This window comes from Caloenas nicobarica, chromosome 2, assembly GCF_036013445.1.
Source record: "Caloenas nicobarica isolate bCalNic1 chromosome 2, bCalNic1.hap1, whole genome shotgun sequence".
NCBI classification, from domain to species: domain Eukaryota; kingdom Metazoa; phylum Chordata; class Aves; order Columbiformes; family Columbidae; genus Caloenas; species Caloenas nicobarica.
In genome coordinates, this window is record NC_088246.1 from 91,908,291 (window position 1) to 92,012,835 (window position 104,545).

Below are 104,545 nucleotides of genomic sequence, written 5' to 3' on the forward strand. Positions count from 1 at the left end.
CCACATGAAGCCTTTCTCACTACGTTATAACTTTTGGTGCTTTCGTGACTATTAAAAACAGGCTGTTGATTTCAACTTTAAGAAACAGTGATTCTGGTTTCCCACAAGCCCATAGGTGAGAACTTCGAAACAGAGAAGGGAAAGGTAGAATCAGGAGCCGTTCTCAGTGACGAGCAGCATGGGAGAAAGAACAAAGTTTCTTGTTTGAAAAATAAATTGCTGGGCAGTGGAGGCAAGTTTCAAAGGCTCACTGAATGTTAGATCTTACATTTCAATAGGCAATAAGAGATTATTGGCCAGAAACGACTCAAGAAGACCCCAGATTCCTTCCTTTTTTAAGTGTTAGACTGAATGTCTGACAGTGGTAGCTAAGAAAAGATCTAGTTTGGTCAAAGGGTCAGGCAAGCATAGTGATCTCTGTAGCCATATTCTGAATGAACATGAGTGCAGCCGGATGGTTTTTGTCATGATTAGAAGCAAGAATATTACAGTAATCAAGATACAAGGGGAGGAAAACCTAGTGTTAGCAGTTGTAGCTGTTGGATGTATGGTAAGATCATTTTTAGAAATGTTCTAAAATAGTTTTCAAGTATTGGAAATAGTCTGAATGTGAAAAACATGAGAGAGTTCTGAGTTGAGGTTGAGGTTTTTGGGTGACAGTCTGCGTAAAGAGGCAGGATGCTGGTTTGGTGTGCTATGATTCAGAAGGAGATCATGGTCAGAACTGGAGGGAGAGGAATGATACCTGTTTTGGCAGTGTTGAACTTGGGCTTAGAGAAATATTCACAAAGACATGTTAGAGAAAGCTGAAATTCCAGTTTGGACAGAAAATGACAGAAACTGGACAGGAAAGTCTTGTTGATAAGTCTGTCAACAGTCAACATGGAATTGTTAGCTGAAATTGTAATTGTAAAAGCACCTTGCATCTTCTTATTTTGGAGGTGGTTGTGGGGAGAAAGGTCTGGGACTGAGCCCAGAAGCCTCCCCAGAAAAAATGGTTAAAGAAGAAGAGAAGCTTCCAAAAATGTGATGAAGCTAGGAGGAGGACCAGAAGTCAGCACTGGTTTTGAAGTCATCAAGAAAAAGGAGGTTACGTAAAAGGATGCAGGCAGGATAAGAAGGAAAAGAATAAGCAAAATCTAGCTCTGAAACTTCGCTGGAAAGTGATCATTAGAGATTTTGACCAGAACAGCTGGGGATGGTGAGGAGAATATCACTATATCCTTGCCCATACTGATAACACTTCACAGGCATCTGGTGTTGGCCACTGCGTAAGACAGAATATTGGGTTAGATGGTCCTCCGGTCTGACCAAGTTCAGCTGTTCTTAATTTCAGTGAAGCAAAAGGTGCAGAAACTAGATTAGACACTCTAGGGTGGAAATGGAATACAGGAAATCTTATCAGTGCTTGCAGACAGTACACGCAATGTGTTCAGATACAAAGGGGAAATGTAGGAGGTAACTGGACAGGCAAGGGAAGTCAAGGATAGGAGAGACTGATGCAGGATTGGCATGGGAACGGGGGAGATAGGTTATACAGAAATGTAATGAAGGGAGTGAGAATGGGTGTGAGGGAGATCAAGGGATGATAGGGCGCATTTACATAACATTAAAATCACTGTCTAGATACACAAAATAAAATTAATAGGGTGGATGGGATCACTGGGGAGACTGGAAGAATTAGAGGAAAACAACTGGAAAATTCCTGCACCTGTGGGAGTGGTGAAGGGACATGTCTCAGGACATGAAGGAGGCGAAGCAGTGCTACTGGGACTCAAGAGGTTGTACTGGGCCAATTTGCAGCTCTTACACCTTTGCAAATTGTAAACAGGAATAGCACGGCGAAGTGCAATTGGAGAAATCTGTTAGTTTTCACCCTTTTTATTAGTAACAATGAAATTATGCACGCGATATAAGGAATATTACGCACTTACGACTTGGAGTGCTTTGGTCAAACAGCGGTACACAGAGGTACAATGATCGCTGCAGTGGCCTCAGAACAGGTAAAGCAAGTGTGATTCCCTGAATGCTTTCCCACTCACCCTGGGAGATGCCGTATGGGTTTCTCAGCCTGTATCTCTGGAGCAGCAGCAGCTGCCAGCTTTCCCTCCACACACCCTCCACCTCTTTGGCCAGTGGGAGACTGGGCATGTAATTTGCTTAGTCCTGCACAGTCTCACTCAGAAATCCGGGTTATAAAAGAGATTGACAAGTGCTGGAAGTCGTGTGTTATATTTTGCTCTTCCACAGGAAAAAATATATTTTGGGGGACTATTTCTCCTGAAGTGGAATAAGTGTTTTAGGAAGCCTGTGACACTGTTCACTGGCCTTAGTTTAGAGAGTCTGAAAATTCAGTCTTGGTAAAAAATGGCAACCTGATGGCAAACTAGTCCTAATGAGAGTACTTTAATTTGCCACATAGCAGTCAATCGAAACTATGTAAAATCCATTAAGGTCTCAACTCACATGGGGAATACAAATTTCAAGGTAGCAGCATAAATGTATCAGATGAACTGGAAGGTGTTTTTACCTGGTAGTACTGGAAACTGAAAATCAAGGTTTTCTCTCGGCAGACAGCTTCTGGATTTGGTTATGCATTAATGTGATAGGAGAGAAATTAGAACCCTAATTGCAGTCCTTTAGAGGGCAAAAATTGGGTTTTATTTAATTATTTTACTCAGTTATGCATTTATTGTTAAGATATATTACAAGTGTATGCTCATGAATCTTTTTCCTTCCCCTGCATTAATGTAGTTAATAATCTTAAGTTACTTTATTTCTGTAAAGTATTTCTGTTCTTAGATTTTCAAAATGTAGCTATGCTTCTGATATTTATTTCTTTTCCTAATTCCTCATGATAAAAGAAGCTGGCAGAATAAAGAGGGGTTTATTTTAGATTGTTTCATTTTGTATATTGAAAGAGTATTCTTAACTTTTTTTCCCTGTGCATTTTTCCATGAAGTATTACCATTTTCAGACTGAGATCTAGCAGGCAAAATCCTCACTAACTATAGAATAGACTAACACTTTTGCAGCTGACTAGTTTGCCTTAATGAAGTGTGGAATATATTTATGTGATGGAGCTTGGGAGTGGCAACTGTGAGTTTTGGTTTTTGTTTTTACTAATAATAACCTGTAGCAGCAACCACAAGAATTATAAAGTGGCAGGAAACCTTTTGTAGTAAAGGATTTCTGCATACATCTGGAATAAAGAAGAAAAAATATGAAAATTCCCAGACTCTGAAAATGCTGAGGTTCTGAAATAATGGTCAAATTCTCATTTCCTCTCTTATTTCAAAGTCAGGCTATCAGTTGCAACTGAACAATAGTTAGGATGCAGAACTTGAAGATATATAATCACAAAACAGGTCCCAGGATTCCCTGGATGTTTCTACCAGTTGTTTAAACATATACACAAAGAAATACTCCAAGAAGTTAAAAATAAACAAAAATGCAGAGAGTTGTATGTGGAATATTGACTGCTTCAGCTGAGTTCAGCAAGCACCATTGTTCTCTGATTATAAAACTGGGTCATATATGTGGGTGTTTATTATATTAGCTCAGCAGATGTGAGTGATAGTATTTTCTGAATCTCATATGCAGCATTCTACATGTTTGGTCAGAATTTTTTTTTGAAACCCTGTGCCCCACAATTCTTGGAGGTAAGCAAGAAAAATGTTCTCATTTACTATATGTCTACTTTTATCCAATTATGAGCCAAAATTTCCCTCTATGTAAGAATAAGTACTTATTGATTTAAGAAGAAACAGGCATATTGATCCAAAGGGAAAATACACTGTGCATGTTGATCAATATTTACCTTGCAGGACAAAACATCCTGATATTCACTTCACGGCATCAATATATACATATTGCTGCATGTTTGTGTCATTAAGTCAGGTAACTGGGCTAGATTTCCATCTAACAATATAAACTCTCTTAATGATTATTTTTCTAGTCAAATATTAGTCTCTAAAGGGAAGAAGGAGTTAGAGGACCAGAAAAAGAATAATTGTTCACTTCCCTTGAGATAAATAATACTTCTCATTAAACTCAGCTGATGCCTATCAAGAGCTGCTAGACTGATTAAATTATATAAGCAGTGAGAAGTCTTCCAAATTCCTCCTAAAAGCATTTATCTGTACCAAGGTAAAACTGGAAATCTAAGCATATGTGTCTGAAGATATTTAAGTGCCTAGCTTGTAGTTAGTTCAATGCCACTTGTACAAGAAGAAGGTGTTTCCTTTTAATTTCTGAAGACGGAGCTCATCTGAGTTCCCAGAATATCTTTAAAAATTCTGTGCAATCCAGGCATCACCGGCTCGTCTCTTTCAGCCTCACTGCAGGCCGGGGGTTTCTTCTTGATGGAGTTCATTGACATAGAGCTAACCATAAATTATACAAAGATAAACTAATTATAGCATAATGGGGCAGTCATCGTACACATTTTTTTTCTCTGACATTTCTTTTCTGTCCCATAATAGCTCTAACACTGGGTTAATCATTTTTATTTAAATGTTTTCTTTATGGCTAATTTCACCCTAATATCAGCCATCTCCATTTTGAGTCTCCTGAGGCGCTCGCTATGAAGGACACACCCAGAGAAGGGGCAGACATGGGACAAAGAGAAGCTGTGACAGCTACACAGTTAATATGTGTTCTTGACATGATCAACTCCATGATAAAAATGTATAATACCTGTTGCTTCAGACCAGAATAAATAATGTGGCCCTCCCTTCAAACTACCTTTATTGACTCCTCCTCTAAAGAATATACCTGAAACCTGTGGATCTTTTCTACATTACTTTGCCCAGGTGGAGCCCTTCCTAAGCCTGCCCATAGCTGAAATTCATGTTTGTGTTCTAAACACCTTGTGTCTCAGTCACTTCTCGCCTTGTCCCTAACCTTTGATGGACGCAAGCCTATCCTGTCTTGTCTTGTCCACGTCCATTCAAAATGCTGAAAACATCGTTGCCTTAGCACACAGTTTGGGAGTTTGTATCTACTCCTGGCTCTCCATCCTCCATTTAGTCTAAGATTTTCTTTATGTCCCATGCTTCCACTGGGAAGCTCATGAATACCTGACTGTTCTCCCCAGCCTGCTCATTCTCTTTTCAAATGAGCACTTCCTCTGGTTACTTGCGGAGATGGGAAGGATGTATCTGTACATACCATCCTGGCTACTTCATTTTCTCCTTTTGGCCTGTTCATACCTGTTATCCCTATGAAATTTGATAAAAACTACAATGATGTTGTGCTTCAAGCCCTGGCCTATTGATTTACCTGATAATATCTCACCATTTCCTTGTGTTCCCTGAGCTGTGTGTAGCTGTTTGTTATCCGTTGTCTGAATAAATATAGGTCATAAACTGCACACTGACACACATGATGGAGTCCTAGTCCCTGAGGGGCATCTGCTTGTTTTCAGGTAATGCAAATAATAAAAATAATCTGAAGTATGGGCTTTTAGAAGCCTAGGTTGTAAAAGGCTGCTCACCTGCCAAATGGGCATGCCTGCACGCAGATGAAGGAAAGACAAAGGATGTTCCCTACCTATGCTGTGCATCCACTGGAGAAAGCCACTCTACACCATCAGACAGCTATGCTGGTATCTTCAAGCTAGCATCAGTGTGGCTGTTTGTCTTCCAGCTCACTGGGTTTACGTGGCAAGGTTTTGATATGGGGGAAGATGCACGGGTGCCTTCTGTGAGCTGCCCTATGTCAGACAGAGACAGTTCCATCCAGCTCTAAGACAGATCTGCTGCTGGCCAAAGCTGAGTTCGCCAGCAATGCTGGTGGCATCTCTGTGGTAACGTATTTAAGAAAGGGTAGAAAATGCTGTGCAGCAGCTGTGAGCAAATGTGAGAGGAACAGCCCTGTAGACACCAAGACCAGTGAAGAAGGAGGAGAGGGAGGTACTGTGGGCGTTGGAGCACAGATACCCCTGATGCTCACGGAGAAGACAATGGTGAAGCAGGTTGTCCCCTGAATCCCATGGCAGGACTTCAGTGCAGCAGATATCCACCCTGCAGACCATGGAGGACCCTATGCCACAGCAGGTGGATGTGCCCTGAAGAAAGCTGCACCTCATGGAAAGCCTGTGCTAGAGCAGGCTGCTGGCAGCAGCTGCAGCCCATGGAGAAGAGCCCATGCAGGAGCAGGTTTTCTGGAAAGACTTGTGACCCCGTGGGGGACCCACACTGGAGCAGTCCATTTCTGAAAGACTGTTGCCTGTGGGAAGGGTCCGTGTTGGAGAAGTTAATCAAGGACTTTATCCCATGGAAAAGACCCCTCACTGCAGCAGGAGAAGAGTGTGACGGGGAAGGAGCAACAGAGATGAAGTGTTATGAAGTGACCACAACTCCCATTCCTTATTCCTCTGTGTCACTTATGGGGGAGGACGCAGAAGAGTCAGGAGTCACCCTTCTGGGTAGAAGAGTGGTGGGTTTTGGTTTTAGTTGGTTGGTTGGTTTTGTTTGTTTTATTTTGGTTTTGGCTTTGTTTTGTTTTAATTTTCTTACTATCCTATTGTATTATTAATTGGCACTAAATTCATTTCCCCAGGTAGAGTCTGTTTTGCCCATCATGGTAGGTGGTGAGTGATCTCTGTGTCCTTATCTTCACCTGTGAGCTTGTTGATCATATTTTCTCCCCCTGTCCTGCTGAGAGACAGGAGTGAGGGAGTGGCTTGGTGGGCACCTGGCAGCCAGCCAAGGTTAACCCACCACAGGCTCACAGCTGGCTGGTCACCTGGCCAGCTCAAAGTGAAGGCAGAGAAGCTTGAATATGCCCTGTAGACATGCTCTTATAATGGATTTCTTTATCACACTTCCTGAAATTTTCAAAATTTTTAGAGTGTCGTCTGAATATCCTTGTGAAATAAAGATATGTTGATATTGCCATTTTTCAGAGAGCTGTGGTACAGGGAGACTGAATTGTTCACCCAAAACTGCACAGCAAACACTGTCCAAGCCTCTTGCTTGTAAATTACAGCACTAATCTCCAAAGCTTGCCTTATTGCTCTGTTATAGAAGAAAGCTCACCCTTGGATTCCTTACAGAAAGTTTTAACTGCTATTAAACAAAAAAGGTTTCCAACAAGTGATAGAGATCACAACGGCACTCTGACCACAACGGCATTCTGACCACATACCTGTCATCATTAACTATAAATACAATGATCCAGAGAGGAGATACACACTCTCAGCTACATTGAAATACATTGGAATAGGAAGGCACAAAGATAAGGGGTATAGTTCACTTAAAATGCAGACTCAGGATATTTCACACATGCGTGCAGCAAGTATCAGAAGTTATAATTCATCACTAACTATATTCAGGGATGTTAATAGACAGTCCTTTGAGCAAGGTGTGGCCTGTAGAAGATGGCAGACCTCATAGACAACAGTGTTGCTTTCTAGGGCCAAATGAGTGCATTTATTCTAACGTTGAGTTGGATTTCATTAATAGAAATGTTCAGTGAAAGCAAATATCTCATAAAATAAATACTAGATTCACTAGAATGTGGATATTCTTGCCACTTTCTGGCAGTTCAGAAACAATGTTGTATGATACACATAATCAAATAAAACGACTGAACGTTGAACACCATGGAATGCAAGTGTTCAGAGATATTCACTGAAGAATTAGCAACAAATTAACTTGGAAAAGTCAGAATTTGTTACGGAGGCTTTTGCAAGCAGAGAAGCTGAAGTAATCCTTCAAGTATTAGCTGTATTACTAGTAGTATACCCTTTCTGAAAATCAAGTATAAAATACTTCTGAATCTATCTAATGTTACTTCATTAGACCTTGGTAGTTTGAAAAAAAACAACACACACGCAAAACCATACCAAAACAATCCAACCAACCAACCAAATAACCCCTCAACCACACCCCATCAAAAAAACCAACAAAAAACAAACAACCAAAAAACACCAAGAGACTTTAAGAGATAGATTTAAAAGAAAATGAAGGAGCAAATGCCTATGGCTGATACATTGGCTCATTAATACAACTTTTCATTGCTTCCTGCTTCTTTGTAGAGAGCACTGAAATGACAGCAGACTTGTTTAATTTCACCTTTGCCAGAAAATCAGACAGATCTCTACTTTCAAGTTTTTTAATCTGTCCATATGAAGCTTTAGGGAGTAATTGTAAGGGTATTTGAGGAAGAGGTTGAACTATCCATTTGCCAGTCAACTATCATTCTGAATTCCTAAGGTCTTCCTTATTTAAATAAGTCTAGTCTAAGGCCATACAAAAGTGAACCTATATCTTTTTCCTATTTCCAGCTACCTTCTCAGATAGGATTAATTTTGGCAGTCATCTCTCAAAAGAAACATTTTCAGCTCTTACACAACTCTGTTAGCAGAGAAATGCCCGATTAACAATGTGGATCTTGGAATAGACCAGTATCTGACTAGGTTAAGATATGTCTTCATCTTCATATGCTGCCCAAGTAGATTAGGTCCCAACCACTGTGATTGTCACCCTGCAGACAGCCATAGCACCTCCATGATATAATATGGGTGCGAAAAGAAAGAAAGAAAAAAAAAGATTATTTGAACCTCAGATGCAATGGATAGCATGAAGGAAGAGTGATAATCCCTCTTAGTTCAACCCCTTGTGTATATTAATACATAGAAAACTTCTAGCTCTCTTTTCCAAAAGGAAAATGACTTGAGAAATTTTATCTGAAGTACAAGTTTGGAAAGGATCAGTAACAGAAGAACTAACATGATAGGACATTTCTCTTTTTAAATTTATACAAGGATTTGATGACCTCTGGAATGAAGGTGACTGTTTTTTTCTAATAAGAGGCTCTTGAGATCATCTTGTCCAACCCCCTCTGCTCAAGCAAGGTCAGCCAGAGCTGGTTACCAAGGACCACGTCTGGCTGGGGTTTGAATATCTCTACAGATGAAGATTCCACCTCTCTGGTTAACCGGTTCCAGTTTTTAAACACCCTCACAGTCAAAAAAGTACTTTCTTGTGTTCAGGTGAAATTTTCTGTGCCTGTTATCTCTTGTCCTATCAGTGAGCACAACTGAGGACAGTCTGGCTCTCTCTTCTTCATTTCCTTCCTTCAGGTATTTAGATATACTCATAAGATCCCCCTTGACCCTTCTCTTCTCCAGGCTAAACAGTCCCAGCTCTCTCAGCCTTTCCTCACAGTAGAGATGCTCCAGTCCCTTCATCATCTTTGTTGCCTTGTGCTGGACTCGGCATGTTTTCCCTCATGTCTGATCAAAGAGTTCTTGAAACCTTATTGTTATGTGTCAGTACAAAAATAATTATGGTCCTGTTCTGAGGTATTTTAAGTGAGAGAAATAGAAATTAATTTTAAATTCGTAACTCTGACTAAAATATTTCTGTTCTCAATGTTCAAAATGTAGAGTAAATATTGGTCTTCAGAAGCTGTCTAGAGATGTAACTGGAAGTTGAATTTTGTGTATATCGTATATAAAACTACCTACAGAAAAGAAGCATGAACTAGACCCATCATTTAAAATGGATGAAGCAGCAAAACTTTTTTTCCATAGGGGGTATTTCAGAACAGAGAGTCAGAATTTTAGTTTCAGTCACATTAGACTAAATCCTACATGCCATATTTTTATATTGCAGAGTAATTGCTGGGCAGCCTTTGAAGCAAGAAGCATGGTTCCTGCAAATCGTAGCTGTATGCTGGCTGAGGCTGCTGTTGCTGACAATAACGCCTTAGTCTTCTGCAGTCAGAACTTTCTTATTGTAGAAGCAAATTGTGTCCAGTATTACTGTATGTAAAGAAGTCCCTGACAAGATTAACGAGCCTGGGATCAAGAATGTCACATATTGCTAGATAGGCTTGGCAATTCACGTTCCCTGAGAAGACAGTAAATTCTTGGAACAGCTTGTGGTAAAGTGACACCTATTAATAAGCACCTCTGTGCATTACCTAAACATAACTAGCAATAATTACAGTGTGCCTAATGTATGAAACGGAGTGCTGGTGTGGCTGGTTCCTATCTCCGCCATACTTGTCCTGTACGCAGACCCACTGGCCAGTAGTTCCATCAGCAGGTTCTTCAGGTTACCAGAGTTATCTGAGGGAAAATGCCAGAGATCAGCCAGCAAAACAAGGAGATAGCAGGCTGGATGCAAGTGAGAGCTCCTGGATTTGTCCTGGGTGTGCATTTAGCTTTGGTACAGGTGTGAATAAGAGCAGCAAGTTCTAGAAGGAATGCTTTTCAACCAGTGATATGATACAATTTGTGGGACTGATTATGCCTTTGGTACAGCCCTTCCCAAGTGTTTTGTGCATGTGTGTGCATGTATACACCCATAACCAGAGTGTTTAATTCCACTAAAACTGTAAATACATGTAAACTTAGGATGCTTCTTGCTGAATAGCAAATGTCATTCGACTTCATGGTTCCACTTCAGTCAGTCAGTCATGGGTCATTCAGTATGTACCTGTACTTGACGCCAAAATATATCAGCAGTCATATTAAGCCTATTAACATACCCTTACTGTAAAATATTCTTCTACCTTAAAAACAAACAAACAGAAAACTCTCTCTTTGCATTTACTATTCCTAAAGCAGAAAGAAGCTAACAAAGACACTGATGACAAACTGTTATTTTTTCTCTCCTTTCACCTACACACAGATTAAAATCCCACGTATCTGATCAGCTGTCATCCACGTTTCCTTGCATTATTGCAACAATTATTTATTATTTATCTTATGTTTGTGGTAATGTCCATAAGGCACGAAGAGTTTCTCTGGCCTCTAGATAAGAAGTTCACAAAGAAAGAATTGAGAAGCTGAGGTATAGAAAAGAATAAGAGTGGCTTTCAAATTGTACACAGGTGATTAAAAAACTGTAGTATGGTAGAAGTCAACGGAAAATACACAGACTGGAGAGAGCAAGAGACTTGTAGGTGAGTTCAGGGAGGTCAGTCAGTGAAGAAAAGCTAGACAGAAAAAAGCCTAAAGGCAACTGCCTGAAATGCTTATATGTAAATGAGAAATGAGAATGATAGGAGAGATCAAGTAAAGGACAGTGCGAAGCCGATGCAAGATAAGTTAGGAAAGACGTGAGTAATAAATATGTTGCAACAGTGGCTGAGGAGTCAGCACAGCAATGCAAAGAGGAAAATTACATGGACAGATTGATGAGAAAGAAAAAAGATTTTGGTGGTGATATGTTATATTTGTATGTCAGTAGCATGGGTGGTATTTCCCATGATGTGTCAGTAGAGGAAACCATGGACCTTTGAGATGCTTTTGAGACAAAAGCATTGGAACTTTGCTAAAAGGTACAGAGTACTTTTCTGGAGTTAACAGTTTAATGGATCAAAAATTATAAACAAAGGAAGATATATTAAATGTTAGACATTATGTGGAATGGCAACAGCAATCTGTATTTCCTACGTTATATTCAAACAGCTGCCAATCAACTGTTTAGTGTGAAGTCCATGATGTTTTCTTAAGCACCTCTGACACTGCAAATTATGAAGAGCCATCTGGCAGCAAAATGGCACTGTGGGGGGTTTCTTGGGGCAGGGGGACTAGGTACAACAAGGATTGTGAAACAAAGCTGGTTACAGTATTATAAGTGAACTCATGATTTGGGTGAGATTTCGGGCTCTACAAAACAACATCCGTTTACCCTTTTGTGCCTCTGGAAATTCACCACGCTTCAGGTGATAAACTTCACCATCCTTGTCTTGATCAAACTTACACTTTTCAAACTTAATGGGAACTACTCACCCAACAGATTCACAATCCTGCAAGCAAACCCTCTGGACACTGTGACCTGGCCATTCTCTGAAGAATTAGGACTACAACATAAACCTTGTGGTGGAAAGGCAAGAGGAGCACGTGCCTGCTGCACTCCAGCTGTTGTAGAGAATATGAATGCTCTGTGCTTAAAGCTTTTTTGTTGATTCTCAATGTACAAGACTTTTCTGTTCTATTTTTTTATTTAATGATCATCACCTGCCTAATAATGGACAGAAGCAGCACAAACATGGCATGCTGTCCATTTTGAGGATTTGGGCTGATAAGACTCCTGTAGGAAAACAATAAATGGAAAATGGTAATACACAGCAGTAGAAACATTGTACCTCCTTCAATAACAATTACTATTTGAATTTAAGAATGAATCTGAAAGAAAACATTCACTGTGCAGCCTTGTTAGATGCTTCCCACAATAAACTTGATAGCAATGGAGAAGTTAATTTAGTAGATTTAGTCTGAGAAATTATTTAGCTGGCAATGAATTAGACAACTGTAAGAGCACTTGTTTTTTTTTTTTCTATATATTACTCTACCTTATATCCTCTACAACCCCCTTTATCTCATTCAAAATTCCTAGTAACGTCAGTGGAAATAGTGCAAGAAAAGGACTGCAGAATCTGGCTCCTCAGGCAAGTGCCTAAGTGTGTATCCGCAACTATACCTGAACAGATCTGCTTGGACTAGCTCTAGCCTTGGTAAGCATCACTGGAGCAGTGAAGCTCTCTTCAGACTACCCACTGGTGCTATCCCAGCAAGAAACTTGCTGCACATGAGAGCAGGATGCCAGCAGTGAGCTCAGTGCTGCCGTGACTACATCTCTAGTAGTTCTCAAGGGTGTCAGCTGTAAAAGCATCTTCACAACATCTTCTAAGTCCTGAGAGCCCCTATGAGCTGTTAACAAACCTCAGTGCAGCGACTTGGAGAAGATGCTTAACATCTCACAAGATTTGACTTCAGCAGGCTCAGCACACACATGTTCAGCAACTTCATTCTGACCTTAAAAATCTTATCAAATGTTTAATGAGAAATCGTGGCTTGCATAGTGTGAAATCTACCTTTAAAGATAGGTGCCAAATCAGATCTCCCCAGTAGGGTGGTGTACTCTCAGAGCTTCTGGCTTGCAGGCCTTGTGGCAGCTGGATCACAGGAGAGATACATACGGCTCTTGAAAGCACTGTTCCTTGGTGAAGTGTCACTACTTTTACTTTAAAATATCCGGACACACATATTTGTGGAAAGTTGCTAGGTTTCCTTGAGTTTACCAGCTTCTGCTTTTCAAGAGGGTGGTTGGCGAAGCTCTCCCCGCCTGTATTTCTCAGTCTCACCGAGGCAGAGCTCTTTGGGATTTCCTGGAGAAAGGTACTAACTGCTAAGTGTACGGTGCCACTTTTTGGGGGGTGTCCTTTTCTTTTCTCTCTTTTCTTTTTTTTTTCTTTTCTTTTCTTTTCTTTTCTCTTCTTTTCTCTTCTTTTCTTTTCTCTTCTTTTCTTTCTTTTCCTTTCTTTTCTTTTCTTTTCTTCTTTTCTTCTTTTCTTTTCTTTTCTTCTTTTCTTTTCTTCTTTTCTTTTCTTCTTTTCTTTTCTTTTCTTCTCTTCTCTTCTCTTTTCTTCTCTTTTCTTCTCTTTTCTTCTCTTTTCTTTTCTTCTCTTTTCTTTTCTTTTCTCCTCCCTTTATTTCTTCTCTTTTCTGTTTCTTTCCTCTAAATGCCAGAGTGTGATTCTACTGATCAAATGCTCATGTCTCCCTGTATGCAAACCTGCTGGAAGATGCAAGGGTATTCTGGAATAAAAAAGAGGAGATCTTGGCTCTAAGTGTCAACCAAATCAGATCCATAAAGTCTGCTTATAAGTTTTAGATGGTTCTGCATCTCTGTAAAGACCCAGTGAGAAAAAAAGAGAAGCACTAGGTACACCTGATTCATCTTGAGTGTACCCAGCTATTACCCTGGCTTGTGAAGCACAGAACAATCATGTCTGCAGAGCTTCTCTGAGGGAAGCAGTGCCTGAAATAAATCCCCAGGTACAGTCTTGCCATTTCTGTTCTAAAAGACGCCCAACTTAGCATTGGAAATCTCATTTTGTTGTACAATATATACTTTTAGTAAGTAGTAGATGATTTCTGTTCTGAAGACCTTGCTTTATAAGGCCCTGATCTTTCCAGTGCTTATATGCTTGTTTAACTTTTTGTCTGTGAATTGTCCCTGTTAAGTCAATGAGATTACTCACATGCATAAACTTATACCTTTTTTTTTTTTGGTAATATGAGAGCACAGATAAGGATAGGATGTGAGAAAGGAAGTATTATTATCCTCATCTTGCAGATGAGGAACTGAAGCACAGCAAACATAAGATTCTGATTCTCCACAGAATGTATATACAATTAATTCTTAAGCATATGAGTCATTTCCATCAGGTTCACCATGCCCTTTGGACTGAAGGGTAAGGTTTGGTTTTCAGGGACTGTCTCTGCCACCAATTTCAAGTAAGTTACTTAAGTTTTGGTCCTGCGGCATTAAATTCAAGCGCTTAAAAAGTGTGGGGCAGGTTTTGCACGGGATGCGAATGACCAGGTTGAGATAAAGGAAGGTGACCTGACCCCTTTAACCTCAGCTCCGAGGCGTTACAGGTGGATGTCTGCAGCTGACGGCGTGTGACACCCCGCCGTGCCGCTGCGACCGGGTGCTGCCTGCCGTACCCACAGACCTGCAAGTCCCGGCGCCGCATGAGCCCGGACCCGGGAGCACCCGGCGGGGCGGCGCGGAGCCCGGTCCCTCTCCCGCGCCTCCAGCTCAGCGGAGCCGGTGGGGCCCCCCGGTAAAACACCTCGCCAGGTAAAACCCCGCCGCGGGGAGCGGGGGCCGGCGGCCGCCCCGCTGCCCGCCCGGGCGGCACCTGCGGGGCGAGAGGTGCCGGCGGGTGCGGAGCGGGCGGCGGTGCGGGGCGGGGGCGGCGGGGGAGGGACCGGGCGCGGAGCCACCGCCCGCGGGGCAACGCCGGCACATGGAGCGGCTCCGTGCCGCGCCGCCACAGCTGCCGCCCGCCCCGGCGTAGCAGGTACCGCGGGGCGGGGGGTCCCAGGCAGGCACCTGCCCCAGCCCCCGGGGGCGGGGAGGGCGGCAGCCCCGAGCGGCTGAGGCGCGGAGGTGAGGAGCGCGGAGCTGGCGCTGCCAAGAGAAGTTGCCGGGAGCGTAAAGTGGGAGACTGCGGAGCCCAACAGGCAGGTCTTCCCATTCCATCCCTTTCTTTCCCTCCTCCCCGTCCCATCCGCTTTTTTTTTTTCTTTTTTATTTTTTTAAAAATTATTTTATTTGAAAACATTGCGCCGCAGTTTGGGTGTGATGCAGGCGGTTTAGAGCTCTGCCTTAAAATTTCAGACACGAGTAGCCGTAAGGAGCTGGCCGAGAAGGGGTGCCCATTGATTCCAAGGGGAGGGAAGCGTGCGGGCCTGTCTGTTTTCGCCTCCTCGAGTCCGCTACAGCACTTCGGTCCGTTCAAAGCCCGAGTTCAAACTGCTCGCGCCTGTAATTTGCGGAGGGGAGGGCAGGTGCCGAGGTTGTAAAAGCCATTAGGAACTTGTGAAAGTAGCAGCCCCTGGGCGCTTGAGGGGAACGGCGTTAGAGGAGAAGTTGCTGACTTCCGAATAGCGGTGTCACCAGAAGTTTTCCTCCTTGCGATACAGCCCGTCACAGCTGGAGGTTTTCCTTCACCCTGCTCCGCAAAGTTAACCTCTCCACGAAGGGACGGGTCTGCTCTGTAGTTCTTATTAAAGAAGATGCGTGTAGTTAGGAACTGTCTGTGTGAAGAAACGGCTTGCCACTGCAGCAGTCGATTCTAAGGAAACTTTTAATCTTGTGCCTCAAGCAACCCGATTACTTCTTGGATTACTTTTCTGCCTTGGTCTAGAAGGTATGGTAACGCTGACAGATGTTGTGAAAAGCATTCTGCTTCCAAACTTGTTAACAGCTAGTAATATTATGTCAGAAAAATATTGTAGCTTATGATTGGAAATTATCTCAAAAAAGTAATGTTTTGTGGAGTGCAAGAATCCTTAGACCGGTATGGCCACTGGCTTAAACTGTGTAAATTATTGTAGAAGAATATAATGCTGGTTTTTTTCTTTTTCTCTTTTCTCTCCTTTTTTTATTCCCCTTGCACTGAGTCTGCTTACACATTTAAGTGCAAGTAGTGTTTTGAAATGACTGTGTAGGGATCAGAAGTTAGAATGAGAGCTTCCTGACTAGTTTGTTTGTTTGTTTGTTTGTTTTCAATAGCTAGATGCTACTAAGGTTACATCCATATGCATTTACTGTCCAGCCATCAAAAAATACCCAAATGAAACAAAGCAGGTATCTACTCCTGATTATATTTTATTTATGCATCTTAACAACCCCTTTGCTAGACTTTAATAGTCTAGTTTTAGAATCAGATGCTGTAATCCTTTAAAAGATGCACTGTTAGCTTCAGTTGACTGCTCACATTGATCGTTACTCACATGTGGACTGGAGTACCAAGTAGTGTGACTCTCTATTACATATTTTAAATGATCATTGAAATGTAAAGAAAAAGCATATTCATACATTGCATTTAGAAATAAGTACTAAAATTCCTTCCAAATACTTAGAAAGACTTAGTCTGAATCAACTAAGCAGGGGAATGTTCTGAGTGGCTTGTGGCGTTGCTCTCTTGCCTTGATAGTTAATCGCATGGTTTAAGGTGTTCAGAGTCTTAGTGAAATAGAAAAATTAAGGATGGGATGGCTTTTTATATGAACAAGTAGTCGCTTCTTAATTTTCCAAACCAAATTTTTGCCCTTAGGTAACTTTGTTTACTCTTCTTTCTCTTCTCTAATGAGGGAAATTGTAAGTCAGAAAACTGAGAATTGATTTGTTCATGTTACCATGCATGCACCCAGTATTTCTCTTCATGGATTAATATAACAGTAGCATACAGTGGTTCATACTTTTCCTTTTCATACTTTTCCAGAAGGTGTCATGACTTGCGTGCAAGAAGTTTCTTTCTAATATTGGCATGCTCTGCTTTGATTTTAACTTGTAAATGTTTGCTTTAAAACTGAATAAAAATACAGGACATAATGCTTAGATTGCCATATATTTTCTTCCCCCTCCCTGCAAAAGATACCTCAATCCTTAGCAAAGCCCCATCGAGTTTATTTTAATAACCATATGCCTTATTGCTTTATCAAACCTGTTGAAACTGCTGCATGTGGACATGACAAACTAAGAGTAGACCAAGTGCAAGACCAAGAACTCTTAAAATGATAGCTGTCCTTAGCAGAACTATGTGAGGGAAGTGTACAAAATACTGCAGAGCTCTGCACTTTCCTTAGTTCAAGTTTCTATTATCCTAGACTCGCTTCGAACCTTAAAGATTTTCTCACATGTATTAGTATCAGTGACTATTCATGTGCTCCTTTTTTTTTTTTTTGAGTAAAGTAGCCTGAACTCAGAGCTTGATCAACTGTAAGTCTAAAATACATACATATATATATAAAATATCCCTAACAATAAAGTAAATTATTTAAGATAAAAAGCCAAGGAAAAGGCAGATTTAGCTACCAACTGGCCAGACTGAAGTCAATGGAAGTCCAGTGTTGGACATCCCGAGGAGCCAAGATTTCAAACCTAATGAACTGATACCTGCAAGAGTCATCTACATCCTGGGTACAGCTTCCAGGGGAAGCAGTGGGAAGGCAGAGGCATAATGTGGAATTCTACCGACTGTCTTAATTCAGTCAGGAAGGACTGATGGAGCCCAGTAATTCAAGAAGGATAACTAATCTCTCTGGCTCAACATAATGATAGGAAGACAGGGTAAGACGACTCTTTTCTCTCTGCCCTTCATGCTCCCAGTAACCAGAGAAGCTTAGATGCTGATTTTGCATACGTCCTTTATCCCAGCTGAGTATTTCTCAGGGTGGCTACCTAACTTCAAGTCAGAAAAGTGAGGTGATGTATTTTCAGTAGGTCCTGTACTCACGAGTTGCAGTAGAGAGATAAGCTTGTCATACACTGGTGACTTTCCACCCCAGCTCCTGGCTGCCAGTTCTCACTCCAGGAATGCTTTGGTTGTGTGTTTTTTTACATAAGCATGAATGACATCTTTGTCATTTGTTTTATCTGCAGTGTACAATAAAAAATTCAATAGTCTCTGTCTTGGCATTAGTGTAGCAGTTTTTCTTTCCCTTGTGGACCTTATTACCAAAAACCTGGTTTGCTTGCCACTTCCACTGCATAGCGATGCAGAAATGTAAGTGGAGAATCAATCCACAATTCTACAACAATGCAAAACTTGTTTCTCATAACTAAAATTAGTAACTCCAAAATGAAGCCAAAAACTTTTCCAAACATATTTTATTTAAGCTTACACTAATGCCACAGTCTTGCAGAAAACAAGGACACAGGTCCAGTCCGTATTTCAGCAACAGAAAACAAGGGCATAATGAGTTGTATGCTGTTCTGGCAGATTGTTTTTGGCAATGTTTTCTCTAAAAGTCCAGAGGATATCAAAAGTCATGGATCACAGCCCAATTGTGTGGCTTTCTGTCAGGAAAAACTTCCACTGAAGACTTGTGGGATTTTTTTTTTTCTTCTGTTTCATGTGCAAGAAGAGCTGGGTCTGTAGTAAATTCTATTGTTTTTCGGTCAAGATTCACATATGTACTTGATTACATTTTTACCCGTCATTACTTTCTACTCTTATTAAAAATAATAGAATTAGACCAAAGAAAACATAGTAAAGTAGTAAAATGTAGTGCAGCAATGATGGGATCTTTAGAAAAAGTCTTGTTGTTATGAGTGTAAGGCGGGATATGCTGCTGGCGTTGTAGTGGACTTGCTCGGAATTCCCCTCCCAAGCGGCTAACTCCACTTTCTTAGGAAGTATAAAGTCACACAGAAAGAAAGGTTTAGGAACATGTTTTTCTTCTCAAAATCCTTCTCCCAAACAGAGAAAGGGGAGGAGGCTGCACTACTGGGCAAACGCTGTAGGGTTAAATGCAGTTGCTAGATACCATCAGAAGGATACTGGGAATACATTATTTCAGTTGAGGAGTGGAAGGTAAGGACTCTCATCAGTTTTTCTGGGAGTATAATTCTTTGGGAAGTGTTTTTAAATGCTTGCAATTCAATGCAAGAGTCAAAAGAGGAGAGACCTACTCCTCACTAGTATTTTTTTCTGTAATCCAAAGATTACTTTTTTCCCCTGCTGGCAGGGAACAGCATTTAGAGATGAGCGTGAACTCCATCTGAGGCATGATAGGCAGCCTCAGTCTTGTTAGCTTTATGGCGATTTTTAAACTGGAGGCTGCTTTAAATACCTTCCACTCATCCAAAGTAGCTGCAGGAGTTTTATCTCCGAAGTGGCTATCCAGCAAAACAGACTGACTTCAGCTGGCAAACTCCTGGCTTCCAAGGTCAACTGTGGTTTGTTGTCCCTATATCTGTAATCTGTACATAAGCATACCTACAACTTGGATTCTCTCCCTATATTTAAGTAGAATTATGTTAGAGGGTATGTTGTGATGCATCTTTATTAAAAGTCCAACAACTTCTGCCTCACCCTTTTTTAAGATACACCTTCCTTTATGCTTTAAGCTGATAGACAGTAAGATATTGCAGGTGTTTGGTGTGTTTTTGCACTGAGCAGGTCACTACCAATGCAGTGTCAGGACTACAAAGGTAGGTCCCAGTCTTAAAAAAGATTCATGACTGTTCTTACCTTTTTTTTGACCATTGCAAATTCATGGGGATAGGACAGCGTAGGTTTGGGACCTGCATGGCAAACTCCTGATTCTTGTATAAATCCCTCAAAATGCCATTCAGACTGCAGTTTTTGAAGAGCAGTCATGCTGAAATTGTCAAATTTTTTTAAGTTATGGGAACTGTCCACTTCTTACCTTATTTTGAAGTGTGCTTCACGTGAAAGGTTTGAATTTCTTCTTCCGATCCCAGTTGCTCTAGCTTTCTCAGTAAAAGAAAAACTTGCTCTGTAAGACAGATCTGATTCTCCAATGCGTTGCTTCATTTTTCTGCTTGTATCGACTCACCGAGAACAGTGGAGCAATTACAATATAAAGCTGGAAATGTCTATAGTGGATTGGGTCCAAAATATTTGCAAAAGTAGAGTTAACTGAAACATGTAGTGTGGAGAAACTTACTAATTCATTTAAATTATAGTAATTCTAGGAGTTATTTTTAGGTTTATTTACGGGAAAAAAAAATCACACAGCTCTCTAATATGCTTATTCAGGCTGGTAATGTCCTTTAATAATCCGTAACAGCTTGAACAGTTTGCAGGGAAATTAGGAAGCACTTCTGTGATCATGAAGCAGAGTTGTTAAAACCTCCTATGATTTGGACAAATAGACTACTGATATATTGTTGGTGATACCGGGCAATAACAATTCTAGACATAAAGGCATCTTTTTATGTTTTCTCTATTGCATATTTAGATACGCTATGCTAAGGACATCTTATATATATATATATATATATATATATCTCATATATAGATATAAAAAGTACAGTTTTGCATCTGCTGCTTGCCTTCTCTCAAGTGAAAGAACATCCTGAAAGAACATCCAAGAGCTCAGTTTGGCCACTTGAGAATATGCTGTGTTCTTAGATTGAGTGCCTTAATTTACACACCTCACCTTTTTTTAGTCAGTTGATTTATATGATGGAAATGTGAGCGTTTGCTTTGTCATGGTGAATTTATTCCACTTTTCTGCTTGATTTTTGGTGAATAAAGGTGACAGGGTTTAATGAGTTAATAAAATGTGTCCTTAATTAGGAAAATTACCTTCATATTTTTCTAATACTGTGGAAAAAATTTATAATGACTCTGGCTGCAGTTCAAAAACTTGAAGGAAGAACCTTTCTCGTATTTGTAAATATATCAAGTCCAGTAATTTGCACACAAAGTAAAAAAAAAACAGATTTTTAAAAATTATCTCTTTTAATGATGAACTGTTACGTGAGTATAGCTCAAACAAAGTAGAATGCTAAGACTGCTTATCGAAAACACATACAAGATGCGCTTTTTATGATTTGTCAGTGCTTTGACAAAGAATTCCCGAAGAACTGAGAATGATGTAGGATGTTTGAGAGAACTTTTTATACATCCTCACAATTGTTCACTAACATGGAAATTAATTTTACATGTGCCAGACATATAAACGTTTTGCATCTGCACTGTTAGCAGAGTTCTTTTCTTAATCTTGTGTGTTGAATTACAGAACTTCCTTCATTTTGCAGACAGGAGCTCTCCATTGAAATTTGACTGTATGCTCATAATTGTATTGTCAATTTGTGTAGTTAACCAGAATTTACACTGGGCAGGAATAGAGAAACGACTGAATAAACTAAACATCTCCCTAGATTTTATAGAAAATGCTGAATATGGATTTAGTGTAGAGGAAGACAAATCAATCCACTTTGTTTTAACCTTTTTTCTGTTTTCATGCGGTCCTTTAAAAGACCTGGAGATTTCTTTTTAAAAATAGAAATGGAAGGACACTGCTGGGCTTATTATGACTCTCAGTTTTCAGCTTTCAGAAAGGACCACCCCTCAACTTTGTAGTTATTATTTACATTGAGCTGTGTGATGAGGCGGAAATTAAAAATAGAATTAAAATGCTTCTAAAGTAGAGCCATTCACAGAGATTGTGAGGTCTAGCATATTAAATTACGATAATAAAGCTAATTATCAGCTGCTTGCTGAGAAATTGGATGTTTTTAATTAAAACTAGTTTGTAGGATTCTAGCAATTTTCTTCAAGTATTTCCACTGGTTGTGCAATACATACTACCTTTTACCCACATTTAGCAGCTTTCTTGTTGTGTGTTCAGTTGTATGTAGCACATTTGTATGTGAAGTTAAAAGTCTATTAAGAAAAAAAAAGATTAAATCTTTTGTTTAAAGTAAACTGAATGTTAAATACTTTTACATGGGTGTCTTTATTCATATCCTCTCTTGGTTGTTGATTTAAACTCATTGATTTCAGTGGATGCAAGAGGATGGCTCTGCTAGAGTGAGACCCTCTACTGCAATTAGAAAGGCAGCTGTGTTATCATTCTGCAGGGAGATGCAACTCCCAATTTAAAACCAAAAAGAGTGATGACACATGGGTGGTGAGACATATCACTCCTAACCTGTTGATAATGTGCAGATTCTCTTGTCAGCTATGTTAAGGGCTATCGGTGTTCAACTGTACTCTGTTTCTCAGATTGCAGCCTGGTTTTGCTTTCTCTATTTATTAAGCTTCTCTTTATATGGCATGGGTGGTTGAATCTAGGACCAATTTTAGGAGCTTTGCTTCAATTTAGGTTGTAAAGTGGGTTGGGGTTTTATGTCTTTGGTTGTTGGTTTGGATTTTTAGTTTGCTAAAGCTGCAGTCTGTGTGATGAGGAGCCAATGAGACATGTCAAAGACCACAAAGACAAGACGTGCTCCCACGGGAGCGCTCCGTTAGGGCCAGCTGCTCCGGTGACCTGGCCCAGCGGTCCCTTTTCCTGCTACGGGGCTGCTCGCGCATGCGAGGGTTGCGAAATCGGCCCTTTCCCCACGGTGGCTGTGGAAGCCAGGCTGGGGTTTGCCTCTTTGCTTGTTTGTTTTATCGCAGCTACCCCAGAGCTGCCACCGCTGAGGAACACGTGTTCCCCTCTCTTTTTATGTTTGCAAAAGCACCTGCAGAATGCCAGGTCTCTTGCAGGAGGTTTCTTCTCATCTCCTCCAGACTTCATGAACGCTCATGTTTTCTGCTCTGAGTCTTTGTGGAAAAGCGTACCTGCCCCCACGGGGTGCAGTCAAGACAGCAGCATTCCTTCAGGAACATTTCTGTCTGCTCAGCAAGGTTACACCTACAAATAGCCAGGAAACACGCTGCTCAATGTGGTGTACATTTGTGGACTTCCTGCAGCACCAGAAGCAGAGTTATCTGTAGATGGAAGGCCAGCTCTGGGTTTAGGTATGTTGCTGTAAGACCAAAGGGGCTCCTCAACTGTCAAAATTTGCAATTTCATTTCCACAGCGTAAGTGAGGTCCCATTGTGCTGAGTGTGAAGCATGTGTTTTCCCTGAGAAGTCAGTAACTACGTAGCTAGGGAACAAAGAAGAAAACAAAATAACTAGTCTTTGGCATTGGATTAGGTCATTCCATTGAATTGTAGTAATGGCCCAATCCTGCGATATTTTAATATCCTAAGAGAGCAGGGTTTCTAGAAGGGCCGATGTGCTTACATGTTTGTTTGAATTGATAAAATACTGTATAAATGCTAAGCATTCATTTTCTTGACAAGGAGGTTTACTTTTGAATTTGCATTGTAAAACGGGAGATGAAATAATAAACCAAGACTCGTGAATCATTAATTTGCTGTATTCTAAAAGATTAGAAAATCTTGACCTTGTAATGACTTCTTCATATTTACACTCAGAATCCCAAAAGGTTCCAAATCCACTTCTGGTTGTAATTGACACCAGATATAAATGGAGCAGTACCTCAGTGATTCATGGAACTTATTTTGGCATACTAAGATGTCACACAAGTTGTATAGTAGACAGAGTTGCAAGGAGGGAAATCAGTCACCTATAAATTTTCTTTAGGCTCGGGATGGTAACCTGGACAAATTCTGACTAATTTAACTCCAAATTTTTTGTGTGAGCATGGTCAGTTAGGTACTTTCCTATTTAAAACAAAATCAACTTAGCCTTTCAGGGGTTTTGTGTGTTGATTATTAATTAGCTTAAGACTGCAACATTTCATTCTTTTTCCAAAATGTTGTGGTAGCTTCATCTGGGAATCTGGTATTTGGAGTCTGAAGATCAAAATATACAGGTTAGAGGTCTGTATCCAAGAAGACTTGAAGAAGTAGTTTTATCTATTTTGAAGGGAGCAATGCAGCCCTTCCAATAAGGGGCGAAGCTTTGGAGCTATTTGGGTTCCTGAACAGAAGAAACATCTATTATCACCTAGGTGCTGATTCTTTTCCTGCTATAAATGAGAGCTACTCACATTCAGTGTTTGAGAACAGGATTGTTTTGGTCAGCTGTCCACCCAGCTTTTGATTTCCAACTTCAAACTCCTAAATTAGCTTAGAACGTAAATAGATGCAACCGCATTGAAGGCAATGAGGTCATAAACACTTCTTATGTTGGTGATGAATTTAATTCTGCAGATACAACTTAGAATCAAAAATGCAAACCAATTCTTTTTCTTGCCAAAAATGGAGATTTATTTAGGGTCTCATGTAATAAAGATTTCTGAAAAAGTATTCTTTTAGACAAATCTTTGTAAAGGTGTTTTAATTTACAAACTAATATCAAGTGGATACTTTGCAAATCCTGGTATCCGCACACATGGCTCTCTTGCTTTCTGGGAAGTCAGTGACAACATTTCTGCTGATTCTAGAGCACAGAAGGAAAGCGAGGAAAAACATGGCAGAATTACCTATTCATAGATTTACCATACCAAAAGCAAAGAGGTGAATTCTACTCTTAGCCCTTAAAATTTAGCCCAAGACATGTTATGCCCAGGTCCAGCATGAAAAACCTTTTAACAGTCACAGAGCCAAAACAAACACACTGCTGTCATTGCAGAACTGAGGAGGGGATTGTCCTGTCATGTATTCTTTGCTGACACAGAGCCTACACTGAAGATACCTGGGATTTCATTAGTATTTACCAGATACCACAGGATATTATAGTGTTAGAGTATCGTTTACCCTTGCAAGGGACTCAAAACATCCTTCAGGATTTTTCTTTAAGTTCTTTGTTTGTTTTTATCAATTTGCTTAGTGCTCGTGGATCTTAATTGACACTTAGGAGGCATGCTTAGTTGTTCTAAGTAATCATTAGAGGAAAAAAAAATAATTCCCTCATCTCTTTTCCACGAGCATTATTTTTTCTCCGTGTTTCATCCACGGAAAATGGATCAACTTTGCCTAATGTCCTAAAAACACCTAATTCAAGGATAAATGCTGAAGTCATCTCTTTGGGAAATGAGAGTGTCTGTTTCAGGACAGGCAGTCATCCAGCCTCACAGAAAGCAAGCCTAGGAGTATTCCACTAAAAAAAAAAAAAAACAAAAAACAAAAAACAAAACAACAAAAAAAAAACCAACAAAAACCCAAAAAAACTGTACTCTAGTTTACCTCCCCATGTAAGAACTGAGAAGTGTTTTCAAACTGAATCCTGCCTGATGGCAGCAAGAGGCAGGAAGGAGAACAGCTGAGAAGTGTGCTGCTTTGCTGCTTGAGTTGCAGAAATGCTAAATGTAAGGCTTCTCATGCCAAAGACAGGTAAATTCAGGAATATAAAAACAGAAGACATTTTCTCCTTTGGCCCCTCCTTCTGTCACTCCCAGTCCTGTTGAAGCCCTAGTGATGGGGAGAAGGCAGGTGCAGCCAGAATAAAGTGCCCTTCATGAGTGTGGCTCCCTTCTGGTGGATATTTTCTTGGGACATTTTCTTTGGTTGGTTGAGGTTCACTGTACTCTGTGGAAAAATGTGTAGTAATCAACTAGTTAATAGCAGCCAAGTGACCCTCAAAGGCAGTAGTAGATGCGTGGGCATTTCTGGTTTTCTTCCTTTGTGTTCAGTCATGCTTGCAGGAGAAATAAGGGACTATACCGAGCACTCGTACCATACCACCTGCCATAAATACACTGCGTTTCCAGTAACTGCGCAGGCTACCATTATATGGTATTCCTTCCTGCAAGAGAAGCTGTATTTCCCACTGACTACTTCATTAAAAATGGACCTATTGAAAGCTTTTCAGTTCCATAGGAACTGATGCAAATTCTTGAGTGGTAGGTGGCTTTCTGTATTTTGCATGGCTGTAGTCATTTCTGAGAATTATATATAGATGTTGAACAAATTGTTTCATCTGGAATTAAAGTTTAAGAGCAGAATAAAGCAAGACACAGCATTATTGGATATTAAGCAGTGCTATAGTACGAGTGCAACAGGCAGATTGCTCTGTTTTTGCAAACTGCATGAACCGAAATCTGTTCCCCAACCTGTCTGTCTACAGTCCTGCAGTCTATGCGCTCTTCTTTTTGCAAGTCTAGCATGGAGCTGGTGAGGGAAACCAGCTTTTGCAATGGGGGACAGCAGTATATTGAATCTCAAATGTACTGATGACATTCAGAAGCAAGTGAGGAAACCATAAAACATTAATAAATATGACCACAGCTATTATGCTTTCCCGCTGTAGCCTGTTGGGTAGCAGGCTGAAGATTTTTTTGGAGGAGAAAAAAAAAAAAAATCAGTTATGGAAGCTGGGCTAAAATGGTTGGGACGAAGTTTGAAGCCTTTCTACAGGAACTTAAGCCACTTAAGCCTCTTCTGCTCCCAACCTTCAAGAAAATGCATCTCCTTTAATTGCAGGTAGCAGGGTTGATGGGACAGGTATCTCAATTACAAAGAACAGCAAAGGGCCAGCTCCTCTGCTTAGTAGGATGTGAAGCCAGCCACATCATATAAAGTGGCGGCCATGGCTGAATAAAGATCTTGTAGGCTTTTTGTCCCCTCCCCACCTGAGGCTGCCTCAGCTGCCCACGCCATACTTCCAGGTGGGGACCAGGTTGTGCTGGGACCACCTGCTCCAGCAGCACATCTATTATCCAAAGGGCCACCAGCTGTCCACAGCCGGCGCTCAAGCCCTGGGACCTGCGGTGTCCCCTTCCGACTGAAAACGTGAATTTTGTTTCTACCCCACTAACCCTCCGCACGCTCCTCCCTGGTGCTTGTGGTCACTGGCCGCTGGCTCCTCGGAAGATGGTGTGTCGCAAGCAGAGGGCAGGAGCTTCCCGGTATCGCTGGCTGCACCGCGGAGCCAGCCATCTGTCAGCAAAACAGGAAGGCACGGGTTCCCTTTCCCTCCTGGGCTCGTTTCGCTATTTTTGGGAGCTGTGCTTCTCCCCCGCGCAGCAGCGGGCTGGTGCGGTCTGAAGGAAGGGCTCCCGGGCGAGCGAGGGGCCAAAGCCTGAAGTTGCTGCTCTGCCCATCTGCCGCGGCTGGAGGTGTATTCATTATTAATGGAGGTAGTGGCAGTTGCTGCTCAGATATGCAGCCCTGCCTGGGTAAATGAGACATTCTTCAGCAAATTGCTTCGTTTTTTGATTGCTGATTGTACGCGTGTCACCAAGCTGACTCAAGGTTCATCGATGCATGCTCAGTAAATTAGAAAGAACATAACTATGGATCAACCAAGAGAATGAATTCTGTGCCTACAATGACCCAGGGCCATTTAATTTTCTGCTTAATTTTGTTGCAGTCAGTTTGCATTTTGGGTTATTATGCAGTAGGAAATTAACAATAAATAACAAATTTGGTCCTCCTGTGCTTGTAATGATATTTTTATAAATCTTTGTAATGCTGTTTTTAAAAGGATCAAGGTCTGTGCCAGTCTGATACTTCAGCAAGTATGCAGGGAGGAAATAAAGAGAAAAATACATTATTCTTCCCAGATAATCTTAGAGTTAAATAGCAAAGGGTTTGTGGGGTTTTTTTTTCTTTTCCCTTCTTTCTCTTTCTCCGTGTGTGTGAAGTTGTTTTTTTTTTTTTTCTTTTTCTGTGTGTGTGTATGTGTGTGTGTTATTTTGCATTAACTTAAGGCTCTTCCTCTCTTCTCAGATAACTTGAGGAAAATGGAAACAGATGAGGCTCAAGATATGTCCCAGGTTTCAGGTGAGGTCTTAACGAATACTTCTACAAAGAAAATCCTAAATTCTTGCTCATCTTTCTAGCACAGTACAGTGGTTTTTTTGTTGTTAATAAAATTGTTTGGGGTGTTTTTTTAAAACCAGAGTGGGAATTGAGATATAATTAATGATATCACTTGATGTCGAGCCCAACAGTGCATGGATTTTTTTAAAAGGAACTGGGTAAATAAAGAAGTCAAAGGAATACAGAAGCATAGATGTAATTTTGCATTAAACCTGTGGTAGCATATCCCTGAAGCATGGTCAGGTGCACATTTACACTCCTTCTTTGGGAACAAAATTCTGATTCTTACAAAATAAATAGAGAACAAAGATAGTTCACCAGGTGGGAGGAAGCAAATACTAATTAAAAGCAAACAAACTGTATTTACCACGTAGGGTTATTTGACTTTTTCCAGAGTGCTCAGTTTTACTTAAAAACATTTAAAACCAAAAAAGACTGATTGACGTGAGATTTTACACTTGCAACTGTTTTTGTTGAAGATGACAATATTTTGAAAAAATTTTAGACAGCAGAGAAGTTAGGTTTCTAAATTTTGCCTTGTAGTGGCATGGATAGGATTTGCAGTATTACCCCGTGTTGATATTCCTATGGGTGGGTGTTTTGTTTTTTTTTTTTTATTCTTAACTTTCTTGTAAATTGATTCCTTAAAAAAAATGTCTTGGCAAGATCATATATAGCCATACTGTTGTGCCTCTGCAGTTGAAAAAGGACAAGCTAGTCTCTTTCCTAGTTTCCCTAATATGTTGGCAGCTGCAACGGTTTATGGCTTTCAGTTTTCACTCTTAGTGTTCAGCCAGGAGCCGGGCAGCCCCGTCACGGAGGTTGCTCCCCACAGACACCTGGGTGTGTGGCTCTTTCTTAAGAGGCAGCTCTTGGACACTGCTGGCTCAGGACCTGGAGACCAGCTACAGGAGGTCATGAAGGTCTGGGTACAGCGTGGGTGGCTAGGTCACTGGGTTTTCCTGAAATATATGAAAACAATTTTTTTTTTTTTTCTTTCTCCCTCCTTTCTAAAAATGTCGAGTTTGCTCAAAAATTGGAACCTGGAACTTTTAGTGTCATCTGAAAATCGAAAATCAAAGATATTTTGTGTCTGAAAGAACAGCAATATAATAAACCTTCAAGCTAACAGTAGATTTTCAGTTACATTTAGTATAGGGGAATCTTTCCTAGCGAGCCCTGTGGAGGCATGTTGCTCTCCCCTCCTCAGGTAACTATTTTAAAATTGTGACTGGATATACCTACACATCAGTGCTTTGTCACATGCTGAAACAGTTTGCAGGTGAAATAAACCCTGTCCTATACGTGCTGTCGTCAGAGCACATATGGCCCTAGCAGAAGCAGCAGTGGGGTTTTAATCCCTTACTCGGACAAAGCCCCAGCGCCTCTGCCCGCTGCAGAAACTCCCTCCTGCTTGCCCGACCTCCTGGGGCAGGAGCACCGACCTCCTCTTCCTCGGCAGCAACACAGGCTGCCCTGCATCCCCACACCTAACTTTTGTGGTATTCTGTACAACGGCATTAATTTGAGCTGCAGACCTGCTACCTCTTACTAGAGTGTTGCATTTTTTGGTTGTTTTGGGGGGTGTTTTTGACTTTTGACATGGGGAGGAGCTGCCTTGAGTCAAGGAGTGAGTGGATTAGGTGGTCACACGCTTTGCCTTCTTTACAGTCTGCCTTTCCTCTTGAGAGAGACGATTTGCAAGAAACTTTGCCATTTTAAATGTTTGTGTATATGTAAAAATATACATAGTATACGTATATCTATGTATATAATTTGTAGCTCTCAAAGTTTTCCAGGTTTTGAGCTACTGTAGTACTTTCCTGTGCCTTTTACCTTTTCTAGCAAATCATGCTGATGAGAATAGTACTATTCCGTAGTGAGGGAGGGTTCTCTTACACTGATTATATATATGTTTAATAGGAATTTTGCCTGTGATAAGAGGTAGACAATTCCTGTTACTGAGCATCTGGTACTTTCTGTGAGCAGAGGCTGTGAGTTGTATTGGGTTGTTAGCTGGATTTGTGAAAAACTGTCCAGAGAAACAACTTGCTAATTTACTTTCATTTATGATCTGAGTCGCGCATGAACTCAGCCTTCTGGAAACAGGAGTTTGTCAGATTAGGTTCAACAGATATTGGCTCTTTGTAAGCTCTTACTAGACCTCAAAAGCAGAGGATCTGAAGATACAGGGATGTTACCTACTTCTTTCTCATACGCTGACAAATCCAGAAAGGAATTTTTCACCTTGCGTGATGAGGGAGCTCTACTATATAATGGGAGCCAGTTAGAGGATTGCACAGTTTCAGGAGTGTGAGATTGTCTTGTCAGCTGGAAAACAGATTTATTTCTCCTGCTCTGTGAGTAATGCTCATCAGGTGTAGCTTACTCTCTGAGCCTATGGAATTAGGTGATATGGTTCACTAGAATCAAAAAAACTAAAAAATAAAATTACTTTGGTGGGGTTCTTTGGGATTTTTTTTCTCACCCAAAAATAAAATAGTTCTCTAGAAACAGTCTTCTCAGCTCAAAAGCAGTGTTTTACAGCCATGTGCTTTATGCAGCTGTAGCTGACCCAGGTGTGGCAGGAGCAAGCCAGGCCAAGAGAGTATAAAATTAGTGTGAGCAAGTCAATCCCTGTTTGTGCACAGGCATTCCTGCTTCTGGGAATCCAGGCATGGCTGGCTCCTAGAGGAACTGAAATACTGTGTGACTAACGCAGAATTCACACTTTTTATTTTTCTCCTGAAAGTGATATTTCATGAGGCAAGCAGTTGCAGTTCTGAAATGAGGAGAGAGCTGACATACATTTAACCAACCAGTATCCGGCACTATACAAGAGAGTCAGAAAACACAGATAATATCTCACTTAACAAGCAGTATTTTTCCTGCCTTTTCTTCTGTCTTTTTTTTTTTAATCGGTCCTATGGCCTAACAGTTAAGGAAGGTGAAAAAAACAGTACAAATGTTTCCACATCTGACATAAAAAGATCTCCCTAGCACCAACCAGGCTGTGCCGTGCTCTGCAAATGCAGGAAGGAGAGATTTGCATTTGATGTTCTTGCTAGGTCCTGGGAAGGTAGAAATGGATGTATCCTGGGGTGGCATCTCCCACCTGAGAGCCTGGCTCCTGTCCCAGGGTGACTCTTCTCATCGCTGGAGGTTTGAGGTTCTGCAAGTGAAAAGGAGAGGTGAATTGGGTTTGACTGTCATCCAGAAAAATGAATCAGTGGCAGAGCCAGAAACAGAACTTCAACTCTACAGCTGCCTTGTCTTTTTGATTTGGCAGGTCAGGTGGCTCTTTATGAAAATTTGATAATCTAACAAACAAAACTGAACCAAAATAAAATAATAATTAAAAAAACCCCCACACAAAACAACCAACCAACTGAAAGAAAACCCCACACACAAAACAAACAAACAAACAAACCATCCTCCTGCCCCAAGATTAGGTTGCATTGTTTCTGCTTCGCTTCTTATTTTTGAGAAAAATATAAAATGAGATATAATTTACCTCAGTACTTTCCACCAGGTATTTTTTTAGCTCCATCCCTTCGACCAGTTATTGTTCTGGACATGCCTATTAGAAATTAAATGGGAAACTCTTCTCTCCTTTCCCCCACCACATTTCCATTTCTAAATTCATTGGCAAGAGTATGTTAGTGAGATTGCATATCTATAAAATTACCATGCAGTAGTGAACTTATCATAGTGTAACAATTCAGATGTAGTTAAGGCATGAAATACGAATATGCTCTAGAATCCAAGACACAGAGCTCAACAAATGTATCTATTTTAAATCCACTGTTTTTACCCTGCCTCTTTGCATGCAGGGATTTCTTGATCATGTGTAACAGGAAAAAAAATCAAAAGATATTAAGTGAGACATTAAAGTCAAGTTTATGACATTTTCTTAACTGCAGTCTCCTGCAAAGAGGGAAACGTACCAGATCTTTTTTCTGCCCCACCAAGTCCATGAGGCTAGTCTGATCCATGCCAGCTGGGCAAATAGCTATTCATTTAACAAGTAGAAGATTGATAGCTGTTTAGTGAACCAAAAATTTTGCCATAAACTGTGAAAGTTCTGATCTACTAGCAGGTTTCTATTCCGAAAGACTGCTTTGACTTACCTTCAAAGCATCCTACTTGGCCTGCTTATCGTAGGATGTCTAATTATACACTAAGAAAGTTTTGATTTTACATGCTATCTGTTATCTCATAAGTCTGATATTATGCATTTATATGGGTGTGTAGTCAAAAAAGCCTTCAGGTTTTTAGGTTAAGTGTTCTTCTGCATCTAGGCAAAGTCAAAGCATCAATTTCAATTGTAACTGGGAGTACAACTTGAAGCTTGGAAAATGCAGATGGCTTTTGATTACTGTTACTTTTTAATGAATTTCCTTAACCTACATGTAGTATTAAGAGAGCTGATTATGACCAGAGTGCCTCTTGTCCTATGGTTAAACTTATGGTTTTTTGGTTTTGTTTTATTGGAGGGGCATGGAAGTGTTGAAAAAGCTGAAATATTTCAACTGTCTCTCCTCACCCATACATCCTGTCTGTAAAAGATACCACAGCATGGCAGGATGAGGACTTGCACTGGAAAGTTGCTGGCAGTTATTTAGATCCTTACATCCCATAAAAATGACATAGAAAGCTGCAGGAATAACTAAATAAGGAGCTAAACGGCAAATGGCAACAACTGTTTTACTGAACTTCCTGCTTTTACTTTCCTCTGCTGTAAAATTCATAGCCCTTCTTTTCCATTTATGCAATCCACCTTCACTCTTGCATTTGCACCCAGTGGGTTCCCATTTAAGAATTCTCCTCAGAAGCTGGAGATGAGGGGTACCATATGAAATAATCCAGTCAGTCCCTTTGCCAATGCAGGACTGTTCCTTCATTACCCTCCTTCGTTATTCCTCTGGCTGCACTTTTAGATGGTTCCCCTGATGCTGCTCTCACCATTCCGGCTCAGAGAGTATTCCACACTCTGATAGATGGATCATTAAGAAATGCAGGCACCCACTCATTTTGTTCATTTAAACCTAGATTTGTGCAAACAACCCAAAGCAGCTAATGTGGAAGATGACTTAAACCTATCTGTCATTTGCCCCCCTGTCACGCTCAGTACAGGCTGGAAAGCACAATGCTTTGTTCCAGCCAGGAGGTTGGGAGGAAACTGTGTTCTTCTTTCAGGTCAAATCCATAAGTGGCATAACCAGAGCGTTCTCACTTAAGTAAGCTAAATATGGTTTGGTTTGTTTTTTTTTTTTTCCTTTTCTGAGAAGTGATTTCGGAATTAATGAATGTTTGTGTGTTAATGAGGGAATTCTTATTAGAAAAAACACTAATTTGCTAGGCCTTTGTGCCATGAAATTACTGCCCTTGCTGTGTGCTGATTGCCACGGGATGTCTAATAGATGGCATCAATGTAAATTGGTAACATCACCGGTTTGGAGACAAAGGTCTTATGTGAACATTACTGAGTTCAAATCCTGCTCTGAGCTTATTCCATTCTTTGCTATTAATGCAAAGATCAGCCCTTTCATCAATGAAACTAATCACTTAGATAATTCTTTTGGTAGTTGTTTCCAAGGCATGCTTTTGCTACAGATGTCATTTTAAAAGGTGCTCTGCAAGACAGGGATAGCACTGTGGGCAGGACATGTATGCTGTGAAGGGAAGCTAAGCCAAGAAAACTCACCATTTCTGGAAGTGCAATACTTAGCAAGAGAGTTATTTTCCTTATTGTGTTGCATTTGGCACTAAAACAGTTCCATAATATTTACAACACTCCAAACACCAGACTATTTTCTTCTACAAAACGTTGTGCACACAAGATAGTGTGATTTGTTTTCTCTTTACAAATGAGACCATAAAACCTTTTGAAGTAATTTTGTGGTGACCTCTGCTAATTGTGTATATTTTAGGAAGTCCCAGTTAGCTACAGGCACTTAATTACTTGTAGGCACAAGGACCAGCCAAAGCTTGATCTATGGGTATTACTGAAGATCCTGAAGATGTAGTTTGAACTTTTCATCAGAAATAAAATCTTATTTTTGGGGTAGTTCTGTTAGAGCCCCACAATACTTGTGGGTTAGACTTCACTATGTCATTGAAGCAAATCCAGATGTGCTCTCAAGGAGCATCAGTGTAAGAAAGAAGAGATTTTACAAAAGATGACCATTTGATAACCTCTGTAATCTATCTTTGTAATCTATGTTGGCTAAACTCGATCTTCTGAGTATAGCAGCTAAAAAATATCTATGTATGTTACAAATATCCAAAAGGTTAAGGCTGATAACTGTGCACCCAGACTTCAGTAAATTTGGAAGAGACATTGGCCCATGCATTCTTCTCACAAATATAATTCCCCTGTATTCCAAAGAAGCACTTTCTGCAGGCGAGCAGGTTTTGGTCCTAAGAATGTCACGCTTTTAGCAGTGCTTAGGTTTTTTGTTAAGTTTTATTTGGTTTGTGGTTCCTCTTATGGTATTATTTGAAAATGAGGCTACTCTGATGAGTCACTGATGCTACTTTCTTCACTACTAGGAAAGGAAAGTTCTCCAATTAGTGATGTCCCTGATGATGCAGATGAACCTATGCCTGTACCAGAGGACCTTTCAACTAGTACTGGAGGACAACAGAGTGCTAAGAATGAGAGAGTCTTGGGTAAGATGACTAGTACACTCTGATAAGAAATATTAGTACATAATATGATATGCCAATAATGCTAAAGTACTATATAACAAGCTGGTAAACAAGCAGGTCCTATGCCTTTTCATCTTGTTCAGCATAGGATTATTCAGGTGCTTACTGGGTTTTGTGCAACCTTCTCCTTGGGAAAGGCATTTTGAAGAACAGCAAACCTTTTAATCCACAGAGGTGTTATAAAGCTCCTACTATTTATCTTTTTTTCTAAAGCATAACCAATTGCATGAAATTCTCCCCAGGAAAGATGATTTTTCATTCTGCTTAGAAAATCACATTAAATATGTGGTTCCAGGTCAAAATTATCTGAACTCACATTTGATAAAAATTCAGTAAGCTCTCAGGTATTTTTATTATTATTTTTGTTACTAATTTGAATGCTATCTTTGATGTTACCTTCTGTTCAGATTTCTCCAAAAATGCCATATTAGAACACACAGTATTAATATGTGTCAGATTCCAAAATCTAATCTTCATTTACCCTTGCTTTTCTTTTTTTTTTTTTTTTTTTTAACTGAGAGAACCTTAGAAAACACTTGAATTTTGTTCTTCTAGGGAAAAGTTCACAATTGGTAAAGTCTCTTGAATTAAAGTAAATTGTTGTCCAGAAATGATTGTGCAAAATGCTAATTCTTCTTAAGGTTCCCAGACTCCACACCAAGGACTAACAATGCTGCTGACTACTGCATGCATCAGCTCACATGTATTCCACCAAAAAATACTAGATCATATTACCTGAGCACGATGCTTATTCACTAGTGGGGTATAAAAAACAAAACAAACAAACAAAAAACCCCAAAACACCACCACACATAACAAACCACGCACAAACAAAAAACCCCACAATGACTTCCAGAATGTTGTGATCAATTCCCTGCATGATAAAAATATTTCAGGAGAGATGTGACTATTTAAATATGTTTGTTTATCCACAAACAAAAGTATTGCTCACATTCCTATTGCAAGAACAAGGGTCAGGGTGGAAGACTATTTACAGAAAGATTGCAAGTGCCTTTAAATATTTATTGTCTAAGGAAGTCCAATAAAGGATGGTGGGTGGAAAGGAAGGCACAGAAGGAAAAATATCTGAGTCAAGGTAACACAGCAGGACGGTGTCAGCAATAGGAATAGGCCCTACTCCCAAACTCCAGCACTAGCTAGTCGATAATGCAGCTTTATTTACCACTTGATCACCTCTTACCAAAAATGTGAGCAAAAAATTCAGCTCCTACATGCATATTGACATACCTTATGAACAAATTAATTTTTTAAAAATGCTTTTTAATAATCTGATCCCTTATGCAGTGCTTTGTTTCTCAGTCCAAAGCTCTTTGGACAAAATCTTGCCTTTACTGCTTCTGTGCCAACTCAGTGAAATGAGTTAAGCCCTCTTTCTCCCACAGTAACTAAATCTTCCAAAAAATTTAAGCCTTGATTTAAAAAATAATAATATTTTTTAAAAATTCCCTTGTTTGAATTCAAACAAACAGGATTTTTTATTGCATTGAATTTACTTCACCTTGCAAATATCATACAGAATGAGCAAAGATGGAATTTATATTTGCTGATGACGTAATGATTCTGCCAACAGTTCAATTATATATCAATATAAACACATATTAGAAGTTACTGTAATAAAAGAAGGAGAAAATGTTATCTTTGTCCTAAATATGTTAAGCTACTGTGCACTCAGTAATAAATTAGATTTTCCATGTTCTCACTTCAACATTTTTTCTACAGCCCCTTTTCTACCCATACCTCTTTGGTTCTGAAGGGTCACGTCTTGTAGTGAGACATTTATCACAGTCAACAGAAACAAAGACAATTCACAGTACTTGTTTTATGGATGATCTTAACTGTAGATATCAACTCCAGAGCTTGCAATGTTCGTCTTTTCTGTAAAGCTGCATACTCTCTCACCTCTCCTACTGCTCCTTTTTCTAGCCCTAAAATAACTTTTTGAAAACAGTATACTGAAAAAAATAATTCTTCTTTTTTACAAAGAGGGTCTGAACACATGCACCAAACATATCAGAAGCCATATGATTGCTATGCACATTCTGGATCATCATCAAAAGAAAATCTGTTAGGGATAAACTAGTTCCTTACGACCGGTGTTTGGCCTATATGATCCCATAGATGTATTAGAGACGAAGGGGACCCTCTTTTGATGGAGGAGGTGGCATGGCAGTGTAGACAGGCTTGGCGTTCAGTGCAATGCTGTCACCTCTAAGCCCTAAGATCTGTTTCTCATCTCTCTTTATCACCAAACTTAGGTAGAAAAGGATGATCTTAGAGAGTAGCTTGAAGAATGATAGACAGGTGGGAGACTATTGTAAAGACCCACTGATACTATACATATCTCATAGCTGGGAGATAGACTGTGGCCTGTGATAACTGGCAGGTGATACACATGAACTGATACAGCCAGGCAACATTTCTTCTCTATATGACTTTCCTAATGTCCCATCTGCTTCCTTCTTCCAAAGGGGATCCCCTATGCACTTTGCTGTATTTCAACATATTATTTACAGTGCATTCCACTTAATCTGTAATGCCCTGAGAGATCAGTTGTCCATATAGCATGCACTGAGGAAGGGTAATTCGAGTCAGACCTTTACAGAAGAGGACCACTAGGCTCTGGAGGACTTTTTTGTACGTGTAGTTTTATAGAGGTAACAATGGAAATTGCAGGTTTGTTCAATGAAAAATGTAAGTATTTATGTCATCTTACTAAAATTAGGTGAGAAATCTGCTGTTAATTTAATCAGCCTGTGAGACAGAAATGTTCAAATGACCGTTTGCTTACTCAGATTTGAAGTAAAACTTCATGAAACCTTTAACCCTGGAGTCAAAAGTTTAATTACATTTTTCATCAATTTAGCATTTTAAAGGTCAAAGATTAGGGGAAATAAGCTATTTTTAGAAAACAAAGATAGGCTTTAGCTCCTCCGCATGTTTTCAAATATCTCCTTTCTTGCTTCTTCCAACCCTAGACTGAGACTTGAACATGGTGCTATAGACCTGATAGAGTGAACCATTTGAAGCATCTCTCCTGCTCTGAGAGTGAAGGTGTAGCAGACTTCAGAAGTTAAAGTACTCAATTCACTTGCCAGATTTTATTTGGTGCCTTCAGCTTTTGAGTGTCTCACTTAAAATGACTAGAGAGGGTGCAAATTTCAGAAGGGAGGTGTCCAGAAGTTTATGAAATGTATGTTTTAGCTTGTGTCTGCAGGCAGAGGTATCCAAGACATGAGTTGTTTCCGACTGATGCAAAAACGATAAGCGGGTGCAAAAAGCTCATTTGTTGAAGTAAAGTCATCCACAGTTTCTAATAATAACCCCAAGCAGCACAGCAAAACAGAAACATATTAAAATACACGTTCTGGTCACTGCTATGCCTCTTCATTCCCTTGATGAGCTTGTCGTGTTTTAAATGATGTAACTCCCAGAATGCCATTAAGTGTTGAGCAGCTTCCTCCTCCGAACTTCATTTCTGCTGCTTTGTCCACTAGATCTTCTTCCTTGTCCTTTCCTCCACCCCAAATTTCCTTCTCAGGATGATCTGGCACCTATAACTTTTTTTATTTTATTTTTTCTTTTTTTACTCTTCTCATCCACCTGCTCTGCGTTTAGTTTTCCTAGAAAACACAGGGAGTGTTTTCAGACAAGTAGAGAGCTAGGTTCTCACAACTCTTTAAGGCACTAGACTCTGCTTTGCCAACTCTCTTAAATAGCCTTTGGAAATTTCGATCTAAGTTATTTAGAAATACACATGCCACTGAAATTCCATTCTATTAAGAATTAGTGGTTTGCCTCCTGTTTTGGACAGGCAGCCCTATTTCCCATGCTAACCTATAACACAGGAGCTGATTTGGACTATCTTGTGCTGATTCTTACTGTCACCGTTCAAGTTTGAGGTTAAATGTTGCATGCACCTTTCGTGGATAATCAGTATTGAACATCCTATATGTGGTAGATGATTGCATTTTAGGTCTGTTTCTGCCCTGGGACTGGATCCTAATTCAAGCCATGTGTGGGAAGCTAACGATTCAGTGAGCTGTAGATCGGCCCCTACTTCATGCAGAAAAAGCCATTTGCTCCAGTGGTAGCATTTGCTTAGAAAGATGAGCAGTACCTTCCTTTATCTGTAACTGCCCTTACCGTAGCTGGCCATCAATAGGTTAAAAAAAAAAAAAAAAAAAAAGCCAAAGCCATCTCACAGTGTTACTGGCCTCAAAAAGGGGCTGTGGGTTCACCATTTCTGCACAGGCAGCTGTCTGATGCTGAAGATGACCATTTAGACTTCTAACACAGAAGTCAAGGGTTTCTCGCTGAAAGAAAGTGATCACCACAATAGTCACAGATAAGCTGTAATGTGTAATGCATACAGATATTCTTATTTCTTAGAGGAAGAGGTGGTGAGAACTCATCTCACAAAATTTGGTTGAAACTGTTGAACAACTGACAGAAGATGCCCAAAATAACAGATCAAGGTGATCCTAGACATCAACAGAAGACAGATGAGATTTATATGAAGTTAGAAATTCTCTGTTTGTCTAAAATAAAGGACACTAGAATGGCAAGAGACGTTAAAAGGAAAGAGCTTTTTGACATTTTTCTCCTGCACTGGGAAATGTTAAGTGAGTGGTGTTACCTTCCTCCCACAACCCTGTTCCTGAAGCAGAAGCCTTGGTGCCTGCAACACTGGGAACCTGGCATTGCATTTGCAGCCGGGTGTCTTCCCTCCAAGCCGTGAGCATTCAGAGGTGGTAACCTGCACGACTAGATAGTTACTGGTGCAGGCAAGTGTCCTTACTGTGAGCTGCTTCAGTGCTTTCTCTCCTTAAAAGGAACTCAACGATTCGAGAGCACGGACACCGGCATTGCTGAGGGGCCACCAGGCCAACCACAGCAGCTTGCCATTACATCAATCTGCTGCAACTCACACGTAGCTGGGTGGAGGCAGAGCTAGAAGTGTGGAAAGGCTTCAGGCAAAGGGGAGAAGGGAGAAAAGCCGAAAAGGGGAAGTGCCCCACCCCAGCTTGCAAAATCAATCCTGTTGCTTGAGACAGGTCCAGCTGCCCTGGTGCTTCGGTAGGGTAGGGAAAGGGGCTGAGGGAAAAGACTGCCAGAGCTTAACACCTTTGTGTACTCCTTCTGTAGGAGTTCAGTGGCCATGAAGACAGTGCGTTGTGTATGAGTAATAAAATGAACACGTGGCATGTGTGCACATGTGAACACATAATCATTCAGAGAGCTAAAGTAACCTTGGGGGGCAGGCTGTGTAATGTGTTTTACTTGCTCAGGCTTCAGATAGGCATCTCTGTTGCTCAAAGGTATGAAAGTGTCTAGGAGCTGATGAGCCCTTGTAAATAATTGCTGGTAATTGCTGTGTCACCTGATGTAGCCCTACTGGCTCTGAGAGCGGAGAGAAAATTTGTTTCAAGATGGTTTGGGGAGCTTTAAGAATTGTATTTAGCCCTCCACAATGAAACAGGGCTTGAAAGTCCAACTGAAGAGGCTTCTGAAGGAATTGAAAAACTTGTAACTAAAATATTTTAGGAACTTTTAAAAATAGGGAAGTTGGGAATCTCCCCTCTTTTTTGGTTCAAAGCCTGTATTTCTAGACCCAAAGAACCAGTCCCCAGTATGGACGGATATTGTGTGCTCTGAAACCCTGCCAGTATGACATACCTGTTTTTAAGGGGAATGCAGGAGATATTTTTGTCAAGATTATTTTCATATTGTGTGTAAAACTCTTCTTGGAATTTGTATAAAGGAGGATGGGGGTGCTTTAGTGGGAGAAGGAATGTGACAAATTTCATCAGTGCCCTTATACACACTGTATGGGATATCTGTTATATACCAGCCTTCAATAGTGTGTCTTACATGTGCATAGTGTGAAGCAGTGTGCTAGAGCGAGGTGCAGAAGACCCAGGTACACGGAGCCGTTGTGAAGCTGAGGAATTAGGCACTCTGCAAGTGACAAGCTTTACCCACTGTAATGACTTAGAACTTAGCAAAATATGCATGAATTTTCACAAGGCCAGTGGAAAACAGCCCTCTTACTGAAGGAAAATTCCTTCATCAAACTTAAAAATGCTCGCTACAAGTAATGGAGGGTGAACATTTTTGAAACAAACTGGCAAGTAGTTTCTCGAAGGGAGGAAGAACCTGCCTGGAAAGGGGAGCTATTGCAGCACCAGTGAAGGCTGCGCCGTGTTAGCGCAGTTGACTCAGCTGTGAAAAGCCAGGGCAGAGCCACCACCTAAGCAGGCACGTAAAAATTTGTCCTCTGATAGAACTGGAGCGTGTGATAAAATCGAATCCTTGAGAGCAGAACTGATCCTAAAAGAGAGCTGCACTTTTCCAGTGATTTCTGTTTAGTTTTGTGAGGAGTTTTTCCATTCCTGGCCTGTTTGGTAGAAGTATGGTTTCTGTTGCCACTGTGTGGCAACACAACCGTGCAGTGGGTAGTGAAGCTATGCTTTTTTTCCCCTTGTTTCTCCAGAGCTGTGGAGCTGTGGCCCATTTCATGAACACCTGCTTGGTACTGCTGTGTTTTCAGAGGGGAATATTGGTGCCAAAGCCAGGGAAAGCCTGGGAGCTGTGCAAGTTCTGTTTCTTCAGCACTGAGAAAGCACTGAGTGTTGTCTGAACTGGAGAGACACAGTGTGTTTAGCTGTGTGGCTTTTAGGTACAGATACTGAGCCTGCTGATCTAATCTGCAGTTAGAGGAAGTTGTCTTTATCTGAGCAGAGGAGATGTGCCTCAGAGATAAGCCCCATTCTAGCTGGGGAGTTAAAATTATCTAGCAGGATCTCAGCCGTGGCTGCAGCACAACTCAGAAACAGAGGGCTCTGGCTGGAAGGGGAGCATATTTTAAGCTGGGGAGAACCTCTGTAGCTGCAGCTTGCTAAACCTCAGGTTATTTTAAGGGAATGGCTCTGCATCAAAAGGTTGGATGGACCTCCCAACACCAGCCATCTCTCTATTCTGTATTATTTATTGCTTGCTCTTTCCTGTAGGTTTGCTTTTTCCCTTGAGCAAGTTCTCATTCAAACCAAGTGCTACTCAGGAGTGCACCTTGAGTGAAAATCTTAACCACTGGACTGAGGCACAGTATAGGGACCACCTGCCTCTACAGAGGCACCATTTCAGAACAAGCTGCTGGTTTGATTTTGTTCAGCCCCTCACATTTCTGCCATTTCAACTCCCGCTATGGTGGCTCCCTGGGAGGGGACAGGTTCTGTCTGCAGAAGACCTGCAGCGATGCTCTTCCCTCAGATGCGAGCTCCCCAGGCTCTGTCCCACAGCAAAATTTGCAAATACAGTGTCAGTGTGGCTGCATCCCCACACTGGAGGTTTGCAGGGAAGGGTTTGCAGCGTGGCTGTGCCACCACAGGTTTCCCCACTGTAGGACAAGCTCTTTATGGTAAAGAGTGGGGGATGGAGGGAGCTCCTTTTTGGAGCTGTGGTCCCAAAGCCAGGACCAGACACCACTCATTGCAGCAGGACAGAGATTTGTCCCCGAACCTTTCTCATTGAGCCCACCATGTGAAGTTTCATGAAGCCTCAAAAGACAGTTTCTCTGGAAAAAATCTTTGCTGCATGTGCAGTAGGTAAGTATGCTAGAGCCGCCAGTGCAGGCTGAGTCTCAGCATGTTATTTATGGTGAAGAAGTGTGACCATAACAAGCTGCTAACTTGTCATGGTGGAGCAGCCAGCACCTCAGGATTTTGGCCTCGAGAGACAGCTCGTTGGAAACTCTGTCCTGCCTCATCTATCCACCTCCCTGAACTGTGAGTCAGCAGAGCAGCAGCCCAAAAGCAGATTAGACCTGCAGCCTGCAATGTGAGACACCTTCTTCTGCTCTCTCCCTCCCCAGTGAGTGAGTTCTTTGTTGTAAAGGTGCATGTGCAGGGAACGTAATTCCTAGTAAAGTAACCCATTTGGTGTGTGCTTTTTTCATTGTTTTTTTGCACTTTTTTAAGTTCATAATAGTGCCTAGTTCTCATACCCACTGCAGTTTAAGGACATGTTTCCCAGAGGGCTTTAGGTATCAAAGTTATAGGCATAAGAAGAGATCCCAAGAAGGCATCTAATATATCGTTCCAGCATCAGCCATAATAACACCACAGATACTGAATGGAATTTTTTGAAGTAACTCCTGCTCCTTTGATGTAGATAAGATGTCAATCCTAACATGCCAAAATCCATACCTAAAAACGAGACTAAGAATCCAATTGAAGTTTTGCAGTAGATTAGTAAATTCATAGAGAACACAGAATTACTTCAATTTCCAACCAAATCGGGGCTGATTTAAAAAGAATAGTTAAGGTCCATGTTTTGCTCTTTGATTTTCACCTTCCATTTCCCCTGCTTCTCCCCCAAAGACAGTCCAAAATTATCTCATTTGAGAAGTGTAATAAACGTAGCAAAAGTGGAGAAATGTGACAGAATGAATTGACTTCCACTCTTCCAAGCCACATATCAGAGTTTAAAGAGAGGGGGGAAAAAAAAAAAAAAAAAGAGACTGAAGAGTAAGAAGAACTTTCACATAAGCCAGGTTCTTTTTTTACCCTGGAAATGTTACTTCTGAGGAAGTGGGTCTTACCAGGGTTTTCAGTAACTTCTAGTTTATTTTATGGAACAACATAAGAACTGGCCTACTCCCCGGCCCTTCCTTCATGTAACAGAAAGAATCTCCACATTATTTTGCCCTCCTTGATGATTAAGTAACGTAACAGAAATGTTTAATGCAATGGTAAGGTGGGTTTTAACTAAAGTTGGCGATGCTTTCAGCTTGTGTTGCAATTAATAGAAGAGGAAATATTCATTCTCCCTATTTCATCACTTAAAAGCATCCTGTATTTGTAAGAAGCTGTGATCAGTCAACATCCCCAGTATGGATTTGAACTTCCCAAATCTTTGGTGGTTTTTGTTTTGTTTTTTTTTGTCTAAGCTAAGAGCTTTGCGTTCTGATTTTTAATGATGGCTCAGGGTTTTTTTGGAGGGAGATCAGTGCCTTCTCATCCACAGTGCTGTGCACCTCAGCATTATATGAGCTGTTATTTAGCCTGGTTTTTTCTGCCGTGAATATGTGTTGCAATGCTCGGAAGTGGTGGCCGTGGTTGGTGTTGAAGCAGGATGGTTTCATTAGCTCTGAAAGGGTGACTGCCAGCTGGGGAACACTGCCATTTCTGCACCTCTCATACCACATCTGGGTTTTGAACACATCTTTCCAGCCTTTCCATATGAGAATTTGTTTTCAGAGGAAAACAACACAGGCACATATAGAATTCACTGTGAAAAATAGATATGCCTTATTGTGGAGTGGACTGAGACCCGCTGCTCAGTTTTTGTGCCCAGATTTGCAAAGGGAAGGAAACATCTACATGGCCGAGGGAAGTGTCAAATTGATCCATCCCTGCCCCGACTCCCAGCTGGCTGTATTCACAATTAGGGTGTCAATATCTCTGTCTCTCCCGAGCAGAGCAACCCACCTGGTTTCCCCAAGCTGAAGCCATGAACAAAGAGGTGAGAACATCCCTTCAGCACTGACATGGCACCTCCCTTTCTGAGTAGAGGTTCACGCTTTTTTCCTCCCCAAATCCGAATCATTTTATGATTGGCACCTCCCATGGTTTGCTGAGCATTGGAGTGGAGGTGGATGTTACGAAAGTGTGGAGAAGCCCTAATGGCAAGTGTGGCAGCTGGGACTTCATCTGCTGCAGGTGTGGACCTACAATGATTTATCTAGAAGTCAAATGGGAACTTGGCTTTTCTGGGGAGGGGTAGAGCTTCCTGCCCATTTGTCCACATAATGGCAAGGAGAAATAAAAATGAGAAATGATAATTGTGCTAGCAAAACACTTCAGTGGCTTTGGAGTCCAACGCATGTAAAAGACGAGGAAGGAATAATGGTAATGAGGCATTACCGCTGTTGTAGCAACACATTTGTTTAATCTTACCACCAAGTTGCTAGTAAATTCTAGTAAAATTGGTATCCTACCATGGGCTTATTGTGGTGTTAAGTGATCTTTTTTTTCTCCTTGCAAAACAGAGTACAGAAGTCTGATATTGTTTCTTCTGTAATTACACATTAATGAGTCTGTACATTCCTACATGGTGTAACCATTGCTAATAAGCTCTTTTCTGTGTGCCATGAAAAAGACTGATTTATACAATGCATGATTTAGCCCTTGTTGTTAAGGAGACAATGCAAAAATATTTCTCATGTCTAAAACTTTTTGTAATTCATTTCTTCTCTTTAATACTCCCCTTGAAGTTTGAAATGGCAATGTATTTTCCAGCCAACAGGAGCCATTTATTCCATTTGCTCTCTTTTACATGTGTAAATACACATGCATGCACGTACATACAAAGATATGTCTGCCAGCACACATACAATTATATGCCTGCAAAGTTAAATTCCTCTGCATGCATATCTGTGTGAAAAACTAAAAAACAGAACATGTATATACGAGATTTATCTTGAAAGCCGAGGTTTTCATTCTTTTTAAGAGGGAAAGAAAAGACCTATCAAACATATTCTCTGTAAAATAAACATGTCATAAAAATATTTATTTTCAAACCTAAAAGAGGAAAAGGTTAGTTCCTGCTAATTTGTCTGTATCCTTATAAGAAACCTAAGTGGAAATTCCATTTGGGAAGTGGGGAGCAGCTGAGGAACACCCACTTGTACCCGTTGTGGCTTTTGCAGTCTGTGTAGATCTGCTAGGCTGAGGTGTCTGTGAAGGCAGTCAGGGTCATGCTGCTAAAAGGGCCACCAGGGAGTTCATGAAGAAAAGGGGAACTGGGGAAAGGAGAGAGAGAGACATGCACCCCCTCCTGATCTTTCCCACTGGTGTTCCTTGCTCAAAGAGATGCCCCGGAGGGGCTCTCCTGTCTGCTGCTGCTGGCTCAGCAATGAAGGGGTACATGGGCTCTCAGGATTCTCCTCTGAAGTTCATAGGTGCTATTCCTTCCCGCTTTCAGATGGTTTATTCACTTAACTTCTTACAGTGTTTTTCAGGTAAGGTCTGTAATGTAGAGTGAGAGGTACACTAATGAATTTTTTTTTTCCCAGAAGATTCTTTTACAGTCCTATACCAAATTTAGGATTGCACAGTGAAGCTTTTGGGGGGACATCTGGTCCTCACGGCAGAGGGATAGATGGCTGACATATTGAAATAATCTAATGGAAAGTGCAGATATAATATCTTGTATCTCTCATTTGAGATACAGCTTTCCAGTAAAAGCTGATGGATGCCTAACTCGATAACTTTCTTAGAGATGTTTCAGTAGCTAACTGAGCTAATGAATACAAAAGCATGCTTAAAAGAACTGCTGTAACAGGTGTAGTGGTGGACCCTTCTGCTCTCCCATCCTGGAAAGCAACAGTGATGTTCATGGAATCTCCTTATGCACATCTCAGGGAGCTACAGCTGAGTGCAAAATGTTACCCCTCACAAAGGACAGCCTAGTTGAGCAAAATGCAGTCCCTGGCCTTCCTGTGTGAGGACTGGTGTTTGCTGTGCAATGGTGGGGTTTTTTTCACCCCTCTGTTTTACCTTCAGTGAGACAGAGCACAAATAGTTATATTAGTTGCACACTTCCTGAGAACACAGTGATCCACACATTCAGGGCTGCGGGTTGTGTTTTTCACATTCAGGCATAGGATGGGAGTTCAGCAGATAGCGATGGGGAGCTCTAGCAAATAGCACATTTGCATCAGCAGAAACACATTTCACAAGCCTTGCTGGGAAGGTTTGCCACAGCATGCCATGGTCCTGCACTACTAACAGCCACTGCATATTCATTCGATAAAAAAGATGACAACAGAAAATGAAACTTTTAACGTTCTCTTCTGCGAACACTTGAGAAGCACGTTACGCCAAAGGCATGAGCCGGTAGCTCACATCAGCTTCACTGGGACTTCATGGTGCCTTTGAAGTAAAGGAATTTGAAGCTGTGGATGAGCCATGCTTCATTTGTCCTGGTGGCAAGGAGAGCTCTCGGCTCTGATGTAAGTGACCATCCTATGTCTAACAGTTTCCAAGAGTTCAGAGGCCTACCAGCAGGATACTGGGATCACTGGGATTTGAGTGCCTTATATGCTCCGAAATACACAGCCAGCACGACTTCATCTTTTTGTGTTGGACAAGGCAGAAGCAACTTTCTTTGAGGTGCTCTCCTCCAAATGAACAAAGCATCATTTGTAAGCCCCCTATTTTTGTCTCTGGTTGGTGACCAGCTTACCAGGTAAAGGTTAATTTTCTGAAGACCAACTTGCTGCACGCTTGCTGCAGCCTCTGACAAACTTGCCTGGCTGTGACCTATTTCAGCCTGTAGAACCCTATAGCTCAAACTGTATTTCCAGATGTGTGCGTTCCTAGGTGATGGAGTTAGCAGGATTTCATTTGCTTTCTTGATCTCACGCTGTACTCCACAGTGCAGCACAGATATCAGAGTTTACCTTAGTTAATAAGAAATAGCAACTTCTGTAGAGTTGCTTTGCATTTTAATGGGAAAGATTTTTCCCTCTTTTCATTTGCCTCCAGTCACACTGGGTGTTAGTATGAAATTTCGGTGCGTTATGAATCCTGGACTGAGTAGTACTGAGACACTCCCTGTCTTGGTAGCAACAAGGAGTTGCAACTTTGTAGTTCATGGGAAAGGAGGAGGTTTCCTAATGTGTAAAGGCACACTAGGACACACATTTAGGTATTTCTATGCTTAAAATACTTTGTGTTTGATAAAAAATGCAACACAATGTCTGTTCTTTTGCAATATTTGAAAAGTACTTTGAACATAAATTGGGCTTTAAAAAGTGACAAAAGGATTCCTCCAAGTAAAAGACACTTGAACTGTCTAGGACACGAGACTAGGAGCAGAGAGGAAGTTTGACATAAACTTTGACTGCTAGACACTTTCAAATATTCCATAAATGCTGAGAGGGCAGGAAATGCCAACGCCGATAGTCTGAACATCAGCTCTTATGGGAGACCAAGTTTTGATCACTCTCTGAATGCCTGGTGCCAGTTTTCACATCATGAATCTTCTTGTTGCGGATAACTGTCTTCTGCCCATGTTATTTCCTGCTGTTTATGTAAGACTGGGAAGGGGATTGAATTAAGCTTTGGGTGTTTCTAGTCCAGTTTCTCCCCAAATGCTTTGTTGTTTTAACTATGAATCTGTGTTGTGGCACAGGGTTCCTGGAAAAGGAACAGAGCCCCGTTGCTCTAGACACCGCACAAACACCAACAGCATGCCCCAATCTAATTAAGGCCATATATACATCATGGATTAATTAAGCCCTACAATTCCTAGCTGGAATAAGTGTGAGGCAGGGCACAACAGGCTGTAATCAATTGTGTTGTGGAATCTAAACCACGAACAACATTCTGGAGACCAGAGGGCAATTTTGTTTTTCTAATAGGTGCAGCAAAATAGTCTTACATGTTCTTCTAGAGGGCAGTGGGATTGGTTTGGTTCAAAGTACTCAGCTTTCTTTTAAACAATGTGTATCTTTAGCTTGAAAAGTGGGATTGAAAAATATAAACCAGGTAAACATAAATAAATGAAGGATTTGGTGATGGTACATGAGGGAACAAAATAAATATTGGCAGTAAATTATTAGATCATTTTGACAATGAGGATATAATTAATTCTGCGACTTCTAATTTGTCTAGATCTTAGCACAGAGGAGCAATTCACTGTATTGCTTGGAATTTTGAAAAAAGGGAAGGGCTGATTTCCAGCTGCATGCTTGATTTGTACAGGCAGAAGTCCCGGGTCATGCCAATGCAATGAGTGAAATTACAGCCTAGTGCTGGCATGACAGAGCAGCGAGTGAGGCTGGTCCTGCAGGGTGGGCAGCTGAGGGTAAAGTTGGGGTATAAGTCCAAATTTCAAGCCGTCAAACCCATACTCTTGTCCAGGTTTTTCTTTTTGCTGAGATGTTTCTGAAGATCTTTTGCATTACAAATTTTTTTAAAAAATACTCTAGCAATTTGTTGTTGGAGTGAGATTTTACACCTCATAACTGAACATATATGAGAAGCACTACGAAGCTGATGGAGATGACACAGTTTTCAGTATTTAGTCATTTCCTACAAAAAACGTACAGGCTGAACCCCTCTCGTTTCCTTTCTCAGACCACTGATAACTTCTGCCATGCTGGCTGCAGTGTGGCGGGAAATTAAAACCCGAGTTGGATATTTTAAACAACTTATGCACTTTTTTTTTGCTTTTTTTTTTTTTCCCCTTGAGGTAGTTGCCTTTGGGATTTTTACAGCTCTCTTGGAACAAAGTGGTAGCATGGGAAAAGGCCAGCTGAGGAAAAAATATGATTCCTTTCCTACTTCTTTATCATTAGTCTGATGAACAAAAAAACCTACTTTTTGACCTTAGGAAATCTCAGATAAAGGAGAGCTGGCTGAGCACTCCAAGCACTTGTTATCCAATATTTTATAGAGGCAACTGAAGTTTATTAGGCTGGACAATAATTCTACCTTTGTATAATTCTGTAGGACACATCATAGATTATGGATAGTATTTTCACAAGCACCTAAGTGATGCAGCCTCTTGAGCTACAACTGCTGTCTACCCCACAGCTCCTTGTCACCTTCTGTGAGACACATGCCAGGAGAATGACCAGTGTATGGCCAGATTTCTACCTCATGTATTAGGACGCTTGAGAGGCGGGTACCCAGATGCAGGAATCACTCTAGACAGCAACATAGCTTTTGAGTTGCCCCATTAAAAAAAACAAACAAACAAAAACCCCAAAAACCCAAACCAACCAACCAACCAACCAAACAACACAAAAAACCCACAAAAAACCCCAAAACCAAACCAAACAAACAAAAAAAAAAACAACAAAACCCAAGTCTTGTACCCACCCATTAAAAAAGAATTGAAAAATACGGAGATAGGGAAGTACAGGCACATGATGAATTAAGTGCCTTTCCCATGGCCACACAGGAAGTTTGTGGCAAAGCTAGGAATTAGACCTTGATTTCCTCAGTCTGCATTCAGTGACCTGTCCCTCTTTGAGGCCATAAAATTTTGTTTGTTATCAAATTCTCTATAGGCTGAAGCAGAAAACCACTACTTGTGAGGAAGACAATTATTGAAAGATAATTACTATTTTTAATCAGTGAGAAACTCAGAATAGTTCTGGACTAAGTATTGCCTATTTCTATTACTATGTAGTGTTCTCTTTTTTTCCAAGTTTACATCAGCAGAAAAATCCCCTTGTGGTATTGCTCCTTACTAAGCATGCCTTTCCTTATGGCTAGGATTGCAGTAGAGGCCAATGCTTAGCTCTTTCCAGCTGTCCTGGTTTAACAGTAAGTAACATTATGACAGGCTTGACAGGAAAATCATTGTATTTCTGCCTCTTTTGCTTGACATTTCTCACCCAAAATCAAATACAAAAACCGTGTCCATTTGCTATGGACAACATCCATAGCTACATTCTCTCTTACCATACTCATTTGACTTGACATAGCATTGTTTCTTGAACAGCTGCATGACTGGTTTTTGTCTCTGCAAATGCTGAAGTAAATAAAGAGGGGCTCCACTGAAGTTAAAACCAGACCAGAACTAGCAAAGCCAGAAGAAAGGAGGTCATGACCCTCAAACCCGAAGTATACACCAGCCCTTCTCTGTAATAGGGAGGACAGGACAAGCTAGGCAAAACCTTCACAACGGTCATAGTCCATCTCACATACAGGTACATGGGTATTACACAGCTTGGTCACCTTGCCACCCCTAGGAAAATAATGCAGTGTATAAATTATGTGACTGTGAACTAGAGGTGTTGGTGCTTCATCTGTAGGGAAGTGGAAGAGCAGCCAGAGCTGCAGGATGGGACATGCAGTGCAGGTCTCCACCAGTCCCAGCATCTCAGGGACTGTTGCTGTTTGCAAAATGGAACTGCAAACTCCTTCCTATGCAGGTAAAGTCATCTCTCCTCTGTCCCACACATTCCAAAATACATTAACTCTAGCTGAAGAACTAAACACTGATAGAGTGGCCCTGAAGATATTTCCCAGTTCACAGATAAATGCTAGGAAAAATAACTGACCCTGTTGATATTCTTTGTGCCAGAGTGTTTCAAAGAAAGTGAAGTCTCAGTAATACCCATTTCTTATCACCTCCTGACAGCCTCCTTTGTGGGGGAATAACCGCAAATGGTTTTGAACAAGCTCTTCCAACAGGGTAGCTTTCCTGCAATGATGAACAAATAATTATACCACAGTACACCTTTGTGTAACACTCCTGTCTTCATTTACATGTGGGATTTCACCACTATCTTCCTGAGAAGCTACAAAATTCGGTTAGATAAAGACTGTTAGCATTGTGATATTTATAGTCATTTCTCAAGTTTCTACTTTCTACTCAGCCTTTTATCAGAAAAATTCTTGCTGAAAAGTCCTTGAGAAATGGGAGAGTGTAAAAAGCTGGGTCCCACTCTGTTCTTAAAGAGGTTTGTGTTCTGCTTTGTGTCTCTTTTACCTGCAAATGGAGAAGAGAAAATTCTTCATGTGAATTACGAACACTTTCTGCTGCTCCGGCCAAGTTTCATTCTGAATGAGCGGGACAGAATGGTGCGTGATCTCAGTGGAAGGACTTCCTAAGTTGTCTGCTCCATCCGCTGCCAGCCAGGCAGGTTTGCCCAGTTAGGCAATCCCTGCTCTGCCTTAGCCAATTTCCTTCTGTACTCTTCCATCACTCTGTCCTCCGTGGCTGCCTTCAGCACATAAAGCCATTGCCTAATCAAGACTTCTCACCCTAAGGAGAAGCATTTTGAGGCCTTTTCTTAATGTTCAATTTCCCTCTTTTCTTTCTGAGAGTGATTTGAGGAGTCCCTCCTCTTGACTGATACAAAGAAAAGGAGGGAGGTGGTGCCTGGTTCAGGTTTGGTGCAGTCCAGCTGCACACAGAGCAGCACAGTTTGGTAACTGTCTTAAAGAAGTGTGAAAGGAGAACACAGGTCAAGTGGGTGAAAGTCAGAGAGGAATAGTAATCTAGAAGATTTCTGCAGAGGCAGAAAAGGCTAAAGCTATATATATATATATATATATATATATATTTTATTTTTTTTTATTTTTTTTTTTTTGTGCTAAGCCACCAAGTATAATTCCTGGTCTGTGCTTCCCTTTCTGTCACTTCTCCATAATTCTTAGCATTTCGGTTGGGCTGCTGTCTCTTGGCTGCTTCCTCTTTTCCTGCTTTCCTATATTTCATTATTTGCCCTTCTTCCTCTTCAAGTGCTTTTACAACAGAGTGAGGAGGATGTGGAAACCTAGTTACAATATGACACACGAACTGCAGTGTCAAAACGACAGCTCTTTGGTTTCACCTCTGGGACTGTACAGAAGCAGGTCATGGTGGAGAGGCAGGAGTAGGAGCTGAGGGAAAGAAGGGAGAGATTTATAAATAGAGAAGAGAAATGACAGGTCACAAGTTTTCCAGCTCGGGAACTTGAGATAATGGCTTTCCACATAGTTTAAGATAATCCCAAATTGAATCATCACTGTGTCCTTGAATGCAAAGGAGAGATGGCAGTGTGTGTTAGTCTAAGGGTCTCCCACAATACTTCTGCTGCAGAGAAGATATAGCCCTGACATGTTTCTGAACTTGCCTCTAGAGATATGAAAGCTGAACAGATCTCTAGGTCTCTGTGGTGCACATCTCATAGCATTGCCCTTGTCTGTGTGTGAAGTAAACCTTTGGAAGATGTCATGGATGAAAATGAGGAGGTGCTGTATCTTTATTAAGATATTAGGCAGCTGGGAAGACTCACTCCCATGGACTTTGCTCCAACTACTTTCTAGGGCGCCCATTAATTAGAGGTGCTCATGCCTTTCCTTCTTCCCTTCCCTTCCCTTCCCTTCCCTTCCCTTCTCCTCTCCTTTGTTTGTTTTTGTCTGGGTTCTCCTAGAAACCTTTCAACTCGATTGATTTAAATTTACATTATAGCAACTGGTGTAGGACTTGCTCCAAACTTGTAGACCATGACAGATGCTAGGAAGATAAACAACTGTGGATTGGGAGGAAATGGGTAATATGTCCAGACTGCTCAGTGTGTTTGTGGAAGGAGTTAGAGGAACAGTAGATAGAGGTTTCCTGTTAAGCCGGACAAGGGGGAAGCTGTGATGTTTCTCAGCTATGGCTGCGATTGGACTCATGTTCAACAGCATTCTCAGAGTGGGCTTTGTCTTTCTCCACCTACCATGAGAAGCTCAGATTGTCTTAAAAATCTGAATACCACTAAAAGTGAAGGAGACTTAAGCTCTCAAATCATTTAAATACTTCAAAGTTGCCCTCCACTGCCACACAGTTTCTTGCAGTCTGTGGGATGCTGCAGCAGATCAAGGATTTGATAGTCTCCCTCTCCTGTGGACTGGCAAGCAATGCCTGAACCAACTCTGAGCTTTGAATTCAGAATATGCCAATATACGTCCTTTTTGTTAACTATTTCTCCACTGATCAACCTACAGACTATGGCAAACAGAGTTTGTAAGGAGCCAGCAAATGCCTATGTGAATGTGTATGCTAAGCAGAGGATGGTCCTGATTTTCAGAGGTGACCAGACACCCAGGATTCAGATATGGAGCTTGACATAGCAGTCTGATTTCTCTGTGATCAATGTTTTCCAAGCTAGCCTGTTTACTGATAATCTAGTTTCATTAGTGTCTGAAGTTGGAGAAACCCAAAATGTTAGTTGCTTTTGTAAAAATCTTTTCTTGATGGACAAATGTTAAAAAAATTGGCAAGCGTATTAAAATGAGTGGAAGAGTTTAAAGAAATTCAAGCAGTATTTGAATGCTGGTTAAACCATCTTAGATTATTCTCTTCTGTACCTCAGCCAGAAATAAAGGCCTTGATGGAAGAATTTCTGTGGTCTGTGTTATGCAGGTTTCTCCTGTTCGTGATACTTGGGTTTGGGCTACTTATGATGATTTAGTCTAGAGTGATGCTGTTGGAGACCATTTAATTCAACAACTGTTATTTTGAAAGCCTTTTTCCCCTGGAGTTCTGCCAGCAATATGTTGGCTTGGATGTTTTGTTGATCTATCCGCATTAAGAAAACCGTTGCATTTTGATGAAAGATAGTGATACTCAGCATGGTGATTGTGACTCTTTGAAGATTGTGATCTTGACTGTATTTCCAGTGGGTTTCAAATGTTGGATTACTCGTTCAAGAGAGTGGTAAAATAATTTTAAAATGTCCTTTTACATTCACCAGACTTAAGCACTGCTGAAGATTTGCTCAGAGTTTGAGGAAGCTGTGCTTGAGTGGATTGCTATAGTGGCCTTTCTCCTCTGAAGGCATGATGATACTTGCTCCAAAAACTCAACTAAACCTCAGCTTGGAGTTCCCTTCTGCAGCACAGTTCCTTTCTGATTTGGAAGACACCCTTCAGGACAGGAATAGGGACTCCTAAATTCAGTAGTTTCAAATCACAGCTGAGGTGTGTTTGCAGAGCAGAGCTAGGAAGTTCAGCTAAGATGCTGCTCCTGAGGTAATGTCTTCTACATACAGGAAATTCTTTAGCCTGAACTTCTGTCCTGTTTTTCAGCACATCTTTCTGAGAAACTGTCGTTTTTTTAAATCATCTCTCCTTCTTTTTGAGTAAACTGTTGCAGAAAGCTAGTGGAATCTAGGGTTTTTTCTTAGTATTATGTTCGAAGACCCAAGGAAACAGTATACGACTTTGCAATTGTTGGATGCCTCACAGAAGAGCGATCAACCTCAGGGATGACTTCTTACAGCATTAATAATGCTTAAGCTTGGATTTTGTTCAGGGAAGGAAAGAAGGGCTTGTTTTTCCTGAGGTAAAAGCAAGGAAACAGCAGGCATGAAAAATGGCCAAGGAAGTGAGGAAAGACAAGTAGTCTTTTAAAAATGTGGACTGAACTGAGGTTGCAGACTTCCGGAATGATCCAGATCTCTGAGTGTTTGAGAGTGTCCCAGCATCATTTGGGGTTTCTTGCCATTTCAGTACAGAGGACTGATTGCCTGAGGGGGCATCCAGGTCCCTGTAGCAAAGCATTGGCTGCAATACACAGTGAGAAAGAATTAAATTTGTCCTGGCATTTTTCTCCTCACGAGCTATCTGGTATGTTCACATTCAGACAATTTGTTTAGGATTTGTGTAGAACAATTTATGTCTCTTTTCCAGAAGATGTAGATTAGGATGTCCTTTCACTGGACTGTTGAGGACACTGTAATCGGGTAAACAGCAGTTTACATTGCAAAACCTTCTGGCAATATTTCTACAACCCAAAAAGAAAAAAAAATTGATAGCCTTGGATGGATACTTCTAGAAAAAATAACTGAGCACTGAGGATTAACAGATCTAGAGCAGGTTACCTCAGGGTTACCTTTGTTGCAAAGTCCTGAGAGAGACCATCTACTTTATCACTCACAAAGTGATGATGACATTTGATTTATTATACTTTATTCTAAAATAAACTTTCAGTATCCCTGGGAGTTTTTTTGTTTGTTGTTTTTTGGTTTTCAGTTTTGAGTTGGTGGGTTTGTTTGGTTGGTTTTTATTTATTTGATTGTTTGGTTGGTTTTGGTTTTTCTTTTTTTACCTTATCCAGTAAGGAGGACACAGAGGACCTCGCTTGCCAATTTGTTTTCTGAGTAGGCAAGATCCTAAAATTGTCATAAAGTATTTCCTCTCAAGTGCTGAAATGGCTGGGTTCCTGGGTTCCTCTTAATTTCATGCACTGATCTCTTCTCGAAAGAGGAGGCTGACAGTGCACAGGCTTGGCACAGCACCCACAGGCACCTCCCCAGACCTAAACACAGCTGCTTGATCTAATTTTAGATCTACTGACCCTTTGACAGCTGGGGAACTATGGTCACTTGTGCAAAATAGCTCTCAAGACATCATCATAGTAGCTAAAACGTCCCTGGTAAAAGTCCCCGTGTCCATCTTGCAGACAGCGAAGGCATGGCACATTAAATGTCCACATGGGTGGACTTGTGAGGTCCTGATCCCGAACCAGGGTTGCTCTTTGCCACACCAGGGACAAATTTAAAGATGTGTGAGCAGCTCACTGAGCTGGAGAATGAAAAGGGGAAGGTTTACAAGGGTCAACTTTGCATTCAAGGCAAGGCAAATTTAGGTGCTCTGAAGCAATACACAGAACAGTTCTTGTCCCTGCCTGTCCCTCTGCACCCTCACACACTGCACAGTCTGTACAGAGAGCCTAGGAGCTGTGTCCTCCCCTTCCCACCACAGACCCAAGGACACTTCATTGCTCCCAAGTGATATCTTTCTTCTGCAGGCTAACGACTGCTATCTTCAGGTGGTACACGTCTGTCCAATACCCTCTATTCGTGTTTAGATTTCACAAAGTTTTCTTTTGGTCAGGTTAGCTTAAAATTCCCCTTCTAGCTACAGTTCATATCATTTGTATGTAACTGATCACCTTAAGTGTGTAGCTGTGCTGCACTCATATTTCTGCATGTGTTAAGCCCCTTGCTTTGGCTAGGGATCCCCATAGCAACCCCTGGGTTTGCAGCAGGGTAAGGACAACTTCCAGCCATGACAGAATGGCTTCATGCAAGAACCTGCCTGTCTCTCCCATTTGTGAGGAGCTTCTTTGGTCTCTCTGATAAATCTCAACATAGTTGCTCCTCTACTCCAAAACACTAACCTTTGCGGGTTCACACTATTCGCACATTCTCCTAGGCTGCCAGTAGCTGAGAACAGGTCAACGCCCATGAATTTCACCAAAGCACACTTTGTGGAAGGAGTAGAGAAGGAGGATGCCTTGTAAAGGTTAGATTATTGTAAGTCTGAGGCTCTGCTTCTCTTGGGTAAGTGGTGCTGTATGGGGAAGAGAATAAGCCACAATGTTTGTGCCTATAACTTTTCTGGAGAACGCAGCTTCACAGGTGCCAGACTCGGCACATTAACAAATGTATCTGCACAGATGTTCTTGTGTGAGACAGGAATGTTTTAATATATTATAGTGGTTTTATGTGTATTGTTACTTGAGGTTACTTTGCTTTTTAAAATATTCTTGCTAAGTGCCCTTTTGCTACTTCCTCATCATTTAATGCCCATATTAAAAAAATCTGATGGAAGCAGAAGAGACGAAGACATTGAGGATGAGAAGCTCTATTCTTGCTGTCATTTGTCAGCAAACTTTTCCCTCCAGTTTGAAAATCTTCCATCTTACTTCTCAAAACAGAAAAGTGTCAGTAAAGTCTGTTACTGGCAAGCCTGCAGCAGTTCCCTTAGCTTCTCCATCACGCAGACAGTAAAATATGCCCTTTGTGTAGAGGAAACATGGGTTACACATACATGTAGAACTTAAGAAATATGTTTAGTATGTTTTTTTCTTGAGAATGCCCTTTCTCTTGCCTTTAAAACTTAGTTTTTCTGGTAATTCAGACGATGAACATCAAGCAGCCAGGTAGTTAACAGTCCTTTGAAAAAACAACTTGAATCCAGTACAAGATGTACCAGCAAGTGGCACAACAAAGACAATAAATATGAATTAGATCAGCCCCTTGGCTTGGTTACAGATGGTTTCCTGCTGAAACACAAAATCAGAAAGATACATGAAAAGCACCTAGCTTAAGGGTGCAAGTAGATTTCAGGGGAATTACTTGGATCTGTCTTCAACCTGTCCGTCTTTACCAATGCATTAGAGCGGGGTGTCAAACTCATTTTCACCGGGGGCCACATCAGCCTCGCTGTTGCTTTCAAAGGGACGAATGTAATTTTAGGGCTGTATAAATGTAGGAGTAGATACATTTATACAGTCCTAAAATTACATTCGGCCCTTTGAAGCCAATGCAGAGGTTGACGTGGTCCCCAGTGAAAATGAGTTTGACACCCGTGCATTGGAAGATTCCCATAGGTACCTAATGGGACGTTACTAGGAGTCTGCACCATGGAGCAAGAGACTTTTTGCACCTAGAGAGGACATGCTTTGGTGGTTGTATTCTTCACTTGTTTGCATTCCCTGTGGTTTGATCTCGTTGCAGCCCCCAGAAAACCACGCTGATGCGTTTTGCAATGCAGTGAGCACCCATCCCTGCTCCTTGCTACCGAAGCCGAGCCGTGTGTGCCGGCGGGCATGGGCAGCGCCACAAGCACCAGCACAGGCCGGGCACCTCCCCATGGGCTGCCATGGGGAGCCGAGTGGTGGGAGGAACCGTCAGTCGCCGGCCATGAGATGGGTGGAACTCCTCACAGTGCTTGTCCCGTGGGAGATAGCTTATCTGGGGACGCCTGTGTTTCTGGAATAATATATATTTGATCAAAAGCCAAAATTAGAGTAGGGAAGAAATTGGCTGCCAAGGGCTGATTGGCACTTGGAGTCAAAGGAGGGGCAGCACGGACCCCGCAGGGAGGATCTCCTTATCCGTCAGCACCAGTCTGCTCTACCTGCAGGTGTGCCCTGGCGGTTCCTGCTACTACTCTTCTTTCTGTTATTTTCGTTTCACTTTAAAAAGCCAGCTGAGAGCCTCTCATTAAGAAGCCTTCATTTTTATCTGTTGCCCCCTCTTCGCCATGTTGCAGCCTGTGGTAAAGACTTGGGCTTTTTTGAGAAAAACAATGAGGTGCCAGCACCACGTTGCTGCGCTGCCTTGCCAGCCTCAGGTGTCCACCTCCCACCGTGTGAGTGGGCTCTCTGTCCTGCCACACAGTGAGTGCTGGGTCCTGTTTAACAGAAGCCCTGCGTAACATCTTGTGCAACGTGGGCTGCATACATCCCCTTTTATTTATTGATGTGTTTCCTTTTGTCTATAGCAATTAAGTTGCATTGTAGGCTCTGACTTTTTAGGTAATTCTGAGCTGCCTCTAACTTTCAGCATTTTACACACGCAGACACCACAAATGCTTGATTAACTGGGCAAAGCAGTGCTATGTATAGAAAGGAGAGGGCAAAATAGTCATTATTATGAGCACTTGGATGGATCCACTTTTTCTGTAGCTAACTAACTGGTTAGTTTGAATCGGTCCCACCTATGCTGTGTTGTGTCTTCTGAATTTTACTGGAGAGGGGTTGAAGCCATTGCATAACTAATTATGGTTGCTTTGCTCAGACCTTTTGTTGGTCTTTTTTACATCTACATGGTTCTTCCTGGCACTTCAGAAGCTCATAAGGGAAAGATACCATTAATGGAAGAATGACTTAGGTTCAAGAATTGAATTTTGTTGTTGTCAAGCCTAGCCAGTGAATACTGACTCCTTAAATATTCTGTCAACAAACAACTTGCTTGTGTGACTTATATTTCTGATAACGATATCCTCCATCCTCAGTGCTCTTATGTGGTGAAGAACAGAGCTGATGCCACAATAAATGACTATGACGTAAAAAGGGGGAAGGTTTGGATTTCAGGTCATAGCCAAGTGCTAGAATTCGGTGCACTGTAACGAAACAGAATAGCTGTTATGTCTTACATCAGACTAACAGGTGGTATTGCTGGCAACATTCTATTTTCTAGTTTTCGCACCTATGTAAACAGTAAGAGATCCTGGCTGGTTTTGTTGACACATATTGAGGTACATTTTTTTTTTTGCCTGATAGGCTCTTTTCATCTTATTCCACTTTTCTAGCAACATTTTCTATATGTTAGAAAGGGTGGCGTTGAAGGTTTTCTCCTCCTCACCATAACAGTGTTAAGCCACTGTTCAAATCAGCCAGGTATTGTTGCACATTCATCTGTCTGCTGCTTGAATAGTTATGGTGCCTTCATGAAAATCTCTTGTTGGAGTTAAAAGCTACCACTTAAACAACAGCTAACATCAACAAAATACGTTTGACTTGTCTTGGAATAACAAATGAGCCATTCAAACAAAAAATACATACATTTAAATTACTTGAAACAACTTGAAGAGAGGTCTTTTATTTGATGATGCTACAAAGTACAAGCAAGACATTGCATGTACCAAAAGTCATATTATCGTGGTTATTTTCCAAGAAAGGTTAAAGGCTAACTTCTTAAAGGCAGGTGCATGACACAAGATGCAACTAAGTACCTACTGGGATAAAAGTACTAAAGATGCTCAAATCCCATTAAAAATCAAAGGGAGTTGAGGAACTCTATTGTTAAAATGCCCCAGAAGCTACAGTGTGATTTATGTTTCTCTGTTATTCTCTAAATTCTTTTGATAGCCAGGTCTTATGCTTTTTTCTTCTTCCAAAATCCCACTGGAGAGGAATATGACTTTGGAGGTGAATGCCTCCTTCCAAATGGGATTTTGACCCAGGTACTTAAACCTGCACCAGTGCCAAAGTCTCACAACACTGAAAAGATTTTACATCTGGAAGGGAGTCCCATAGCTATAAGAGAAGGTAAATTGGCAATGGACTGAAAAGAAAATACTAATTATTCATATGCCTTTTTTCCTAGCTGCCTATTACTCTGTCCTTTAACAGCCACCCTCCACGTCCTGTTTCCCAGGAGCTCCGTTTGGTTTCTCCTTTCTCCCCACTACTAACTCTTTCACTGGTTGCAAAATGCCTCCCTTGCCTCTCCACATTGCTTAACTCTTGCCAGGGTAATGTGATTCTGTCTCCTCACCCTCCGTCCTCCCTTCCTGACCGTCGCAGCCTGATTCTTGTGCTGAGCCAGCTACACCGCTCTTCAGTGATAAATCACATCGTCGCCCCTTCTCCCTTTGACATGTCATTTTTTTTTTCCAAAGACTTGCATAAGCCACCTTTAACCATAGGATACAGAACAGTCGTTGTAACATAAGTTTAAAATGCTCTTCAGAAAATCGTCAGTGAAACTCCCAGTAAACATCAGAGAGCACAAGAAACCCACACAGTGCCCTGCTTTGGGGTATATTTTCCACACTAGGGGTGTGTAAAAAAGGAGAGGGAGAGCTGTCAGTTCAGTGACACCGGTGCACCCCACACTCCTTGCACAAAAAAAAGGGTTTGGATTAAACTCCCCTGAATTGCACTAATGTGTACAAAGAGAGTAAAATACAGAGCCTTTTAAGGTAATCTCCAACCAAACTGAAGTAAACTAATTAATGAGTAATATCTTAATGGTGTTAGAACAGCCAATGAGAAATTATTACCATGAATTATTGTAGAGCTAATTAATGTCCGCTTGTATGTGTACATAGAGATGGATGTGCACAGAAATCATTTTTACAAAGACTATATCGAGTATTTGTTTAAGAAACTTGTACAAATAGTGAATGTGTTCTTGATCAGTACATCTGAAAAGCCTGATTCTGAGGTATTTGTCCCATCATTAGTGCCCCAAGAGTGATTAGCAAGGGAGGGACAGGAACCTCTCTCACAATGGAAAACACTGTTAATTTTTTTTTTTTTTCAGTCTTAGTCTCCAGGGGGAAAAAAGAAAAAAAAAAAAAAATTACAGCCTGCTTTCTCATTTCTTATTCAGATTTAATAAAAATCCTTAGTATTTGTACTGGACTGATTTCTCTCTCCTGTTTTGTCTCCTACATCATGGAGCTTTTTCCACTGGTTTTCATTTGGAAAACAGGTTTGCAAAAAGTGCTAAGTTTGAACATGAAGAGATTTTGTTTGTTAATTAGACCCATAAAATCTCCACGAGGACTCAGGGCGAGGTGTGCAGCCTCACTGTCCATCAGCTCTCACTGGCAAAGGGAGCCCCTGCCATGGGCTGCCCTGCCGAATGGATGCGCTTGTGAGGGCATTCTGGGTGCTCAGCCGCATCTGCGTGGGGACAGTCATTGAGCAGCACAGCTATGGCAGGCCAGGGGCACAGCTACGGAGAGCTTTAGTGAAGACTGACTAGATCGATATCCCTATCATTGCTTATGTCGAGTAATGAACTCCATCACTACTTGTATCAGTGCGCCCCATGGTATGTTAATTTGCACTTGCCTACTTGTCATATGCAGGGTATAGTGTGTTTGTGCAGCTTCTTTTGTGTAGATACGTTGTGAGGACAAGCCTTAGAAATACCAACCAAAATTATGCCAATATACACAATAATGTACACATAAAATTGAACTCCCTCTTCTTCCATTGCATAAGACTAGCAGGGCCAAGAAGAAAAAAACACAATTTTATTTTTTACAACTGCAGTGACTGGAAACAAGGACGTATGAAGAAGACATCTCTGGTACACAAAGAGGGCGTGCTGGCAAAAAAAATAATGCTGAGAGGAAGCTTGCACTGTAGGGGCCCATGGTTTCCCTGGGTTAGGTGCTCTGCTTCCCTTGACCCTTTCAAGACATTTTGGCAAAAGTTCCTCTTGACTTCAGCAGGAGTTAACCTGCAAGCAAGGGAAATACCCAAGAGAAGTTATGCATTTAGAAAACATGACAAAACTTGTTGGATGTTTTGGAAGAAAAGGATATTTTTATAAATGCGAATTGTTTTGGGCAGGTCAGGATTCCCTTGCCAGCCATTCTGCTGCTGTTCCTGCTTCATCCTAAACTGCTTGTGTTGCTTCTGTGATGATAGTTCTGTCTTTCTCCTATGTACTTCTCTTATAGCAATAATGCCATCTTCTTTTACATTTACTGCTAGCAGTACCACAAACCAGCATCCTGTTTGCCTTCTTTATTGCAGCTGCATACGGGGCAGAAGGCTTTAGGGACTTTCATGCAATAATTCCCAAATCTTTTTCCCGTAAGTATACTGCAAACTCAGCTCACTACAGAGCATTTCCATTTAGTTCCTACTTTCATGATTTTTGTTTGTGTCATTTCGTTTCTCAGTAATGTATATTTGTCTGCACATGCTACCATAGGGATAAGTAGTCTGATCTTTTCGCTTTGCTCATATGTATTTTGTTTTACTTAACATAAAACCTACTTCAAAATTAAAAAAATAAAAGTAAAGCCTTCTCCAAATCCCTGGCAGGCAAAGAACCTGTAATTGTTTTGTATAAATATGCTTACATTCAAATTATTATTATTATAATTAAGAGAAAAAAAGTAGTGTGTGAATTATGGAAAATCTGTCATATACTCAGGCCAAATAGTTCTGTTGCTTCCATTTGCCTTGGTAAAAACATCAGAGTGGGACTGCAGTCCACTAAATTTGCAGAATGGTGTAGATTACTTCTGTTTAGCCAGTCATACCATCTTTGTAAATCACTGTTTGGTCAATGATCAGTATTCTTTCCATATCTCTAAATTATTCCCTTTTTTAGGGCATGCATTTTAAAGAAGAGAATGCTATTTATGATGTGCACTCATTCTGTCTTGCATATGATTTCTATTAAAAATGTGGTATTTGAAAAATCATTAAAATGCCTAGATTGCTAGACTTTATAAAAGATGTCCAGTCAAGCAGTGTTCAGAAATGTGAACACCTTTACACTCAACATGTTTCCCACTAAGATTTTGAGTCAGATATTCTTGCCAGTCACATCCATGCGTCCTCCTGGGACACCTGGGAGGTTGCAGGGTGTAGCAGAGAAGAGTTTGTCAAACCCTTCAGCTTCAAATGAATGTCAAATTCTTTAATCTCTTGAGGTAATTATTGCTGATAGCTTAATTATGTCATTGTTACACCGCCACTTATGAATAAGGCTACCATGAAACTGCTGTTCCACAAAAGGAAAAGACCTGGTCTTTACTGGGTGAAACAAACCCCTTGTGTACTCAGCTAGGCACTAAAGAAAAATGCTTTCGTTTTGGGGGTGGAATGAAGCCTAATGAAGAACTGTTTTTTTGACCAAAATAATCAGGCTAGAAAAGAAAGAAATAACTGTAAAGATGGTTTATTCTACACAAATGTCATACAGTCCTGTGGAGAGAAGAGGAATGAATACTGGTACTAACTGATCTGAATTTTGGCCCTTTTCCGCAACATTTGAGTTTGCTATGTTCATATCAGATCAAATTTACCAACCTACATTTTGTCACATGTATTGAGGCTATGCTAAATTTATAGCTGAATTCTTCTTCTAGCTTCACGTGATTGTCATCGCTGGAGTTATAACACAAAGGACTTATCCAATCAAATCAAAACGGTTCTCCCACCCACCTTAGTTGATGTGACTGGTTTTTAATAGTAGCTCATGGCTGTAGAGATCCTCTCCTCTTACTCAGTGATCCTAATCCTGCTGTCCTAAAAACACAATTATCACTCATAATTTCCTGTAATGATAGTTCTTGCTCTTAAATTCTTTCTTCTGTCCTTCCCCACTAGGATTTCTTTATCAATATATGTACTCTTTGCTTTCCCATTGTCCTTGCTTACTCTAAAGAACTGCAAACCAAATATTTGGATTCAGTACAACCCTCAGGATCTTCCTGCCAATTGGAGAATGTTGTCTTTTCAGTTCATTTTCATCCATTGTCTTTGATGAGTTACTTTCACAATTGCTTTGGACAAAACCATGTGAAGTGGATTCATTTTAAGTTTCATTCCAATTAGCCTGAACTGTCAAAATGAACTTCACAAATGCAAAAATCTCAAAGTGACCTAGGAACAGACTTGTAATGTTGTTTGGGTTCCCAGCTCCCTGGATGCCTTGCATTTGTCTTACTGATATTCACTGTTCATTGCTCCATGTGTTACAAATGCATTGCATTGGCCATAGAAATGTAGTAATGTTTGTAGCTTTTATTATTTAGGTATATTGTACATGCTGTTTAGAAGTTATCTCCTTTGATGTGATTGTTTCTTTGCCACCGTATTTATTCTCTAACAAAACTGAGTGGCATCCTGTATTGTTTTTTTCAGCCGGTAATATTAAAATAGAGACTCAGAGTGATGAAGAGAATGGGCGTGCCTGTGAAATGAATGGGGAAGAATGTGCAGAGGATTTACGAATGCTTGATACCTCGGGAGAGAAAATGAATGGCTCACACAATGGCCCAGGCAGCAAGGCTATGTCAGGAGTTGGAGGCATTCGACTTCCTAACGGAAAGCTAAAATGTGATATCTGTGGGATAATTTGCATCGGTCCCAATGTGCTCATGGTTCACAAACGAAGCCACACTGGTAAGGCCTGACATAGTTTTTCCTTTAGTTGGCAACAATTGGCCACATATTAGGAACCGAGATTTATTTTCTGTATCATGCACATGTTCCCTATTGTAAGATAATGCAGCATCAGTGGGCATTTGGAACTTGGTTATTTTGTTATGCCATTTTGGACAGCACAGGAACTGAAATTTCTTCTCAATGGTAGTCCATCTATTGTGCTATAAATTGTACAGTTTGGTTTGAAGCTATATGATTTTTTTTTTTTAAGTAAAGAAATCATGTTTAATATCTAAGAAATTTCTAAGAATTGCTGAAGAAAAACCCATTTGTGGCTAACCCTGAAATCAACCCAATTCTAATATTTTCAACAATGCAACAAAGCTTATGGATCAACAATTATGAAAGTGTTTGGTAAAATAAATGTTAATGGAATTGTACTGGCAGTCTTAGTAAAAAAAGGGATTAATTTTATGTCGAATGTTTCATGAAGTAAAAACAAGTACTGTCACTGGTCAAATCTGGACTAAAGGGTTTCCACTGGGACACTAAAGGGGTCATGTAAAGATGTGCTCCATAGGGATGGCTTTTCGTTATACAGTGCTGTGAATCTTCTTGCCTCAATTTTCTAATTCTAAATAGTCTCAAAGAGTGCAAAAAATGAAGAGGCTGAAACAAATGAAGAAGTAAAGACCAGGGTGAGTCACACCTTACCTGCTATAAGCTGTTTAAAAATTAGGCTTCCAGTCTCTATGGTCATCCATAGTCAAAGGAGAAGAACTGAACTGCACTGTTGTACTGCACAAGTTACTTTGAAAATAAGTAAATAAAGTGTTTGGCATTTTTGCATAAATATTCAAATAGAGAGATAATTTTAAATATTTTTAAGGTAAGAACGACCTGTCTGATGGTTAAATTCCACTGAAATTGTCATGCTAGTGAACACATAGACACTGTCTTCATCTTCCTCCCCCCAGTCATGCCTAAATGATTTCCCCAGGATTACCAAGGAGTGAGATTAGCAAAGCATTTTCAGAGTTTAATGGAGAGGATCCATGAAAACACCCCAGGTGTCATCCGTCCCTTGCAGTGCTAATGTCTGTCATTGTTACTGTGGCTGCTCAAGCCCTGGAAGGGTGCGATCTGCTAGTGTACCATGGGTTAGCCACATCCAGAAGCAGTGCTGGGGATGTTAGCAATGCTGTTACGTTGTCTATTCAATTCAATATGATCAAACCTTCTGTGAGGGAAAAGCAGATACTTATCTTTATTGGAAAAGCCACAATTTGTTCTCAGAAGAGAGGCTGCAGCCTACATCCTAGGTATAATAAAGTGCTTGTTGGTTGATATTTTTCCTTTCTTTTTTAATTGAATGTTAATGTGATCCTTTAAAAGTTGATAAAATATATATGGAAAATGACTTGGACATGAGGCCTTTTAAACAGACCCATGGGCTCAAAGAGGATGGTGTAGTAGCTAAAATAAAATATTGGAACTTAAAATGCATTTAGAGCTAGAAGTCTTTGTGCTTGCTTAAGGAGGCTGCCATTTCATCAGATGTATGCTGTTTCTGCTTCAGAGGAGCTGGTTTGGGTCCCTGAGGGTCAGAGGCAGGGATTGCACCAGGGCTGAATAGTCTGTGTGGGATCGCACCTGATTTTAGGGAGGCGGTGGGTAGAGCTGCCTTTGTTTCTAATGCACTGGCTGGTACCCAGTGGGCTGAGTCTCTGAAGGATGAGCTGGGCCCCCTGTTCCCTGTGTCGCTGGTTTGCCTGGCACAGACCTCCAGCTGCCCAAACACCCTACCTGGCAGAGGGGCTCATGTGCCTGCCAAGGGTGTTTGGGGCACTACCACACAAGGGCTGCCCCTCCAAGACTTCTCCACCCTTTGCAGAGCCCTCCCCTTGCCAACTGGACCCTCTTTTTAATCAGGGAATGTAGTTAAAGCCAACAGTGGAAGCACCCCACAAGCTGCACTTCACTCAGCAGGACCTTCTTCTTTCACACTTCATGAAACTAAAGAATGTAAAGTTGCACCCCTGACTCTTTCCATGGAAAGATGCTTTCCCTCCTGCCTTGCCCTCAGCTCCTCTCCTGAGCAGCCTCTTCAGGTGAGCTCTGGTGGTTTTTCAGGGGCTGGCAAGTAGAGGCTCGGAGCTGGTAGTTTAAATTAAAGGGACGTCATGGGGTAACAGTGGTGACTGCTTTTCCTTTCAGCTGTGCCATGAAAATTAAAGTAGAAATGGGATATACTATTGCAGACATTTAACTGACTACACCAAAGCCCATTTCAATACATGCCTGGCGAAGGAATAAGACTTGCAAATGAATTACTTTGCTGCTAATTCATGTAAAACCTGCATATGCAGTGAGGTTTCCTTAAATAAATATTTGATAAGTGAACAAAACTCTAGCACACTAAAGTGCCAAATTAAAATGACTGCCTGACCTGATAAAAGGCATAATTACTTTTAATGAATACACCTGCCAAGTGCAGATATGCAGAGCAGCACCTGATATTTCTGCCCCCTCCTGTCTGCAAGCAGCCGTACAGCACTGACTGCTACCTAGTGCCTTACCTGTTGCTCCTGTCTGCAGAGCGAATCCCACTCACAGATGCCTGACCCTCTTCAGTCTCCTTCAGCACATTGATTTTCTCCAGTCTTGCTCGGTGTTGAGGAAAAAGGAGCTCTAGAAAGGAGAACCGCCCCCCCGACCCTGCTCCCTGGTGCTGAGACCTCAGAGTATAGATTCAGGCTTTGCTTGCTCAGTGTGCACATGTGTGTGCCTGTGTGCCTATGTATACATGTGCATATATATGTGTGTATGCACAGGTATACATATATATCTCCTCCTTTAACTTAAGTCACCAGTTCACTTTTTTCTTATTAGTTGAGTCTGACTGTCTCAAATTTATTTAGAAAACTAATACCTATTGAAGAATGAGCATTAAAAAAAAAAAAAAAAAGAAGACACAGATATCCATTTATTTGAGTGTTAGGTGATTTTGTCATTATATTGCTTAAGAAATTGGAAATATTTCAATTAAGATGACAAATATTCTTCACTGAATAAGTAGTCCAGGGCCCATGTTCCCACTAAGGCTTGCAAATCACCACAATGGTAGCTGATTTGTTTCAGGGTCTCATTGCAGTTTTTGCACCTGGGCCCATATTCATCCATAGCTACACACCGTGCAGTGAAATCAGTGCCGGATAGACATGTGCTATACAGAACTGGCAAGAAAACAACACACAAAGCTGAGTGTTTAAAGAAAAGATGCATTAGGTACTTTTTTCTTTCCACCCTGTCTCTTCCCCATTTTTGGGGCATAGCGCCACATCCAGTAACCTTCCATCAGTGACCACCTCCATCCTAGCAGGGCCGGGAGCTTTGCTGGGCTCACAAGATGGATATTCCCCACCCCAGTAGTTTCAGCATGGGTGACCAAGGGCCAGGCAAGCTACACATAGTTTCAGGGTCTTTTGGTGCTTGTGCCATTCCCCTAGAACAGCAGCATGAGTGGAGGTTCTCTTATGTTTGACCCCACTGTAAGTTTTGTAGAAATATTTGGCATTCAGCAGTCTTGTTTGAAATGCTCCACCCATCTGTCTTCTCCACTCAGTGCAAAATTTCACCCTGTCATTGTGAGAGCTGTAGGCTGGAGATAAATTTCATTCTTACTTTGCTCTGCATTTCATTCCTGGAGTTCTTTTATAATCCTCATTTTCTCCTCTTCTACTCCTCTGAGTAAAAATAACAGAAATGAATGCTAGAGAAGCTGGTTAGTAAGAATTAACCATTTCTTCTGAATTTGTGTCCCCCATGAGAAACTGACTTCTTCGTTGCTGTTTCAGTCCATATCTGAAAAATACCTTCCACACTGAGTAACTGCCCCAAAGATTAAGAGGTAAAGCAGACAGACTCTTACCTGTTATTTTTTTCCCCTAACAACTACTGTGCATGGCTTATGAAGTACCTTGCAAAATCCTGTAAGGCTAATGCTGGCTTTTTTTGTGGGCCACCCTAGATGAACCACTTGCAGATATAGGTTAGACGAATACAGCTACTTGATGGATGAAGAAAGTGAGCTCATTTGGCTTGACAGGGACTATGCTGATCTGCTTGAAGCTATTTGACCAATGAAAACATCTTGCCATAAAGTAGATTCATTTTACTGTTTGCTGAATGCTAAAGCTGCCAGCCTGATGGTAGGGTTTGCAGATTTTTAGGTTGGGACAGTGCTGCTGCCTAATTGTTTTTCAGCTGTTCTACTACATTACCCAAAAGTCAAAAATTATCTTGCTGCATACATATGCACACATATGGACGTATAGGCTGGTCCTAGATGTGCAAAATAATGCTTGATGCTTAAGTGAGAGAGAAGAAAGACATTGTTTAACCTGGGTTTTTTTCATATATATATTTAAACTTCAGCACTGAAATTTTAATTTCAGTATTCTTGTTATATAAAGAAAATGAAAATGAAGAGCAGTTCATCTCTGAGCTGTTGCTAATATTGTAGACACATTATAATTGCTATAGTAGATTACATTCATGCCTAAGAGAAACAGAATTCAGCAAATGAGTTTCAAAGGCTGGTTTGACTTATTCAAGGGCTACAGAGAGATGGGCATGCAGGAGCAGTTCCTGTTGATGCAGTACTTTCATGTCTAAATTTTCCTTTAAGCCTATCTGACAGAACTGGAAACATATTTTATTTCCCACTGAGTTATAAAAAGGCCTCATCTATCTTAAATTAAATTAACCAACCAACCAAACAAAAAAAACCAAACAAAAAACCCCACAAAACAACCCCCACACACACCAAACTAAGCGAATAAATGAGCATATTGATTTTAAACAGTACTAAAAAGCAAACAACAGCCATATTAACTTTTGCAAAGGCTAGTTGATTTGCTTCCTTGATGACAGGCACTAGCTTAGACGAATCAAGTCTGTGTTTCTTCAGGTTTTTCCCTGTGTCCCTCTGAACTGCAGCCCAGCAGAGCCCATTCGTGCAGCTCTTCTGTTCATGCCTTACCTAGAGAAGCGTTGGGACTTTGGCGTGGAAGTACAGGCCTTCCTTTGCACTGTCTTAACTTACGTGATTTTACTCTCTCTCTTTCTCTCTGTCTCTTTCCTGATTTGGCTGCTTAGGGACAGACAGGTAATGGAGAAGAAATTGAAAGGGAAAATACAGGGAAAATGTAAATGAAAAGAAGTTATTATAACTGTTATAATGAAGTGCCTTTCATTTAAATATAAGAATGTAACGCTGAAATGAACTTGTGATCCTGAAATGCATTTTTAATGAGTTTCCTTTTTATTTTGCTGCTTCAGTGGCATATTTTAAAGACCCTTTGAAAAAAGCCACATTAAAAACCCCACCAAATGCCACAACATGCAAAATTGGATATTGGTTTATTCCAAAACTGCTGATCAGGAAGAGTGGCTCTTCAACACAAAATGTTGCAGTCACTTTATTTAAATGAGTTTGAATTTGCATTGTGATGTGCCATTCTGATTTAGAAAAAAAAAATTAGATTTTCAGATCAAATTGACCCAGCCAGTGAAGCATTAAGAAACTGGCAGGTTTAGTCTGAAAGCCTCGTGTTATATCAAACCTGCAGCCGGTGGAAGTCACAGAGCAGCAGTGAGAAAACAACTTTCTCACTGAAATCTTTCTCTTGTCACCGCGTAAGTTTTTTTTGTTCTCACATATTTTCTCCTTCTCCCCATAGGAGAACGCCCTTTCCAGTGCAATCAGTGTGGAGCCTCCTTTACACAGAAGGGCAACCTTCTGCGCCACATAAAGTTGCACTCGGGTGAAAAGCCCTTCAAGTGCCACCTCTGTAACTACGCCTGCCGTCGCAGGGATGCCCTCACGGGACACCTGAGGACTCACTCTGGTAAGTGAAGGTGTGGGACCATCCAGGGGTCCTCCTCATAGCACTTGTTGAGGAGACAGGGATGTTGGCGGCCAGCAAGTCTGAGTGGTCTTCTCGCCTCGGGGAGAAGAGTCACCCCATGTTGGGGTTAACCAAGATGTGAGCCGGCCACCGTGTTTCAGCAGCAAAGAAATGACTAAACTCATCTCATGCTCGTGATCCTTCACCAGAAGAACTGGGCGTTTTTCCCCGTACTTGTTGGCTGTTTAAAAGTTTCTGTATAAGGATTTCATTTTACAAGCCTCCTCTAAGTAATCCATTTTGTGGAACTATGAACATGAATTAAAGCGGATGAATTTTTTAGGGTTTGGATGGCATTTGTCTGCATATAGAGATAATATAAGGTCTAAACACACTAGGTTTTAAATCATGACATCTCAAAATCCTCCAGTCTGGTAAGTCATTCTTGACTGGGGCAGTGATTACCACCTACAGCATTTAGCAGCAGTTATTTATTGTACCTTGTTATTACAAGTACTTTGAAAGAGAAAGGGTGGGGAGGAGGGTGAGAGTGGGGGATAGAAAGATAATAATCTTCCAAAAAAGAGGACTCTGCCACAGTTCTTCAGTTTTTTGTCTGAACAGTAATATGGAGATCTGAATAAACATTTTTGAATAGCTGTGCTTTTCCATTACCACAAACCTCCCATTGTTTGGCAGAAGCCATAGTCACAGACCTTCTATGAAGCAAAACCAATTTAGCACCTTGTCAGAGTGCCTTTAAAAGTGGAGTGTTGTCTCATCTAGTTTCCCAAGCTAAGCTGGAAATGTAAATTGTTATTTGGATAGGAGACCTCCAAAACGCATTGCTGGAACTGACACTGGTAAGTTGTGAAAGTTGGCTTTGGAACCAAATTCTGGGTAGCAGGAGATCTCGAAGCGACATTTTTTGTGTTGCAAAAACTAAGGAAATTCTAGCACAGACATTAAATAATAAGATCCCTAATGTTGGCCTCAGATATCCAAAATAAGTCCTGCTTCTGTTCGGTTCTGCCCTGATTCAGGAAAGTACATCTTTAAAAGACTATTTTGCCTCCCTTTCCCTTACTGTTACTGATTTTTATGGCTGCACAATTTTAGACATAATTTTATATATACACATGAAATCACAGCTAGGCATTTTTGGCAAACTCCGAGGATTCCATAGCTGAAGAGACAATGCATAAACTATAGATTCAGATTAGTTCCTGCATGTCAAGGTTTGATTGCAGGGTGACAATCAACCATGGCAGATGTTTTGTTAACCCTCTCTCCCCCGCCCTTCCCCTTCAACCCCCTCCTCCCTTCTTCCCATTACAGACAGGCAATTGGAAGGGAAAGAAGGACCGAGAGAAGAGAGCTGGAAAAATTAAAAATGTTTTACTAATGCTACTAATAAAATAGAGAAAATAATACAAAATATACAAAACCAATCTTGAAAGTCCCGGCAGCTGCTCCGGCAGATGTGGGGCCGGTACCCGAAGTCCTGGACTGGACTCTGCAGCCAACCGGAGCTGGATTCAGTCTGTCACTAGGCCTCAGTTCGCAGGGACAACTCGCAAGGTCCTCTCCCAATGTCGACTATAAGGAAAAAAGGACGAGATCCTCGTGATCTCCCACTTTTAGATGAAGTATCATGTGAATGGGATGGAATACTTACTTGGTCAGTTTTCGGTCACCTGTTTCAGTTCACTGCTCTCGCGAGATGTGCATCCATCTTTATCAAAGACCTCGCCTTCCATTGCTATGTCTACCAAAACATGTATCTAGCTTTCAGAAAAGTGCAGTTAGTAAGAAGACTTTAGCTGACAGGAAAATTCACTAAAAGAGAAACTTGTTTTTAACAAAACCAGGACACTGCAGTTGGCAAATTGACATCAATACATTATAAAGCAAGTTGGATGTCAGAGTCTGATTTTCACTTGAGAATTTGTAAATAAAATGCAAAAGCTAAGCTGTGTAATCATCTAAAATTGTGAAATCACATGTAAAGGTAGTCTTGTCACACTAGTATAGAAAATTCAGGTCAAGAATTCCGTGAAACCGTATTGTTACTGTGAAATTCCAGGAACTACCTACATCTGGATTGGTGTAATACAAGAAAAAATTTGTCATGCCATTTCTTTTGAATTTCCAGAAGCAGAAAACATGTGAAATCTAACACTGTCCTAAAAGGGTTATGCTGGTTCTGGTTACATCAGAACTGACATCCAGCCGTGGGCTTGTGTCTCTACCTACACCACCAGTTCCCCTGCTGGGAGTCTCTGTGGGAGCTCGGCACAAAAGCGACTACGCCCAGACCTTTGAAGGCGTCTCAGTTTCTAACTTGCGTAGATGCTGTTTTTGAGGATTTAATGTCACAGTCCTTATCTGATGTGAATCATCTGAAATCAGCTTGCAGCACCCACAGAATTGGCCTGTTGATGTAGAGACATACAAACAGTTTTCCATTAGTTTGTTTTTGGTTTGGGGGGTTTTGTTTGTTTTTAAATTAACAAAATCTTTATTCGGTTCACCATAGCATGGGATTATTTTTGGCGTGGGCTTTTTTCCTGTTGTTCTTATCATTATTAATACACTGTTACATATCTCATCTGAATCTCTCAATGAATTGTGTTTTCTCCAGTTGGCAAACCCCATAAGTGTGGATATTGTGGTCGCAGCTATAAGCAGCGCAGCTCTTTGGAAGAACATAAGGAACGCTGTCATAACTACCTGCAAACTATGAATATCTCAAGCAGCCTTTATTCAGGTAATAAACGTGTCCATTTGGGGATTTATGTTGTCCTGTCACGTATGCACAAAAAGGAGTGCAAAAGGAACAGTAATACCATTTGTGGCACCTTTTGCATTGCGGAGGCACACCTCTCTCCCCGCCTCCCCCCCATGTATGATATTTCATCTGGATTTATTCTATATTTGATAAATATATTGTTTAGCTCAAACAAAAAGCCAAATTAAAACTCAGGCACATAGCAAAACACTTGCAAGACCTGGAAGATTTCAGTTCACCATCTCAAGACAGTGTGACTACATAATCTCACCACCTTTCCCTTTTGCTTGGAGTCCTGTATCACAATACTCTTGTGGATGTATTCTTAATAAAGACTTAATACCAGTGTTCTAGGTAGGGCTGCAGAACCTTCTGCATTGCACATCTCCTTCCCTTCCCAGGCACAGCTCAAGGGGCTTATTTGACGACTGGGACCAACTTCTCTAACAAGGATGAGCTATTTGGTTTTGATCTCCCTCTTCCAAGCAAGAGGACATGAAAACAGAAGCATTTAATTTAGCCAGTTTGACTGGGACATTCCAGAAAGACTAATAATTTGTTGACAGCCTTCTACCCAGCCTCCCCTTTAAAAGAAAACTGGGGGAGGTGAGGAGCTGTTTTGCTTCTCTGAGAGATGAGACCGGTCGTATGATGAAGGTAAAGTCCATTTCTTGGAGAATGTCAAATCTAAAACTGTGCCCAGAAATAGAGCAAGCAGATATTGGGGTTTGGATTTTTATTAACAAAGATCCTAAATATCTATATGGGATTGACCACAGTAAACAGCCATACAAAATCCCCTTTCATATGGAGTTTTAGATAGAGAATATAAGATCCAGCTTCTGTGGTGGAGTTTAAACCCATCCAGTAAGTTACATTTATTGTGTACCTTTTTGATCCTGTCAGTATACGTTATTTGGTTTGTCAAATGACAAAAATGGAAGGTTGTCTCTGACCTGTTTGCAGTGGTGCCTCATTCAATATTTTATATCCGGACAGAACCTGCAATATGTTTCTACATGCTATTAAATAATGTAAAGTGTATGCATATAATGACAGCAGCTGAGAAGCTTCTGGCAGACAACATGTTAGAGTAGCGCCCCTTCTAATTTTATTGAGGAGCTGGAGAATGTATAAATAGAAAAGCCCAATGTAATATACAGTAGGCAACAATACTTATTCCTCAAAGAGGTGACAGGATTTAGAAGCAAAGATTCTGTCTTGGGATTTGAATTTTCAGCGTGTGGCACATGGACTTGAATGCCTGCAAGCAGAACAGGAAAATCTGTGTGAATGAGTACCTGAACTACTACTGAAGTCTTAGTAAGCAAAAATGTCCAGATGAAACCAGTGTAAGGAATCATAAACTTTAATAAGAAACAATACAATTTTAGAGATGGACATGTGTTTATAGCAAATCATAACAGGAGAGTTTACACCAGCTTAGGACTGAGTATCTAATATCTCAGTGGGACAAAAACTTGGGGAATTCATGCATGCTTGGATGAATAACTTCTTCCTCGCATATACAGAAAGTATCATATAAATCCATATTTGATATAATAGGAGTAGTTTCGCAAACTAGAAAAAAAAATGAAAGGAGTAATTTCTGGGTTTAGGCCTTGCATCCTGGTAAAAAAAATCACTCAAAGTAAAAAAAAAAAAAATAGTACTCTGTTAATAAATAAATTCCTTACATTTCTAAAAATAAAGCTTTCCTGCATTTTCCTAGTATTTTACATTCTAAAAATCTCTTCTGCTTCACTGCAAACATACCATTTTGCCATGTTTACATTATTTATTTCGCTTTTAAACTCAAAGATAAAAACATACAATGAAACAGTTGAGAATGAGTGAGTGTCCTCAGATTTTTAATGCATTCTACATTATACCTAGAAAAGCAAGTAGTTACACTACCACTGTTCTTGTAACATTTCAAGATGTGATAGGGAGCTATTAGAGTCATAATTCAGGTCCTTTATTTTTACCCAAACTCAAAAAATTTGGTACAAAAATCAGCTAGGGCATCTAATTTGACATTCTGCTACAGTGGGATTGTGTTTTACAGCACTTTAAAATACTTTGTGCTTTAAACATAGAAAAAATGTCAATTGAAAGGCCCTAAAATGGTGAAAGTTATCCATCAGCTTGTAATTCTAACAAATATAATTGGGAAAGTACTTAAGTAAGGAAAAGATCCAGCAAAGAGGAGTAAGAAGGGGAACAAGACATTGTATTTATATTTTACCTTTTGTTTGCTTTCTTTAAGAGAATGAGATTCAGCATGAAATTAGGAACCTGCTGAATTTTAAGGCAAAGTTCTTATTTTAGAGCACTAGAATCTCACTGTCCATGTGAAGTTCTTCTCTTAGAGATATTAATTGGAGTTTTGTGTTTGAGTTGGGTGGAAGTGTGCTGAAGTCTTACCAGGCCTGTATGAAATAGCACTAGAAATAGTTTATCAAGTTTAAAAATACATCACTTGTGGATTTCCATTTGGAAAGATACTTAAGATACTTTTTTTTTTTTTTTTTTTTCCAGTTTAGAGACACCAAATTACAGAAAATTAGTGAATTAGGTTGTTGGCAAATTTCAGCAGGTGTCAGTTGCAAAGGCTGGAAATAAGTATGTAATTCAATTTGGCCAGTTCTGTAGGGTTTTGTTTTTGGTTTTTGTGTGTGTGGTATTGTTGTTGTTGGGGTTTGCTTGTTTAGTTTGGTTTCGTTTTGTTTGTGTTTTTGTTTGTTTATTTAGTGGGTTGTTTATTTTAGTGGCAGTTTTAAAAGTTGCAATATTAAAAGTCTGAAAGTTGAATACATAACTTACCCTCTCTTGAATTGATTAGAAATTCAATGTTGTTACATGCTAAACAGATACTTTGTGATCATTTCAACTTTTAATCAAAAACGCAATCTTTTGTTTGCTTGTCGAAAGGGCTGCTTTAAAACATTCTCTGTAAGTCTCTTCCTGAAGCGGTATCTGGAAGCCTTGGCCAGCACAAGATGCTTGCTCGTGTGTGCTTGTTTGATGATAACTAGATACCATCAATGCCCTTTACTATCCTGCATCCTCCTGAACAAATTCTTGCATTCGTCACAGTCTTAAGTGTCTTATGGGGCTGGGCCACAATTCCATGAGACACCCTGTCAATGTTACCACCACTATCACCATCACTGAGTATGTTCTGCTGCAGCAGGGACCTAAGAACCAGTTGTCTACTCTTCTGCTTCGTACTGTGGGGTGTTGCTGTCTCGGACATTTCACCTGCTCTTTCCAGTTATCCACCAAACCCTGATTTCACATATTTCAGGAACAATGAGACTTTCACAAACATCCTTTTGTGGCATTAGCATATTGCCAAAATAACATTGCATACAAATGGTGTGTTCTCAAGAATTGAGAAACACCCAGGTACCAGAGTAATGGGTTCCGTGAACCAGTAAATCCAGTGATTAAAGAAATTCTCAGCAGGCACAGAAGGCAAAAAGTAGCAGAGTGGTGCACCTGCTTGATATAGCTTGCAGAATCAAAGTCTAAAAAATATCTTTTTGTTTTTCTCTTTAATAGCAACTCACAAGTTCACGAAAAATATCCATATCCTAGTAGGAGGTAAAAGTAAAATTAACCCCTTTCTCTCCTGCCTCTGTTTCCCCTTGGAAAACCAAAACAAAACAAAAAACAGTTGTGCTGTGATCTCACTGTATATCACCTTTCCTTTAGATGGTGGAATTCAGAAATGCCTTTCCATACATTTTTCATAGTCATTGTTTTGACAGTGCGTTTTCATACATCTCTTCTGTTTCTGCAGGAAAGTACTGGAGTGAAATGTAGTGAAAGTGGAATAGTCTCCCTTTCCTAGAGCCTCACAGCTAAGCTCCTTTCTAATTCTGCAGTGCCTCAGCAGTAGCAGGAGGTTGAGAAACATGTTTGAGTGCTGGAAATCAGTGCTCCACTATAGATGTGACTTTACCAACTTAGGTTAAATTGCCATTTAAAGTCTAAAATTGCATCAAGGAAGTGTAGCGATATTGAAAAGGGGGAAAGGGCTGGTGTAGCTTGCAAATACATCTTCCACTGCTGGAGTAGAGAAGTTTGTCCATTTTTCTTGCTAAAGAAGCAATGATCATACAGGCGGTTCCCCTGGGAGAGGTGCAGAGGGATGGGTGGGGTTGACAGTGGGAGTGTGAAAAGATAAAGCGCTTCATGTCCAGCATGAGGTTAGGATGTAATTTATTCACAGAAATGAAGAGTGGCTCTAGAAAGGTGGAGTGATTATATTACATACAGGCAGATGCCTTGCAGTTGCAATCTCATTTTTGTACACTAAACGAGGGAAACATGAAAATGTGCATAGATTAATCAGCATGAGGGACTTTGTTACCAAGAATCAAAATCGTCCTGTGTCTGCAGTGGTGAGCTCCTCCTTCCAGCTGGTTGGGAGCTAAAAGACATTAGCTGCGAAACAACAACCTGAAGACAATAGTTCCATTAAAATGGAACAAACATGCCTAACCCTTCTGATGTCATTTGATTTCAGCCATAAAAGAGGAAACTAACCAGAGTGAAATGGCTGAAGACCTGTGCAAGATAGGGTCAGAAAGATCCCTCGTGCTGGATAGACTAGCAAGTAACGTCGCCAAACGTAAGAGCTCTATGCCTCAGAAATTTGTTGGTAAGAGTTAAACGTTTGCTGTCTCCTAAAAAATAAATGAAAACAAACTCCAAAATCCATCTCACAGGGTTTTTACTTTTGCTTTATGATTTTACTTGTTTTTCTAAATTAGCAGTGTCTCTATAGAAGCAGATAGAGCTATGTGCTGGGAGAAAAAAACAAAAAAAACCCATCAAACTTCTCCAGCATACATTTCTGCATAATTAATTTTCCACATCTAGAGACTGATTTTAAGGTTTTTTCCTGTCTTTTCTAATACTTATGAACCAGACCATTACAAGATCTGGGCGAGCTCTTGAAGTTGCCTTAAGAACCTGAAGATAGGAATAGAAGTTTCCTGTTGGGAAAGCATTTGACCACACTTTCAGGATTATTTTAGTAACTTCATGGATGACATCCAGATCTGGGTATATTGGTGTTTGTGAAAGCATTTGTGAATAGTTGAGCGTAGGCTGGATAATATTCTTCACCCCTTCATAAAGTCTGTATACATTTACAGCCCAAAATGCTAATGGAAATAAATAAACCTAGGTCTGAGAATAATACATAAAATAAAAGATCTTTGAATAGATTCTATATATGACACAAAACCTTCATGCCCATTTGCACCTAGTAGTTTTTGTCTTAACAATGAAAACATGAAGCCTAGACGTATAAAAATGGAGGCTATACCTATCTTGTTTTCTTTGGTAAGCCTGTACAAAGTAGTGGTTACATCAGTTTTGTAATAGTGAGAGCCACAGACAATGTTTTGTCAGCTATGTAGAGTTGGTCGTCAATTAATAAAAACATGGGAGATCAAAGGACAGAATATCCTCATATGTAGTTAGGTTCTTTTATAATTCTCTGCACATTCCTGTATAAAATTATTCCATAGGAGACAGTCAGAGAACACCAAAGTCCTTGAAAAAAACAAAACCCATACATTAGAAGGTCTTCACTCAAAAGTCAAAGCAAAAAAGGCCAGTTTATGGGACAGAAATGCCAAATATACCTTCTTCAATGAAGACAGAAGGGTGAAAGGAAAGCTAGTATTTCTAAGACAAGTAAAAGGGAACCTCAGCTACGTCAGGAGGTGCAACAAGGTTTGAAATGGAAGTCCAAGATTGTCTTCAAGTCCAAAGGCAACAATTTCGGGAGGTATTCAAGGATAAGAAATGCTTATGCTTTTAAAGGATGAAACTTGTAGTAGAGATAGTTACCAAAAATATATCAACTATATAAGGCAAACCTGATTCATTTAGACACTCTAGTAACTGATTGCATTAGGCAAAATACTAATTCTATGAAAGGTTCAAGAAGACCAGAAGTGTTAAAATGTAAAACGTACTAGCAAGTATCCTATGTGTGATGTATCTGTGGGAGTGTTTCCTGTCAGTTATTCAGCATGCGGTGTAGGAAGATAACCTACTGACAGCAGATATTTATGGAAATTTGCTGACCTTCAAAACGATGAACTTTTCTGACAAGAAAATGCCCCCAAATCCTTTCCTTTCCAACCCTCACCTGCTGCTTCATGTAATAGGTACATTCCTGATTAATGCAAGGTTGGGCCAGCTGGTCAGGAGACCTTTCAAGCAATAAAACATGTTTATTGCTCTGGTAGATTACCGTGTTGTCCCAGTCCCTGTGCTGAATTCCAGGGAGAAGGAGCAAATGGCATCCTTTGCATAAAGGAATGACTGCTGCTTCACTCATTTTTCTCAAGGTTAAATTCATTACCTTTCAAAAATGAGATTGTTCTCAAAATTAAGCCAGTTATCTGTAAAAATCTCTCTATATTTCAAACTAGAATAGCTCCCAGACCTGAGAGCAAAACTGGGCCATCCAAACTAGAGAGTGAGGACTGCAGGTGAGGTTGACACATTTATCATGTTAAAACAATAGGCAGGAAAGAAGAGGAGGGGAGAGGAAAGAAGAGGAGGGGAGAGGAGTGGAGAGGAGAGGAGAGGAGAGGAGGAGAAAAAAAAAAAGAAAATAAAGAAGAAAATAAAGAAGAAAATGAAAAAGGAAAGGAAAGGAAAGGAAAGGAAAGGAAAGGAAAGGAAAGGAAAGGAAAGGAAAGGAAAGGAAAGGAAAGGAAAGGAAAGGAAAGGAAAGGAAAGGAAAGGAAAGGAAAGGAAAAAGTGTCCATATGCACTGAGTGCATTTTTACTATTTAGGTATCTGCTGCAGAATCCTGAGCAGTTCAAACCTTGAAGTGCATCAAACCATTAGCAGTTTAATTTACTTATGCTCTAATAACCACAGAAATGAGCTATTATTTTTAATGAGTGCAAGTATTATCTGCATTGCCCAGATATAGAAATGATACCTACCTACCTCAAGTTTGTGTCTGTTTCAGACATTCTGCTTTGAAACAAATTTTTCTTATGAGCACTTGATCCTCTCAGTCCAACTACCAACTAGTTATGCTACATAAAGCAAATACTACCCAAGAAACAGCTATAAAAATAATGCTTTCTGGACGCCCAAAATTTTGTGTATAGTGAAGACTGGTCCCACTTTTCAGTGGTATGCAGTGCCTATGGAATACAAATGATTTTGGCCTCATTTTTTCTTCCTTGAGTCAAGGGTATACATTCATATTAGGAGACTTTTTCTATATTTAATTCAAAAGTCTTTCAAAACACCTATTTTGAATCTTAAGACTGAAACTTTGCTTGAAAACTGAAGCATTAGAAAAGGCAAATCTGGAAGAAAAAAAGAATGCACCCCAGTAGAGGGGTGCTCAAATTGTCAGAATAATAGAGAGAGGAAACAAGAGGAAGCAGAAGCTTGTGCAGCACAGCTGGAAGGTGTCTGTACCCTACAGCCAGTATAGGAACTTGCGCAATGCTCAGAGTGTTTCTTTCTCTGCTTGCAGAGCATGGACAAACTAGTATGAAACCAAATCTTGTGGGAAATGTAGACAGCAGGACTTTCTACACTTCAGCCCCATCATTGCAATAATGTCATACTAGAAGTTTTCTGCACTCTTCACTGACTTTGAATAATCAACTTGAGTAGAAACTGGGTGGGAAGTTGTTGATAAATTAATTTGCAGATCTTCTGGCAAATTTTTCATGCTCCTGTTAGCAGTTCTTTTAGACAAAGTAGGACTTTCCAAGGACTACCAGCAAATGTCATGTTGATTAGGAAATAGTGACAGCACCTCCTAGAGATGTTTGTGGCTTTCAGTGAATTTCCCAAGATCTGCAGAGCTAGAAAATCCATCTGGACTGTAAACAATGTGTTACTGGTAGTCCCTAGGAACTTATGGGGATTTTTTTACCCCTTTGCATTTGCACAAAATTAATTAGGGGCCTGACAATAACTTTGATAGTTTACCTTGTTTGAGAAGACTGTTCAGGTTCATAAAATCAGTATCTGTGCATCTGAATAGTTTCTCTCACTCCTAATTTTTACCTTCTATGTTTTGCTTAGTCTTATCTATCTAGGAATTTTGAGAAATCGTAGTGAAACTCAGCGTTCATTATGAGGGTATCCAGCTAGGGATACATTAATGCAGTCTGACTTTTGGCATCCCAACTCAAAGTAACAAGTAATACTGCTCTATATAGGTCTTACCTCCTAGGAAAAACATATTCCAACTACGAATGCACTTTAATTTTTTTCATGGTTCTTGACTGCTCCCGTAGTTAATAACTTTTTGACACAAAACTTCTAGGAACATGGGAAACTTCTGGTAACGTGTCTAACACAGCTTATTTTAAAAACAAGGTGTCTGTAGGAGGTGTCAATATGAAAAGTTAAGTTTTTGTTGTTTTTTCCCCAAAATTACATTGGACCACATTGCCAATGTGGGTTATTTGTAAGAAACTGAAGGTCTAAAACTAAAGTATACAATTTCCGGTCTAAAATTGTAATATTTTAGGGATAAGTATTGATAACGTGCTTCACACTCTGAAGCATGAAGGCCAGGTTCACTGCAGCTGTGCTGGTGCACTGTCTTCACAAATCACAAAGGCAGCCTCAGCTCAGAGTAGGAGGCAGATGAGGGAGTTCAGTCAGAAAACAGAGAGGATGAAGCACTTGACCCCGTGAGTCCCCATATAATTATTTCCAGAACGTGTTTGCATCTAGTTGCTTTCCCAAAGACCTCAAATTACTTTGCAGGTTAAAAAAAAACCAAACCAAACCAAACCAAACACCAACGAACAATTTTTCTGAGTGGCTATATTGAAGAACTATGAATACCTCAGGTGAATTTCAGAGGTGGATTTGATGAACTCTTTTCTTCCATATTGCTGTTTCAATAATCCATGATATTCTGTTCCTCAATTATGTAGAAATCGACCCTCTAACTCCTGACTGTTTTTCACTGCAGGTGAGAAATGTCTGCCTGATCTTCCATATGATGCCACCACCAACTATGAGAAGGAGAATGAGATAATGCAGACGCACGTTATAGACCAGGCCATTAACAACGCCATCAGTTACCTGGGGGCAGAGTCCTTGCGTCCCCTTGTCCAGACACCACCAGGTGGTTCTGAGGTTGTGCCTGTCATCAGCTCCATGTATCAGCTCCACAAACCCCTTGGGGACAATCAGGCTCGCTCCAACCACACAGCTCAGGACAGCGCAGTGGAAAACTTGTTGCTGCTTTCCAAAGCCAAATCTGTCTCTTCCGAAAGAGATGCCTCACCCAGCAACAGCTGCCAAGACTCAACAGATACAGAGAGCAATAACGAGGAACGCAGTGGTTTAATTTACCTGACAAACCACATAGGTCCCCACGCAAGAAATGGCATCTCTATAAAAGAAGAAAACAGGCAGTACGATGTCTTGAGGGCAGGGACTGACAATTCCCAGGATGCTTTCAAAGTGATCAGCAGCAATGGGGAGCAGGTGAAAGTTTACAAGTGCGAACACTGTCGAGTCCTTTTCTTGGATCACGTCATGTATACAATTCATATGGGCTGCCACGGGTTCCGCGATCCTTTCGAATGCAACATGTGTGGCTATCATAGCCAGGACAGGTACGAATTCTCTTCCCACATAACTCGAGGAGAGCACCGTTTCCACATGAGTTAAAACTCCTCCGGCACAGATCTGGCCTCAACAGCTGTGTTACTGGAGCTGCACGAGCCACGACAGCAACAAAGCACAAGTCAGCTGGACAGTAAAAGCAACAAGAGAATCAAAAGTTCAGCTATCTTCTCCCACAAGAAAAGATTTTTCCTTTTGGTAGCATGCATTGTAACTCAGTTTTCTAAAATGAGTACTGAAGTTTTTATTGAATACGTTTGATCACCAAAAACCTTTAGTAATGTAAGTACGAGCTTTTGTAGTCATGTAGCTGAAAGCCCTTCCCTTCACTGATGCTTCTTGCAAACCTCCCTTGCCAAAACTGTCAACCATGCACAGGATGCACCACGCAGAGGAGGACATGGCAGGCAGGAGTGGCCAAGCTTCCTTTCTTAACACCCTAAGCATAGGCCTCTTACACCAGATGTATGTTTTTTGGCTTCCTGGTATTATTTGACTCTTTTGGGAAGGTTAATCTCAATCAAAGATGGAGGGCCCCATCCCAGATGACTTTGCAGACAGCTGGAGTGGGACGGGATCCCCAGTCAGAAGGTCCTGAGTTGCTTTGGTGGTAAAAAGTGGAACGTTTCCACCTGCAAGGGTGCTGCTGGTATTGGCTTTGCGGCATTCCTTGTTTGTGTCACCAGGCAGGCGAGCAGGCATGTGAAAGAGATAAGAAACGCCCTTGTAATATACTCTGTGAAGTATGAATTGCATTTAATGTATAGAAAAAGGGTATTGTTGGCTCTTCTTTGAATAAATGTTTTCTGTCCCTATCCAATAAAACCCCACTTTTCATTAAGAAACCCCTCCTCTCTCTGCATAAACAAGTTATGATGTATTTAATTTTTCTTTCTTTCTTTTTAAAATTTTAGTTATCTAGAAAGGTTTGACGTACAGTCGAGATAAGCACTAGCTAGAAATACATGTGGGGAATGTCTCCTCATGCACATTTTTCATCTTTTTAAACTGCCTGGAAAACATCCAAATGTCCCTCTCTTGCATGTGCAAAAACAATCCCACTGTGCTTGCACAGAAGATGTCCTCTTGTAGATTTTGTGGCTCTACTCTTAAGTGTTGCACTTTTAATTATGTTTAAAGCACTGAGCAGAATTAAACCAGCCGATCACAATTTGCAGCCTTCTCCCTTTTTACTGGCACTTGCTGTTTAATGATGGACCAAGCCCCTCAAAGGTGCTGAGAACCCCGGCTTCCTATTCAACAAATAATTTCACCCTGTGCTTTAAGTTACTTTTTCTTCAGTGGAACTAATGTTAAGTTTTTAAAAAATGGTATTTTGCTGAATAGAGACCAGAAACTGCAGCACTTTGCAAAGTGCAGTAAAATCCACCAAGACCTTACTCCATGGCAGGTTCTGCTGCAGATACTCTAACTTCAGTTAGAAGAAAAACTTCTATGATTAATTGATTTTAACCCTAAACGCAGCTGATATTATTTTTTTTTAATCTTCTTCCTAACTTCCTCTTCCAAATAGCTCATTCTTCTCCTTGAACTCCCTCATACTTTAAGATTGGGCAAAAAATAAATTTTTGCAGCTGCATAAAAATCTGTCATCAGTGCTGCAATACTTCCTGGGCAACATTCGTAAAAATAACCCATCTTATTAACTTAATATATAAATACTTCCATTCTGTATAATTAGTGGATATTCTCCAACAAACACAGTCATATAACCAACAAGACTGGCAGTCTTGTCACACACTTACATGTTTTCCACTCACAAGTGTATGCAAGCACATATATTTATTATAAGAGAGATTTGATGGAACCGTGAACACTTATACCTAGGCCATTTTGGCCTGATATGTGTAGCTATATTTGATATACATTTCCTATAGATACATACTATTACAGGCATGCGGAGTTCCTCGTTCTGCTTTCACTTTTGCAGGTGTGAGTCAAGAGCAACAACACTGAAGTTACAGGAAAGATACTGACGAGATAATGAATTACAAATGTATGCTTTTACAATCTCATGTCTTAGCTTTTCATGCCAACTGTGAGACACTCAGTTCGTATGACACGTGGGCACAGAGGTGTTTTTACACTGAAAGCACATGCCTATGTAGTAGCTTTGTCCCCAGATGTGAATGCTATGTATGAACATCCATAGACTGATGCACATACCCAACGACAGTGAAAACAAATTACTAGTACATTTAGGTGGGCTACTACATACAGAATGGCCTGTATTTTGCAGAACAACCCTGCAAAAAAAAAGAGCAGTGTAAGCTAGAGGCCCAAAGGTGATTCCCTCTATTCCCACATTATAGCTCAGTTGCCTCAAGAGACGTATTGCTCGTTACCTTCCAGCCCAAGACACTGTGCAGGGGGTGACCACAAGGAATCGTTGGCCACTTTCATGCCCCAGAGACAGTTTTGTTGTCAATGGCTGCTACACATTCAGCTTCAAGACAGACTGTACCTGGCAATGATGCACCGACAAATATTTTGTATAGAAATGACTTGAAGAGGACCTTCAAGGGCGTACCTTACAGTGATGAGTTTACTTTATTTTTTTTTTTTCAAATAAAGTTGAAATGTGTTCATTTTTTCACAGCTGGTAGGGATACCTGAGGTTCTTCTTGCCCCTCTCCACTTTTGACTGATACCAACCAAGGAGGGACAAAGTCATTTCCCAGCTCTGCTGCAACGTCCTGTGTGAAGTCACATGTTGGCTGTACAGAAACATTCTGCTTTTATTGCTCTTGCAGCAATTTCCTACTGAGCTTAGATTTAGGCCACTATATACCCCATGCCGTAATTTTTTTTAACCCTTCATTTTAAGACATCCCAAGCTTTAAAGAGGAGGGAGACAGGAGCTTACTCAGGTGCTTTTGTTGCTTTGCTTTTACTAAAATCCAACTCAAATAAAGCCACGTTCATTAACTGTGTAAATAAGCACAGCTCCAGTGGAGTTTAAGACTGCCTTGAACTTAGTTTTTAAATGTGATTTCTGATTATTGGGTAGGTTCACTGCCTTTGCAGCACTGCTGTGCACACATGCACGTGTACGAGTTTCCGTGTCGCTTTTCTTGTCGACATGCACATGCCCAATCTGTAGTTTTGTGTATCATTAATATTTTATATACATATGTATGTGTATATATATCTAAAATGGTTCATATGACATGATGATGCACTGTTAGTCACAGTAGGTTTGTTTCCTGGGTCTGAAGTTTTCTTATTTATTCTATAACAGAATATGTTGATGTTGTATATTGAACAGTACAGTAGTATAAGTAAGTATAGTAAGACGCAGTGTATCAGAGGGCATAGTCTAAAGGCAGGAGCAAACAGCATCCTCTGTTCATGAAGAGGCTTTTTTAGGTTTGTTTTTTTTAGGTGTTTTTTTCTTTTCTGTACAAAATCACTTTGTTCAGAAACAAGTGTTTTGATATTTTATTTATGAACATATGCAAGGATGGCAGGAAAATATGATGTTGTGTGTGTGTACATTGAAACAAACTGTGCCCTCATAAAACTATAGTTTAGTGTAATATCCCTTTTTATCTTTTTTTGGTTTTTGGTTTTTTTTTTGCTATGGTGAAATACCCTGATATGGTTTAGCTGAACCCTAAAACAAGTAAATATGGTGACTGGCTTTAATTTTATATCTGTTTTTAAAACGTAAAAAATAACCTCTTCCTGGCCCAAACACTGCCTTTTCTGATAGACAAGTTGTATTTACACACTTTTTTGGTTTTGCTGTGATTTTATATTGTAACTTCATTTTTCTTTGAGGACATTGTATTAAAAAAAAAAAAAAAACAAAAAAACACACCACAAAAAAACAAGCAAATTTCATAAAAAATTGGATATGTTATTAAATTATGTCTACAAAGTGAGATGTATCTTTTAAGACAAGAGAACATGGTAAAAAACCCAAACCCAAACCCATCCCCCAGAACATTTCTGCCACTCTCTGAGTGGGTGAAGAAGTCAGAAGAGCTGGAGACACTGTGTGTGGGTTGGTGACTCTGTGTGTGTGTGTGTGTGTGTGTACGTGTGGGCAACGCATGGTGAGAAGCAGACACCGCTCCCTGGGCAGCGAGAGAGCAATGAGCATCGTGCACGGCCTCAGCCTCTGCTGTCGCACCTGTAGCCTGCACCATGGTGAGTTCATCCTTGCTCTCCTCACAAACCATCTTCTGTCGTCAAAACCAGCCACGCCGTGTCTGTCACCCTGCTCTCACCGGCTACGTGAAGCAGCCTTGCTAAGCCAACTCCACCTGAAGATGAAGTCCTAAATTGTCCACCTCCTACTCAGAGTGTCCCCGGCCACAAAACTCACATAGCTGCTGACTTTGAGAAGGTTTCTTCCTTTCCAGCCGCCTCCTCTTACCCTTCTCTCCCACCAGCCAGCCAAAGTCATTACAGAACACAATTACTTCTGCATGTAGAGCCATAGTAATTCAAAACAAAACACTGAGAAATGATTTCTACTATTTGCCATAACAAAGGTGATTTCTCTGCAGGTGTCTCTGTTTCCTTCAGATTCAAGCACAGTACATTTCACATGACATATTTATTGCAAACAACCACCACCACTTTGCTTAGAAAAAGCACCATTTATAGAGTTTTAGAAGTATTTCCATTTGTGAAACTGTATTATTATGAACAAAATGAGATAAAAAACAAACAAACAAACACCTCTAATAGTATTGCAATCAATTTTTCTACAGGTTCCCAAAAATCTAAATTTTCCTTAAGATACTGTGATATGGTTTCATCATAAACTATGACTGCTTTCTATAAGAAGGAACCTTTTAACATCCTAATTCTTTTGTTCACCATCATAGCTAGTTCTCAGTAAATGAAGTAAACTACAAATTTCTGTTTCAGTGGGTGACTCTCCTGCAAGATAAATATGATCTGTTAAACAATAGTAATCACAAAAATAGACCAAATAATATTCTTAGTCAATGTTATTAAATCCTTGAACTTAAGTAAAGACATGCACAGATATAAATGAAAATTTGTGTAGCTAAAAATCTATTCTGGGTATCTATTGCATTTCAAAGACTTTCTTTCAAATGATTGCATTTATGTCTTTTTTCTTCTCCCATAGTTTCATTAAATTACGTCAGAAACCGTTGTAGGTGCAAAGACACAAACATATGACTACCAGGGGTGAGTATTTACGGCCTCGAGTCCCCAAACAGGCTTCCCAATCCATATATAAGCATTTAAAACCCAAAACAGTATTGATGTACTCAGCATCCAACATTTCCTAGTCAGTTTTTAAAAATCAAGAAATACACTAAAACATACAAGATTCCTTTAGCAGATACCAAAATGAGAACTCAGAACCAGACCTGGAGCACACAGATCTGGTTATGTAACTTTTTTTTTTTTGGAAGGTTGGGGCAAGGTCATTCAACATCTTATTTGGGCAAAAAGGGTCAGAAATGCTCCTGACTTTGCCAATAGACTGAGGATATTGCACTGGTTTTGTCAGCTTGTGAGATGGTCAAAAATAAAGGAGAAGTTTTCACTGAAAGCTTCAAGTTTCAACAGCACTAGCAACAATTTGAAGGCTGAAAATGTTGCAACTGGAAAATCAAAATGTTTGATTTCTGAAAAAAAATGTTCCTGCCTGACTTGTGAGTCAGAGTTCCAGGGAATCCTTCCCTCCTACGGTCCAGCCAGTTTGTGCCCACCATCATGAAACACAGTCAACCTTGTCTAGAAGGAAAATGGTGCATGACAACAAATTCTGGTCCAAATGCATAATGAAATACAAAAATCTCTCAGACCTGGCCTGTGGAAGGCAACAGAAGTCTTAGTCTTAGCGGGAGGTCCATATTTCCAGTTTCTCAACTTTAATTTTTGATGCATCTCTTTTTAGGCTACACAGACTTCGAACTTGCAAGGCTGTTGAATGTGCAGTTCTCATGGAAGTCATTGGCAGCCACATAAATGCAGCATTTCTGAAATCCTGCTGTAATTGCCAGAAGATGGACACTCAGAAAACAGGAGGGCCAAAAATTTGCAGAGTTTCACTGAAAATGGGACAGATGGGTGTGAGATATCCAAAGCTGGGCTTCAAATGGCAGGAGTTCGTCACATTTAAACAAAAAAAGGATGCAGCAAGCATAGCTGAAACCCCACTCTTGCTGAAGGAACAGTCCCTGTCAACTGCAGCAACACATTTGATGCATTTAGCATTATAACATTTTAGTTATATATCTATATATGTTTTGGGTTTTTTTCATATAAGCTAAGGTCTCACTGCTTTAAAGCCCATCCCAGGACATGGAAAAATTCCCAGTTTTATCTGTCCTGACCACACATATGAAACATCAGAGTGATAGAGGGCAGCTGCTGTTGCTGCTGCCGCCGCTGATGTCGCCTGCAAATCACACAAACCAACGCCTTCCTGTCCCTTGGGAGAGAAGTGAAGGTTCTGGTTTATAAGCAGTTAGAGAAGAGTAAAAAAAAAAAAAAAAAAAAAAAGAGAAAAGAGAAAAAAAATCTACACCTTGCAGCAGACAGTGAGCCTGGGGCTGGCGGGGTGAGGAAGTTAATCAGCAGTGAGCAGGCTGTTCGGGATGAGGCCAAACAGATGGCTCGTCTCTGAAACGGCAAAACGGGAAGCAGATGTGGCCGCCGCTTCTCCCCATGCATAACTGGGAACCAGCCGGTTGGTGAGGAAATTTGCATAACAGGGATAATTTGGTATCAAAACTGTCCCTAGAAGTGATCTGAATGGATCTGGGCACAGTTGACAGTTTTCACTTCTTGTTTCCCACTCAATGTTCAAACAGATTAAATTTTAATTTTGAACCTACTGTTTGCCTGAGGTTGCTCTCCGCTTTCTTCTCGGGAAAGCTATGATGGGAGGACTTGCTGGGTCTCTACTGAAGCTTTTGGGGGCAAAACCCTGATCTCTGTTCAGTCAGTTGAAATTTTAGTGACTAATTTCTGCAGGCTCTGATTTTCAATTTAAGTTCCATAAAGTTCACGTCATCCTATGAACAATGAGCAAAACTGAGCCTGAGCTAATATATCCTCTATTTGCATGAGCTGAAATGTATAGAGCCTGGACATGAGAAGGCTACAGGCCTGGGTTAACACCCTTTGCAAGCTACTTACAACCAAGAGCAGAGCCAGGAGCCCCAGACGAGCCCCACTCCCTCCCCCTGCCCCGGGGCTGGTTGGTCACCAGCCTGTCAGAGCCTTTGCACCTGACAGCACTGCACAAAAAAACTTTACGAAAAAAACTGGGAAAATGACATGGATATTTAGAGGGCAGTTTACCATGTAGATGTGAATTACTGTAAGTAAAGGTGGGGTTTCCTTTTTTCTATCTCTCCCTGTTTTGGTTTAAAGGGGACAGTAATGTCTATTTGACTACAACATTTACTTTATGGTGCTCCTGTTGCACTGACAAGGACTAAGCACATCATATAAATTGAAACAGATATCCAAAGAGCTCTTAACATTAAGGGAGGTTCAAATCTAGATTCAAACACTTTGGTTTTGTTTCACTGATAGTTGTAGTGTACAAGAAAGTACCTTTATCATCTTAGGGAGATTCCTGAGTGTAGCCATGCGGCGAGAATATAGGCTCCTTCTCCGTTGTGCTGGAGAAAAAGAAGAGGGAGTAAATATTAGGTTGATGCAAAAGTAATTGCGGTTTTTGCATTGTTGAAATTTGCCATATGATATTGGAATACATTCCGAAATAAATGTGGTTATGTCATACATCATTTTAATATGCTTTTCTCACTTTATGGGTTTTTTGCTACTGACTTATAACTTGCTGTTTATTTTATATGTATTTTAGACTATGGAAATGATGTTAGACAAAAAGCAAATTCAAGTGATTTTCTTCTTTGAGAACAAAATGGGTCATAAAGCAGTGGAGACAACTCGCAACATCAAAAAGGCATTTGGTCCAGGAACTGCTACCGAACGTACAGTACAGCGGTGGTTCAAGAAGTTTCACAAAGGAGACAAGAGCCTTGAAGATGAAGAGTGTAGTGGCCAGCCATGGGAAGTTGACAACAACCAGAGCAGAGCAATCATCGAAGCTGAGACTCTTACAACCACACGAGAAGTTGCCGAAGAACTCAACGTTGACCATTCTAGAGTTGTTTGGCATTTGAAACAAATTGGAAAGGTGAAAAAGCTCAATAAGTGGGTGCCTCGTGAGCTGACCAAAAATCAAAAAACACAGTGTTTTGAATTGTTGTCTTCTCTTATTCTATGCAACAACAACGAACCATTTCTCGATCAGATTGCCACGTGTGACGAAAAGCAGATTTTATACAACAAGCGGCGATGACCAGCTCAGTGGTTGGACCAAGAAGAACCTCCAAAGTGCTTCCCAAAGCCAAACTTGCACCAAAAAAAGCTCATGGTCACTGGTGATCTGCTGCTGGTCTGTTCCACTACAGCTTCCTGAATCCCAGCAAAAACATTGCATCTGAGAAGTATGCTCAGCAAATAGATGAGATGCACCAAATACTGCAACACTTTGCTGAAAACATATTTGTGGACACTAATAGAAGCATTGTTATAGGAATTTTACTGTTTTTCTTTTTTGGCACAGCACATACACGATTTACTTCCTCACCTCAGAAGTCCTACTCTGAAACATTCACTAACTTCTTATTTTTGCATCACATCCAGTCACTTAGTTCTAGACTAACAGTATATATAGTATTTTATTTGCATAGTCTAGCAAATGCACATGGGAAATGCACTTAATACACACATGTATGTAGGGGGTTTTTTGGACTCATTAAATATTGGTACAAATTAGAATGATTACTTCTGCTTTGGAAACATCTGTATCGCTGTCCCTTTGTGAATGTAAGCTGGCCGAGACACAAACCAGTTTTATAAGGTCTAATGCTGACATTATGATAGCACCTGAAAGAAGAATTTCTACTGCAGTGATCAGAGTAAACCTGAATAAGTGAAAATAAGCTACTGAAGAACACACAGTACTAACAAGACCTTGCAGTTCATGCACATACAGCACGCTGCTTCTCTCCAAGTCACAACTACGTTGTATTTAACTGACCTTTAAACAAAGATTGGGTCCTGATGAGCAGAAAGAGCAGAAATAGACAAGAAAAGCAACAGTGGTTTTGGGAAGACAATGAAATGCAGGTAATAATATACTAAAAAGTCTAAAATTAGGCATTTTCAACAAAATTTCAAAGCCCAAACCAGGAAAAGGAGACTGTAGGCATCTCCCCGAGTTTTGTTAAATAGTTCTTGACAGCTGAATCATAATTTGGTCATTGAAGGTTGGGGCAAATGTACCAGAAGTGATAGGAAGAGCAGAAGGGAAATGAAGGGTGGCAGAAGATTGGGTGGAAAAATTAACACATATAGTTCAGCAGTGAAGAAATTACTCTCTACCGTAAGGGTTATTACCACAGAATTAAGAAAAGCCAAAACCAGCGCATTTCAGGGAAAAAAAAATTACCATTCTTAATAGTTGCATGCCTTTTATACCATGGAAGAGTTGGCCTCTTCTCTTGATTATGCTTAAAGCTAAGATGAATTTGTGAACTCAAACTTCCCCCACCTGCCAAATCCAGACAGTCAACACAGGTGTTCTCTGAATACATTCATACTTCCTTTTTTCTTCAATACCTGACAAAGCAGAGAATCACATAGCGTAAATCCTTTTAACAATTCCTTTCATGTTGTCATTAAGGTTTAAAAAATTCTCTTTTTCTATATTCCAGTCTCTGGAGACACACAGTTCTGGAGAATATCCATTTTTGTTTCAAATACAAGAGGTGTGTAGCTCTATTAACTCGGGAGAGGGGTGTAAGATTACAGTAAGTGGAAATGACTCTGAACCAAAAAGGAATATAATTTCATCCTATTACCTTTAAATTTATTCTATACTTTCTAAAATCCAAGATATAATTTCTGAAAAGCTGGTAAACACCAGTACTACTGTGAAACTATTACATCCTTCCCCTTCCCTGAAAGGGAAATTGTAGCACAATAAAAAAGAAGAAAAAAAAAAGTCTAAATTCCTTACGCAAGATCATGCAATGAGTTTTTGACAAAATCAGGATTGGTAGCCAGGTCTTCTAACACTTGTTTATCCTCCAGCCACAGACTAGGCTTCCTCTTCAGTGGGTAGTAAACTCAGGAATCCATATTTGCTGACCCTTGCACTAACTTAGGCCACAGGTCTAAGAATTCAGTTTTAGGTTACATCAAAGTCTCTGTGTGTGTGTGTACTATTTGTGTATACACTATACATGTGTCTAATTCAAAATATTCAACAATTTATATATCTTTAACCAACAGTTGCCAGTTTTCTGTCCACTTGTTACTGAAAACATGTTATGTTACCTAAACTTACAGAACACTTTGACCACACATACAAAGACACGTAATCTTTTCCATGATCAGTTGTGGAAGTTAGACAGCTTTTGCCTTGCAAATGTCTTTAAATGAAACACAGATAAAAACGAAAACAATATTGGGAGAGGGGCCTTCTGTCTAATGTATGGTACTGTGGGCCCTCTCTTACTTTTCCTGTGGACACATAATGAGCTGCTCAATTAACAGTTTTACGGTAACCAACTGATGTAACAAATTGGGCTGGTTTTCTAAGGCTTAAAAACACAATGCAAAATCACTATTTTACTCTCCCAGCTATCTCAGGAAAAAATAATAAATGAACAAACGAAAGAGAAGCCTATGATGGCTTTAGTTAGCAGGCTAATTTACAAGAGAAAAGAGAAGGCTCACTGGAAACTTTGCACAAATACCAATGTGCAAAATAGAAACTTCAGATAAGCTGTGGAGAGAGGGTGGGATTTCCAGAAAATAGGGAAGGACTTGTTACACCCTCTTTGTCAAATTTTGCAGGATCACCACAGCTTCTCTGGAGAAACAGTAAGTGCAGAGGGGGAAAGCTGAGAGCTTTCCTTTTGGTTCTGCTTCTCCTAAATAAACTGCTTGCCCAATTTCCTTTGCAACTAGAGAAATATTCGGCTCAAAAACCCATCCTTTCCACGTATTACTGTGCTGTGTACTTTTGCTACTAAGCCTTTGGCCACTTCCATAATTTTACATTGCAAATATTATATCAATACCTTACTTTTTCTCAGACTCCAGGTTGCACTAATATTAAGCAAGATAAAGTCACCAGGGCAGTGAGAAGAGGGAGGCTGGTGCCATTCAGCAGCTCTCAGCAGAGCCTCTCCAAAAGGCATGCAGGGACCAAGGGTCATGTGGCTGCTTCACGCCACGCCAACATGGGAAGTTACACAGCCCATCCTTCTCAGTGTTTTCTGAGGTCATCCTTGGAGTTTTTTCTCCAGAAAAGCATCGTGAATGCTTTCTCACAGGTAGGCGAGCAGGGTCTTGCTTTTTAAGCTGTCCCATCGCGACTGCCTCCTGACAAGATGCCAGTCAGAGACCTTCCCCAGCCTAACCACCCCAGGCTGATGTGACATGCTGAAGCCCACCAGCTCCTCGAGGGGACGGCACAGCAACCCAGCCCTGGCCCTTGGCCGTCAGACAAGCACCCCAGGGACATTCATCTGCCTCCAGTCTTCACCAGGCACCCCGAGACACTCCATTTCCTCACGAGGGATGTATTTACCCCACAACACACCTTGGCAAATTTTCTAGCATGAAGTTAGAAAGGAAGTCCTTACAAGAAACAAACATACGGAGGTTTGGTGGCAGTAGAGAGGGGAAAGTAAGTTTACACAATAAGAAAAAAAATATTTGGGGGGCAGTAAAATACAAAAAATAATTTCTTCAGAAAATGCACTTTGTTCATTCTTGCCTTTATTAGACTGAGCCTGCCTCTGCTTCAAGAAAACACTGGGAGGAATGAAGGTAGATATAAAAACCCTGGCTTTTGCAGTTAGCTTTCTAAAAAGTTTTATTGAGGTGATAAGAAAAAAAAAAATAGTACAAATGCCACGTACAATCAACATACAAAAAGGGGGCCTGGAAACAGCTCCTGCAAAGATGCATATTTCAGAGAAGGGAGTTATATTTTTTTTTTTCAGGTAGCTTCATGTTGGTTACAATTTTAACTGTGTATCAGGAAAAAAATGAAATAGGCATTTTTGATTGACTTATGGAGGTCTTCAAAAACTACATAACAAATTCCTGGACACCACAGAGTACCTCAGCCTGCTATAGGCACAAAAATTAAGTACAGGATCCAAGAGTGCACCTCTCTCTGTTCAATGGGCAGGACAGCTATGTTACATGGCATCATCCCAGAAGCCAACAGGAGACTCCTCCAGCAATCACCTCTACCAGGATTTCAGCAGCAGCATGTTCAGACCCATAGGACAGAACAAGAGAGAGAGATTATTGCCATTTCCTCTCTCTTCCCTGACGTGTTCGGTCTGTAAAGAAAACGCTCCTTTCGAAAAAGGGAATTGCAGCGGCACATGGATTGCCCCCCAACCATCCATGACGCCGTTCTGTGCTGTTGCCTTTCCAAGGATTTGCTGAACGTTGCTACCGTGTTGAAGGCCAAATCTGTAGTCCAGTAATTTGTTGGTTCAACAAAAGAGATGGCTGAAACAAGCTGCCTGACTCAAAGAGCATACGCTTCCTGTTGTTGGCAGAAAGTGAGACTCCGTGCTGTTCCCCCTTGCTTCCTTTAAAAACAGTGCCAGGAATTGATGTAAATTAGCTGCAAAGCATCTGACCCACAAAGTAGGGAAGTGAAAAACTATAGGAATCAGGAAGGTAGATCAATATTAGCCACCTATATCTAAATATATATTTATTTTTAATATACTTCATCAATGATCATGGATGGCATCAGTGATCTTCGCTTGAAATGTGCTCAGGGCCTGGTGTCTTCAGCAGCTCTGAAGAATTCTTTCTCTGGAGAAATCAGTCCAGTGGTTTCTTCAGTCACAAAAACTACCTACAGCGCCAACAGCAAACAGGCGCGGCTTATGCTGCCCAGACAACTCGGTCAAACATCAGCAGAGGGATCACCCAGAAAGTTAACTAATTACCCAGCACATAGGAGTTCTGTCTTCTAGGACTTCTGTCAGGTGGTCCCTGCATCACTGGAGTCAGAGCAGTGCCAGATGTTCAACCCTCTTACAATAGCACTGATGACTTTTACTTGTGGGGCAACACGAGGAGAGCAATAAATGCCATCTGCTATCAACCAAAACTCAACTGAATTGAGATTGTTGAATTAATTGGACTCAGCTCCTATTGACTACCTGTTGTGTATCTACATTTCAATCCATTTTCAGGATCTTCTGGCTGGGAGACTGCTCATAGCTGCTCATTTACTCTGCTAGTAAAATTCCTAAGACTGAGGATCTGTTTCAAGACAAATGCACTGTATTGGGATTTTCACCTCTTTTCCTGTCCCCAGTGTAATATTACAACCTGAGACATAAGGTAAAATTAATCTTTAAAAATCCAATCTTTGTTAAATAGGGAGTTATAGAGATGTCTGACTGGTTTCCACAGCTCTCCCAAAAAACTTCTTAAAAATCCAAGTCCACCCAACGAACCAAAAATAATCCTTAATAAAATGCCAGTAATGAGGCATTAATACTGCATGATTTTAAGTGACCAAACAAGGCAACATAACTTTGACTACACTTGGGCTTTCCTTAAGAAACTGGGTGGACTTCTTTGGGAAAAGATCTCCATCTGGTGGCAGGCTATAAAAAAGATCAGGTCAACACTACAGGTGCATTATTTCCTCTTGAAAAAACTGCTGCTATGAGGAATTCAGGACATTTGTTGTGGATATACTTTTTTTCCATAGATTTTTAAACCTTATATAGGTTGGATTTAGCAAGGAATCTTTTAGTCTTGCTGTGTCTGTCCTAAATGCATGTTTAGCAAAAGCATTTGAGCTCATCTGGCTCAATTATCCCACCACACAATTTTTCCTGCCAACATCACGGTGGGAAAGACCTCTCCAGCCTGTGAATGAAGAGAAGCAGCAGCACTATTGCCGCCTGCATCGGCAGGCAGATGTGTCCAGGATATTGGGACTCACCTACAGACAATGGCTATAGATCCCTCTATATCAATGTAAATAAGGTGGTACTCCTTTCCTGCTGCTATGGGTGCAATTAGACTCTTACACAATACAATTTTTGATGGGGATTATGTTATACAGATAAAGGTAACCTTCCCTGGTATAAATTACCCCCACTCTGGGGTCACTAGAGGAGTGGGGGGTTATACAATCATAGCTATACAGGGAGTTGTACTACAATAACTAGTTTTTAAATGCACATGAGAAAGAGTTTTCATGAATGGAACGACAACAGATCAGCCTCCAGCATGGTCAAGTCTGTCCCTTCTGAGACATTTACAGACAGAGCATTAGTATATATTTTTAGCAGATGACAGTGTAAGTTTCTGAAAATTTGATCTTGAGTTCTCTTGTACTTCTTTGATGCAAATCCTCTGGTTTTGGTACAACTTCTGATATCACAATGTTTTAATTAGCATACTTTTTTTTTTTCAGTCAACTATAAGACTCACTGTCCTATGACAGTAAGGCATTACATTAAGCAGGGTTGAACCTTTTAAATTTATCATTAAAATTGTTGAAAAAAAATCACTAGGGATGTTCAGAAAATATCAGACTAATCGCGGAACCTGAGAACGAATTACCTATTACCTCCTCCCTTGTCACTACAAACATAATTTCTACTTCCTTCTCTCTGGTTGTAGCTATATCAACCCAGAGCTTCTGTGCCCTTCTTCAAAGTGGAGTTTTTATTTTTTCTCATTTTATGCTATCATTGCTAAATATGTGCTTTTATATGATGTTAAGCCATCAACAGATCTTGAAAAAAGATCACGGAATCATAGGAGAGTTTTGGTTGGAAGGGACCTTCAAAGGTCATCTAGTCCAACCCCCTGCAATGAGCAGGGACATTGTCAACTAGATCAGATTGCTCAGAGCAGCCCTGTCCAGCCTGGCCTTGAATGTCTCCAGGGATGGGGCATCTATCACCTCTCTGGGTAACCTGGGCCATTATTTTACCACTCGTAAGAAGTTTCCTCCTAGTGTCTAGCCTGAATCTTCCCTCCTTTAGTTTAAAACCATTACCCATCGTCCTATTGTAACAGGCTCTGCTAAAAAGTCTGTCCCCATCTTTCTTCTAAGCCCTTTTTAAGTACTGAAGGGCCTCAATAAGGTTTTCCTGGAGCCTTCTCTTCTCCAGGCTGAACAACCCCAACTCTCTCAGCCTGTCCCCATAGGAGAGCTGTTCCAGCCCTTTCATCATCTTGGTGGCCTCCTCTGGACCTTCTCCAACAGGTCCTGTACTGAGGGCTCCAGAGCTGGACACAGGACTCCAGGTGGGGTCTTACCAGAGCAGAGGGGCAGAATCACCTCCCTCGACCTGCTGGCCACGCTCCTTTTGATGCAGCCCAATAAATGATTTGCCTTCTGGGCTGCAAGCGTACATTGCTGGCTCATGTCCAGTCTTTCATCCACCAGAACCCCCAAGTCCTTCTCCACAGGGCTGCTCTCAATCCCTTCATCCCCCAGCCTGTATTGATATCAGGGGTTGCCCCGACCCAGGTGCAGGACCTTGCACTTGGCCTTGTTGAACCTCATGAGGTTTCAGGGGCCAGCTTTTCGAGCTTCTCCAGGTCCCTCTGGCTAGCATCCTGTCCCTCAGACATGTCAACTGCATCACTCAGCTTGGTGTCATCTGCAAACTTGCTGAGGGTGCACTCAATCCCAATGTCTATGCCATTGATGAAGATGTTAACCAGCATTGCCCAAATAACTTCAAAGTATACGTGTTTATTTGCATCTTTACTTAGAAAAGTATTGTAGGGAAATTGATTATATTTTCTCTGTTGATTCTTTTTGAATTTTGTCCCTTTTTTCTTGTTTGATGCCAAGTTACAGCATTCTTAGGGTAGCTGACACCAGAATACCTTGCAGAAACCAGCTTCCAGAGTTCATGCCCTCTCTGAAAAGAAATTCTCCATAATTTAAGAAAAATCATGAGTCTCTATAATGCTGCTTACAGCATTCTTCATCTTCTTCATTATAATAGATCCATAACCATTCTACAGTGTAAATAATTGATATGCAAGGAATACAATATATTGAGAGCATTCAAAATCCCTATGTCAATATCTCACACCTCTTCTTATTTCTTCTCTTTACATATTTGGAAAAAAGAATAATCTATAGGTGAAAGAATAATGAAGGTCAAAGTTCTCCTTCTTCAGAATATTGAATTAAGTATATTAGCACAAGCCATTTCATGAAAGCTCTTGTGAGAAATTACATTGGTTACATCAGATCTACAAGGATAAGCAGTCACTAGTTGTAAATGACAGAACATAAGAACATTTATCTGTAAAATCTTAATCACTACTGAGTAATATTTCTAACTGGTGATGCCTATTAATCAAAATGATTCTGTGTAACCGGTTTAAGTGGAAGGACCATCTCAACTGAAAGACATCCTTTCCTCTGGCTGTAAGTAAAAAGTTATCAAAAGACAGTTTTACTAATATCAGTAAACAGAGTGAAAAATAAAACACAGAAGCTATTCTAAATTGAAAAGCAGAAACCTAGGCAATTTTATCTCTCACTACATTTGGGCCCACAGTACAGAACTCAAAACCTTTAAGAACTGGGTAGGAATTTTTACAAACCACTACCCGAAATTTTGTGATCTGAGAAAAAAAAAAAAAAGCCACCAGTATTTTTTTTTCCTGACTGCAAATACACAATGATTCTAGATGGTCTTTCAAATGAATGCATTAGCAGACCCATCATTTAGTTTCTCATGCCCAGGTGTTTCCACTTTACAAAGTCCAGTGAGGAATTCAGATTGCGGTATTCCAATTCCAAAAGCAAGAAAACTCATCTGAAACTGGAATTTTCTGTTGACACAATTTAAGGAAAGACTCAACTCTTGGAAGCTTTTCTTACATGGTTTTGGTGAAAAGTCTCAGAAGAGCCCAGCTGTATTTCTAGCCTGGATGTTTGATTATGCTGCATACGGTGGTAGCCAAAATGATATGTGAAGTGTGATATGTTCAGAAGTAGGACAGAACACAAGACGCCACTCCACCTATTAAGTCTACAAACTAACATGACTGAAACAGAGGGGAACTCTCAGGCTTACGGTGTTGTTAGGGAATCTGAGGGACCATTTAAGCCACACACATCCAAGTCAGGATGAACTACGTGGCATGAGAATTTGATGATTTTTTAGAGTTCTTTCTGAACCCATGACTTTGTGATAAGGCAATTTTGGCTTCATGTGTATGAGCCAAGTTAACATGAAGTTTCTGACCTAATGGGAGAAAAGCAAGTCCTTGAGATCTAACAGTACTGCAGCTGCTTATAGCTGCAGCACCGTACGACTGCTTTTCTGCAGATAACATAAAGTAAGGTAATAAAATATTTAAAAGGCTAAGAAATCTAGTCTTTGGGAATTTCATGTCAGTATCTTCACTGAGGTCTGCAGTTATGTGAATTATTCTGCTGAAGGTGTCCATGTTGGGTGGAAGTGGGAAGGGTTTGGTAGTGTGGATCTGCAGGGATGGCCTCCATGGGAAGAGGCCCTGGGCTGCCCCATGCTGGACATAGCTGGTTCCAACAGACCCATGGTGGAGCAGATATCAACACTGTAGCCCATGAGACAGTCCACGTTGGAGCAGATGGATATTCCTTGAGAAACTGTAGTCTATGGACTGCCCACACCAAAGAAGAGGAGAAACTTGAGGTGGAGGGAGCTGCAGCATGTACTGGCTGCAACTTCCCACCCGCCTGAACCCTGTGGCATCAGGGTAGGAGAGCTGGGTGTGAAGTCAAGTCTGGGACAACAGGGAGGAAAAGCAATAATTGACAATAAGTTAATTTTCCCAAGCCGTGTCAGTTTTGCCCACAATGGCAACTGGTGAGTCATATCCCCATCTTTATCTCAACCCACAAGCTCTCTCATCCTATTTTCTCCCCCTGTCCCACTGAGATGGGGGAGTGAGTGAGTGGCTAGGTGGGCACCTGGCTGTGAGCAAAGGTTAACCTGCCAGAGTGTATCTTTGGGTAAGAAAACTACTTATGAGCCTTCTTCCAAAACTCTCCTAAGCCTAACCTTTCATTTAAATTTCAAAGGAATACACACTCATGAGTCTGAAAACAAGTGAAACACTGTATATCTACAGTACAAAACATCTGCTAAGTCTTAGTAAATGTAAGTGCTCACCAAGGCAAATCCCTCTCTGGGATGTTGGCATGGGAGTAGTCCCATAATTTCTATTAGAAAAACAGAAATTGCCTCATTTCAATAGGACAATCTTAACAATGGTCTCAAAGGCCAGTCTGGTTTTCATCCACGTGCCATTAGCAGATGATGATCATTGCTGCTTCATGAGCTTTTTACCTACTTGTGTTTGCACAGTTTTCTATAAATGAAAATTCATCTGGGGATTTCATACTGCTCTGAGACAATTTAGCTAACTCAAATACAAGATGGACTGAGAAAATGAAGAATTTGAATTGCCTTGATTATTAAGACCTCACTTTTCCAGGACTGCAATTACTTACCTTTAAGGGAAACTAAGAGATTGTGCACCAAATGTTACTGAACCACAAAACCAGGAGAGTCCTGCATTTTTTCTTACAAAGTTCAGCCAGCCAAAAGGAATAAATAATGAAGTACACAGGTTTCTGCATACACCAAACAGATCCATTAAAGTGGATTTATCTGCACCATTTCCCTTAAATTACAATCATGCCCTACTTCTGTGCAATTTTCTATGTTTTGTGAAATTATGTTACCGGTGATCTAATCTCTTGTTTGGTGGCACTGTTATATCAGGTTATGAAATACATACAGGGCTAATATTAGAAGTCCTGCTGGCTGTGAGTCCTGCAGCAAAGCCTGAATACTGTGAAACGGCTGAAGAAAAGTCGTATTACCTGCATCATTACCAAAAAAGAGAAAGACAAAAAGAATAAACTTTACCTAATGTTCCCTTTCACTACTTCTATGTGTTTTCTAAAACAAAAGCATGCTCATGTAATTCAAGAGTGATAAGAAATGAATAATGTAAGAAGTAAGAGGAAGAATACTCCTGTCTGGTGCTGTGGTTTTACCTTTTATCTCTTTCACAAGTTCCACTTTGCAGGAGACAAACACAGAAGCACAGATTTCTCTCCCAGTCCTTGTTACTTTAGGACGCATTTTATACTCTATCACCACATGCATCCTCACTGGTCCTTTCAGCAGAGCCATTTCCATTAAAATATTAATATCCAGATACATAGATGAGCACAGTATGCTCACATAGCATACCAGAATAATTCTGAGCAGAAATAAGGCAATTATTTAATCATACATAAGGGTTTCATTATCCGTGAGCAATCCTTAGGTTTTACTAAACAATTAAAATTCTCTGGGGTTTTCATTCACTTGCCTGAGAAAAGATTTTAAAAAACATTTTTCCATTAAGGTTCGAGAGATGTTTGGAGAGAGTAAAAATCTTATGTAGTATATGTTTATAGCTCTCCAATACTAAACTTGTAAGAGCAGATTTAATCTCAGAGTCTTTACCCAAGTGGCACAAAAGTTGATCAGTTTGGATCACATCACACATTCATTCTTAAAAGATAATCTAATTATTCTGCTTTCACTATTTCAAAAATTAAGATAAATTTGAACATCTAAATTTCTACATCTCTGCAAAACAATTTTTAATACATACCAGACTTTACTAAAAACATAAGCTAAGAATCATAGAATCATTTTGGTTGGAAAAGACCTTTAAGATCATTGAGTTCAACTTTTATCCTAGCACTGTCCACTCCACCTCTAAACCATGTCCCTAAGAACCTCATCTACACATCTTTTAAACACCTCCAGGGATGGTGACTCAACCACTTCCCTGGGCAGCCTGTTCCAATGCCTGACAACCTTTTCAGTGAAGAAACTTTTCCTATTATTCAATCTAAACCTCCCCTGGCAAAACTTGAGGCCATTTTCTCTCATCCTATCACTTGTTACTTGGGAGAAGAGACCAATACCCTCCAAGCTACAACCTCCTTTCAGGTAGTTGTAGATAGCAATAAGGTCTCTCCTCAGCCTCCTTTTCTCCAGGCTAAACAGCCCCAGTTCCCTCAGCTGTTCCTCATAAGGCTTGTGCTCTAGACCCTTCACCAGCTTTGCCACCCTTCTCTGGACACACTCCAGCACCTCAGTGTCTTCCTTCCAGTGAGGGGCCCAAAACTGAACACAGGATTCAAGGTGCAGCCTCACCAGTGCTGAGTACAGGAGGACGATTGCTTCTCTAGTCCTGCTGGCCACACTATTCCTGATACAAGCCAGGATGCTGTTGGCCTTTTTGGCCACCTGGGCACACTGCTGGTTCATATTCATCCGGCTGTCAACCAACACCCCCAGGTCCTCTTCCTCCAGGCAGCTTTCCAGCCACTTTTCCCCGAGCCTGTAGCGTTGCCTGGGGTTGTTGTGACCTAAACGCAGGACTCAGCACTTGACCTTGTTAAACCTCATACAATTGGCCTCAGCCCATATACAACTGACTTTTTAATGTTTAAATTGGGATGAGTTCTAAGAAATGCCAAGTCTTCCAAATTATTATTAATTCAAGGTTCACTATAGTCTCATAGTCCCTGTAGTTTCAAATGACTTTAATGCTAGCTAAACAGTACTTATGCATTTTTATAAAAATCTAAGTAAGACTCGCTTTTAAGCTCTGCATTTCCCCCAAGAGGAGAAAAAGTGCTTAGAGAAACTGACAGTAAAGCATGGATAGCACTGCAGCCAGCTGTGCCACACTAACAAAAGAATCCAAAGGAAAGATTTTAATGTTTCCTATTCCAAGGCAGCTCTGTCCAGCCTGCACACAAGGACAGGTTATGTGAACAAAAGTCAGTGCAGTTCTTTCAGACTTTAGGTAAGAACATCAAGTACAAGCTAGCCAGGAATTTTACCATTGTTGTATCAAGATTTTTTTAAGGAATCCAGTCAATGTTGGGACATGAGATTTCTCCTTCCCGGACACTATAGCCCAATTGGGTTCACTCTCACACTGAGGCTTCTCCCATCTTAGTTTGATGGATGTAGCTGCTGCTGGTTTTGCTTGCAGATCCAGCCATGAGTGAGGCTGAGACCTTAATCCAAAACAGCAGATATACACAAACACACAGAGACACAGAGTGAACAGTGCCTTTACCAGCACGCAAATACACAGCAAATGCGCTCACAGAAATTCATCAACACAGCCCCATCTTCCACTGAACAGGGCTGAAGCTCGCCAGCGAGACAGATGTCCCACACTCTCCAACTTCCTGAGGACACCACACCCAAGGAGCCTTCAAACACTGCCATGGGATTTAAGTTCACCTAACATCCATGCTCAGACCTCAAGGCCCTGTACTCTGACACTGGCTTGTATCTGGGCTCTTTACAGATGCTGATTTCTTCCTACTTGCCGGCTAGTTCAGCTTGAAGTTTGCTAGTGAGTTTTGTTAGTGAAGTTTACACACACACCAGGATCCCTACAGCACCTGGTTGTAAACACGTTGGCTGGCCCTCAGATCCTACAGCCCCTATGCCTCATGATCTCTTGTCCAGCTGCAGATGCCCAGACCTCCTGATAACACACATCCACACAGGCAGATACAGCACACAAGGCCAGGCCAAGCAGAAAATCCATCAGAAGAAGTATTTAATAGCAAGCTGGGATAGACTGCAGTGATGTGGCACAGGGCTCAGACAATTGCACTGTTACAAGAGACCATTCCCTTTTATCCCCCACTTCTATTTTTCCATGCATGCTCTTCCCACATCCACCCTGACCCTTTCCTTCCTCCGTTCCCATCTCCTCCCAAACAACGCACCCCTAACTACTTTTCCTCATCAGTCGCAGTTTTGTTACATCCCTACCCAAAACTGG

The 104,545-nt window shown here is 40.7% G+C and overlaps 1 protein-coding gene across 1 annotated transcript; it reads left to right on the forward strand.

The window, feature by feature from the left end:
* The first annotated feature begins 15,621 nt into the window (after nt 1-15,621).
* Nucleotides 15,622-83,367, forward strand: IKZF1 (IKAROS family zinc finger 1). The gene is made up of 9 exons (XM_065627647.1): nt 15,622-15,690; nt 27,436-27,489; nt 34,084-34,203; nt 61,831-61,890; nt 63,958-64,218; nt 69,945-70,112; nt 72,757-72,882; nt 77,441-77,575; nt 81,906-83,367. Exons 2-9 carry the CDS (start codon nt 27,450-27,452, stop codon nt 82,610-82,612), a joined length of 1,617 nt encoding a protein of 538 aa, XP_065483719.1. The 5' UTR covers nt 15,622-15,690; nt 27,436-27,449; the 3' UTR covers nt 82,613-83,367.
* Nucleotides 83,368-104,545: the final 21,178 nt, after the last annotated feature.

Excerpts from the sequence above, each read along its gene's own strand:
- IKZF1 (XM_065627647.1), top strand. The coding sequence starts at position 27,450 with ATGGAAACAGATGAGGCTCAAGATATGTCCCAGGTTTCAG. Across the intron at positions 70,113-72,756 it reads ACACCTGAGGACTCACTCTG|TTGGCAAACCCCATAAGTGT; the intron begins GTAAGTGAAGGT and ends TGTTTTCTCCAG. Across the intron at positions 77,576-81,905 it reads TATGCCTCAGAAATTTGTTG|GTGAGAAATGTCTGCCTGAT; the intron begins GTAAGAGTTAAA and ends TTTTCACTGCAG.